Genomic DNA, 123767 nt, shown 5'->3' on the forward strand with positions numbered 1-123767 from the left:
ATATTCTGATAGGAGTAAAATTCTAAATTGTATTTTCATATATAAATTGCTAGACGTGCAGTACTCACACTGAAGAAAAGCACAGCACTTGAAATCTTGTAGATTCAAATTTTACCTATTTCTGCCAGTTCTCTGAGCCTTCAACTGAATCACATATAAGGCTCAGCTATCACATACTGCAGTAGATTAAATAATCACAGAAAAATAGCACCACTCCAATACTCAATGAATGAAAAATGTTACCTATGGAATCATTAAACTTTTGTCCGTCTCACTCATTTAAGTATTTAGGCAGTACATAGTAAATGCTGTATTTTCTAGTGATCAGATTTCAATACTTCAATGATGGAGCTGAATGCCTGGGGTAGGGAGGGAAGTAGGGTTCCCCAGGATGCTGATCCTGCATCTTATTCACTCGTGAGATGATCTGGAGCTAAGTTGCCATGTGGAGTCCTTTTAAACCAATGCAGAAACAAAAGGGGGTCTGTTAAATGTAAAATGATCCCCATAGTTTCTGTAAGTAAGCCTCTGGTGTGAGAGAAAATGGACTATTCAGGTATCTACAGTGACAATCCTGAAGAAATACAAGATACATATCTTTTCTGAAATATCAAGTTTACATGTTCAGTCTACCTGTAACTTTGTGTACATACTACATTTTTTAATCACTTAAATACTTAAAAATATATGATGTATAAGACTAGAAAAATAGAATGCTTAATTAATGAGCAGCATTTCTTGATCATCTCAGATAACAGAGATATATATGACTCTAGCCTTTTGATTACATGTATCAAGTATGTATACAGTGACACCACTATTCACTTGAACACTGTTAAATACATATTAAGCATCAATTAAATATTTAAATATTAAGTATTAATTAAGCATCAATTAGAAATCACACTTGCCTTCAGCTTCAGTGAAGTACTTAGAAAAGTTTATTTTGTGCTTAGATTTTTCTAAAGCATCACAAAATTATTACACATCCAAACTCTTCAGTGGTAGAATATTTAATATTCTAAAGAAGAGGCCTTTAAAGGGGACATTATAGAAATTGTCTATTACCATAACAGAGAAGTGATCCATTCAGAGTATCTATGTTTTTTCCTTTTACTGCAGCTAATACATTTCTTTACTGCTGCCCCACAACTCCACCCACTTCCTCTTGCTGTAAGGTGAAAACTATTCTCTTATTTAAGGAGTAAAAAATATATTAAACGTCCCATCTTGCTGATACCCATCTGTGAAATACCACAATAGAAAGTAGAGAATACAGTTTGTCTTTTCAAAAACATAAAACTTTATGAGTTTAAATCATCTAACATACGTTGACTTTGTACAATCAACTAAGAACTTTTTGGATGAGGACAAATATACACTGAAAACACACACTGTAAGATGCTTTTTCCTGAGTAGAATACTAACTTTATATCATATTAAGCTTCTGTGAATTTTCAAAATAGAAAATACCAAGGCTTTTCCACAAAATCAAATAAAAATCAGGAATGTTTGCCTTCACATCCAAAAAAAAGAAGTTCAAGTATAGGTTCAACAAAAATGATGTAAAATCTGAAACAAGTAGCCAAAATTTTAAGTTATCAGATGGCTCTTCACTTTAAGTATTCTTCAGTAAACTTCAGTTTGAAACAATTTATTAAAACATGAAAGACATTTCTAGGAAATTATCCAATTTGGAAAATAAAAAATGTAACCCATGGTAAGAAAAATACAAATCATACACTGAACACAGGAGAACAAAAAAGGCAACCAACCTTTATAAACTTTCTAAACATATCCTGTATTATCATGGGTAGAAAACTGTAATTAAAGTAAGGTAGTTTTTATTAGTCGCATAATCTAAAAGTATGAATAAATTTTGGACTTTAAAGGAGATAAAGGGTTTCAGAGTTGTTACTGAAATACACATTTCTTGAGACAATGGGCAAAGTTCCCATTAATGGGAAATATGTTCTCTTCACACAGTGAAACTGACAAAAATTATATCAAATGAGAAATCTTCTTCTCTAAAGTAATCTCCTTAAATACCTCAATAATGCAATACTTGGGAAATGTAATTTTTCAACTCAGACTTGAAAGTTATTATGAAACAAACATACAGAAATCTTATTGCTTGGCACCAGATTTTCCAAAAATAAAGAACTGTTTGAACCACCATACTGTTTTCAAATCCTATTTTTTCACAGTGCTACGTTTATTTTCCAAAGGTAGAATGTTCAACCTAATGACAATCCAGGCTGAACCTTGCAATGTACAAGCAAGTCACAGTTCACTTCAAACCAAAACAAATGCTCGATCTTCTGTTTCTGCCAATATCATATGAAAATACTTGTAAAAATTAACTAGGATTTATCTGTGGCCAGTGAAGGACCCACAGAACGTTGTCTTACAGCATTCTGTGCAAAGTCTTTGTTTGCTCCTTCTTTGCTTTCAGATTCCTCTTCTGAAACATCTTCTACATCAGCCTCTTGTTCTTCCTCCACTTTTTTCAAAGGTTGGGAAGATTCTGGTAGTAATTTTCCTTAAAGATAACAACCAGAAGTGTTTTGTTGTTGATGTATTCTAATACAATCAAGATACAATTCATATGCCCATAAACTGCTTTGGCAATGATTTATCAATCATGTTTGGATTTCCAAAAGGAAAAAGCTGTATTCAAGAACACAGGACACTATAAAAATAACTGGTTTGGAAGGTCCATTTTACTTACCGAATTCATTCTTATTACCCACCTATTCATGAACTGAACTGAAATTAATGAATCAGAATTAATGCTGTGAATATGGATGCCTATAAGAAAATAGACTGCATTAAATAAAACTACATTTACTATTAAATCTTCTAGCTAATAAAGATACTAAGACAAACTTCAATAGTACCCTTGTTTCAGCTCCCAGGCAAACAGGAATCAGACGAAAGCTATTTTCCTAGACATGATTCTTTTTTAAGTGGAGTCATAAATGTGCCTCCTCCTCTCCATATATATAATTTTACTGAGGCATAATTACAAACAACATAATATACCTATCTTAAGTATATAGCTCAATCACTTTTTTAGTATGTACATACGCACACTATCCCCCCCCACCCCAGTTTTAATAGGAACTATTGCAAGTTAACTTAAACTTAGAACACTTAGAACATACCATGTTACAGAGATACAGAACACAGACTCTGGCTAATGAGCTTTTCTCTGTTCAGTGGTCCAAGACCGTCCCTAATTCTAGGCAATACAGAACGGAGCAGGAAGAAAAGGGGGATAAGGTAGAAGAGACCACAGGAATTCCCATACAGTGGACAATCTGTTGTTTGATCTGTCTGGCATATCTCTTTCTACTGGGTTAACTCCTTCCCTACGCCCCATCCCACGCAGCTGTAGTTGAGTACAAACAACAGCTGAGAGCAGTGCTTCTCCACCAGGGGTGATTCTGCTGGAACACTTGGCAACGTCTGGAGATATTTCTGATTGCTACAAGTGATAGGGGCAGTGCTGGGGCAACCAGGGGGATGATGCTAAAGATTCAATAATGTACAAAAGAGAGCTTGTCACAAGAATTAACCAGCTCAAAAGACCAACAGAGCCAATGCTGAGAAATTCTGATTTACAGTTTAAAAAAAAAAAAAGTGAGCCCTCTACACAAGTACTCTACACAGAGTACACCAGAATTTTTTCAAAAGATAGGTGAGTATAGGGAGAAGTATATTTCCTTCTTACTCTGGAATTATGAGCTACAGCTTTCTGTAGTTATTCTATGCTCAGGACTAAAAAGAGCCCCAAATGGAACAAGCACAAAGTCATAGAGAACTGAGCAATTCAGAAACATTTGAGCCCCAGGATTTAGTCAACTTTGTCCTCTGGCTTCCTCACTACATGAACCAATAAATTCCTATTTTGCTTCAAATTAGACTTAGTTGGGTCTTTTCCCAGCAACTTAAAATCTAAGCCAAAAACACAAAATGGAAAACAACTCAAATCCAGAAGCCTGGTATAGAAGGGGCAATATCACATTAAAGTATGGATTAACATCAGCAGTGTAACAGATTACCTAAGACAAATCTGTTGTTAGGTTTAAGGTTTTCTAAGCAAAAAATATAAAAAAACATACATTTGCTGACTTAACTGTCCAATAAGTAATCTGCGCTTATTACACTTTTCCGACAGATCAGTGTCCCTTGGTGGATAAAATTATTCCCTCCCCTCCATGCATGCAACTTTTGATATCGATGCAACTATCTAAGAAATTTTTTAAAACCCTATCAGTTCTTCAACAATGAATACTTAACTGCCATCTTCACTGAAATGTTTCTAAATTGCTCAGTTCTCTCTGACTTTGCACTTGCTCTATTTCATTTCAGAAGTTTTGACCTCAGTAAGTCCTAAGTCACGAAGGCAGCACAATAGAAATATCAGGCTAAGAGTTCAATTTAGGTCCTACTCTCAGCTCTCATTTTTGCGTAAACCTGGAAACACAGTTCATCTCTCGGAGCTTTAGTTTACTCAATCACAAAATGGGAAGAGTATCACTTATGCAGTCTACTTTAAAGAGCTGCTGAAAAGCAAACGGGATGACACAAAGTGGAAGTTCTTTATAGACAGTAAGAAGGCCTTCATAACAGCATAATTTTCAAAATTAAAAATAAATGATAGGTAGGTAAAATTATATTAAGACAAATAGCAGTGAATATTCTAATTCCCATCTTGTAGTAAAATACACAGCTAATGAGACTCCTAAAGCAGTGACAGGAATTGCTTTTCCCAATATCCTAACAGAAAAACTTGACTCATATACAAAGAAAAAGCCTCAAATGTGGTCACTATACCAATGAGATGACTTCAAGACTGGAATATACTCAACTTTTTTGGACCCAAATATACTCAAATGGATCCCTGAACATTATGGAATTTTCAAACAAATTGACATCAGGTCAATGGTTATCAAATATCTGTTAAGGTACATGCAGTGTTAAAATTCTCCACACTATAAAAGCCAAAATAATGACTATTATGTTCCTAAATGCACTGGGCTGCCATGTCATTCTTACATGAAATATGTGTCTCTCTTCTGACACTACTCTGAATTTAGAAACCCTAGTTAGAAAAGCAACCTGTTATGTGTGTGAGTGTGTTTATTATCCCAGAAATGAATGGGATTACAGTAAACAAAAAAATTAAAAAATATACTTACTGGAAGGGTATGGCTGGGGTCTGCGCCTTTTTGAAGGACACAGACAATCCGCCACAAATATCATGAACTGCAAAAATAAACATAAGAATCTGAATGTATAATAAAAAGCTAGAGCAATTATATTAAATCACAAAATTCTAAAATATTTTTCTTCCTAGTACTCCAAAAATGAAGAACTTACAAGTCCTAATAACAGTCCTGAAAGCAGAGTTGCTAAAGCAAACACTGTATATGATCCCCAAATCGGTAATCCAAGGTCTTCAATAAAATAGTTATGGCAAGTCTAAAATCAAAAGAACAAAAAATAAACTAAAAGTCATAGCCATTTCTTAAAAAAGTTGACAGTGTCAAAATGTTTAAAATAGAAATAAATTTGAGCCCTTACCCTGATCCACATAGAGAGCTGAAAGAGTGCTGACATACTACTCATCCTAAAATAAAAAGAAAAACCAAGTCATATACACAGCTCTGAAGTAGAAGACGTGTATATTATCTACATTTTCTAGTTTTGACTCTATAATTTCTAACACAACAGATTTTATTGGTGATATTACTCAAGATTAGTGAAACAACAGTGATTTCAGGCCCCTAAGGCTTACTAGCGAAAATCAACAGTTTCAGAATTTTTGCCAGTATGTAATATCCTCAAACAAAACGCTTGATCTTTTTTCCTTTTCTCCTGTTGTTTTGCCTTTAACCCAATGTACTGTGAATACGGGTTGAGCTCTATGGAACCAGCTAGTTTGATGTTAGGCACACTATAAGCAAATGGAAACTCTTATTCACCCTTAAAATCCTCCAAAGAACACGTAAGGAAGGGAGCCTGAAGGAAGACTGGGAGCACTTGCTGAGTCGATCCTTCTCACCTAAGAATTACCCTCCTTTCATATTAAAATTAAATAGAACTTACAATAGTATTAGTTTGATACAGTTTAATAACAACAAAATAATTACCTAAGAAATAAGTCACCACAGAAGTAAAAATAACTATTTTCACATAATTAAACCCAAGTAGTTTTGACAGGCAGTCAGAAAAAAGGTATGCTCCCAAAATTAGGTTTGTGGGTTCTCTCTAGCATAAGTGGCACCCACCAACACATACTAATTCACACATAAGCCAGAGCACCTGTACTCAGAATGACCTAATCCAATCACCAGTCTCAGAGGGTGGGGGGGCGCGTGCCCCTGCCAAGCCAACCCTAGGAGTACCCTTTATTCAGTCTAACAAGAAAGGTATGAACTGCTGCCCTGAGGAGTCACCAGAGACTTCCAAGCAACCCCCACTTCTTCCATCAGAAAGAGCAAGAATCATTTATAACACGAGATTTCAAATAAAATCAGTTACATTTTCACTCCAACAGAGAAAAGTACTTTAATCATGTTGCTTCTGTTGTTTAAAACACAAAATGGGAACAGGAACAAGGAACCAAAACATAAATCACCGTGCAGGCTCACTGCAGCCTGTGCTAATTAGATTCTATCAGGAACATTAGGTCCCTTACTTGGTTTGGTGGGCATGGTGGTTCAGTGGGTGAATTCTAACAGTTCAATTCAGAAATATAAGGAAAAGGTCCTACAGATAAACTTCTATTTTAAAACACTGTTTAGGGATAAACTTTCCTGCACTCCCAGAATCCAGAGCATTCTCTTATATACTGGTATTTCCAATTCTCCATCCTCCAAAGACACAACTGGTAAGAGGACAGGAAGAGATAACTTAGCTGGACTAGGATGAGTCCACGATGGCCTCAGAAAAACTCAATATTCCCAGAGGTCTCTCAAATGACCTGTGAGGCCCTGCTCCCCAAGAAAGTAACAAAAAACCTTCTTGCTATGCCCAATCCTTACTGCCCCATAGACAATGCTCATCCATACTATTCACACAAAAAAGTTACAACAGGTGGAATAATTCAGTCACATTAAAACAAGGAGAGAAATCTAAAAGTTGCACAAGTCAGTATATGGTTGAGGCTTCTCATTCAATATTAAGCTCGAATGATAGCTTTACCCATTATGTCACTTCTAGAGGAATTATTTTGATGATACAAATGACCATATTTACAGAGCTAAAATATTCCTAACAAGACTTTCAGCTCAATTCTATAGAATGCCTCTCTCTACCTTAAAAAAGGACCACACTATCTGTTGGACTTAGAAGATAAGTCTAAACTAAAAATATCACAGAGTAAATCTGAACATACTGTAACAGTCCTAGAAATAAAACGAAATATAAATGATTTACATGAAATACATGATCCACTTAATTCTGAAATAAAGAGAAAAACCCTTTATACTTACAAAATAGAACCTGGACCAAACCATGATGACACGGGTTCAATACTTTTCCACTCTTTGTCACTTATAAAGTTTATGAAGTCCTTCTTAGTTCTTGGACCCTGATATCGCCTAAATTCACCATCTTTACAACTAATGAAGATCAGAAGCAAATATTAGCACTGAATACATAAACCTTGTTTTGCTATTTCTATAATCTCATTTTACGATCAATCCTGTACTCAAAATCAGCAATGAGCAATACACAAGTAGCAAATTACACTAATTACCTACCCTTAACATCTTAGCCCCGTATTTCATTAACCACTGAGGTTATATTTTTGAACAGTCATAAGCTTTCAGACTTTATTATATTCTTCTAAACAATAAAACTGTAGAATAAGTTTTAGTTATATTAATTTAGTTATATTAATAGTTACACGTCAATTTGTTGTCGTTTAGTCACCAGGTTGTATTCAACTTTTGCAACCCCATGGACTGCAGCCTGCCAGGCTCCTTCATCCATGGGATTTCCCAGGCAAGAACACTGGAGTGGGTTGCCATTTCCTCCTCCAGGGGATCTTCCCAAACCAGGGAACAAACCCTCATCTCCTGTACTGGCAGGCAGATTCTTGTAATCTCTGGTGGCTCAGCAGTACATCTCAGTGTAATTACATCAATTACATCTCAGTAAAAAACTGAGGAGAAAAAGAAATTCGGTATGTAGATACATATCAGAAAATTACTTTTAAGCCACAATACACACATTAAAAAGACGACCTCACAAAAAAGTGGTTAGAATAGTGTCTAACATTTATTATTTATTAGCTACTATTAAACTAGAAGTGAACAATTTGAGGCATTTTTCTGGTCTTTTCGATCACAATCACATCATCTCAGCCATCAAGCTTTAAGTCACTGGAGGCATCTGGTGCAGTGCAGTGATTCTATTTTACAGTCTGCTTCCTGACACCCACCTCCTCCTCCTCTCCAACGTATGGAGCTCTGCCGTAGGATCATAAGTGCTCTCCCTGTTCCCGTATCTTCATCATTTCCAATCTACCTTAAGTAATATTGCCAGTCTAGGCCTACTTACTTAACACTTCTATTTTGATCACTTACAGGCAAAAACTCCCCACTACTTACAGTAAGATTACAGGACCCTTTATCCATCCAAAAAATTACAGGTTAGCTCCCACTCAAAAAACCAAAGATTTTTGGAGAAAATGGCATTTGAGCTAGTTTTGAAGGATAAGTACGATTTCAACAGGCAAAACTTAGGGGAATGGGCATGATAAACAATAAGATTAAAAGAAAAGGGCAGGAAATTCTAGAAAATTTCAGGGAGTGTTGAAAAAGCTGGGAGACTAATAAGGGGCATGTGGAGAACAGGACTGCATGAAAAGGGTGAGAAGCACTTATAGGGAACATGAATTTAAACAGATACAAAGGGGAAATAAAAAGGGGAAACATATGAACATGAAAGAAAAGACAAGGAATGTCAAGATACACACAGAATCGCTGAATTCTTGTTTCAGGAGACAAGTGCCTCCTGGCAGTCAACACATCAGCTTAAGGTTCAGGGCAGATACAGAGATTTCTTATGGCTAATTTAGAAGATAAAGACAAACTAAAGAGCCTACACTGAAGACTACATAATGGTGTTTATTCTAACTTAACTGTTTCACCCACCACTGTTCCCAAGGCTGAGCTAGAGCACTTTCTGAGCTAATGTGTAGACATTCCATGCTCCTACTTATGACTGTTTATGAGACAATCCTCCGATGGAACACTTAACTCTGCACTCCTAATAATTCTACTTCCGAGGTTGAGTTTAATCTCCATATTCTCAGGAACCAGTCCAGTGCAGTGATTTTCCCCCTTACCAAATTTCCTGCAGTACTTACCACAACTCTGGGCTCATGATCACTTATGCCACTATTTCTCGTGCACGTCATTTTCTAAGGCAATTAGAAATCCCGGAGATCAGGGATTATTTCATACCTCATTCATCCAGCTAAAGGCACCTAAGATAGCACTAAGCAAAACAAACCTTCTAATAAACTTACTGAATATAATGCTCTTTACACATGATCAAGGCTAGAGGCTACTGTTCTGATTATGTTATGATGCATCCCTCATAACCACAGAATCTTCAAATACTTACTGATAAATAGTAGGAAGAGCAGTTATGATAAATCGTCCACTTAGTCCTACAAATGAGAAAGATTAGAACTAAATACAAGAAAGAACATACAGGTTTTACATGAGCCGATCTTTTACTACTTAAAGGTTGACGCTATTATTTAAATACTAAAAGGCAAAGAATATGAAATTAGACCTAAAAAGAGTTTATCTGTATAACACAAACAATGAAAGAAATTTCATTTACATACTTAAAGCAACTTAAAAAAAAGACTATATATTAATTTAAAAGTACATAAAATCTGAATATTGAAGACATTTGTGAACATATATACATATAAACATTTGGTCAATCATACCACCCTAAGATTACTAGCATGAGTCATGGGACAGCACGATATAACTGTAGTCTTATGTCTAAAACCAAAGGAAATTGCATTTGATAATCAAAAAACAAGCACAGAGTTTCTAAAGTATTGTTAAAAACGGAACTGACTCTTTCAAAAGGTGGGCAGTAACAATATCAGCTAACATTAACCATGTGTTAAACATGAAAATGATGAACACCAATCTATGGCTCAGCTTTCACATCTGTAAAACTGGGATACTATCTATCCCACAAGGTTGTGTAAGGACTACAAAATAAATGCAAAACACTTGGAGCAGTACCTGTAAGAGTAATGAGTGCTCACCAAATACTAGAGATTATTCCCATTTGGGATAGGGGCAGAGCCAAGAATCCAAGTTTACCGTGGCCAAGAACAGGTAATAAGCATCACGTAAGCGCAGGGCTTGACACCTGTCCAGGGAGCCAAGTCAGGAGGCCACAACCATAAGGGCTCTGTAATTAAGAGCCCATATCTTCAAATCATTATTAACGGATTAAATTTGGAACCCAACTGCAGAGACTTAGATAATTTGTCAGGGAACGTGACCTGGACTCTACAAAGAACTTCAACCACATGCTCCTTATTCTAAGCTTGGTACATATGTAAATACTGGGGTGACCAATGTCCACTTGAGCCATAAGGTTCTATGGCTTCTCACAGATGTCTTACATACTTGTCTGGGGCCTGGGATGCTAAGGAAAAAAGATGAGAGGAAGTTACATGGGGAACAGTGAGGGGAGGGAGATGCCTCCAAGTTCCCTTACAGAAATACAGAAAAGAATTAAGCTGCCATACACAACTAGGGAACACACTTCACACTGAACCCTCATTAAGGAGGTGGGTAAATCAGCTTAACCAGCTGTTCATAAAACCCAGTGAAAGGCAGAATTAAGACCATGTAATGCGGAAAACAGGATCAACACACATCCCAGCCTGCAAAATGAACCAGAGACTTAAACTACCTGGCTGCTCTGTGACATCAACTTTTGCAACATTAACCTCAAGATCTTCTCCCCATTCGGCAAAACTTTCCCATTCTGGTTGAAGATTCTGACAAGCAGGACACCATGGAGCATAACTAAGAAATACAGTTTAAAAAGAAAAGTTAGAACACTCTAATATAAGCATTTAGGGATAAAAATTCTAAAATGTATAATTTGTAAAGAACATCTTTTAAAAACAAGATAGCAAAGTGGTTTAACTTTGTGAAGACAAAAAGGTTTTAAGTATGAATCTAACACTCTGGAAATCAAGAACTATGAATTGATAATGCTAATCACAGAAAAGTAATTCTGGGAATAAGTTCTTAAGACACAAGGGGACTTTTTTATGTGCAAAACAGCTCTTTAAAAACCTTTGGATTTCTCTATATAATGGGGCCAGAAAGCTCAAAGCCGAATTTGGGGTGCATCAGTTTTAATAATTTTATGTGCAAGAGTCACAAATGCAAAGGGCCAATATGAAAAAAAGGAAGCACCCAGTGCTGTGGTGAATAGGACACGCATGCCTCATTTTAGAGAGGGAAACACTACCCAGTTTGACTGTCAGGGGAACAGCTGGCCCCAGGGAAGCTGGCCCAGGACTGCAGGCTATTCTAATTTAAAAGGAGCTGAAAATCCTCGTTTTTATGCAAAAATGCTACCCCAAAACTTAACCCAGACACAAACACTAGGCAGGCCAAATGAAATTCTTTGGCCAGACCTTGGTCAACCTCGGGTTTTCAAATCTGTGGCCAAGCATACTAAGCATTTTAATTACTCTTCTGGTATTCCCTTGAAAGGCCCTGAATCTTTCAACTTTTCCCATACTGTATATTATCTCATAATTTACCGCGGTTTTTTTTTAATGGAACCAGGTAGAATAAAATGTATACCTGTTAAACGTAATACAGTTTCTGTACTTCATTTTCTGTTTTCTTGACTTATTTTATGAAAATAAAACTTCTAAAAGTAATCGGCATTGTGGAAAAAGACTAGTACCACACACAAAAGCCAAAGTCCACAACAATAAATTGAATTACAATCAAAGTATCTCTGTAACACAATTCCTGATTAAAATAGATTTAACGTAGATAACTAACTTGTAATAGAAGCAGCCTATTATTAGAAATACTAGACCCTTTTCAAGTTTCTTTTGTTTCTTAGGTGCTTTTTATAAGGTTTAACTTCATATTCAGTAAGCTAAGGGAAAAAATACTATGGTATATGTATTCTTAATTTCATACATGCTCTAATTCAAATTCCCTAATATTTCACTTTTGACTGCTATATTGATTAGTTGGATCAATTTTTTTTATATTGATAAAAAAAATCTCGAGTAATACTGGATTGTAATTTGCATATGAATTCATAATCACGATTGCTCAACACATTATTTATGAAATCGTTGAGTATTTTATAGGCACAATCTAAAACAAGTTACTGAGGACAATGAAAACCAAATGCTGTCCCTGGTTCTATTTCCTCACCCCTGCATCTTCAACACTTTCTGAAAATTGTTTCGCTGAGTTACAAACTATATGCATACTATATAAACATTTCCCCTAATGTTCTATGCCTTGTTTGATTTTATGACTGGAGTTATTGATCTGGCCTTCTGGGTTCTCCCTTGGAGCTGTCCACCTCCACCTTCCTCCTTAACTGGCAACCCAACCATACAGGGAAAACACCCACCTGAATCTTGTTAAGGAAAAGGGTTGTTCTAATAACCTTTGCATGTGTACACTGTGTTAGTTTCTGGAGACAGCCACTATGGCAATACCTGAACATATTAATTAAAGCTATGTCTCGCATATGTAAAATCCAGGAAATAAGACCTATCTCATAGAATCTGTAAAGAATTTAATATGATAATGTATGTAAGTGCTTAGAAGTGTTTCAGTTTGGTTCAGTCACTCGGTCATGTCCCACTCTTCCCGGCCCCATGGACTGCAACAGGCCACGCTTCCCTGTCCATCACCAGTTAACACTCAAAATGGGTGTTTTCTACTAACATCACTAATACCACTAATATCAGTAATACTGCCACCACCAATTTAGCGACAAGAACAAACGCAAATAGTTTATTATCTACCGATACAAAAGGGACATTATTATAATGGAATTAGCACAGACATGACTTTATTCAAACAGCGTGTTTTGCAATACCACTTAGGAAACGTAAGAGTAACAACCCGTAACATTCAGTACGTCGCAAAAACACACACCGAAAGGAAAAAATGAGATGTGGGCAGAGAAAAGCAACAACAACCAAAAAAAGAGGATTTTTAAAAAATAACCCAAGTTGAATTTATTTGGCATTTAAAATATGCCTAATTCATAAAATAAAATTTTAAATAAAAGTTTCCAACTGTAACATTCTAAGTGGACTACTTTTTAAGGGTAATTAGAGAAAAGGAGAGGAGACTTCAGTTAATTTCCCTCTTTTGTAGAGTTTGGTGAAATAAGTCTGTGAGTCTCTGAAGACTCATTCTCAAATAAATAATTGTATAGGAAGTAGAAAGACCCACCTCCCTCAACCCCAAGGCCAGGAAAAGTTGAAAGAATTCAAAGCTGAACGTAACCTCACAGGCGCACCTCAGCCCTAGCAATCAAACTAGGATGCACACTTTAGGGGAAATTTAAGAGCATTCCCCGGTAAGAAACGAGGAGAGAATAAGACCAAGGCGGTGGAGGATCCCAACAGGAGTCAGGAAATCTCGAGGAGTCGGGGGGCTCCCGCCCCACAACTCAGAGTCGCAGTCCCGGGCAGCCTGGGATCCGCATGAGAGGAATGAGGATGATACCGGGGCGTCCAGACTTGGATCTAGGACCTCAGCCCACCGAGGGGCCCCAAGACCACAGCCCCCCACTCACAATTCTATCATCCACTCTCCTTCCAGCAACTCTCTCCAGTTTTCGTCCGTGATGATGCGCACGTCGCTCCGCTTCCCGTGGGCCCAGGGAGCTCCCCAAAGCAACAGTAGCAGCACTGCCACCGGGATCCGGAGACTCCCGGAGGGCGCCATGTCAGCCGTTTCGCCCACCCACAACGAGCGAGGCGGCCCCCACCTCCGCGCAGCAGCTCCTCACTTCCGCCCGCGCCCGCTGATCAGTTTGTGCGCATGAGCGCGGCAGGGCTCGCGCGCGCGCCCGCCTTGAGGACGCGCAATGCGCAGGACAAAGCTGGATACTAGTGGATTGGTTGAGGAAAGAAAAAGGGAGCGCCCCTAGTGCGCATGACGAAAACCTTCTCTTCCTTCTTTCTGCTTTGCCCCGGAGCCGTTTTGCAGGAAGAATGAACCGAGGGCGTGGTGTACAAAATGGGGCGGGACTTTGGAGAGGAAAGGCTTAAAAATTTGCATCAGGATTTTGGCGCCAAATGTTTGACATTTATACTTCCTGAATACAGTTGGTAAGTTTACACTAAAGCAGTTTACAGTTAAATGTTCGTCAGAGTTTTCTTTTGTTTCATTTGAAAATTTTCGTAAGAAAGCTAATGAATGTTTATATGAGTCAGAATATTGGTTTACTTCTGGAGGATTAGAGAGACTGGAGGAGCATAAGGGAGACTTCATCAGATCTGGGTTCCCTTTATATTGTATATCTTGGTCTGAAAAGTAGTTACACGGGTTTACACATATGTTAAAAAACCATCGACCTGTACATGTTTCATGCACTTGTATGCACTTTAGGATGTATGTTATCCCTCAGTTTTTTGTAAATCATTAGTTACAGAAATAACTAGATCAGAAATTCAAAATGGGACAAGACACATAGGTTTGTAACAAATACTTAAGATTTTTTCCCAAGCACTTGTAAATACAACTGCAAATCAAAATAAGCGCTGTCTTTAGAAAGTATTAATCAGTCAAATGAAAATAATTGAATAATTGCCATTACACCTCCTGGCCTCACATTCTCTCATAAACTCAATTCATTTGGCTAATTTCCCCACCCTTTCCGTGCAAGGCCCTTTGTAGGACACTAGTAATTTACTTGACTGCCAGCAGCATTCTGTCACATAGTTTTCTTGAAAGGTGCAATGTGGTGCCTCATTTGCTTTTTTTTCTTCCCCCCTCCTTTTCTCATAGCTGCTCCTGCTGAAACTTCTTGGCAGTCCTTCTGTACTTGACTTCCAGACACTGGCTTGCTCTGGGATGCTGTACTGGCCCCCTCCCTTTTATATCCACACACTCTTCCAGATAACCTTAATTCTGGCTTTAAAAGCCATCAATATGCCTGTCATTCCAGCTCTCACCTTTCTTGGAACTTCAGACATGTATATTGTTAAAAGACAAAATTCAACCAAATAAATTTAAAGATCCACCTGTCTTTATTAGGTGATTCTTGAATCAGCATCCCATCCAGCAGCTAGAAGAGCTCTCCTTCAGGTTGTACAAAATGGAAGGCTTTCGTAGGAAGAAGGGTGAGAGGAGAGAGTTATTAGCAAAAGTAAAGAAAGTATTATTTTTCAGGCCTTTTTGAGGGGAAAAGAACTGGCAAGGTTTTTATCGTGAGATTGCCTCTTCAAGTCTGAATTGCTGTCATGGGGGACAAATAACTCCATTTTGAGACATTTCTTTTTCAACAGTATTCAACTCTTTGCTGGACGTCTTTGGATATCTAATATGTAGCTTAAATATAACAGGAACAAAAAGTAAAATTCTAGTTCTCCTCCTAGTTTTACATTTCAGTTAAGAACCCCAAGGTCCACCTGGTTGTGCAAGACAAAAATTTGCATTTTAATTCTTTATTATTGTTCTCTCTTTTCACATGTTCTTTATGTACTCCATCAGCAAGTCTGATGAACTGTACCTTCTCTACTTTACATCTCCACAGCCTGGTTCAAGTTTCTATCATCTCTTGCCTCAATAATAGATTTTTAACTGATCAGCCTGTGAATCACATTATCCATCATATTTGTCCATGCTAATTCTCTATGTAGTATTAAACTGATTTGCATCTGTGTTTATTCTCTAGTTTCTTTTCTCACCCAATAAAATGTGAAACTTCTGTTTTGTTCATTACTGTAATTTACAAGGTTTAATGCCAAGCCACATTAGAACCTGTCACATAATAAATGTCCAATAAATATTTGTTTAATGAATGAATGAGGAAAATTATAATTATAGATATGCTGTGCTTTTACTGTAATGTATGGGCTGCATTGGTAAAAGGACATAAATATATTCTTATATGTAATATGGAGCAATACCTGCCATTTATATCTCATGGAGTTGGTAAAATGATAAAATGAATTATGTTCATGAATATTCTTTTTACACTAAGTCATTCATGAAAATTTATTATGACTATTTCAATATTTCATTTATATTACAAAAGAAATGCAGCCTTATCACTAAAAAGTGCAAAGTACAAAAGGTTGGAAAGTGAAAAGAAATATCTTCTAGATTCTGTTTAGATCTCCTGCCAGATTCTGCACCTCTTAAGCAATTGCTGTTAACATTTTCTTTTGTATAATTTCAGAACTTTCTATGCACATAAACTACTCTTTAAAAATCACACACTAATGAGCTCACATTTCATAGGAGCTGAGATGTGGAGGGAGGAAGTAGGTGGCTCCAGGTAGCAGTTACTCACCAACCATCATGGAAGTATTTCAGTATTTTAGCAACTGGTGTAACTTTATTATCACAATGTAACCGAATAACTATTTCTGCCAACTAGTTTTTCATTGTTTTATTTCATTAGGTTTAGGGGGAGGAGCCACTGATGAGCTACCTTCATTGCTCCATCTTACCATGAAAAAAGCCCTCAAGGAAATATTATCAAATTTGAGTCACTAAAATCAGATTAACTCTCCTAACTAATCAACTAAGTCATCAAGTCCTGTGCATGCTAACTCCTAAACTGATCTCAAATCTGTTATCACAGCTTGGATATATGTCATCATCTTTTTTTTTCCTGGAGTCTGTAGAGTTTCTTTATTTTTTTTTTGTAACATCATTATTGGTATATAACTCGTATACCATAAGGACACCTACTTAAAGAGTGCAATTCAACAGTTTTTAGTATGTTCATAGAGTTGTGCAACCAAATCAAATTTAGAACATATTCATCACCTAAACAGAAACCCATATTCATGAGCAGTCACTCCCCATTTCTACCCAACCACCAGTTTCCCCAGGTTTAAGCAACCACCAAGCTACTTTCTGCCTCTGGTTTGTGTACTCTAGATATTTCACATCATATGAATAGAATATTTTAATATGTGATCCTTTGTGACTAACTTCTTTTATTTAGCATAATGTATTCAAAGTTCATCCATGTTGTAGTGTGTATCAGTACTTTATTTCTGTTGATTGCTGAGTCACATTCCATTTTATGAATATATCTGTTTATCAATTCATTAATTGATGAACATTTGCTTTGTTCTACTCTTTGGCTATAATGAGTAATGCTACTGTCAACATTCATATACAAATTCTTGTTGGGACATAATGTTCTCGTGGGCTCTCACCTTGAAATGGAAATGCTTGTGGTGCAATATCTAAGAAACCATTGCCTAATCCAGGGTAACCTATGTTTTCATATGAGTTTTATAGTTTTAGCTCATACATTTGTGCTTTGACCCATTTTGAGTTACTTTTTATATATGCTGTGGGATGGGCTTCCAACTTCACTCCATAGCATGTGCATAACTGGTTGTCCCAATACTGTTTTTGAGAAGACTATTATTTCACCATTGAATGGTCTTGACACCCTTGTCAAAAATTGACCATAGATGTCCGAGGAGATTTAATTTTCCCCTGAATTTTCAGTTCTATTCCATTGATCTGTGTGTCTCTCAATGCCAATAGCACACTTTCTTCATTACTTTAAGTTTTGAAATTAGGAAGTGTGAGTCTTCCAACTATGTTCTTTTTCAGGATTTTTTTTACTATTCTGGGATCCCTGACTGTCCATATAAATTTCTTAATCAGCATGTCAATTTCTATTAAAAAGCATGCTGGGGTTTTGCAGTCTGTAGAACAAATTAGGGAATCCTGCCCTCAACACTATTAAGCCTTCCAGCCCGTGAACAGGGGAAGTATTATCATTTATTTAGGTCTTCTTAATTTTTTTCAGCAATATTTTATAGTTTTCAAGTTCTAAGTTTTGCACCTCTTTTATTAAATTTATTCTTAAGTATTCTTTTTGATGCTAATGTGAGTGGAATTGTTTTCTTTATTTTTGTTTTGTTCATTGGTGCTGTATAGAATACAATAGAATTTGGTACTCATTTGTATCCTGCAACTTTGCTGAATGTGTTTATTAGTTCTAATAAATAATTAGATAATTTTTAGTGGATTCTTTAGGATTTTTTATATATGAGATTATGTGATCTACAAGTAGAGATAGTTTTACTTTTTTTTTTTCCAATCTGGATGCCTTCTATTTAATTTTCTTATTTAATTTCCCTGTGGTTCAGACAATAAAGAAAATTGTTGTAAAAAAAAAGTAAAAAAAAAAAAAGTAAAAAATTCACCTGAAATGAAGGAGACCTTGGTTTGATTCCTGGGTCAGGAAGATCCCTTGAAGAGGGAAATGGCTGCCCACTCCTGTACTCTTGCCTGGAAAACTCCATGAACAGAGGAACATGATGGGCCACAGTTCATTGGGTCCCAAAGAGTCAGAGGCGACTGTGACTAAAACACACACACACACACACACACACATACATAATTTCCCTAGCTAGACCCTACAATACAATGTGAAATAGAAGCAGCAAGAGAAGACATCCTTGTCTTGTTCCTACAGTTAGGGGGTAAGCATTTAGCCTTTTATTGTATGATGAATGTGACATGTATGATGTGAGTGTGGGTTTTTTAAAGATCCCCTTTATAGGTTGAGGAAGTTTCCTTCTGTTCTAGGTGGTTGTGTATTTTTATCCTGAAGGAATGTTGAATTTTATCACATGCTTTTTCTGCATTTATTCTGATGATCCTGTAGTTTTGTCCTTATTCTACTGATCAGTTCAGTTCAGTTCAGTGGTCAGTCGTGTCCGACTCTTTGCGACCCCATGAATTTCAGCACGCCAGGCCTCCCCGTCCATCACCAACTCCCAGAGTTCACTCAGACTCACATCCATCGAGTCAGTGATGCCGTCCAACCATCTCATCCTCTGTCATCCCCTTCTCCTCCTGCCCCCAATCCCTCCCAGCATCAGAGTCTTTTCCAATGAGTCAACTCTTCGCATGAGGTGGCCAAAGTACTGGAGTTCAATTCTATTGATATGGTTTATTAATTGATTTTTGAATGTTAAACCAACCTTGCATTTTTTATATCAATCCCATTGAGTCCAAGCTCATACTGCTTGCCACATGATAGGCTAGTAAACTTCGAGATGCATTGTTGAAGCAAGGAATAGTGACTTATTTGGAAAGCCAGCAGACCAAGAAGATGGTGAACTAGTGCCCCTAAGAACTATCTTGCCCAGGTTTGAATGCTAATTTCTCTTATAAAACAAAGACTGGGAGGTAAGGAAGTAAACTTAAAAGAAAAAAAAAAAAAGGTAATACAAATAAGTTGTAAATATTTCCTGGGCCCACCTGGACTCCAGAGGAAATGTGTTAACTTCTTTCCTGCAGCTAAAGGCAAAGTAGAAAAGGAAAGATATACCTATATGAATGCAGAGTTCCAAAGAATACCAAGGAGAGATAAGAAAGTCTTCCTCAGCAATTAATGCAAAGAAATAGAGGAAAACAATAGAATGGGAAAGACTAGAGATCTCTTCAAGAAAATTAGAGATACCAAGGGAACGTTTCATGCAAAGATGGGCTCAAGAAAGGACAGAAATGGTATGGACCTAACAGAAGCAGAAGATATTAATTAGAGGTGGCAAAAATACACAAAAGAACTATACAAAAAAATTGTCATAACTTAGATAGCCACAATGGTGTGATCACTCACCTAGAGCCAGACATCCTGGAATGTGAAGTCAACTGGGCCTTAGGAAGCATCACTACAAATAAAGCTAGTGAAGGTGATGGAATTCCATTTGAGCTATTTCAAATCCTAAAAGATGATGCTGTGAAAGTGCTTCACTCAATACGCCAGCAAATTTGGAAAACTCAACAGTGGCCACAGGACTGGAAAAGATCAGTTTTCATTCCAATCTCAAAGAAAGGCAATGCTAAGGAATGTTCAGACTACCGCACAATTGCACTCATCTCACACGCTAGCAAAGGAATGCTCAAAGTTCTCCAAGTCAGGCGTCAACAGTACATGAACTGTGAACTTCCAGATGTTCAAGCTGGATTTAGAAAAGGCAGAAGAACCAGAGATCAAATTGCCAACATCCGTTGGATCATAGAAAAAGCGAGAGAGAGTTCCAGAAAAACGTCTACTTCTGCTTTATTGACTATGTCAAAGACTTTGACTGTGTGGATCACAACAAACTGTGGAAAAATCTTAAAGAGATGGGAAAACCAGACCACCTGACTGCCTCCTGAGAAATCTGTATGCAGGTCAAGAAGCAACATTTAGAACCAGACATAGAACAATGGACTGGTTCCAAATTGGGAAAGGAGTATGTCAAGGGTGTATATTGTCACCTGCTTATTTAACTTATTTGTAGAGTACATCATGCAAAATGGCAGGCTGGATGACGCACAAGTTGGAATCAAGATTCCTGGGAGAAATATCAATAACCTCAGATATGCAGATGACACCACCCTTATGGCAGAAAGTAAAGAACTGAAGAGCCTCTTGATGAAAGTGAAAGAGGAGAGTGAAAAAACTGGCTTAAAACTCAACTTTCAAAAAACTAAGATCATGGCATCTGGTCCCATTTCTTCATGGCAAATAGATGGGGAAACACTGGAAACAGTGACAGGCTTTATTTTGGGGGGCTCCAAAATCACTGCAGATGGTGACTGCAGCCATGAAATTAAAAGATGCTTGCTCCTTGGAAGAAAAATTGTGACCAACCTAGATAGCATATTAAGAAGCAGAGACATTACTTTGCCAGCAAAGTTCCATCTAGTCAAAGCTATGGTTTTTCCAGTATGTGAGAGCTGGACTATAAAGGAAGCTGAGCACCAAAGAATTGATGCTTTTGAACTGTGGTGTTGGAGAAGACTCTTGAGAGTCCCTTGGACAGCAAGGAGATCCAACCAATCAATCCTAAAGGAAATCAGTCCTGAATATTCATTGGAAGGACTGATGCTGAAGCTGAAGCTCCAGTACTTTGGCCACCTGATGCAAAGAGCTGACTCATTGGGAAAGACCCTGATGCTGGGAAAGATTGAGGGCAGGAGGAGAAGGGGACAACAGAGGATGAAATGGTTGGATGGCATCACCATCTCAGTGGACCTGAGTTGGAGCAAGCTCCGGGAGTTGGTGATGGACAGGGAAACCTGGTTTGCTGCAGTCCATGGGTTCACAAAGAGTTGGACATGACTGAGTGACTGAACTGAACTTCCCACAGTCATTCACAGTTGGGTCTGGTTAGCATGTTTACTGTGAGCTTAAAAAAAGGAATTTTAGCTTGACCTTCAGGCATGGGAGGTTCAGTCCCTGAAGATGGGCCATTATTTCTACTTTAAGCTATCAGCAAAATCCCTTTAGTGATTAACTTGTAGCAAAAGCAATAGAATACAAAGATTAAAGAGGCAGATCCAATATGGAGTCAGATTTCTTCATCTCTATTATAGGTTATGGTATTTAGGGGTTTGGGGATATGTGTGTGTGTATTTTGCTAGATCCAGTTTGCTAGCATTTTGTTGAAAATCATTATATCTGTATTCACAAAAGATACTGATTTGTAGTTTTCATTGTGATGTCTTGTGATGTCTTAATTTCATTTTGTTATCAGGCTAATACTAGCTTCACAGAATGAGGTGAGAAATGTTCCCTCCTTTTTTATTCTTTGAAAATGTTCATGAAGAATTTCTGTTGTCTTCCTCTTTAAATGTTTGGTAGAATTATGCAGTGAAGTCATCTAGAGCTGGGTTTTTCATTGTGGATTATCTCATTAATTTTCTCAGATATTCTATTTATTCTTGAGTCAGTTTTGATAGTTTGTATCTTTCTAGGACTATATCTAGTTCATCTGAATTTTCTAATTTGTTGGCCTATAAGTGATCATAGTATTCCTTTATAATCCTTTTAATATCTGCAAGGTCAATATTAATGTCTCTTCTTTCATTCCTAATTTTAGTAATGTGAGCTTTTTCTCTTTTTTCTTGGTCAGTTTAGCTAAAAGTTTGTCAATTTTGTTGATGTTTTCAAAGAACCAACTTTTAGTTTTGTTGGTTTTCTCTATTTTTTAAAATTCTGTTTTTCATTATTTTCTTCTTTTTGCATGCTTTCAATTTTTTTTTGCTTTTCCTCTTTCCCTAAAGTATTTTAAAGTAGAAGACTAGGTTATTGATTTGCAATGTTTCTTCTTTTTTTAATGTAGGCTTTGAACCTCTGAGTTCCTCTCAACACTTCTTTAACTGCATCCCATAACTTTTGTTAGGTTTGTTATATTATGTCCCTCATGTTATTCATGTCAAACTATTTACTGATTTTCCTTTTGATATCTCTTTGTTGTTTATGTAGAACTTTGTTGTTCTTTTCCATATATTTTTGAATTTCCCCAATTTTTTTGTTATTAATTTACAGTTTCACTCCATTATGATCAAAAAGCATAGTTGTGTAATTTCACTTCTTTCTTTCTTTCTTTTTTTTTTTTTTCACTTCTTTCTAATTTATTGACACTTGGTTTATGGCCTAGTATATGATCTATTCCAGAGAATGTTCTAGCCCTTGAAAAGAATTTGCAGTTTTCTGTGATTGGGCAGAGTGCTCCACAGATGTCTATTAGGTCAAGATGGTATATAATGTTGTTCAGGTCTTTTAATTCTTTGCTGACCTTCTGCCTAATAGTGGTCTTTCTGTTACTGAAAGTGGGGTATTAAAGTCTCCAACTATTGTCTCCTCAATTCTGAGAGTTGTATTTCATGTGTTTGTGGGCCTGTTTTCTATATCTTAATAATTGTTATGTATTTCTGATGGATTGACTCTTTTATAAAACTTTCCTCTTTATATCTACCAACATTCTTATATAGTCTGTTTTGTCTAATATTAGTAGAGCCACTTGCTGTGATTTTGTTATTAGAGTTCTGGGGTGTTGGATGGATAGCTGCTGTGCAACCAAAGACCATTAGGGAAATGGAAATAGAGAAGTTTATTACTCACAAGTCCTGAAGGAAGTATGCAACATGCCTTGAGGGCCTGCACAGGAAGGGTGAGGCAGGGTGCAGGCAGAGAGAAGGAGGACTTGGGGCACATGATTTTAGTAGGGTCAGTGGGTAGAGTGCTTTGGAATTCCTGGGCAATTTGAACTAGGAAGAGCAGGGTTTTGGTAAGCTTCACAGGGGTCTTATCTAAGAGGTACACAGTGAAGCCCTTGAGAGGATGAGGCGGACTATTTATCACAAGGGCCACTGGGAGGGGGGTCATATCAGTAACTTACATTCGCTTGTGACCCTCAGGGTTATTATCTATGGCATACATTCACAGGAGGGGCTAGTGTTAGTTCAAGGCCCCTGCAGGCTGCTGGGTCACACAAAATGGATGCCAAGGCAGCATATAATAGAGTAGCTTAGCCAAACTCTCCAACAACTACTGATACATTAACAGTGAGCTAACATCCTCAGATGGTCTGACAGCTCTTTAAGTGAAGATTAAGAAGATTAATTATTCTCCTCTCCCATCAGGATACAGAAAGGCAAAAGTACAGATTATTCTAAATTTATGAGGTTGGCTTTAAAATTTAACTTTAAAGAAGCTTATTAAATATTTTATAATGTTCATGCATAAAATGTTTCAATCTAGCTAGAGAAAATTCTAGCTTTTCAAAGGGGTACTATCATGTGAAACCCTAAATTAGAGTTAACAAGTGAAGATCTGGCCACCTAAGGAGTTACTAATCACTGACATAATTACTTGGCAAGTCACAGAGTATTTGTAGCTCAAGGTTAGCTTAATATATGCTATTGCAATTGTCCAAAAGCACAAGGAACGCTAAAGCTATAGATAACCAGAATTAAATTCTGAAGTCTGGCTAATTTGAGGAGGAAAAAGAGAAGTGTGTTCACTTGGCATGAAAATCTCTGACACAAGTAGCAACTTTTCCCAAATAGATGGCTCAAGGCATAGAAAGGATCATAAATAATGCAGTTCTGGACAACAAGAAATGCTTGAACTAAACCAGGAAAGAAATGGTTATTTGAGCATACCATGGATCTCACAGTTGCCCTGCCCATGAGAGTTGGCAGTTAATATAGAGCAACATTGCTTCTTAACTTATTTTTACCTATTATATTATTTATAGTAGGTTAAGTATCAAATTTCATATGTGTACACAGAAATATCATACTTACATGTAAATCTCACTCTGAAATTCAGTAACTATGGGAAACGACCACTGGTTGTTATTATGGACTGAGTGTGTCTCCCCAAAGTTCATATGTTGAAGCACTAACCCACCCTACTCTGCCCCACCCACCAGTGGAGCCTTTGTGAAATAAGTGGTTTAAGTCAGATCATGGAGATGGAACTCCCCCTTGATGGAATTAGTGCCCTTATAAGAAGAAGAAGAGAGACTGAAACTTGTTTTCTCTGTCATGTGAGGATAACAGCAAGAAGGCAACCATCTGCAAACCAGGAAGAGAGTCCTTACGAAGAATCCAAACTGCTGGCATCTTAATCTTAGACTTCCCTATCTCTAGAACAGTGAGAAAGAAATATCTAATATTTAAATCAAGTCTGTGGTGTTCTGTTACAGCAGCCTGAATAGACTAGGACTGTCATTTAAAAAAAAAAAATTAAGACAAGTCAGTATGCCAATATGCTTTTCTTTTTCCATTCTAGATAATATTTGGACCCAATAGCATAGAAGTATCTGTTTTGTTTTGCTTTGTTTTAGTTTTGTTTTTGGCTGTGCCCTGACTTTTTCTAATATATTAGTTATCTGTTGCTGCCTCAAATTACCTAAGGTTTAACAAGACCAGGAGCTGACTATGGCTCAGATCATGAACTCCTTATTGCCAAATTCAGACTTAAATTGAAGAAAGTGGGGAAAACCACTAGACCATTCAGGTATGACCTAAATCAAGTCCCTTATTATTATACAGTGGAAGTAAGAAATAGATTTTAGGGACTAGATCTGATAGACTGCCTGATGAACTGTGGACAGAAGTTTGTGACATTGTATGCGAGACAGGGATCAAGACCATCCCCCAAAAAAAGAAATGCAAAAAAAGCAAAATGGCTGTCTGAGGAGGCCTTACAAATAGCTGTGAAAAGAAGAGAAGTGAAAAGCAAAGGAGAAAAGGAAAGATATAAGCATCTGAATGCAGAGTTCCAAAGAATAGCAAGAAGAGATAAGAAAGCCTTCCTCAGCGATCAATGCAAAGAAATAGAGGAAAACAAAAGAATGGGAAAGACTAGAGATCTCTTCAAGAAAATTGGAGATATCAAGGGAATATTTCATATAAAGATGGGCTCAATAAAGGACAGAAATGGTATAAACCTAACAGAAGCAGAAGATATTAAGAAGAGGTGGCAAGAATACACAGAAGAACTGTACAAAAATGATTTTCATGACCCGGATAACCACGATGGTGTGATCACTAACCTAGAGCCAAACATTCTGGAATGTGAAGTCAAGTGGGCCTTAGGAAGCATCACTACGAACAAAGCTAGCAGAGGTGATGGAATTCCAGTTGAGCTATTTCAAATGCTAAAAGATGATGCTGTGAAAGTGCTGCACTCAGTATGTCAGCACATTTGGAAAACTCAGCAGTGGCCACAGGACTGGAAAAGGTCAGTGTTCATTCCAATCCCAAAGAAAGGTAATGTCAAAGAATACTTAAACTGCTGCACAATTGCACTCATCTCACACGCTAGTAAAGTAATGCTCAAAATTCTCCAAGTCAGGCTTCAGCAATACGTGAACCATGAACTTCCAGATGTTCAAGCTGGTTTTAGAAAAGACAGAGGAACCAGAGATCAAATTGCCAACATCCACTGGATCGTCAAAAAGCACAAGAGTTCCAGAAAAACATCTATTTCTGCTTTATTGACTATGCCAAAGCCTTTGACTGTGTGGATCACAATAAACTGTGGAAAATTCTGAAAGAGATGGGAATACCAGACCACCTGACCTGCCTCCTGAGAAATCTGTATGCAGGTCAGGAAGCAACAGTTTGAACTGGACATGGAACAACAGACTGGTTCCAAATAGGAAAAGGAGTATGTCAAGGCTGTATATTGTCACCCTGCTTATTTAACTTATATGCAGAGTACATGATGAGAAACGCCGAGCTGGAAGAAGCACAAGCTGGAATTGAGATTGCCGGGAGAAATATCAACAACCTCAGATATGCAGATGACACCACCCTTATGGCAGAAAGTAAAGAACTAAAGAGCTTCTTGATGAAAGTGAGAGAGGAGAATGAAAAAGTTGACTTAAAGCTCAACATTCAGAAAACTAAGATTATGGCATCCGGCCCCATCACTTCATGGCAAATAGAGGGGGAAACAGTGGAAACAGCAGCTGACCTTATTTTGGGGGACTCCAGAATCACTGCAGATGGTGACTGTGGCCATGAAATTAAAAGACACTAATCTTTGACAGAAAAGTTATGACCAACCTAGATAGCATATTAAAAAACAGAGCCATTACTTTGCCAACAAAGGTCCATCTAGTCAAGGCTTTGGTTTTTCCAGTAGTCATGTATGGATGTGAGAGTTGGACTGTGAAGAAGGCTGAGCGCCGAAGAATTGATGCTTTTGAACTGTGTTATTGAATAAGACTCTTGAGAGTCCCTTGGACTGCAAGGAGATCCAACCAGTCCATCCTAAAGGAGATAAGTCCTGGGTGTTCATTGGAGGGACTGATGTTGAAGCTGAAACTCAATACTTTGGCCACCTGATGCGAAGAGCTGACTCATTTGAAAAGACCCTGATGCTGGGAAAGATTGAGGGCAGGAGGAGAAGGGGGGCGATACAGAATGAGATGGTTGGATGGCATCACCAACTCAATGGACATGAGTTTGGGTAAACTCTGGGAGTTGGTGATGAACAGGGAGACCTGGCATGCTACGGTTCATGGGGTCACAAAGAGTTGGACACGACTGAGCTACTGAACTGAACTAGTAACTTAAATAAACATGATCTCTCACAGTTTCTGTATATGTCTCACAGTTTCAGAATTCATAAGTGGCTTAATTCCTGGTGGTTCTGGCTCAGACTTTCATAAGGTTGTTGACAACCTGTTGACCGTGGTAGTCATCTGAAAGTTTTAAGTGGTGCTGAAAGAGCCACTTCGCAAGTGGGTCTCATATACTAGCAAGTTGGTGCTGCCTGGTGGGGGGCTTTAGCATTTTTCCACCTAAGTCTCTCTATAAACTCATGACTCCAGAGCAAGCCATCCAAGAAGGCAAGCCAGAACCAGTGATGCCTTATATGACCTAGCCTCAGAGACCACTAACCATCGGTTGCTTCTGCAATATACCACTGGTCTTAAAGGACAGACCTATTCATAGTGAGAGAGAATCATACAAGACAGTGATACACATAGACAAGGATCACTGGGGGCCATTGTGGAGGCTGACTACCATACCTAATAGCTCCACTTTCATGGTCATAATGGCTTAAATCTCATGGTTAAGAACCTGGTTCTGGGGTTGGATACACAAGCACTCTCTTTTTAATTGCACTGTCTACCTACATACTCTTTCTAATCCTCTGTTTCCTCATCTGTTATATGGAAATGGTAGATCCATCTCATAGGTTTGTTATGAGCATTAAATGAGTTAATGACCATATAATAGTCCTTTCTGTCAGATCATGTCATTTTATAACTTAAAGTCTTCCAGGGGCTTCCCATAGACTTGGAATTTAACTAGTCTATCAGATCTAGACCTAGCTACTAACTGACTTAGCCACTATTGCTGCCACCACCACCACCACTACCTAATCTAGCTCTGATCTGGTTTCTTTGTCTCCCTTCCTCACTCCACTCTATCCACTGGCCTCCTTTCTGCTCACCCATGTTAAGTTCTCTCCTATCTCAGAGCCTTTGCACTTGCTGTTACCTCTACGTGGAACATCTTTTCCCTGTATGTTTTCATGGATCATTCATTCACTTCATTGAGGTTCCCTACCTGAATGTTACCTCCCCAGAGACCTTCCTGGCCATTCCTTTCATTCCTTTGTCCTTCTTTATTTTTCTGTTCATAGCACTTATCCCTACTTGACATTTTATTATATATTTGTTTGCCTATTTTGATTTATGTGGCTCTCGTTCATTAGTATATGAGTCCATAAATACTATATTTCATTTACTACCTTATCCTTAGTGCTTAGAAGTCTGCCTGGCTTAGAGTACGTGTTTCATAAATATTTGTTTAAAAAGTAAAGAATACATGCAAGTTACTCAGCACATTGCTTGATCCACCACATCATGAGTTCAATAAATCTTAGCTGATGTCAATCTCATCATCATCTACATCCTTCCCATCATCCTTGACCACCTTAATATCTCACGTGTATATGGGACTTTGTGTGTGTGTGCTCAGCCCCTCAGTCATGTCTGATTCTTTGTGACCTCCTAGACTGTAGCCTGCTAGGCTTCTCTGTCCGTGGAATTTTCCAGGCAAGAATACTGGAGCAGGTTGCCATTTCCTGTTCCAGGTGATCTTCCTGACCCAGGTCTCTTGCATCATCGCATTGGCAGGCAGATTCTTCACCACAGCGCCACCTGAAATATGGTACTTGACTCTTCTCAAATTCTTTTGTCATTTATAGGAAATAGGCAGTAATACTTTAAAGCAAAGCTATAATTGTGAAGCTATAATTGAAATGCTCTGACAAGTAATGCAACTGGGAAGTACAAGGGGAGGATTTTTCACCTATAAATGACTTTTTTTTTTTTTTTCCAAAGGGCCCTACCTGAAAATTGGTCTTTCCCCACCAAATGAGTAGGCTTTCCCCAGCACAGATGAATGTATTATAAACTAGTCATTTTAAGCTCATTCAAGATTTGACTCTTAAAGAGCCTTTAATGGTTGAGCAGTGCCCTGGATCTTTCTAGTCCAAATTTGAAGCAGAGGATCAGGTTTTATGACTTTTCAACTTTTGGAATTCTCCTGGAAGTTTAGTCATTTCTTCCACACACTCTACCTCTATCCACACCCCCTGTTCCCTGGCAAGTCAGATCCTCATGCTGGCCTGCTGGCCTATATGGTGCTTTCTTGTAAATTAGGAGAAGGAAACCTTTCCTCCTGGGAGAGGAAGCCCTGCAGGGGTCTCGACTTGGCAGAGACAGTGGGGTCTTATGTTCTGCAGGACGCAAGGTGAATCTGAGCCTCACTCAGCCTTTGGCTGGAAACCCTGGAGCACAGTGGTGAGCAGTGGGAGTCTTTGCCTCCTTTGTGCTGCCCACAGGCCACCCATGTTTCTGCTGTCCTTCTGGGAGACAACTGTCCTGCTGAATCCTATTGAGTAGAACAAGTCTTGACTGAGAGGCAGTCTAGCACAGTGGGGACTGCATAGCAAGGTGCTTAAGAGTTAGGGTTTGAAAGACAGGATTTCTGACCTTGAATCCTATCTCTACCAGTCAGTGACCTGAGACCTTAGGCAAGTTATACAATCTCTCAGTGCTTCAGTCTTGGGCTATTGTGAGGTTTATATGAGTTAATGTATGCATACATTCTCAAAACACATGATTTATTATATGAGGGGGGGGCAGAAAACCTAGGAAGTTTGTTCAAACAATGCCTCCTTGTACATTTATGAGCAACTGGGTGAAAATATAGTAATGTCTGAGAATGCTTCTCTGATGCCTTCCACTTGCCCTTTCTAGAGTTAGAGACTAGTGTTGAGTCATCCAGCAAGCATTTGAACAGTTACTGTGTTCAGTGGTGGACAAACACATTTAAAGACACTACCCTCACCTTAAAAGTATATTCCCCAATTTTCAAAAAGTCAATCAAACTAAGAGAACACTAATTACTGTCCTAAAACAAATGTGACCACATTCAGGATGCATGGCATATTCTAGTTCACTAGAATGGACTCATTCTTTAGAGATAGGTTATCTTTCAATTCAAACTTCCTCTTATTGACTGTGTGATCTAAAGTAAGTTACTTAACTTCCATGGGCCTCAGTTTTCCACAAAGCAAAATGAGCGGAGGGGGAGAGTTTCAAGGGTTATTTTAAGGATTGAGACAACATTTAGAATAAAAAGGGTCTGGTATACAGGAGGCAGTTATTCACTGGTAGTTTTTGTCTTTATCAATATTTTCTATTGTGGGGCTAATTTCTGTTGTGGGGCTTCCCAGCTGGCTCAGTGGTAAAGAATCTACCTGCCAAGCAGGAAACGTGGATTCAATTCCTGATTCTGGAAGAGCCCCTGCAGAAGGAAATGGCAATCCACTCTGCCCAGAAAATTCCATGGACAGAGGCACCTGGAGTGCTGCAGTCCATGGAGTCACAAAAAGTCAGACACAACTTAGCAACTAAACAACAAGAACAATTTCTATTGTAAAGATCTGTGGTGGCATCTTAATATCCCACAGATGTAAATCCAGATACATCACATGCCAGGCCTTTGGGAATCTGGCCTCACCTACCTTTCAACCCACTGCTTTCACCATGAACCTTACAGCCCAAACATGTAGAACTACTTGCAGTTTCCAGAACTTGCTGTGACACATATACTGCCTTTGCTTCCAGCGTCCCCTCTCCCTAGATGACTCTTCTTGTTTCCTTTGCCAGTGAACTATCATTCTTATGTAAAACAGATACATTTAGTTAAAGAATAATAATTAAAAAAACATGTTCTTACAGGTTTAGAAATAGAAGGCCCCTGAAATCTCCACATTTTAAGAAAAAAATCAGCATTTGTGATATTTGTATTTTAAAAGCATTGAAGATGAAATCCTTATGTTTATGTACCACCTCTACCATGAAGAAACCAGGGAATTTACTTGTGCCCCTATAAGCCATAAAGGCTCCCAGTCATTCTGCAGGGATGCTGTTAGTAATTAAATAATGAAACACAGTTTGATCAATAGAAAATTATTAAGAAAAAATAATATATTCAATAAATTCAACTTAATATATTTTTTCTACTATGTTTTTCTTCTTTTGAAAATCTTAAAAGAACAGCGCAATTTAACAGCACGATTCCTTTGTTAAAATAAATATGGTGGCTCTTGTGGGGATTGGAGGGTGTCTTTTTATGTTTTTTTCTTGACTGGTCATAAAGAGCCACTAGGTGGCAGAGGATGCTTCTTTTTATCACAATGAGAAAGCCTGAAAAATATTTTCAGTTGGAAACAGGTTTTAGAAGACATAAAAACTTCACTTCATAGGTTAATATGTTACGCTAGTATCCAATGGCCCTGCAGGTAGCAATTTTGGCCTATTGCCTATATTATAGTAACAATAACAACAATAATAATAATATCAAAACCACAGCTATTTATTGTATGATAACTGTGCACAAGGCATCAGATGAAGAGGTGTCCCGATATTTTGCTGTTTAATTTTCACAGCAGCCAGAGGAAGCAAACACTGTCAATCTTTTTGCAGAAGAAAAATCTGATTCTTGGAAAGAGAAGAAACAAAATGCCCAAGACACAGATAAGCAGCAGAAACCAGATTCAAACCAGGTCTGATGGATTTTAGCACCTGGGGATTAACAACTTCATTCTACAGACTGTCAGAACTGGGAAGATGTTTAATTTTTTTAGAAGAATTAACCACTCTATGATATCATGGTTTAGATGTTATTATAATATCTATGAGCTTAGTCCTTATAGGCCTTATGAAATAGTTTATTAAGGACTTAACAGATGTATTGGCCCAATCTCTTATCCCTTTCCCCATTTAGTCACCATTTGAACCTAATTCCAAATTATCACGTTTAATCCATTCTCTCAAAACCTTCTTTCCATTATGCCTGTTTTTCAAGAAAAGATAATTTATGAATGAAAGCCAAATTTTCACCAGTGTTTTATACACTTTTCTCTAGTCAAAAGAAAATTAAGTCCCCTGCTGCTGTGTAATTGACAAGAATAATATTATAATGGTGTCAAAGTACATGTGTAGAAAATAAAGTGAAATCAAATGTCATTAAAAAATCAGTTTTTGCAATCCAAAGTGCTCATCTTCAGAAAATGATGCCATTATTTAAAGCCTCAAAGTAGCAGAAGACATCCATCCTAACAAAGAAGCATTTTTCCTTATTTCAAAAAAACAAAAAAAAACTTAAAAACAGTCTGAAAGATATAATGGGAAAAGTGAGAGATTATGGAGGCAATACTGGTTAATGTTAAGCTTTGTGGCAGTGTATGACTTTTATATATATATCTGAAATGGGGCAGTGATCATGTGGAAATATCACAGGACTCCATGATTCTTAGAAAATCTCATAGGGCTGGACCTCCTAACTGATAAAGTTTTCCTAAGTATCTTGTTACTTGTGTTTCCTTTCTATATTCTGTTGTTCAGTTGCTAAGTCTTGTCTGACTCTTTGCAACCTCATGGACTGCAGTATGCCAGGCTTCCCTGTCCTTCACTATCAGAAAATGATGCCATTTTGCTCAAACTCAAACTCATGTCCATTGAGTCGATGATGCCATCCAACCATCTCATCCTCTGTCGTCCCCTTCTTCTCCTGCCTTCAGTCTTTCCCAGCATCAGGGTCTTTTTAAATCAGTCAGTTCTTCACATCAGATGGCCAAAGTATTGGAGCTTCAGCTTCATCCTCAGTCCAACCAATGAATATTCAGTCTTGATTTCCTTTTAGGATTGATTGGTTTGATCTCCTTGCAGTCCAAGGGACTCTCAAGAATCTTGTGAGTTAGATGGTATATTCGGCCCTGGAAAGGAGTGTGAATGAACTCATTGCAGCAACTTCTGTGTGGAAATTTCACCAGTTAAATGTTGGATTCTATTTATCTGCTCATTATTTAAAAAGAGATTGCTGCCTGTATTTTTATGTTTTTCATGATTTTTATATGTATTATTATGCAATGCAATCATTAAAGTCAGATGTTTTGTATTTTTATCTTTACTTTTTTCCAATTCACTGGGCCTTTGTAATATTTTTTGTTTTCCTACTAAAAATAGCTATTGGTTAGCTAAGTGTCATGGGTCATCACTCCACTGAAAACAGTAATGTGGCTTTAACAAAAAGGGGGCAGCCTTGCCAAAGGCATCAAGAATAAAAAATTTCATACTGTATAAAACTACTTCCCCTTCCCCATTGCAGTAGAGTAAATAAGGCTAACTACTATGACAGTCAAATTTCAAAATGTCAATGGCTTAACACAATAAAAGTTTATTTTTGCTCTCTTGTAAAACCTAATGAGGGCATTCTGGATTGGAAGATGGCCTTCAGTGTGGTCATCCAGGGTCTGCTTCCCCCATGTGGCTATGACTCACTAGGATCTGATTTCTCTGTTGATATGGAAATGTGTATAGATGATCACATAGAAAGTTTGCAGGTCAGGCCTAGAAATGGTCAGCATGGTTTTGCCCTCTTTCGGCCATAGCTCAGTCATGTGCAAGGGAAATGGGGAACTGTGGCTTAGCCATGTGACCAGGAGGTAAAGGAAAACGTTTTATTGATCATGAAACAGTCCTTGCCTGGCTAGTGAATTCTGTTACTGAGACATCTAAAATGTTATGCGGCTCTGTAAGGCTTTAGAGCAGACACTGGCTGTGGGTGGGCATGAAAGAGGAAAAATGGATATATAGTAGCTGAAGCAGGGGCTAAGGTTTACCTGAGTCCACTGCCTAGATCCCGCAATGAGAGCTCTTCTGCCATCTTTACAACTCTCCTTTGAGTTCACTTTCCATTGCCTTTAGCACGACCTGGCCTCCACCTCTGGCAGCCAGAGGACTCATGATCAATCAATGTGGCCAATATTCATTAGTAGAATGAAAACTGACAACCTGAATAAGAAAATTAATGAGGCTATAGGCTCATTAAGCAACTGTATTAGTGAATAGTTTAGTGATATTTGAAATAGATTACAACATTGTTTTTTATCCTTATACTATGAAGGACACATGCCTAGTGCTGATTTTGATAATTGTGTTGTTTGGTTATTGAAAATCAAGTGTATTGATCACCTTTTTAATCTTTGAAGCTGACTGAATGTAAATTTGATTTGATGGCTTCAAACTTGAATATGTTGTAAAAGGTCCTTAACCCCTTTTGTGGAGATTAAGAGAAACCTCTTTCAGTTAACTTGTTTTATTATTGTTACCATGGAAACCACAGGAGGCACAATCTTCATAAATTCATAATGCAAATGAATTATCCTTCAAGCAATGAATGTTGTTATATAGGTATTCACTTCAAATAATTTTTGAAGTGATTATATTTTTGTCAAAAAATGAATATGGATTTTTTTACTTGCTTAAGTTTCATAAATATGCAGCCTAGGATCATAGGTTATACATATAAAATTAATTCACTGAGATATTCACTTTATGAGTCTAAAGTTATTAATTAGTTCATCACAAAATGTCATAGCAAAAAAACAGTTTAATAATGTAAATTGCTTTTATGAGCTACAGATCATTAAAATTTGCAGTTATAATGAAAAGAAAATCTTATACATAATATCAAGCTTAATATTAGAGCTCTATTCTAAAGTATTTGATTTATTCTATAAGATATATATTATTCTGTTCTAAATTTTGAAATAATAATTATAATTTCAAAATATATACACAAAATGAGAATCATCAAAAGTCATGAATGAAAGTAATTTACTGTTGTCAGTTTACTGTTGGTAATAGTGATGATCATCTATGTTTACTTAATTCTCATAACAAACTCTTTGTTTGAATGGTAACATTTCCTCACTCACCCCTAAATTTTGTGTCTTTCTCATTGAGAATTATGACCTCAGAAATCTCTGTGGATTCTGGAGAAAATGTGGCTTTAGCCCAAAACACTGTTATAATTCAATAAATTCGTTCATCTTAGCCAGAAATGACATCGCATGTTTATGTTAATTTAAAAAGAAAAGTAAGTTTACTTTGCTACTCTCCTCAAAGAATAGTCAACAATATTCTGCATCATAGCTTGGGTTCAGATGCAGCCTGTTCCTGGGGGCAGAGGAAAGAAGTAGTCCTTTTTAGCTACTTGGGGATTCCCTCTCACAAACCTTCTAATCATCCAAGCTGGAGAGTCATCCAACCCTTCTTAAAACTGCCCTCCCCACTAGAGAGCTACAAAATAATTTTTCCCACAACCAGTAATTAGCATGCACATAGAGATGATTTGGGGCCACTGGGGGCTGTTTTGTCATATTTTCCCCATCAGAGAAGCAGAAAAGCATTGGAGCCAGTTTGTTACCTCTCAGCTCAGTCATTCACAAATTATGGAAACTTGGACAAATCGCTAAACTTCTCTCCGCCTCATTTTCCTATTAACGTAAAGCAGGGATAATAAAAATACTTCTTTCATAAGCAAGGGTGTGAAAAAGCCAACTGTTACATTTCCAGAAATTTTGCAAGTCATTGTTAAAGACAGCCTATATTAAAATTTTTTATATAATTTAATAAATAACATTAAATCAATGGTAGCAAATACTCAAAACTTATTTTTAATTATTTTACTAAGTTTTACATTTATTTGTAATTCTGAGATTATTTACAGTTATTTAATCTATATGGAGCAAATAGCACATAAGGGTGGGCTACTGTGAACTTCCAGATGTTCAAGCTGGTTTTAGAAAAGGCAGAGGAACCAGAGATCAAATTGCCAACATTCGCTGGATCATGGAAAAAGCAAGAGAGTTCCAGAAAAACATCTATTTCTGCTTTATTGACTCTGCCAAAGCCTTTAACTGTGTGGATCACAATAAACTGTGGAAAATTCTGAAAGAGATGGAAATACCAGACCACCTGACCTGCCTCTTGAGAAACCTGTATGCAGGTCAGGAAGCAACAGTTAGAACTGGACATGGAACAACAGACTGGTTCCAAATAGGAAAAGGAGTACGTCAAGGCTGTATATTGTCACACTGCTTATTTAACTTATATGCAGAGTACATCATGAGAAACACTGGGCTGGAAGAAGCACAAGCTGGAATCAAGATTGTTGGGAGAAGTATCAATAACCTCAGATATGCAGATGACACCACCCTTATGGCAGAAAGTGAAGAAGAACTAAAAAGCCTCTTGATGAAAGTGAAAGAAGAGAGTGAAAAAGTTGGCTTAAAGCTCAGCATTCAGAAAACTAAGATCATGGCATCTGGTCCCATCACTTCATGGGAAATAGATGGGGAAACAGTGGAAACAATGTCAGACTTTATTTTTTGGGGCTCCAAAATCACTTCAGATGGTGATTGCAGCCATGAAATTAAAAGAAGCTTACTCCTTGGAAGGAAAGTTATGACCAACCTAGATAGCATATTCAAAAGCAGAGACATTACTTTGCCAACAAAGGTCCGTCTAGTCAAGGCTATGGTTTTTCCTGTGGTCATGTGTGGATGTGAGAGTTGAACTGTGAAGAAAGCTGAGCACCAAAGAATTGATGCTTTTGAACTGTGGTGTTGGAGAAGACTCTTGAGAGTCCCTTGGACTGCAAGGATGTCCAACCAGTCCATTCTGAAGGAGATCAGCCCTGGGACTTCTTTTTGGAAGGAATGATGCTAAAGCTGAAACTCCAGTAGTTTGGCCACCTCATTCGAAGAGTTGACTCATTTGGAAAAGACTCTGATGCTGGGAGGGATTGGGGGCAGGAGGAGAAGGGGACGACAGAGGATGAGATGACTGGATGGCATCACCCACTCGATGGACTTGAGTTTGAGTGAACTCCAGGAGTTGGTGATGGACAGGGAGGCCTGGCGTGCTGCGGTTCATGGGGTCACAAAGAGTCAGACACAACTGAGCGACTGAACTGAACTGAATGACAATAACTGGAAACCATTCTAGCTTCTTTTTCTTTTCCTTTCATCTCTATTGACTTGACTTTAGGCCTTACCCCCACGACGTCACTGACTAGATACATCTGACTTAATACTGGTTCCCCAGAACCCCATATATTTGCAGTCTTCCTTATGTTCACTTTGACTCTCTCATGACCCATTTGGTTCTAGAAAGTCAAAGCTACAGCTACAGACTGCTGCTCTTCAACACTGTTGCCCTTCTCAGACCACTCCTACGATCCACTACAAGGATTTAGAACATTTTTTAGAGAATATATTTGATTAAGTGAGCTCAAGCAGCTGTAAACAGCAGTAGACTATTCTGTGAAGAAGTATGCAGATAATAATGTTACTAAGATTTTAATTTGTCCCCAGTTCTGGAAGCTTCGTTTTTGCCCTTTGTCCTCTATTTTATATGCCTAGTCAAGAGCTTTCCTATGTAGTGGTTGTTGTCAAATGGGCTCTGGTTTAGAGAACCAGATATTCATCCTGTTTGTCAATTTAATGACCTGCTTTGGTTCATTTTACAATTAGATATCCCTCTGCCTCATGGCCTAATTCTGTTTTCATTAATTTGCCTTTTAGTGACGAACTTTGAGATTTAGTTTTACCATGTCTTGGCTGCATTCTATTTTAAAGTATAGGTTACCATTTTGCCCTAATGCAAACTACCAGTAACACCTGAATTTTGAGTTGCAGTTGAACATGTAAAAATACTAATTTGCTACACCAATGAAATAATTACTGCCTATGATTATACTTTTGGAAAACAGAGTCAGTTATAGAGTCTGAATTTTAGAGAACCATCCAAGGGATTACTTTTTCCTCCAAGGGATTTTTATGCCTGACTTTTGCCACAACCCACAGTGATCTTTCTAGTGCTCCTCATGATCAAAATAATTTAAGGTTCTATGACTGGCTCTTTTTTCTATGCCACTGGGAATACTTTATCTAAATATGTACAGTTGTATCTTCAAATAATTGCAGATTAAAAATGAAACTCTAAAGTAAGACCTTTAATGACTAGTCCCTTAAAAGTTATTTTTTTTCCCCAAAAAATCAATTAAACACTTTATCTCAGGATTTTGCTGCCCATATCATCTTAAATAGGCCATGGACTGGCATTAATCCACCATCTGGGGCAATTTAGTAGTTGCTTTTTAGGTTAAAGGTGGCCTTCGGCAGCGTAAGTTAATTGTCTAACCCTCCCCTGATATTGTCCCAGCTGCAGAGCAGATGGTGCAGTGAGCAGAGGGTAGCTGTTGGGGACCCACTCCATGGTTTCATCTGCTTACAGGCCACAACACAACTCTCTGAAGCTTTCAGAATCAGAAACAAATGAAAACCTACTGGGGGCTCAAGCACATGCTCTTCCAGCTCTGCCTCCCCAAACCAACAGAGATCTGAAATATAAACTATCTTTTTGTGTAATAAAAGATAATGGAATGACTTCTACAAGTGTTGAAAAAAGTTTTCTTCAAGTTTAGGGAGAAAGCCTGGGTGAGAAGTCCCCTAAAGAACAGGTGTTCCGATGTGTTTGAATAGTGGGCCATCTGTTAGGCTATAGGAACCTGCTGGGTGTAACTGGAAGCCTGACACATCAGGGTGTCATTGATGAATACCTCACATAAAATACATTAACACCATGCTTGTAGGGAATGGTACCCAGTGTGGTATGAAGCTGAAATTAAAATCGAAGATCTGTAACTTGTTTGTTCTGCTTGGTGTAGTCTAATGTGAGATTTAAGTATATTATATTTGGGAGTACAATAAGCTTTTCATTCACTTACTTAGTAAAACTATAAAACCTGCTACTTCTTCTTTTATACCAATAAGATCCAATGGAATGAACCTTTCAAAATGTAAAATATCTTCTCTACAAAATATAATGCAGTCAGACAATATTCTACTCAAAATCACATCTCCCAAAGATCAGATTATCTCATTAGTAAAAGATTCTTCCATCCTAATCCAGAATTTTTTAAGAGTATTATTACCAGAGCTTAATATTCTTTCATGAATGTAGTATATATATAAAGTGTATTACTTTGTCTTGACTTCCTTTGAATGACATTTCTGTTTCATAGAAGTTCTTGTTCATATTTTTGAAAGGAGTAGGTGTAGAACCACTTGCAGCCTTTATATAGCTTTTGAAGTATGTTGTGTGTTATCTGAGTGATCTGTCTGCTACTCTTATGTCTTTCAAACAGGCTGGAAAAGTACTAGTAGCTCTCTCCATCTTGAAATACAGGTGACAGAAACTGAAGGAAACACCTTACAAATATCAGAGAAAATCTTATAATTGGATTATAATTTTTCTTTCTGAAGGGAAAGTACCATTTAGACATAGGAAATAGGCTGGGAAATATAAATTGAGCTTAGGAGCAACTGGATCTGTAATACATTGACAGCTTTTGGTAATCCTCAGTGTGATTAGAAAATTTCTTCATGATAGAAGTCTTCCATGAAAACAGAGCACAGTTTTCTGTGTTTTCCATTGTCAGATCTCTCCAGTTGTCATAGGAATTACACAGATAAATTGTAGTAATGTGCTCATAGTCCTGGACCCCAGAAGCACCATTAGTTACATTGTTGGTTTGCGAACATCTATTGCAAGTTCCATCTCAAAATTCAAGTCATAGTCTGGAGCTCTTCTCCCCCTAGCAAAGGGCTTAGAAACTGGGATTAGACCCCTGGGGTTCTGGCAAACTGAGAAGAGTATTTTGTCCATCTATTTAAATGCTTTGTGGGCTCCAATCTGATTAGTATGGGCCTCAAGACACAGTTGGGCTTCCCTCATAGATCAGTCAGTAAAGAATCTGCCTGCAATGCAGGAGACCTGGGTTCAATTCCTGGGTCAGGAAGATCCTCTCCAGTGATCTTGCCTGGAAAATCCCATGGACAGAGGAGCCTGGCGGGCTACAGTCCATAGGGTTGCAAGAGTTGGACACAACTTAGTGAGTAAACCACCACCGCTACAAGACACAGTTGGTCTGGGCCTTCAGGGAACAGCAGCTGAGATGTAGAGAGAGAAGGAAAAGGAGAAGGCAGGTAGCATGGGCCAAGCAGCCACCATCCATGGCAAGAGTCCATCCTGATCCCACACAGGAGGGAAGGGCAGTTCTTACTGGCCAGGTATATAGAATGGATGTTGGCACATTAGCCACTCCCTGCATAAATTAAAACCCGAACTCCCAAACTCAAGACCTGCTCATCTTTATAAAGTGCAACAGTCTGCCAGTGCATCAGTGGGCTTCCTCTTGTGGCATCAGCCTATGATGACAATCAGCATTGAGGATAATTATCATTCCATAAGAAGTAAAATAACATTTTAAGGGTTTGTTAGCTACTCCTTTGTTAAGTAATGTGATTCTGCAGACTTCTGGTTCACCCTGATGAAATGCAAGGATTATGAAAATTAGATAAACTAAAATTACTTCCAACAACAACAAAAAAATTAAGCTTAAGATGTTGCATGAATCTAACTAAGAACAGAAATCTGAGCTGTGTTCAAAGGAGGTATCTTTTACAAAAAGCAGGGGCAGATACAAAAATAGAAATGTTAGCAGTGGCTTACAGCCTATTTTATATCATTTGGATTCAGAACAAATGGTACCACAATATCTATGGGTAGAAAAGATCATGCCCTACTTGAAAGGAGAAAGGGAAAAAGTGATTTATGAGGTGCTTTTGAAGAAAACATGGCTTCTGGAAAACAAATGAGAGACAATCAATGAAACAGCTGAAAATGGTGACTATTAAAATTCAGGAACCAGACCAATTCAAATGAAACATTAGCAAAAGATGAATAGTTAAGATACCTTAAAGTCCTCGATACTCATCTCAGGCTCTTTGTATTCAGATGACCATAACTAATTAAATCTCTACCCTTTTATTTTCCCAACATACATAAATTCCACCAATGACCTAAACTTAAAGTTATATTGTCTTTGTATGTTTTCAATATATTTAAGAAAAACAATTTAAAAAATTCACTCACTCAAAGGAGGTCTCTGAGCCACCTGGAACTTTCAAGTTTGCAAACATGTAAATTGAGTCATGTAAATTGATTCAAGGACATGGTAATTTTTTTTAATCTGGAATTTGGATTCTGAGATCAAAGAGATACCATCCCTTGGCACTCAGTTCTGGGCAGCACAGAGTTCTGTCTCTGATCTTGCATCAGCAGTTTAGCAGGAAATGCAGAGCCTATCCCTGTTTTTTGAGTTAGGGCGCTGGAGACACCGTTCCTGGACAGAGTGGACATGTAATCCTTCATCATCACTTCACTCATCTTCCCTTGTCTCAGCCTTCTCCTCTGCTACCACCAGCCCATGTAGCCACTGGTGTAGCATATGTTAACTTGATTAAAAAACAGCAAAGAATAAGAAGGAACTAGCTCCAGCAGAGAATGGAACAAAGCTGCTTTTGCCATAGGATCTGGCCCTACTTTTGAGCTGCCTTTGGCAAAGCTCCTTCTGAGGGAGACTGGCTGGACCAAGGCAGCAGGTGACTCTGGGCCTCCCAGCCCTCTGTCATGTGTGCTGGATGCCTGGAGGTTTTCATCCCAGGAGAGATGCACATTTTTCCCTCCATGGCTTTAAGAAGTTTTCACTTTTCCATATTTCCACTTAAAGGGGACCGCTGAGGTCAAATGGCATTGAAACTAGGGAACACATACAATTAGCTATAAGCTGCCCACCCAGAGGCTTGGCAGGCCCATGAAGCCAGCCTTTCTGGTATTTTTTTTTAAAGGAGTACTGTATTCAAAATTGTTTAGCCAAGAAAAATAAGTACTATTTTTTCTCATTATGGAAAAAAGCACCAGACTTCAAGTGTGATAAATGCATGGACTTATTTTTCTTAAATGACATTATTTTTTTTTAATGACACAGGAAATCTATCCAGATTAAACTTAGTTTTCACTGATACTTCTTTCTGTTTGGAATTTTCATAGAGAAGTGACATTTATTTTGTATTTTATAAATGCATTTCATTAAAATTTTCAAAAGTTTCTAATACAAATGGCACCATTTTCTATAAATACAACAAATAAAATAATATCTCTATACTTAAGTATTACAAAATACCAATAGTGACAGACAGCAGTTAAATTTATCAAAAGAAATATAAGTATGGTAATCATCCTTTAGTAAGATACCATTTAAAATATTATATCTTTAGTAAAATATAATATTTACATATTGTTTTAATCCAAGTACACAGGGGACTCAAAGGTTGAATTTTCAAGAACAAAAATAGAGGTAACAAAGTAGTAATAACACAAAATAAAGATTAAATAAGATTTTACATGTCAAAATTGAGAGCAGTTATTTAGGAATTCTGCTTCCCGGGTGGCTTAGTGGTAAAGAATCCACCTGCCAATGCAGGAGTCTGATCCATGGGTCGGGAAGATCCCCTGGAGAAGGAAATGGTAACCCGCTCCAGTATTCTTGCCTGGGAAATCCCAGGGACAGAGGAGCCTGGTGGACCATATATAGTCCATGGGGTTGCAAAGAGTTGGACACAACTGAGCAAACACACACACATATTTATGAATTCCAGTCTCCCTGGTCACAAAAGCCAAAAATCAAACTTTCTACTACACTAATGTTTGAACCTATAATTTTTTTTCTTGAAATGTAAGGAGAGAAATCTCACATAAATTGTTTTGTAGAGCCTCAAACCAACAGTTCACTGGTGACAACTATCAATAATATTGGTAAACCTTAACATTCAATGTCTTTTGGGAAGAGAAGGAAAATTGTATAATAGCTTATTGTTCCACTTCATGTCACAAAATTAGAATACTTTATTAAGGTTATGTGCATAAAAGAGCTCTAACTTAGTTCATGGGAAGAAAGGAGCCTGTTTTATGGTCAGTGGATTGCGTTGCGTGCTTTTCAAAGTTGAGCTCCATGAGTTATGATCAGCGAAAATACTCTGTGCATTTGTGTTCACAGAGCCTGTGGAAGTCTATCAGCCATTTGAAATGTTGTGTTGAAAGACTTCATTAAGCTCACCCACAGTTCACCTCACCAGGAGTAATTAATAAGTTCTACATTCACCCACCATTTTTGCTGGGTCTTTCTTTTAGTAAATTTTGGAATTTATTTAGAGCAATGTTCCCTCTGGAAATAATACATGATAAATAGGCAGAAGTGATTAGCTCCAGGCAAGTATGGGGATTACGGATAGGAAACCTTGGAGATATAAAACCTTCCATGCGGTCTAAACTCCAGGAGGCACAGCCGCCTCCACCATCTTTATTTCCTTCTGTCTCTTCCCTCAGGTTCTGCTTTGCTCCCATCAAGAAAGTCCTACTTTGCCTCCTGTATCATACAAATGGGTAAGAAAAGTCCAAATTTCAAGTTCAATCAAAAAACTATCAAATGGTTGTGAATGTGGGTCCCACATGCTGTCCTACAGCCATGTTTTACCAAAGTAATTCTTGAAAGAAGCTAAAGAGGGATTTGATAATTACTGGAAAAATTCAAGCTAGACATGGAAAGAATTTCATGGAGGCAGGATTGATTATACACTGGATCTGGATGTTGAGCAAGGTCATGAGATAGCTACCTAATAAGATTTTTTCTTAATATGACTTCTATTTAAAATATTGCAGTCTGCTTTATGACACAGTAGCAATTTGACTAAGGCAGAATGTTGGATAATGGATTATCAGTTCAAAATGTTTTCTATAGTGCCTATGATTATGTAAGAAATATCTCTGATTTGTCTTTTTCAAAAAACCAGTAAAACATGACTGTGTTCATAAGAAACATTGTAAACATAAAGCATTTGGACCCCAAAATACCTACATTTTTTAGCCCATTGACTACTGGAATACCCAGAACAATGGATTTCTCAGGTGAAACAATGGATGTTTCCAAGCATAATAGATTCAAGGAGGGGGGAAAAAAATCCCCCTTTCCCACAGGCAAGAACATCTTGCATTCCTCAGAATTAAATATATACCAATCTACTTTCTATCCATCTAGTCCATTCATTTGCCAAAGGATTATTTCCTAATACACCATAAAGTATGAAGTGAATGGATGAATAATGAAGATAACTAATAATTATAACTCATGATATCTACATTTGAAATGATAAAAGTCACAGGTTTAAAATCCCCTGAGATAAATATTTTTTCTTTCTACTCTGTGTTCTAACATAGAGAAAGTTAGCATTTTGGAGTTAAGCTGCTACTTGAATCATGACTGGTGGCATTTTTGAAAAGGAAATGCCAAACCATTTTAAGATTTCAACAACAGAAGAATTGAGGGAGAATCAGAACTAAAACTGGGGCAGAAAGAAATCCCTGCTACTTAGAGATTGACGCTTTCATTCATCTTCTAATTCAGTCAAAAATGCACTCAATTATACACTGCCTAAGATTTGGACTGTGAAGAAAGCTGAGCACCGAAGAATTGATGCTTTTGAACTGTGGTGTTGGAAAAGACTCTTGAGAGTCCCTTGGATTGCAAGGAGATCCAACCAGTCCATCCTAAAGGAGATCAGTCCTGGGTGTTCTTTGGTTGGAATGGTGCTAAAGCTGAAACTCCAGTACTTTGGCCACCTCATGGGAAGAGCTGACTCATTGGAAAAAACGCTGATGCTGGGAAAGATTGAGGGCAGGAGGAGAAGGAGACAACAGAGGATGAGATGGTTGGATGGCATCACCGACTCTATGGACATGAGTCTGAGTGAACTCCAGGAGTTGGTGATGGACAGGGAGGCCTGGCATGCTGGGATTCATGGGGTCGCAAAGAGTCGGACATGACTGAGCGACTGAACTGAACTGAACTGAAGTCACCCCAGTTACCAATGCTCTGGGATTGATTCCTGAGTCCCTCCTACTCTTTTCTGCATACAGCCATCCATATAATACTAATTTTATTCCTGATAGCTTTCCAATTAGTTATATTCTGCGCCATAAAAGGAATATAAGGTTAGCACTGTTCCCAAGGGGTGATCTGGTTCTAGTCTGTTACCTTCAGTTCAGTTCAGTCACTCAGTTGTGTCCGACTCTTTGCGACCCCATGAACCGCAGCACTCCAGGCCTCCCTGCCCATCACCAACACACGGAGTCCACCCAAACCCATGTCCATTGAGTCGATGATGCCATCCAACCATCTCATCCTCTGTTGTTCCCTTCTCCTCCTGCCCTAAATCTTTCCCAGCATCAGCGTCTTTTCCATTGAGTCAGCTCTTTCCATGAGGTGGCCAAAGTACTGGAGTTTCAGCTTCAACATTAGTCCTTCCAATGAACACCCAGGACTGATCTCCTTTAGGATGGACTGGTTGGACATCCTTGCAGTCCAAGGGACTCTCAAGAGTCTTCTCCAACACCACAGTTCAAAAGCATCAATTCTTTGGTGCTCAGCTTTCTTCACAGTCCAACTCTCACATCCATACATGACCACAGGAAAAACCACAGCCTTGACTAGACGAACCTTTGTTGGCAAAGTAATCTCTCTGCTTTTTAATATGCTGTCTAGGTTGGTCATAACTTTCCTTCCAAGGAGTAAGTGTCTTTTAATTTCATGGCTGCAGTCACCATCTACAGTGATTTTGGAGCCCAGAAAAATAAAGTCTGACACTGTTTCCACTGTTTCCTCATCTATTTCCCATAAAGTGATGGGACTGGATGCCATGATCTTCGTTTTCTGAATGTTGAGCTTTAAGCCAACTTTTTCACTCTCATCTTTCACTTTCATCAAGAGGCTCTTTAGTTCTTCTTCACTTTCTGCCATAAGTGTGGTGTCATCTGCATATCTGAGGTTATTGATATTTCTCCCAGCAATCTTGATTCCAGCTTGTGCTTCTTCCAGCCCAGCATTTCTCATGATGTACTCTGCGTATAAGTTACCTTCAGGTAAGGAAATAATGAGATGAGAGGGTTGGATGCCATCACCGACTCAATGGACATGAGTTTGAGCAAACTCTGGGAGATAGTGGATGACAGGGAATCCTGGCATGCTGCAGTCCATGGGCTCAGGCTCAACTTAACGACCTAACAACAAAGAGTCAGGCACAACTTAGCAACTGAACAACAAGTAAATAATAAAAGCACCCATCTAAATATATCCTGATCTTCTCCATGTTAACAAGCTTTACACTTGGAGAACCATATCAAGTTTGTTCCAGGATAGAATCTGATGTTTAAAAGTGCCCTACCACAGCGTGTTATATTCTAGTATAATCAGCTTTGGCAGCTTCTAGTTCATTCCTTCCTCAAGCTGAGGCATTTGGTATGTTTTCAGATTCATCAATTCATTCACCATCTTATTTAATCAAGACTTTCAAGTGTATCCTGTAATTCAACAGGAAGCTTATAAACTAGTGTTTCTCAAAGTATCTGTGGTGAATGATGATTTTTTAAAAATTTCCCCACTGTCACAGGCCAACTTTTTGGTGAAGTACAATGAAAATTAATTACTAGAAAATGATACTGCTGCTGCTAAGTCTCTTCAGTCATGTCTGACTCTGTGCGACCCCTTAGACGGCAGCCCACCAGGCTCCCCGTCCCTGGGATTCTCCAGGCAAGAACACTGGAGTGGGTTGCTGCTGGGGACCAGCCCCAGCTGATCCAGGGTATTTGAAGGAGAGACGGCCTAGGCGACTATTTATATGCTAATTAGAGATATAGAGAACAATAGAATGAGGATAGCTCAGTAGGAAAATTCAGTGGAGAAAAGAAGCTGAGTAGCTTGGTTTACGCGGGAGAGCAATAAAACTTCAAGACAAGAAGTTTGCACCACTTACGTAGGCCGCAGGCGCCCTCTCGAATAGCGGAAGGTGCCTCACCCTAGACACCTTCTCAAGTGGGTCATAGAAGCCCAGGCATAATTAGTAAGCGTGGTGGGTTCCACGCTCCAGATGGAGACTCAGCTGGAAGTTAAAAGAAAGAATGACATGGGGAGACCAAGCGTTGGTGAGCAAGGCCCGTAGCTTTATTTTCAACAGGGGCTTTTATACCCTAAGTTACACATAGAGGATAATAGGGGATGCAAAGTCAGCAGTCTTTGATCTTTATCAAAAACCAAGGTTTCTTTCTTGCAAATTTATAGTATACAAATGGTTTAAGTGATTTACATCATCTTCTGGCCAGAAGGCCTACTAACATTTTATGACTCTTGACAAGGACTTATCAACAAAGACTTATTTTCTCTAAGAGTAATTATTTTAAGGTTTGGCACCATCTTCCAAAGATAAAATTGCATTCCTATAGGGCGGATGTGTAATGGGCTTACAACAAAGAAAAGAATTTATTACCTTAAGGGTCTAAAGTTACTAACACCAAGGCCACTACTTATTTTTTCTATATACCAACTATTAATTAATACACATTCAAGGATACAATTCAGGGGATGTGAAAACTTAGCAACAAGCATTGACTCATCAATGAAATCCTTTACTAGTTTATTCTGACAGTTTCTAACTCTCTGAGAGGCTCTAAGCTATTTGAATATCTTAAGCTTCCCGTGCCTCTTGAGGCTAGGAGACTGTAAACAATCGTATGCATAGCTGCAGGAGTCCGGGTAAACTTGTCAGGCGAGTTAGAGAGCCATCTGAGGGGTTTGGATTTAAACACTTCTAATTGCCCAGGAACTTTATTAATTGGAGCTGTAAGTTAACTCTTTGACAGAGAGAGAGAGAGATGGTGGTAGGGGACAGTCCCCAGTAAAGTCAGAGGTGAGAGCACAAAGCAATAAAGTAGGCAGACTCTGGTTTTTTGGGGGAAAATGCTCGAGAATATCCGGGCGGACTCCTGAGGCTCGATCCCGCCTTTGTGTATGCCGAGCCTCCTTCCTCATGACCTTTGTCATGAGCAGAATGCCTCACCGGCTCCCGGCAGGTTGCCATTTCCTTCTCCAATGCATGAAAGTGAAAAGTCAAACTGAAGTCACTCAGTCGTGTCCAACTCTTAGCGACCCCATGGACTACAGCCTACCAGGCTCCTCCATCCATGGGATTTTCCAGGCAAGAGTACTGGAGGGGGATGCCATTGCCTTCTCCTGGATATCAGCAAAATTAAGTTGCTATTAAAAAAGAATCTAAGGCTTGGGTCAATTTCTGTACTTGTCACAAATCAGTCTCAGTACATAGCCCATGCCTACCTTGCACAGCACTGTTCTCAAATAATTCTTGTTACCCTACCTCAGAGTTTTTCCCTGTGTGTGCATCACTGTCCTTCTAAGAACAGAGAGATGGGAACGTACCACCTGGATGCACTCAATAGGAAGTTGTGCTTTCTGTAGACATTTTTTAAACAATCATAAAACTGAATAAAAATCAGTCTACTTTTTGTTATCATCATTCACCACTCATTGACAACTCTAAACAATGTCAAAAAATCTTCTCCCTGAAAAAAATACTCCTCTCCCCTCAAGAAATCTTTTCCACACACACAGATCGCACTGTTTGCACTGTAGTCGATTTTGTTGCTGTGTTCTACATGGTTTCTAGCGTCTCCACACTGTGTACGATCAAATAGGACACACTATTAAGAGTCTGACCAATTCAGAAAGTAATCATGATGAGATGCGTATCAGATAGAGAACCTAGTCAATTTAATGTCCCAGAGGTTGACAATGGGGACATTGGTTCGGGTAACGAGATAGTATTACCTTGTTGTTTTACCTTGTTGTTCATTATTTTTTTTCTTTGTGTAAATCCCTCTCTAGACTCACCCATGAGAGGAACAAGGCCAGAGGACAGGATGGTTAGCAGGGGAGAACTGGAGAATTCCAGTACCCTCAACTATTAAGTTTCTAAATTAGGCCCAAAAAGTGATAAAGATATCAAGATAAAAATGGAAAAATATAGATGTATTGTTGTATGCCAGTGTATGAGACATATGAATTCTCTTTATTGCAACAGACACTATACAGAACTCCCTGAATGCATGTCAAAATATTCACATTAACAAATTACCAGGTAATCACAAAGGCCATGTGCAGTAGATGAGAATTGCCTTGAGTAACAGGTTTTTAATTTCTGTCTACCACTTAACAACATCATAATTGTACTCTTAATTTTATTATTCCATGTAATCCTGGAAATGCTTCAGTTTCAAAAGACAAAGACAGAGGGAAAGTTTCTCAAATGAAGTACTTCTTGTAATAATTGTTGTCACCATAAATGATGAAATCATGCCTATATCTCCTTGGCCTTAAGAGCTGGAAATGAACATTGAACTGCAATTATTGCTGCTAGGTCAGTCATGGAATAAAAGCAAGAGCAAATTTTGAAGTGAGTTAAGACTAGGTCACCAAATAAAATACAGGCTGTCCAGTTACATTTGCGTTTCAGATAAGCAGTGGATACTTTCAGCACAAGTATGTCCCAGATATTAAATGGGATATGTACTTATACTAAAAACTTATTTGCTGTTTATCTGATATTTAAATTTAACAGCATGTTCTGTATGTTTATCTGCTATATCTAGCAACCCAAGATGAGAAGAGAAGCCCCAAAATTTGAATCTCTTTGTTTTTCTAAAGCTGTGGAATAATCTCAACAGTTTTACTCAATAAAGAGAATATAACCCAGATAAAACAACTGGCACTTAGCTGGGAGTTCTCCCAGGTGTTTACCAGGATTGAAATTAACTGGAAAAAATTAAAGAAACAGATTTGGGGACTATCCCAACCCTCAAAGAGATAGAAAGATTGAAAGAGGGAGGAACTAAGGCAGAGGGAAATTCAAAAAAGAGAAAAGAGAACAAGAAAGGAAGAGAACAGAAGAGGAGGGAAAGAAACTACTAGGAGAATGAAGATGGGGCCACAGAGGAGAGGACAGCACCATTTACATGGAGAGCTGGCTAGACAGCACCTCTTATTGGCTACTTTTCCTTCTTTGTTGCATTTCTTTACTCTTTTATCAGTGCTCTGCCTTTTCACCTCCCAAATCAACTATCTTCATTTCATTCATCATTTGCTATTAGGGAACCCAAACTAACGCAGTCAGATTTCTAGAAGTCTGTTGTATCTCCAAATTTCTGATCAATGCAATAGATTATTAGAGTGCATTTGGTTAATAAATAGCATTTTATTGTACTTTGATTATATACTGTTGTATATAATAACAGTAATTGCTATTTGCATGACAATGTTTTCAAATAATGTATATATTAATATATGTATATATTGCCAATTCAATATTCTTTCATTCATTCATATTTTCTCTTTTAGATGAATCTGTGAATTAGCAAAATAATCTATAAAAGTGGTACAGATGAACCTGTCTCCGGGGCAGAAATAAAGACACAGATGTAGAGAATAGACTGTGGACACAGGGGGAAAAGGGGAGGGTGGGACAAATTGTGAGATTAGGATTGACATATATACACTTGGAGAATCCTTTGGACAGAGGAGCCTAGCAGGCTATAGTCCATAGGGTCACAAAGAGGCAGGCACAACTGAAGTGACTTAGTATGCATGCACATATACACTACCATATGTAAAATAGATAGCTGGTGGGAAACATGGGAAGTTCAGCTTGATGCTCTCTGATGACCTAAACAGGTGGGATTGGAGGGGGAGGGGAGGAGAGGGGATATATGTATACATATAGCTGATTCACTTCATTGTATGGCAGGAAAACACAAAGCATTGTAAAGTGATTATCTTCCAATTTGAAAAAAAAAGTGAAACTTTACTATCAGTAGATAGTGATCAGTTCAGTTCAGTTCAGTCGCTCAGTCGTGTCTGACTCTTTGCGACCCCATGAATCGCAGCACGCCAGGCCTCCCTGTCCATCACCAACTCCCGGAGTTCACTCAGACTCACGTCCATCACTAGGCCTTTAAAATAAAACAAGAAGAAAAACATAAGTGCTTTAAAAAAAATGGTGAGATGAGGCAGACATGGAAGAGAATGAAGTCCATCTAAACACACTGGCATCATTTAAGTTGCTCATTACTTCCTATAGCAGCTAAATGGACTAGGAGGCCTACTAAATCAATGTCTGAAAACTCTAGATTTTAAAAGTTCAGAGCTTTCTTTGAACTCTAAACATTTCTTCTTAAGAAGCCTCAGGAAAGTCATTTCAGTGTTTCAGGCACTCTACTTCTCAGGCAAGAAAGGATTTAAGAAATTTAGAAGGCAAGAGACACTTTATTCAAGCCCCCATGGGGTAGACAGTTGATATATTTTGGGATACCCTATTCCTGGATCACCCTTCCTACGCTGGGAAATTCTTCATCTTTTGAGTCCTGTCCTTCTCATGACAGAAGCCAGAAACTCTTTCCCACCTCCCATGTAACTAGGCACCAGCATGTGATAGAGGCCACCCCAACCAGACACATTCATGCAACACCTCAGTTCAGAAACTGGTGACCACCTGAGCTAGTGCTACACAGATTCATTCCAGGGAAAGTAAATTACAAAGACATGGACTTCCAGTGGCAGCCAGAACTGAGGTTCAGCTGCAAGCTACAGCTTGTTTTCCAGGGTCTGTGGTCTTGCCTCCACCTGGTGATGCCACAGGACCATCCTGTGTTAGGATTACATGTTGCTCCTGAGACCACAACTTGGCCACCTGATGCCAAGGTGGCAATACTTTTGCCACCTGATGCAAAGAGCTGACTTACTGGAAAAGACCCCAATGCTGGAAAAGATTGAAGGTAAGAGGAGAAGGGGGTGACAGAGGATTAGATGGTTGGATGGCATCACTGACTCAATGCACATGAGTTTGAGCAAACTCAGGGAGATAGTGAAGGACAGGGAAGCCTGGCATGCTGCAGTCATGGGGTTGCAAAGTTAGACATGACTGAATGACTGAACAACCTGAGACCACAGGGGCTTTCCAGGTGGCACAGTGGTAAAAACTTGCCTGCCGATGCAGGAGATGGGGGAGACACAGGTGCAATCCCTGGGTTGGGAAGAACCCTGCAGTGGGGAATGGCAAACCCCTCCAGTATTCTTGCCTGGGAAATCCCATGGACAGAGGAGCCTGGTGGGCTACAGTCCATGGGTCGCAAAGAGTAGGACACAACTGGCAACTGAGCACACACACACACACACCTGAGACTAGACACCTCAGATGGGGTTTGAACCCGGCCAAAACTCGGTTTGGGACTTGAACCCGTGGGCTGAGACTCACTGCCTTCTAATTGAGATCACACATCTGGTCTTAGGACTTAATGAAGATCAGGTTTTTTATGTCTCTGCATCAAGGGAATTCAGTGAGAGGCAAAGTGATAGGTTAGAAGTAGATTTATTGAGAGAGATACAAATATAGGCCATGCGGTCCATATCAGAAAGCAAGAGCGGCCCTCAGGGGTGGTTAGTTTTTATGGGCTGGGTAATTTCATAGGCTATTGAGTGGGAGGATTATTCCATCTATTTCAGGGAAAGGGGAAGAGATTTCCAGGAATCTGAGAAAAATGTCCACTTTTTAACCTTTTATGGTCAGCCTCAGAACTGTCATGGTGCCTGTGAATATGTTATTTAGCATATGCTAATGTATCACACAGAGAAGGCAATGGCACCCCACTCCAGTTCTCTTGCCTCGAAAATCCCATGGATGGAGGAGCCTGGTAGGCTGCAGTCCATGGGGTCCCTAAGAGTTGGACACGACTGAGCGACTTCCCTTTCACTTTTCACTTTCATGCATTGGAGAAGGAAATGGCAACCCACTCCAGTGTTCTTGCCTGGAGAATCCCAGGGACAGGGGAGCCTGGTGGGCTGCCGTCTATGGGGTCGCACAGAGTCGGACACGACTGAAGCGACTTAGCAGCAGTAGCAGTGTATCACAATGAGCATATAAAGAGGCTCAAGGTCTACAGGAAGTTTATGTGGTATCCTCAACAGCTATGTCATTCTTTTAAAGGTTGTATCCTGCCCGCTTTCCCTCCTGTTTCATTCTTAGCTATGTAACTCAGAGCTGATTATCTGGTCCCTTGGAAGGGGCTTTGTGCTACCAAAAGCACTTGCTACATTTCTTTTCTGCTTAAACAAGCTAGGGTTTGCAACTGTGGCTTGCAACTAAAAACTAGCTGACATACCCTTTAAAATATGTAAAGCTACAGTGCAGGAAATTTAAAGATGAATGGAATCTTTTCCTCAAGGAGTTTATGCAGTACAGTGGAAAGAAAAAAAAAAAAGTAAACGACCACAATGTACAGCAGACTCTGAGAAGGCAGATGAGTATTTCAGGTAAGAGCATACCCTTTGGAGCCACACTGCCTGGGGATTCAAATCACGGCCCCACCGTTGTTAACTTTGTTTCACTAGACAGATTACTTAACTTCTCTGTGCCTCAGATTTTTTATCTGTAAAATGGAGGTAATAATATGACTATCATATAGGGTTTTATTGTGGAGAGTCCTGATTATTTTCCTACATCCATTCTCTCCTTTTTGGGCACATGGTCAATCCACTAAAGATTATATGTTCAACCTCCCTTAGAAATAACTCAATGCAGTTATGTCACTAAGTGTTAACCTTTGGAATGAGAGCAGAAGCAATGTGCACTACCCTGGCTTTACTGGGTTAAAAAGAAATTCCTTATTCTGGACTTATACTCTTTATTCCCTTTACTCTTGTTTGAAAATGGTGATTACAGGTGATGAAAGGTGATGGTGAAATTTAAGGTTGAGGATGGGCCATCCTGCTCACCTGGGTTCATGGGTGACTCTGCAGAGCACAACAACCGTTCTACTATCATTGCAGTGTTGTAAGAGAAATCAGTGTCTGTATCAGTCAAGGTTCTCTAGAGAAACAGAGCCAGTAGGAGATACAGATATATAGACTGACAGAAAGATACATACATACATACATAGAGAGAGATATGTTAAAGGAAATTTCCTGTGGGGATTGGCTCACACAATTATGGAGACTGACAAATTCTATTGTTACTGAACCAAGCATGGGTCCACTTACCTGCCACACAGCAAAGCCACTCTTCTGACACCAGGATGTGGTGAAGGAAAGGCAGCATTTATTACAGATGCCAAGCAAGGAGAATGGGAAGCTTATGATCAAAAGATGCAAAATCCCCAGCTACTTTCAGGGCAAGACTTTTAAAGGCAACATTAGGAGTGAGGGTTGCAGCATGCATGATAAACTTGTAGACTCTTCTGGTTGTTTGGTGGTGAGGTAACTGGTGTATGTTTTAGGAATCTTAATCATCATCCTTATGCTCCCAAGCAGTCTGAAGTCTACATGCTCGTGGTCGGTATGTACTCACTACCATCCACCTGGGTAGAGGTCTTCATTTCTGCAGAACAATTCAAAGATATGTTTCAGGTTGTTATAGATATCCCTTGAGGAGAAACTAGGGGTCCTGTGATTCTGCTTTATTGCTGAAATTGTTTAAACTCTCATTGCTTTTCTTGCTTGATTGTTCTTATTTTTGCTTGCATTCCCTCACTTCCCTAATTAGTAAGTACTTGTGTCTGTTCCTTGGAACTCAGGGAAGACCTGGGCGATTAAAACCTTTTTATCTTTTTTTCCTTATTGCCTTTTTAACAATTTGTTGCCTATCAAAATTCTCCAAGCCAGGCTTCAGCAATATGTGAACCGTGAACTTCCTGATGTTCAAGCTGGTTTTAGAAAAGGCAGAGGAACCAGAGATCAAATTGCCAACATCTGCTGGATCATGGAAAAAGCAAGAGAGTTTCAGAAAAACATCTATTTCTGCTTTCTTGACTATGCCAAAGCCTTTGACTGTGTGGATCACAATAAACTGTGGAAAATTCTGAAAGAGATGGGAATACCAGACCACCTGATCTGCCTCTTGAGAAATTTGTATGCAGGTCAGGAAGCAACAGTTCGAACTGGACATGGAACAACAGACTGGTTCCAAATAGGAAAAGGAGTACGTCAAGGTTGTATATTGTCACCCTGTTTATTTAACTTATATGCAGAGTACATCATGAGAAATGCTGGACTGGAAGAAACACAAGCTGGAATCAAGATTGCCGGGAGAAATATCAATAACCTCAAATATGCAGATGACACCACCCTTATGGCAGAAAGTGAAGAGGAACTCAAAAGCCTCTTGATGAAAGTGAAAGTGGAGAGTGAAAAAGTTGGCTTAAAGCTCAACATTCAGAAAACGAAGATCATGGCATCCAGTCCCATCACTTTATGGGAACTAGATGAGGAAACAGTGGAAACAGTGTCAGACTTTATTTTTCTGGGCTCCAAAATCACTGCAGATGGTGACTGCAGCCATGAAATTAAAAGACGCTTACTCCTTGGAAGGAAAGCTATGACCAACCTAGACAGCATATTCAAAAGCAGAGACATTACTTTGCCAACAAAGGTTCGTCTAGTCAAGGCTGTGGTTTTTCCTGTAGTCATGTATGGATGTGAGAGTTGGACTGTGAAGAAAGCTGAGCGCCGAATTGATGCTTTTGAACCGTGGTGTTAGAGAAGACTCTTGAGAGTCCCTTGGACTGCAAGGAGATCCAACCAGTCCATTCTGAAGGAGATCAGCCCTGGGATTTCTTTGGAAGGAATGATGCTAAAGCTGAAACTCCAGTACTTTGGCCACCTCATTAGAAGAGTTGACTCATTGGAAAAGACTCTGATGCTGGGAGGGATTGGGGGCAAGAGGAGAAGGGGATGACAGAGGATGAGATGGCTGGATGGCATCACTGACTCCATGGACGTGAGTCTGGGTGAACTCCGGGAGTTGGTGATGGACAAGGAGGCCTGGCGTGCTGCGATTCATGGGGTTGCAAAGAGTCGGACGCGACTGAGTGACTGATCTGATCTGATCTGATTAGATATTAGCAAGACTCTGAGGAGGAAGGCTGTAGTATCATGTGAATGGCTTTCAGACTTTTCTCCATAAATATGAATAGTTCAAGATGATCCTACATGACAATGATGCCCCAAAGAATTAAGACTGTAGATATGCATAGTGTAAAAGACTTGGCACTGAAGGGCCAGAGAAGGCATACAGGAAATGCACTAGCGTGTAATAGTTTTCTGTACTAATATCATTATTTGTAGGTGAATTAGCTTTTCATTTCTTTACAAAATTTCATCATTAATTTTCAGTAAGTTCCAAAAGTAAAGCCTTTTTCTATTAGCAAGAAATGGGGGACATAGAAGGGCTTTCATACCCAGGAGGGTTCTGCAGAATGCTCAGTTTCACTGTTTGCAAAGCAGAGAACCAGTTTGCAGTAATTCTGTCCAAATCTGAAGACCTTAGAATAGGGGCTGGGAGATGAGAGGTGATGAGGGGACACACTGGTATAAGTACAAGAGCTGAGAATTACAGGCTGCTGTGTGGGAGGGCAGAAGACAAACATTCCAGTTCAAGGAGGGAAGGAAAGAATTTTCCATGTACAGAATTTGCCCTCAAAGGATTAGATGATGCACACCCATATTGGGGAGGTCAGATTTTCTTTATTCAGTCTATTGATTCAAATGTTAATCTTTTCTAGAAACACTCTGATAGACACACCTAGAAATAATGTTTGTGAACATCCCTTAACTCAATCAACACATAAAATTAACCATCATAGTGTCTTTATTTTTTAAGCTTCTGCATCATTGTGGCTCTTTATCACAGCAACTCTGGCTTTAGTAATCACAAGGATTAGATATACATGTTTTCAACCTGAGCTTAGAACAGTTCCTGGCTTAAAGGTACTATTTAAGCACTGTATACATTTTGCTAGTATTAGACTCATTATTTTTTTTATGTGAAGACATTGAAGCCTAGATAGATGAAGCAGTTGACCCAAGGTTACACTCAAGGTGTTAGAATTAGGATTTAACCCAGTCTGTCTACAATAGAATGATGTGTAAATTTCAAATTTTAAATGTCTTTTTATTTAGACAAGTTTCACACTTACATAAAAATAGCAAGGTCCTAACTGATATTGTCATCCCTGAGAATTTACATTTATTAGGTTCCCTTGAAGGTCAGGAGGGGGACTTTCTATCCCAGGCTTCCCTTATCCTCTTATTAACAGGGAAATGAGTCCATCAGGGGAGTAGGAGGTTTGTGACACTGTCTCTAGAGTTGGGGTCCAAGGAAGTGATCATGAGAGGAGTCTAAGTCTCACTGAACAGGCTTTTCATGGGGTCCAGCCGGGAAGGAATAAAGTGAGGACAGAAGGACCAAGGAGCTTTGAGCCCAGGCACCAGCTCTCTGTCCCTCTAGGGATATAAACAACAGACACGGCACAGGGAAGACTGAGAAAGACAGAAAGATGAGAAATAGCAGTCACAACAGGGTATTTTGGACCAAGCATAAAAACCATTTAAGCCTTTGCCTTGATAGTATGTACATATTTATTTTTCCCTCCATTTTAATAGTCAGTGAGATCTCTCTATCATCTATTTGAGGGAGGTAGTTCTTATATGTTAACAGCTCATATCATTTCACGATGTTCTGCTTACAAAGGATTTAGTCATCTAATGGTTCATTTGCTCAGTCTGACGATTGAATACCTATACAGGCTCCTTCTCCAGGCTTGATTGTATATGGTGACTTTTGATTGACAGCCCTTCTGTACCACAGTAGTAGAGACCTCCAGGATTGCAGGGGAAAGAAAGGAAAACTAGGGTTTATTGAGCCCCCACTGTGTGCTTAACATTTTAAGCATATAATTTTCTTTCCATTTACTAAGTCATGACATTTTATTATCCTAGTTTTCAGAGATGAGCAACCCAGTTTAAAGAGGTTACATAACTTCTCCAGGATATTACAAATATAGCAAGTGGAGGAACTGTGTTCAAGCTCAACCCCCTCTGACTCTGAAGTCTGTGCCCTCCACTCTACTCTGCACACACCCATGAGGCTGCTGCCATTCAGACTAAACTGGATTTTCTCTATGAAGCAGGGATGATAAAGCTACTTACCTCGTATAACTGGATGAAATGAGATGATATGTGCACTTAGCCTGGTGCCTGGCCCGTCGTAGCTGTTGAATGTGCTTAGAAACACATACACATTTTCTGTATGTGACCATGAGTTGCTAGTTTTAATGACATCTCATTTTGCACCAAGATCTATGAAGTGGACTGATTTGTCAGCTTAGTCAGCCTACCTTAGCTGTGAGTGGACCATTGGGCTGATTGCTCCATTTAGTAGTAAATGAAGAATTATCATATGAAGACAAAAAAAAAAAAAAAAGTGGCAGCTGACTTCTTGGTTGCTGCAGAAGGTAAACAAAAGCAAATGGGTGGAAGTTACAGAAAGGCAGAGTGCAACAACATTTAGAGAGAGAAGTCCAGTTGTCAGATGTCTCCAAAGGAAGTAAAGACCACTGAACGTGTCCAAGCTGACTGGGGGACCACCTGACAAAGGTCGCATGTGACAGCATCTTCTTCTGGGCAAGACACCAGACTACAATGTCTCACCCTGTTTCTTGGCTTTTATGTGCAGCTCTATAGCTTTTATGTAGCTTACAGAGAACAGTTCTATTTATTTCCTGGGTAATCTCAGGACATCTCAACCTTGAAATTTATATGAATTATGCCTGATTGAGGACTGTTTTCTTCTTCAAAAGCCAGTTTTCCCATTTGTCTTTCCCTGCACCTTTTGAGGGAAGAACCATGTTGGGCATCTGTTCCCAGTTTTCTGTCCTGGCCTCCAGCTATGAAGAACACCCCCGTTCCCGTGGGGGCGGGAGGTTTGGCTCTCCTTTTAGAAATTCCCTTCTGTGCTGCGCTAATCACACCCTCGGTACATTTTACATCTTATTTTTAGGAGCAAAGTAAAGAATCCTAGCACCAACAGCAGTTTCTGTGGCAACCTGCATCACGCCCCACCCCTTGCTTGTCCAGCTGTGCAAGAATTAAATCCTAAAAGAGGCCATTTTACATCATGTAAAGGAGATCCAAAGTGAAGGTGCTTTTTAAGTGCAGATTTTCTTCTAAGTTAAGTGGGAACCAGCCAGGAATTAGGTTGGGAGGTGGGTGGGTGAATAAAGAAACAGAACCTTTAGTTAGACCTAGAACGCTTATAAAGTCCCAGGTGTTCACAGGCATGCCCTAGTTGCCCTGATTTTTTTTCCCTCAGGGCATCATTTTAGATACAGAAATAACATTTAGACCAATGAAAACTAGGTTTGAATATTTATATCCAGGGTATTTGTTGATAAGTCCTCCTTTCCCCTCTTCTTACAGGGTCTAGCCTGCATAACCTTCCAGGCTAGACAAGATTATAAAATGACATACTTTTCATGTTTATCTTGAATAACTATCCAAGCTTCTAGGAGATTTTCACCAAACTCTGTCTTCCTAACACAGTCAAAACAGATAGAGACCCCTGGCCAGGCCAACGGGTAGGCCTGTAAAAGCTGTGCCCTGAGAATGATCTTCAGTGGACTCCGAAAGACCACCCAACCAAAATAATCTACTCCAAGGCTCTTTCCTGTCCCAGAGTATCATAATAACCCCTGCTTTGTGTTGTCATTTGCTTCCATCTGATTCTAGGAAATTACTTATACTTCTGGGAGGAATAAGATGTTCTAATCAAAGTCATATTTTATATTCTGTTTGCTTCTAGGAAAACATTATGTGGTCCATAATTTTAAAAAAGACATTTATCCTAAGACCATTAATATAGAGGCCACAGAAAAGAAAAAATAAACATGCCCCAATCATAGACTATGCTTAAACATTGATTGAACTACAAGTTTCTCGAAGTCAAATGAGTTTTTAAATTATGATTCATTATATAGTTATCAGGGGCTTCCCTGGTGGCTCAGACAGTAAAAGCGTCTGCCCGCAATGCAGGAGACCCCTGTAAAAAGATACCAGTTTGTCAGAAGATATTTTTCTGATACTAAATTCTTAAAAGAGATACTTCTATGTAAGAAACAGAGGAATGAACTTTTTTCAACAGTAATTTATGAAAAGATACAAAATCATTCACCCCAGAACCATTTTATAATATTGACCTTTGATAAAATCTAAGGTTATAACCTCAAAGTAAGACTCAGTGAAGCTACCAAGGTAGTGCAATAAAACATATTACAGTCAAAATACATTTTACCCTTGAAGTTTTTTTTTTTCTCTCCGTTAGATGTAGATTCATCAAAGACAGGGGACACTTTTTATCCATGTTTCCATCCCCAGTACCAAACACAATAGCTTACATACAGGTGACACTTAGGACATATTGAATGAACTGATAATAAGACCATTTCCTCAAAGTATAACCTCTAACACCCCAGAAAAAATTTCACCCTGGCACTGGATTTGAAGAGTTTTGCTCTGTCTAACAGGGACATAAGAGAGGAGGTGAAGTCTCATCTCTGCATCCCCATCCCCCTCACTATGCCTTCCTCAGCAGCTGCTCAGCTCATGTCAGCATCCTCTTATTTAGTTCTGTGGATAATTGGGGAGTTTGTGTAATCTTTTCTGGTAGAAGTGGTTCAGGCCGGGGAGATGACATCATAACAGGTGCTGGCATTAGAAGGAAGTCCGGCCAAGCGGCCCCAGAAAGAAGGCATGGCAGACGGGAGTGAGTGACAAGAATGCTGGCATGTTCCTTCCGGCAGCACAAAAGTGGAACAAGCTCAGAGAAGCTCAAAGACCGAGGGCTTCCTCACAGAACCAGAGAATGGACGTTTCTCCTTTACTCATCACTGGAATCATGGGTCCTTCTCTATAATTCTCTAGTATCCTTCTCAGTATCCATAAGATACTGAAGCATACAGTTTTGTATTAAATGTAAGGGAATGGTAGAGTCTACAGTATATACTAATCAGATGACTTACAAGCACTTGGACCCATTCAGTTGAATTTGGCATGTGTTCTTTGGTGGACTCTACTTTTAGGTCACCTGTGTTTGCTAAGTCGCTATAGTCATGTCCTACTCTTTGTGACCCCATGGACTTGTATAGCCTGCCACGGTCCTCTGTCCACTGGATTCCCAATGTCCAGGGGAGTGGTTTGCCATTCCTTTCTCCAGGGGATCTTCCGGACCCAGGGATCAAACCCAGGTCTCTTATGTCTCCTGCACTCCCAGGTTCTTTACCACCAGCGCCACCTGGGAAGCCTGTAGGTCACCCCTACCTCTCCTATAACCATGTGGCTCTGAGGATGTTTCATCATGTGCCCTTTGACCCAAGGCTGCTTTCTCTTGGTCTCTTCCTTCTTAGCTGAATTGATTTCTGATTCTCATAGTCAGATTCCTAACAGCTACCTGCAATTTTGTACAATTTCTTGAAAGTCAAGTCCTCCCTTTCCGGGGAAGATTTTACCCACACCAGATCTCTTCTGTTGTTGCTCTTTTGATATTCTCCCACTCTTTATTTAAATGCCCCAAATTCTGTAACAATTCTAGGCTTAACTCATTGTCTTACCTGACAAATGTTAACATATTTAGTGGAGGACTTTAGCCCACTCACATTTATTTTAACCACCAGTATATTTAGTCATATTTTTGACTTTATAAATTCTCTTTTTCACGTTTTTCTATTTGATTTGTTTGTCCCTCTTTCTTGACTTATTCTGAATGAAGTCTTCTTTTTCTTTCCCTCTACATCAAGGATAATTTTTCTGTTATGCACCAGATCATAGATACTTTAGTCCCTGTCGGCCATATGGTCTCTGTCACAGCTCCTCAATTCTGATGTTAGAGTGTGAAGCAGCCAGAGACAATACCCAAATGAATAAACCTGGCTGTGTTTCAATAAAACTTTGTTTACAAAACAAGCAGCAGGCCAGACTTGGCCTGTGCCTGAAATTTACTAACCCTGTTTGTAGAGGATTGGAAGTTCTACATTCTTCATTATTAACAAACATAGTTTGCGTTTATTAGAATATACATTTAACTTCTGTGAAAGATCATATAAATGTGTTGTGTTGTGTGTTAGTCACTCAGTCAGAGTTGTCTGACTCTTTGTGACCCCATGGATTGCAGCCCACCAGGCTCCTCTGTCCATGGGATTTTTCCAGGCAAGACTATTGAAATGAATACCATTCCCTTCTCCACGGGATGTTCCTGACCCAGGGATCGAACCCAGGTCTCCACACTGGAGGAAGATTCTTTACTGTCTGAGCCACCAGGAAAGCGCAAAACAAGATAGTTTTATTTCTCTAACTGTATGTGAGCAGTCAGGGGCTGCTTGGGCAACACCACAGTTTGAGGACCCAGGATTCTATCTTGTTAGTCCTGGTGACTAAGGTGTTGCCCTCACCTGAACCTACATGCTCATCCACACTTCAGCCAGTGGAGAGGAGGCACAGGAAGTGGAGAGCATACCCCTTTTCTTTAAGGGCACAGCTCTGAAGATGCACAAATCACTTCTCCCTGCTTTTTGATTAGAAATTTGCCATAGGTCACACCTGGCTTATAAGGGAGCCTGGGATATGTAGACAAACTGGGAGACCCTGTGAAAGTGAAAGTCACTCAGTTGTGTTTAACTCTGCGACCCCGAGGACTATACAGTCCATGGAATTCTCCAGGCCAGAATACTGGAGTGGATAGCCTTTCCCTTCTCCAGGGGATCTTCCCAACCCAGAGATGGAACCCCAGGTCTCCCGCACTGCAGGGGGATATTTATCACCTGAGCCACAAGGGGAAAACGATGTGCCCAGCTTCAAATTCTATGACTGTAGAAAATGGGGAGGGTGGACGATGGGAGGCATTTAGAAGTCTCTTCAGCAACTAAAATTTTATTTCCTGACTTGCTTCAAAAGTTAATTAGAATCTATAACCCCTCATCCAATGAAAACACAACCGTTAGCATATATTTATTTAGCACAAAATCTAGTTATGTTTTTACTGCTGTCATCTTGCTAGATTCCGGGTCGTCAAACTCCCGTGGGAGTTTTTGTTGCTCCATGTGAAATAGATGTGATTGGTTTATCAGTGATTACTTTCTAAGATCTGACCTCCAAACTTTCAGAACAATTATTCCACACATCTTTCTCTCTCTCTTTTTTTCTGTCATAGAGAAAGAAGAATCAGTACTTGGGAAAGTCTTTATATTTTTACTTAGACTTGAATTTTAGTAAGTGTAATTTACACATGAGTTTTGTGTTTAATGGTGGACAATGTGAAGTGAAATATCTGCTCATGAGATATGACACTAAGTGAAGGAACAGCCCCCCACAGACAACATGTCAGTGCGTTAGTTAGTTCCCTGTCGTATCTCATCTGAGAACTTCAGTCAACATCCCCTTTCATGAATAATTTTCCATTCATATGTATGGGTGTTTGGCAGTTTGTTTACATGAACATTGGGAAGAAAAGCCAAAATTATTTGGCTTGGCATCAAAAACTCCCTCTATTTTTGTTGTCTACAGAGCTCTGATTCAATGCATTTTAATAAGTTTTTAACAATGCATGAATTTGAGTCAGAGGAACTAGAGGAAAGGCTAGGATGACACACACTTATTACAGGATATAATGGGATGAGACGTCATCTATTGTTTGCCCTGCCAGCAACCCTTATATTAACGCCCTTTCTCCCTCAGAACCAAATTGGTCTCATTATGAGCAGGCGTGAGCAACTTGGCATGATCTGGCATGTTCCTTTCAGAGGTTTTAAATCTCAAATCACGCTTGAGTTAATCTCCAAGTTCTGTGTTGCCCAGATTTTATCCGCTTTCTTCAAGATCCAGGCTTTGGAAGATTTCTTCCACACATCACCACTAGACATTTGTAGTTAGCACATCCTGTGGGGATATTTCTTGATTGATGCAAAAGCAGGCAAGAAATGCAATATTGTTTTTTTTAGAGGCTGGAGTAGTCCCTTTTTCTGCATGCTTGTTCTCCTGTTCTTTGGCTTACAATGATGACCCAACAATGTAACAAAGTAAAATTTTAAAGCTTTGGGGTATTTTAGTTTTTTTAGTAGATGAAAAAGTAATTTGGACTCTCTCCTTTAGTCCTACTGAGTAGCCACAATTTCAGGGAAAAACCAGTATATTTAAGTTGCCTACAGTTTCTTCCTGTTGCTAGAGGTAAATTTTGAATTTTAGGTTGCCCAAACTGAAAACTATCTAGGGGTTCATAACTAATTTGTGCATATTAAAATGGAAACAGAAGGTATTCTGCAGGCAAGCATTTTGCATTGTGGATAGATGTAAAGCAAATAATCCCAGATTAATTTTGGAAAAGCAAGCCCTGAACCACTGAAATAATACAAATATAGATGCCTCAGACTGAAATATTTTCATTCTGTCTAGAAATAGGAATTGAATATGTCCTTAGCAAGTCTGTGTCCTTTCAGTAAAAAAATGTCTTTTTTCTAAATATATATTTGAACTGCACTGAATGTGTCCCCAAAGAATAGTTATTTAGGACTGAACAACCTACACTTTAGACTTCCCCAATGGCTTAGCTGGTAAAGAATCCACCTGCAATGCAGGAGATGCAGGCCAATGCAGTTTCGATCCCTGGGTTGGGAAGATCCCCTGAAAGAGGAAATAGCAACCCACTCCAGTATCCTTGCCTGAAAAATCCCATGGACAGAGGAGCCTGCGGGCTACAGTTCACAGGGTTGCAAGAGTTAGACACGACTAAGCACAGGTGCCACAATCTACACTTTGGTTAATATATTGACTATTATTGTGAGTGCCTTGCAGTGCAGGGAGTGGGGCATCAGTCCACACTGAGATTCCTTCCTGTCTGTCATACTGGGGTGGAAAAAAGAAAGTTGGGCTTTGAAGCAAGGGAAAGGGATCTCTCTCTCTCTCTCTCTCTCTCTGTGTGTGTGTGTGTGTGTGTGTGGCTAAGAGAGATGGGGAACTGGGCTCCTGGAGAAAGAACAAGGGATGCGCTATTTGTGGGGCATAAATAGGCACATGTACACAGAGGCAGGTCTGGAGGAGTGACCTGTAGGGGACTTCTGTGAGGGGGCACGGCCCATGGGCTCTACTTAACCTTTTTAGCCCCAGATTTCCCAACCTTATTCAAATAAGGAATCTTCTGTTGCATAACACTTGTTAATATGTCTTTGATACTTATCTGAATACTACACCATGGGAAATGGTGTTAGTCAGACATCCTCCAAGCATGCATTGTAATCACCCAGATGGCTTGTTGGAACACAAATTACTGGCCCCACTCTCAAAGTTTCAGATTCAGTAAGTCTGGGGTGGGCCTGAGGATTTGCATTTTGATGAGTTCCTGGGCACATGCTAATGCTGCTGGGTCCAGGAACCACACTTTGAAAGTGAATCACAGACAGAAATGGTCTGGTTCCTTCCTTCTTTTCATAGAGTTTTTGTTGTTCAGTTGCTTAGTCATGTCCGACTCTGCGACCCCATGAAATGCATGCCAGATTTCCCTATCCTTCACAAACTCCTGGAGCTTGCTCAAACTCTTGTTCATTGAGTCGGTGATGTCATCCAATCATCTCATCCTCTGTTATCCCCTTCTCCTCCTGCCTTCAATTGTTCCCAGCATCAGAGTCTTTTCCTATGTGTTGGCTCTTTGCATCAGGTGGCCAAAGTACTGGAGCTTGAGCTTCAGGATCAGTCCATCCAATGAATATTCAGGGTTGATTTCCTTTAGAATCCCAGAGTAACACAAATCAGATCAAGAAGTAGTCACTGAGATAAAGACCAAATATGAAAAGCCACATTTAAACATCATACTTAATGGTGAAAAACTGAAAGGTTTTCCTCTAAAATAAGGAATAAGGCAAGGATGTACACTCTTGACACTTCTGTTCAATATAGTACTAAAAGTTTTAGCCAGAGCAATTAGACAAGAGAAAGAAATAAAACACATGCAAATCAGGAAGGCAGAAGTTTAACTGTCCCAATTTGCAGATGACATGACCTTATGCCGGGGACCAGCCCCGGCTGATCCAGGGTATTCGAAGGAGAGACGGCGTAGGGGAAGATCAGGAAACAATTGCTTAATTAAACGTTAATTAAGGATATAAAGAGTAATAGAATGAGGATAGCTCAGTGAGGAAATTCAGTGGAGAAAAGAGGCTGAAATAAGGATAGCTCAGTGAGGAAATTCAGTGGAGAAAAGAGGGTGAATAATTCAGCCAGAAGGTAAGAGAAAGAACGACATGGTGAGACCAAGTTTCGGTGAACAAGGCCCGCACTTTATTTTCCAAAGTAGTTTTTATACCTTAAGTTATGCATAGAGGATAATGGGGGAAGGGGTAGAGTCATGCAGCAAGCCAGGCTTTCTTCCTGCAAACTTATCATATCAAAAGCTTAGGTGATTTGCATCATCTTCTGGCCCGGAGGCCTGTTAACATTTTAAGACCTTTTCTTCAGAAAACTTATTTTTCTCTAAAGGTGATTGGTCAGGAGCCACCCTCCAAAAGCATTAGATAAAGTTGCATTCCTACAGAGCAAAGGTGTGGTGGGCTATAACAAGAAAAAGAATTAACTCAAGGGTCCCAGGTTACAAACATTAAAGCTACTACTTACACCAATTATATTAATCAATACACTGCCAGGGACACAGCAGGTAAGGGATATGGAAACTTAGCAGCAAACATTGGCCCAACAATTGAAAATCCCTTCACCAATACAATTTCTAATCAATCTTTTAACTGCTCAAAAGAATCTGTGTTTAGACAGTTTAGAACATCTCCTGCCTCTCACAGTTGGGAGGCTCTGAACAATCACATGTGGCCGGAAAAACCTATTCAGGCAGGCTAGAGGATTTCCAAAGGAGTTTGTAGGTTAAACACTGTCACACCCAGGAATTATTAACTGGAACTGTAAGCTAACTCTTTTTTCAGAGAGAGGTAGTGGGGGACAGCCCCCCGTAAAGTCAGAGGTGTAGGTGAAAGCACAAAGCAGAAAGTAGGCAGACTCTGGTTTGGGGGGTATATGCTCGAGAATTTCCAGGGGGACTCCTGAAGCTCGATCCCGCCTTTGCGTATGCCGAGCCTCCTTCCTCATGACCTTTGTCATGGGCGGAGTTCCTCACACTGGCTACCGGCAGTGATAGAATTCCAGTTGAGCTATTCTAGATCCTGAAAGATGATGCTGTGGAAAGTGCTGCACTCAATATGCAATATGCACTCAATATGCAATATGCCGGCTCCCGGCAACCTTATATGTAGAAAACCCTAAAGATTCCACAAGAAGACTCTTAGAATTAATAAACTAATTCAGTAAAGTTGCAGGATGTAAAATTAACATACAAAATTCAGTTATGTTTCCATACACTAATAATAATCAATCTGAAAAGGAAATTAAGAAAAAAATTCCATTTACAACAGCACCAAAAACAAATATTTAGAAATAAATTTAATGAAGGAAATTATTTGTATAGTGAAACTACAAAACATTGATGAAATAAATGAAAGAAGACACAAATTGAAAGTCATTCTATGTTCATGGACTAAAAGATGTAATTATGTTAAAATCCTCATGTTATCCAGAGCAATCTACAAATTCAAAGGAATCACTATCAAAATTCCATTGACATGTTTTACAGAGATAGAAAAGCAATTCTAAAACTCACGTGGGTGCATAAAAGACCATAAAGAGTCAGATTAATCTTGAAATGGAACAAAATTCATGCCATCACACTTGCTGGTTTTAAAATATATTACAAAACTATCATAATCAAAACAATGTAGTACCAGTATAAAGACAGACCTATGGACTAACGAAACAGAATAGAGATCCCAGAAATAAATCCACACATGTATGGCCAACTGATCTTCAACAAGAACACCAAAAATACAGAATAGGGAAAGGTTAGTCTCTTCAACAATTGGTTCTGGGAAAACTGGATATCTACAGACAAAAGAATAAAATTGGACTCTTATACCACACAAAAATCAGCTCAACATGGAATACAGACTCCAATGAAAGACCTGAAACTATAAAATTCCTAGGAAAAGACATATAGGAAAAGTTTCATGACATTGGTCTATGCAATGCTCCATAAATATGACATCAAAAGCACAGGCAACAAAAATGAAAATAGACAAGTGGGACTACATCAAACTGAAAATCTTCTGTACACCCCAAACCACCAACAGAAAGACAATGTATGGAATAGGAGAAAATATTTACAAACTACATATCTGATAAGTGGTTACTCTCCAAAAAATGTAAGGAACTCCTACAATTCAATAGAAAAAATTCCTAATATACCAATTTTAAAAATAAGCTAAGGAGTTGAATAGACCTTTCTCATAGAGAAGACATGTAAATGGCCAACAGGAGTATGAAAAAATGCTCGATGACATTACACATCAGGGAAATGAAAATCAAAACCACAGGGAGATTTCACTTCATATATTTAGGATGGCTATTATGAAGACAACATGTTTTGACAAGGATGTAGACAAACTTTAACCCTTGCACACCGTTGGTAGGAATGTAAAATGGTGCAGCCCCCATTTCATGGAGATAACTCAAAAAATTAAAAATAGAGCTACTGTATAAACCAGAAGCCCCATTTCTGTGTGTTTATCCAAAAGAACTGAAATCAGAATCTCAAAGAGCTGTTAGAACTTATGGGTGAGCAGCACTATTCACAATAGCCAAGATATGGAAACAACCTAAATATCCATTGACAAATGAAAGGATAAAGAAAATATGGTATATACATGTAATTGAATTCAGCCTTAAAAAAGAAGGAAATTCTGCAATATGTGACAACATGGAGGACATTATGCTAAGTAAAATAAGCCAGTCATAGAAGATAAATATTGCATGAATCTGCTTGTATGAGGTATCAAAAGTAATCAAATTAATAGAATCCAAGAATAGAATGGTGGTTTCTAGGGAATGGGAAGAAGGAGAAATAGAGACTTACTAATCTATGGGCATAAAGTCGTAGTTAAACAAGATGAATAAGCTCTAGAGATCGACACTTTAACTATAGTCAATGAGAATGTTTTATTAAGAGGGTATATCTCATATGAAATATTCTTACCACGATAAAAGAAAACAAACAAAAAAGTAGTCATTGAACTTGTCATTGAACTCATAGCATGAGCAGGGCATATAGGAATTGTTCTGTCCCAGAAATGCAAAGGCACGCTGGTAAAGAAGATCCCAGAGACAAAGATTTAATATACAATTACCTATCAGTTATTATAGCAAGGGGATTTTTAAAATTAATAAACACTTATTACATCATTCACACTTCCTGGCTACTTTGACCATTTTACAATGCAATAGTGTTTTGTTTCAAGTGTAAAATAATTGGAAGGAGTTTTGCTCATTAATATCAGCTATAGTGCATTTTCTGCCATCTTGCCACCTTAAGACCATTTGGGCATGCTGATTTATGTTGTCACAGCAGTTCAACATCTAGTCAATTAAATCTGAAGAAACCCAGTTTGTCATTAGGTGATTTGGAATTCCAACAATAAACAACTGGTTTTGTTGATTGCTTTGGCTGAATTGATTAAATGCCTCTGAGATATAGTAGAAACACTTCAGTTTGTATGACAGCATTGCATTTCTGCTTTCCAGTAATTATAGTCTCCGTTGAGCCAATATTTCCAAAGGAAATGCTGTGAAATGTTCTGAATTGGTGTTTCATTTACAATGTATTATTATCTTTATTATATTTACCTGAAATAGGGAATTAGCAAAAACAAAGCCACAGGTAAAGCAGAATAGATGAGCTGCTTGTACCCAACCAAAGTTCATCTAGAGAAGTTGAATATAAACACAGTATTTCTATATCTGTGAGGCACTTAGAAAGTGATAGTCATTAAAAGCCCACAAATGCCTCTTGGCACATCTGTTTATAGTGATGAACTTAAAGAAAAATCAAGGTCACTCATTCTGTGTTTAAAGACTTAGGGAACTATTCCTTCTTAATGACTGTGCATCTTCTAAGTGCATCTTAATGACTGTGGTGGCCCCGAACTTGTGCTGCTCAGATGTCTGCTGTGGTGAGCATAGTTGACTATTGCCCTACTAGCTGCCCCTCTGAATGTACCACTGCATTTGTGCCAAGGTCACAATTCCCACTGGAGAAGGAAATGGCAACCTACTCCAGTATTCTTTGCCTGGGAAATCCCATGGACAGAGGAGCGTATTGGGCTACAGTCCATGGAGTTGCAAGAGTTGGACACGACTTAGTGGCTAAACCACCACCACCACAATTCCCACAGGCTGCTTCTAGTGACTGAATGAACATGATGCAGATCAAATGTGTTCTGTTCCTAAGAAACACGTTGTTGTCCAGTCGCTCAGTCATATCCAACTCTTTGTGACCCCACGGACTTCAGCACACCAGGCTTCTCTGTCCATCACCATCTCCCAAAGCTTGTCCAAATTCATGTCCATTGAGTAAGTAATGCCATTCAACCATCTTGTCCTCTGTTGCCCACTTCTTATTCTGCTTTCTATCTTTCCCAGCATCAGGGACTTTTCCAATGAGTCGGCTCTTTGCATCAGTTGGCCAAAGTATCGGAGCTTTAGCTTCAGCATCAGTCCTTCCAATGAATATTCAGGGTTGATTTCCTTTAGGATTGACTGGTTTGATCTCCTTGCAGTCCAAGGGACTGTCAAGAGTCTTCTTTAATGCCATAGTTCAAAAGCATCAATTATTCAACAGTCAGCCTTATTTTTGGTCCAACTCTCACATCCATACATGACTACTGGCAAAACCAAAGCTTTGACTTTATGGACCTTTGTCAGCAAAGTAATGTCTCTGCTTTTTAATATGCTGTCTATGTTTGTCATAGCTTTTCTTCCAAGGAGCAAGAATCTTTTAATTTTATGGCTGTAATCACTGTCCACAGTGATTTTGGAGCCCAAGAAAATAATGTCTTTCACTGTTTCCATTTTTTCCTCATCTATTTGCCATGAAGTAATGGGACCAGATGCCATGATCTTAGTTTTTTGAATGTTGAGTTTTAAACCAGTTTTTTCACTCTCTTCTTTCACCTTCATCAAGAGGCTCTTTGGTTCCTTTTCACTTTCTGCCATAAGGGTGGTGTCTTTTGCATATCTGAGTTTATTAATATTTCTTCCGGCAATCTTGAGTCCAGCTTGTGCTTCATCCAAAGACAACTTCAATGGCTAACTTAGTTTGAGAACTTCCCATTGGCTTGGCTGAACCTCTTTGGGAGCCACACCCAGTCTGAGACTTTTACCACCCAACCTTCCTACCCATTCTCCTTCCACGAGAGTCAGACTTTGCTTCCATCTGAAAGCTCTCTCTCCCTTCTCCTGGTCTCTCTCCATTTGTGCTTACAGCTGTTACCCTCTCTTGCACCTCTCTTGTACCTCCTCTTACCCCATCTTGACATCTACTTCTTGGAGGACTTGAACTCACAATGACCTTGATTTTACACTATCACCCAAAACAAAATCAAGAAAACCTGAAGCTGTGCCTAGAGTAACAAAACAAAACACCCAAATCTAGAACTTTAATAGTTTTCTTATCGGAGTCACAAATTCACTGTAAAATTTTGTGATGTTACTTCTCTTTGTATTTTGCATGTCAGAACTACCCACAGCAGCATGATACTATGAGAAAAAGTCTTGCTTCTCCCTACATGTACCCTCTCTTATTCGAAGATTGATACAGAATATATAACTAATGAAGACCTACTGTATAGCAAAGGGAATTCTACTCAGTGCTCTGTGGTGACCTAAATGGGAAGGAAATCTAAAAAAGAGGGGTTATGTATATACATACAGCTGATCCACTTTGCTACAGCAGAAACTACCACAATATTGTAAAGCAACTATACTCCAATAAGAAATTTTTTAAAAGATTGATGCAGAGATATTGAAAGCTATCTTTCATGTAAAAATTTATAGTTTATATTAACTAATATATTTTAAATAATTTTACGTGTTCCTGCTTAAAAAATTTTCCCGTTAGAAAATCATTATGAAAAGTACAGAACATTATTTTAAAAAATTAAAATCACCAGCATCCCAGCATCCAAAGATACACGCTATCCAGAGTTACCATTTTGGATGCTTTTGTCTGTATTTTTTTCTATCCAGGCATTGATATCTACACAGGTGAGATAATACTCTCTATATAAATTTAGTATCCTGCTCTTTCCCATGGTATTAATTTTTTTATGAAACACTTTTAATATCTACACAATATTCCATTGTACATTATCTTATGATTTACTTCACTCTTACCTTACTATTCGAATTCAGGTAATTTCTAATTTCCCAGCTATTTTAAACAGCCTATGATGAATGTATGTGTTCATAAAGCTTTAGTTTACAGTTTGGTGTTTTTTTTTTTTTCCTTTCTATATAGATCCCTAAAAGCCTTTCCTGGCTTCCTGATAAACCTGCAGATGAGGAGAATCAACAAGCTTTCTTCCCGCATTCATGTTAGAAGGATACCAAAGGCTCATTGCTGGGCCTGTATCCTTCTGACAATACCAACGTATAAAATCAGGGAGTTGAATGAGATAATCCCATCTTTCCATCCATACTTAATATTTCTTAAATATTCGATTAGTGGACTTAGCTCCTCTCTGGTTCTATAATTTTCCTTATACCCTTTAGGGCTGTAAGACACAAACGTACACAATGATAATGATGCATCCAGGCTGTTACTATATTGTCTTTATACCATAGAGAACACTCAGAATTATATAGGAATGTGTTGGCTCTGTGACGCCGTTCTCTCCAGCACATACAACTTATTTCTGTCTGTTTTTAAATTACTTTAGGCTTCTAAGTATTAAGAACTATATTATAGCTCTGTGAACCAACTCACTGAGCCTTCTAATATTAACCCGATCAAAATGTTGTTCACTTGCTAGATATTAATTTTTTCTTTTGTGTTCCCTGAATTTACCCTTGACTCTACCTTCATTAAAAAAAGACTGTATTGTGTTTCACGGTGCATGAACTTGTACTAGGAACTGAGTTACAAAAATGTTATTCTTGATGTCAAGGAATTTCTAGTTTAAAAACCATGACACTGAAGACAAAGGAGCATCTAACAACCCATCTGGGTCTCAGTGCCTGCCAGGTGCTGAGGGCCGCTCGGGGAGTTCAGGAAATAGAGGTTCTGGGTAATTCCAGGTTTCCAGAGGCTGGAGCCAGTGCAATATTGTGTTCCTCAGAGGGAGATCTGTGAAGGAAATGGGATTCTGGAAGCTTTTCAAATTGCAGTGGTGAGGCTTGGGGTCTGCCAGAGAGAGAACATTTCAAGATCTGGGATCTAAATCAGGAAAGATTCTTTTTCCTGATAAAGGTGGAAGCAGAGCCATCTAATGTTTTACAGATTGAAAATACAGATTCAGAATAAACAGCGATGATAACTTAGGAAAGGCAGGTCTTAGCAAATGGCAGAGCAAACAATCAGTGAGAGTTAGCGTGGAGAATTAAGGCTAAGCACTTGGACACACTAAAATGCTTACAGGAGGCAATGCAATTACTTTCAGATGTGCTGGACCTAATTAGGCCCACTTATTGCTTTTAATAATAACTGCTCTTTATAAAATACAGTAGTTCTGCCTCTTTGCTCACACATAATGTATTGTGAGCTTTACCTGGCTTTGCCATCAAGGACAGCGTGAGGGGTATGGGAAAAACACTGCTTCTCCCCTAAATGAACTTGGAGTGGAGAAAGTGAAATGTAGCTCTTAGATTGGCAGTATCACCAATAATCAGTTAATGCTAAGCTGGGATATGTTTTCCAAATGAGGATGTTTTAACATAATAATAATATGCTAACTGATTCCCAAGTTTAAGCACAGAAGAAGAACCTTAGATAGGGCTCCCCGGAAAACAAAGCATGAGACACAGGCTGGGGTGTCGAGTTGAATTGGGAGGTGGCCCCAAGGAGCTGGAGTGTGGCTGCTGAGAGAAGGAGACAGAATACGAGAAAGAATAATACACGGTGACTTTTTGACGTTAGAGCAGCCTGTATTTGAGGTCAATACAGGGAGAGTTTTTACCGCTGTGGACATCAAGGACTTGTCTCATCACAGGTCCTCAGAGGAACTGTGGCCAGTGTGTCCCAGGATTGTCCCGCTGAAGGACAGTGTGGCGGGGGGTGGGGGTCATTCACTCACTGCGTGTTCCTCATTCCCCAAAGTTCCTCCCCTAAGGCGTTAACACTCCCACACTTCTACATCACGTCCATGTGGACCAAGCAGACTTTGGAGAAAGTCCCAAGGCAGAAAGCAGAGAGATGGCCAGGCACGTGCCTGAGGTGAGACATGTCACTCAGAGGGACTGTCCACTGACCAGCTCCAGGGTCCCCTGCCGAGGTCTGCGCTGGAGCCAGATGAGCCAGGGGTTCAGTTAGGCCTACGGAGGACAGTGCCTTGACTTTTCGTTGCTGCCTCTGCCACTGCCACCCTCACTAGTGTGTTCCTTGTTGCCTCAGTCGTGGGGCTGTCTTCTGGACCCTCTTCCTAGGGAACACAGTCACTGGTTAGGGTCTCAGTGTCCTGTCATAAACCAGCGCTAACAAGCCCTCTGACTCTTCTCTCCACACTTCACCCAGGCAGTTGTGGCACCTCTGCCTCATTTGTTGTAAGCTATTTTTATGTCCAACCGACAAAGAACCCAGCCAGCAACCTATTAAGTGTCCTTGCCAGGAAGTGAGATCTTGAGCCCTGGGACGGTGGTCCTGGGTTGATAAATGCTCCCTATACCATGCTCCCCTTCATACTCTACCTCCCTCCATCCAACACACTCAAGATCCACTCCCACACATGTTCCTGTCAGTACATTTTAGTGAGATCCTGAAGTTCTTCCAGTAAGAAAGCTGTCTGTTGCTGCCACAGTACTGCTTGGGCTATGCAGAGACCTGACCCAAATTATTAAAATCTGGTGATATCCATGTCTTGACTATTGTAAATAATGCTGCTCTGAATATTAGGGTCTTGTATCTTTTGTAAAAAGAGATTTATCTTTTCCAGTTATGTGTCAAGAAGTGAGCTTGCTGGGTCAGATGGTAACTCTAAACAACCTAGATTTTCATTAACAGACAAACTGATAAAGAAGATGTGGTGTGTGTATGTGTGTGTGTGTGTGTGTGTGTGCATGTGTGTGTGTGTATATATATATATATATATATATATATAAAATGGAATATTACTCAGCCGTAAAAAAGAAGCAGCACGGACATACCTAGAAATGATCATACTAAGTGAAGTAAGTCAGACAGAAAAGGACAAATTATCATATGATATCACTTATTTGTGGAACCCAAAAAAATGATACAAATGAATTTATTTACAAAGTGGAAATAGATTCACAGATATAGAAAACAAATGTATGGTTACCGAAGGGGAAACGGAGTTGGGGGAGGGATAAAGTCAGAGATTGAGATTAACAGATATACACCAGTATAAATAAAATAGACAAACCATAAGGACATACTATATAGCGCAGGGAACTATCAATATATTCAATATCTTATGATAATATATCATGAAAAAGAATCTGTAAAAGAATATGTGTATATGTGTAACTCAATCACTTTGCCATACACCTGAAACTAACACAACATTGTAAATCAACTATGCTTCAATTAAAAAGTCTGATGGCAATGATGCAAGGTGGGGTTAATCTTGAAAAGGACAAGAATCATCTTCCATCTACCTCAGGTGAAGCCTTGTGTCCTCTGTTGGCAAAGAGGAGCCTCTCTTCTCTAGGAAGATGGAGGGGAGTATTTCTTCCCACTTAGAGGAATCCAGGGCTTTGAAATTCTCAGGTGCATCCACAAAACACGCCTGATGAAGGTGAAGAGATACAAGTCCATTAAAAAAACAAAAATGCTTCCAACCAGACTCCTTTCTCAGAGGTGCAGCCGCATTCTCTATTCTGGTGTCTCTCGTGCTCCTGGTTCCTTTCTTGGAAATAACCATCATGCTGATCCTTATTAAGAAGCAGGTCCCGATGCCTCCTGCTGTCCTGCTGCTCTCTTGGGACTAGCTAGACGATTTCTCCCAGAACAGATGTCTTTTTCTGGAAGAGCTCCTGCTGGCACCCACACTGTAGGACTTGGCTTCAGTGCCATGTGGTTACTTAAGGGAGATGAGGACACAGCAACACTCATCACTGGTGACCTGAGGCTGTTTGATAACAGCAATAGCTGTGTGCAGCATCTCAGTCGAGTCACTGGAGTCCCCTGTGCTGGCTCCAGAAATCACTTTGGAATTGGCATTGCTCTGGTTTGCTTCATGATCTCTCCAAATTCAGCTTCATTCACCATTGAGGGTCGAAAGCCCAAACCTTGTCTGCCAAGGTGGATAGAGGGGTCAAAGGCCTTCATGTAAATATCTGATGGAGGCCCTACTGTAGCATTTGGTGAAGGAAATAAGGCTGGATTGAGGTAAAGGGCAGGTGGAATGGCCCAGGGAGAAGTATAGCTACAAAAGGAGGTAATGGAGGGGCAGGAGATGCTCGTGGGAGATGCCAGAAGGAAGAGGAAGACTCCAAATGTTGAGGAAAGAGGTGGTAGGGATAGAATTGGGCCTGAGATCAGACTCATCAGGTGAAGGACTGGAGGAAAGCGATTGAAGTCAGGCAGCACATGGCAGGGCTTATCCTTTTAGGCAGGTGTGAGTACAAGGTTCTCAATGTATGGCCATCAGCAGAATTACTAGAATACTGTGTTAGTCCTTTATATCTATTTCCACTCTTGAGACTCAAACGCATTCACATTCTGAGCCTCTGCCTCAAATTATGACAGGTCTGCCAGGTGGCTAACCCCACGTCCACTTTTTCTCCATTAAGTACTTTTCTGGAAAAAGTTTCCAATAATTTTGTGGACCGGGTTTTCAGAGGCTACCACCACCTCAGCATACCCCCACTGGCTATTTGCCCCATTCTCTGCAAATTTCAACCCCAGCACATCACAGACTCCTACAAAGGGAATAACCTGGCTCAGGACCTGGTCTGCAGTCCACCAGGAGAAGCCACTCACATGGACAGCGGGTTGTCTATTACTCCAGCCACTGCAGGTATGCAGAATTGCCTGCAGGACGTTGTTGCTGGGCTTGGAGTTGCCTCCTGGTGAACAGGAGGCGGTGCCTCAGAACTGCTGCTTCTGTCATCTGAGGGCTGTGAGGTGGACATCAATGAATGGGGTTGCTTTTCCCATAACATCCAAGCTGTGATGTGGTTCCAGCTGCAGGAGGCATGGTGAGAGTCCTGCAATGCCCACTGAGGGTGGTTCTTCAGGCATCTGCAGGCAAGCTGCATCTAACATGAGAAGAAACAGGGCATGTAAGGTGAGACTTGGCTTGTGGGAGGGAGAGGCACTGGAGACCCTTCTGGCTCAGTGGGGAGAGACTAAACTGGACTGAATTCTTCCTCTGTTCTCTGAACATTTCTAACAGCCCTTAATCAGTCACTGAGGGAGTCTCCCCAGGGTTGAAAAGCCATGTTGCCTTGGGTCAGAGGCTACAGCTTATAGCTTTTTCTCCTTGTTCCCAACCCCATCCTCGCCTCCCCTTAAGACAGGGCACCTGTCAACTGGCCCAGTGGTGTAAACAATGTGCTTAACCTCAAGGGCAGCTCTGGGGATCTTTTTAAAATGTAGAGATAATCAAATAAGGCGATAATTCATGAAAAAAAAAATCAAAAATGGCTGGAAAAGCCATTTACCTAGAGGACTTTTTTCACCCCATCTTTATTTTGTTTTCACTTGATATAATTTTTAGTTTTAATTACTACTGATAGCAACTGGGGAGAGATGTCTTGTCCTGCTGTTGTTCACTATTTATCTTTCTGGTAGGTTGAAAAGTGTGTAAGAAACTTGATGATGCTGTCAAGTCTTTTAATCTGCATTGTGTTTCTTCAGTTTTGTAACAACACATTTTAAAATGAGAAATGGGTTGTGAGTTGCTAGAAAAAAACCAAAAGACAAATACTATGTGATTCCACTGGTATGAGTTATCAAAGTAGGCAAATTCATAAAAGCAGAAAGTATACTTGGTAGTGACCAAGTACTCCTTCTTTGAAGGAGCCAGCTCTAAAGTGTTGCCATTGGCCGTACTAAATAATATCATTTTAAAAGTCCATGATTCCCCAAGTGATATGCAAGAGAAAGAGGAAAAGATCTTCTTTATAGAGAGTAACTTACAGAGAAGGACATAAGGTATAGAAACAAAATCATTTCATTAGAAATCATCATTTTGTAACCCTTAGATAATAACCGATTCAGCCAAGGATTAGTAAAGGATGCTTAAACCATTGGGTGAAAGTTCATGGGAGAACAAGATAGTTATCACTCCACAGGTCCTTTACCCCACAGATTCTTTTTTAATTAAGAAGGAAAAGATACATGTTTATGGTGAAGATATCTAGCAGACATGCCTTAACCAAGTGATCAAATTGTTTCTCAGTAATAACAGAATAAATTTATATTCTGTACCTCTTTCTCACAAGCTACAGGGGGAAATACACAATATCATTTATGCAGTAGTTTTGCCAAAATGTTTAACATGAATCTAATCATTAGGACTAATCCAGAACTATGCTATTTTCAATAAAACAATTCAGATTCTTCAAAATGTCAGTGTCAGGAAAGAAAAAAGAAAAGATGGAGAGATACTGTTCTATATTAAAGAGAATGAAAGAGGCATAATGTCAAGTATAATGCATACATCTGGATTTTAAAAATATGTATATGCTATTTTGGGGAGAAGGCAACGGCACCCCACTCCAGTACTCTTGCCTGGAAAATCCCATGGATGGAGGAGCCTGGTAGGCTGCAGTCCATGGGATCGCTAAGAGTCGGACATGACTAAGCGACTTCACTTTCACTTTTCACTTTCACGCATTGCAGAAGGAACTGGCAACCCACTCCAGTGTTCTTGCCTGGAGAATCCCAGGGACAGGGGAGCCTGGTGGGCTGCCGTCTATGGGGTCACACAGAGTCAGACACGACTGAAGCGACTTAGCAGCAGCATGTGCTATTTTGAAGATAAATGGACTCTATGTTAGATGACATTAAGGCAATGTTAAATTTCTTATGAATGACAATAATAGGAGTGGAAAGTCATTGAGAGTGTCATTTGGGGTGAAATATCATGATGTTTGAGCTTCCCAAGTGGCACTAGTGGTTAAGAACCTGCCTGCCAATGCAGGAGACATAAGAGACGTGGGTTCAATCCCTGGGTTGGGAAGGTCCCCTGGAGGAGGGCACGGCAACCCACCCCACTATTCTTAGCTGGAGAATCCCATGTACAGAGGAGCCTAGCGGTCTGCAGTCCAGTGGGGCACAAAGAGTCCGACATAACTGAAGCAACTTAGCACACATCATGTTGTTTTCAACTTATTAAATGATTTGGAAAGTATATTTTTAAACATTTACATTTTATGTATCATATAAAAGTTATAAACATGTATAAATATAAATATATGGAAATAGACAAAGAGACTGAGTAGAAACAATGACTGTCCTATTAGCAGTGAGCATTCCCAGGACCCAAACTGTGGTCCTGAAATGCTATTTCTCACTAAAAGAAATCAGAGATTCTGGGGAATAAATGGCTGATTCCAAGTCTGTAGCAGAAAATAACAAGAAGGGCCTAGAATATATTGTCTCTCAAATACCAAGGAAGTTATCAAAGACTGTTAGGATCATCTCAAAAAGGCTCCTAGTCCACCTGAAGATTTCACTGGGCAAAGATGGGACAGTTGGAGCTTCAATCATGATAATAATAATTTGGATGGGTTAAAACAAATCAAATATGTTTAAATCTGTAAGCTCAAAAAAAATTGATCACCTTCAGAATGTGTTGGTTTCCCTGGTGGCTCAGCTGGTAAAGAATCCACCTGCAATGAGGGAGACCTGGGTTCAATCCCTGGATTGGGAAAATCCCCTAGAGACGGGAACCGCTACCCACTCCAGTATTCTGGCCTGGAGAATTCCGTGAACCATATGGTCCATGGGGTCGCAAAGAGTCAGACACGACTGAGTGATTTTCACACACAGAATGTGATAGGATATCAATGTATTGTCTTTAAATCTGGTTTAAACAACAACAATCTATCCTGCCTTCCTATTTGAACTATACCACTATCTACTTCTGCTTTATTGACTATGCCAAAGGCTTTGACTGTGTGGATCACAATAAACTCTGGAAAATTCTGAAAGAGATGGGAATACCAGACCACCTGACCTGCCTCTTGAGAAACCTATATGCAGGTCAGGAAGCAACAATTAGAATTGGACATGGAACAACAGACTGGTTCCAAATAGGGAAAGGAGTACATCAAGGCTGTATATTGTCACCCTGCTTATTTAACTTCTATGCAGAGTACATCATGAGAAACGCTGGGCTGGAAGAAGCACAAGCTGGAATCAAGATTGCCAGGAGAAATATCAACAACCTCAGATATGCAGATGACACAACCTTTAGGGCAGAAAGCGAAGAAGAACTAAAGAGCCTCTTGATGAAAGTGAGAGAGGAGAGTGAAAAAGTTGACTTAAAACTCAACATTCAGAAAAGATCATGGCATCCAGTCCCATCACTTTATGACAAATAGATGGGGAAACAGTGTCAGACTTTATTTTCTTGGGCCCCGAAATCACTGCAGATGGTGACTGCAGCCATGAAATTAAAAGATGCTTGCTCCTTGGAAGGAAAGTTATGACCAACCTAGACAGCATATTAAAAAGCAGAGATGTTACTTTGCCAACAAAGATCCATCTAGTCAAGGTTTTGGTTTTTTCTGTGGTCGTGTATAGATGTGAGAGTTGGACTATGAAAAAGTTGAGCACCAAAGAATTGATGCTTTTGAACTGTGGTGTTGGAGAAGACTCTTGAGAGTCCCTTGGACAGCAAGGAGATCCAAACAGTCCATCCTAAAGGAAATCAACCCTGAATATTCATTGGAAGGACTGATGTTGAAGCTGAAACTCCAAAACTTTGGCCACCTGATGCAAAGAGCTGACCCATTTGAAAGGACCCTGATGCTGGGAAAGATTGAAGGTGGGAGGAAAAGGGGACGACAGAGAACGAGATGGTTGATGGCATCACCGATTCAATGGACATGAGTTTGGGTAAACTCCGGGAGTTGGTGATGGACAGGGAGGCCTGGTGTGCTGCAGTCCATGGGGTCACAAAGAGTCAGACATGACTGAGCAGCTGAACTGAACTGAGTAACCAAATAATAGATTAGGAGGAGAATCTCTTTATAATAATATTTCAACTAACAGATGAAATAGAAATTATTAAAATTAGAACATCTGCATTCTTCAAACCAAATGAATGACTAGCTACAGGGAGTAAGCATTATCAGTGGCTGCTGACATCACCCCAGGGGAGACAACCAGATGTGCTTCCTACAGAAGTACCCAACACCTCGTTGCCTTGACAACAGGATTAGTGTGATCCAGCTGCCAATTTGCAGGAAATACAGAGGACAGAGAATATGTTGAAATACACCACGAGTGTGCAATCAGCAGAATCCAGACTGGGAAACCCTGCTGGTCAAAGGATGCAGATGAGATATAAGGAAATGAAAGGGACTGTTAGTTTAAAACTTAAAATACACTTTTAACTTTTTATTTTATATTGGAGTATAGCCAATTAACAATGTTATGATTTAATAGTTTCAGGTGGACAGCAAAGGGACCCATATACATGTACCCATTCTCCCCCAAACTACCCTCCCATCCAGCCTGCCATGTAACAGTGAACAGAGTTCCCTATACTATACGGTAGGAACTTGTTTGTATCTGTTTTAAATATAGCAGTGTGTACATGTCAATCCCAGGGCTTCCCACGTGGCACTAGTGGTAAAGAACCAGCATGCCATTGTGGGAGACATATAGACTCAAGTTTGATCCCTAGGTCGGTAAGATCCCCTGGGGGAGGCAACCCACTCCAGTATTCTTGCCTGAAGAATCCCATGGACAGAGGCACCTGGTGGGCTACAGTCTATAGGGTCACAAAGAGTTGGACACGACTGAAGTGACTTAGCACGCACACATGCACATGTCAATCCCAAACTCCCTGTTTCTTCCCCCATTCTAACCACCTGGCAGCTATAAGTCCATTCTCTACGTCTGTGAGTTTGTTTCTGTTTTGTAAATGAGTTCATTTAAGTCATTTTTAATAGATAGGACTAAATTATAATATCCAGGGACATTTTATCACAATTGGGTGATAAAGTTATTTGCAAAGTAACAATTACTATAAAAGTAATTGAGAAGAAAGTGTTCATCATTGAAATGAGTCTCATGGACAGGGCTTCTAAAGTAGAAGGTAAAGTTTTATTTTCTGTCCGGGGTTGTAGTTTCAAAGTTGTTCACTTTTATAAAAAATAAATTGTCATATATTTTTGTGTAGTTTTCTATCTTTATTTTTATATTCTAATAAAATTGTTTTTAAAAAGAGAAAGATACTTTAGCAGACACACCAACCAACTGCAATCTGTGGACCTTGTTTGAATCCTAATTTGAACAAACCAATTATCAGCTATTTATGAGATAATCAGGAAAATTAGAACATTGACTAGATCTTTGATGATATTTAGGTATTATCTTTTAATTTTAGATGCAAATTAAAGATGTTAATTTTAGATCTTATTATTTAAAAATGTACACTGAAATATTTTACGTAATGCCTGAGATTTACTTCAAAATAATACGTTGGGAATAGAAATGGCAGGTAGGTGTATAAATGAAACAAAGTGGCCAAAGTTGATAATTTGTAAGACTGGCTGCAGAATACATAGGGGAGTCATTATATTATCCCATCTACTTCTGTGCATGTGTGAAATTTTCCATAAAAAGTAATTTCTATTACTGACATGATTTAGATGACTAGTTCATAAGCAAAAGAAAGCTGGACCCCTAAGTTCCTGTTTGCAAATGATTCAGACAGCTGTCTCTTCAATGAACCACTCTGAAGAGTCTCCCTCCATGGAACAATTGTTTAAGTCGACCAAAACTTAACTGTTTAAGTCAACCAAGACTTCAGGACCAGGTGTCATTTTTCAGATAAAATGTCCCTGCATACCAAATGTCCCAATGCTTCTTTCAGATCACACTGACCAAATAAAATACACTTTCACTTCTCTGTGGAGAGCTAGGGACTGTGAACCACAGACTCCACTGAGTACCTGGCCTGCCCACGAGTTGATGCCCAGATTGGTAATGTATAGGACAGAACCTTCCGTTCCATTCTGCAGAATTTCGAGTCCAGACCAAAAATCTGTCTCTGAAATGCCTCCCACAATTTTTGAACAGCTGCTCAATCTCAAGTTAGCACCAAAAGTAAAACATAATAATATGGGTTGTTTTTTAAGGCCTTGATGTCTTGATTTTGTCATGCTGACATCAGCAGCATATGCCTACTGGTGTGGCAAATTGAGAATAAAATGTTTCTATGAACATGCTGCTGATTTTTAAAAATAACATTGCTAATGAGCCAGCTGTGATTAGACAGGAAAACATTAATAATCATTTATGCAGTTTCTTTTGTCCTAAACAATTCTCAGATGTTACTCTATCTTTTCAAAACTGCAATACAGATATCATACAGATGGCCCATTTGATGGGTTCTGTTTTTAAATAAGCAACCTGGGAGACCATTGTTTTTATTAAAAGGTAGGGAAAATAATTTATCCCAGCACTAAGAGTAAATTATTTTTCTGACAAAATGATGTACTTTTTATAAGACAGTGTTGTCAGTTCATGAATGTACAGTGATTTTTCTCCCTGGAACTTGAAAATGAGGGCAATAAAGAATGACCCTTAAGGGTTAAACTCTACAATCAATATAGTGTGATAAGGGCTGAGAATACAAAACTGCTTAGAAACCAGATAGCTGTCAGGTCAGCAAGCCTGGGCTGTGAAAGAATGAATATATTATGATACCTAAAGGGTATGTTCACCAAAGTGTGTGGGAGCAGGTGATGTTGATCCATCATAGAAATATAGGAAAGAGTGTCACTCAAACAAGTGTTGGCTCTGTGTGTCTACACATTGTTCTGGGCACGACAATCGTAACCAATGGCTCTGAGTTATTTGAGTCTCATGGGAAGATCACCCCTAACATGAGCCAGATGCGTCAGGCTTTGAAAACTCAAGGCAGAGGTCACAGACTTGAGTGTGGACACCTAAACTTGCTCCCAGCTGGATTTATCTGGTTCTGTTAGGTTCTTTTTTAATGTGTGTTTATATGTGTGTGTACTCAGTCACCCAGTCTTATCTGACTCTTTGCAACCCCCTGGACTCTACCCTGCCAGGCTCCTTTGTCCATGGAATTTTCCAGCCAAGAATACTGGAGTGGGTTACCATTTCCTACTCCAGGGTATCTTTCCCACCCAGGGATCGAACCCATGTCTCCTGCATTTGGCAGGCGGATTCTTTACCACTGCACTACCTGGGGAGCCCAATATTCAAATTAATTGGAAACTTTTAAAATGTAAATATTTTATATAAAATTCATTTATTACTTTTTTTGAGAAAAATCCCACATTGCCATGTGGCAACAATCAGCTAGAACTGTGTAAGAGTTGTCCCCTGCAGACAGCTCCCGCCATCCACAGCCTCCACCAGCATCTTCACTCAGCTCACTTACCTCTCAGACCCCTGGACACATCTGCACTGGCTGCCCCTAGCTTAATACCTTCAGCTACTCAGCTGGTCTTACTTCCTGTGTACTGAATCCATGCTCAGCCTACAATCTCCTAGTCCCAGTCTGACTTTCCTTGTTGGTTTACTTTAGGAAGAAAACGAGCTGGACATGTCAATGTAAGGACTCCTGCCTTTGTGACAGTTTTGTTTCATGGCTCAGTAAGAAGCTGGCATTTTGATTTTACACATCAATCTCTGGTAACTCAGCCCTAGGGAGATGAATCCACTCTTGGTGTAACAACAAAGTCAGGTCTCAGCCTCCAAGGCTGAGAATCAAGCTTCTACAACTGCTAAACTCTCAGTGGCAAGCTCCCTAACTCAGTGACTTGGGACTGAACCATTCAATACCACTATATAGAATCCTCCACGAAGAAGACAGTTTTCCAATTTTTACTGTACTGAAAAGGTCCTATATGCTCTAATTTTGTTTTGTAAATCACATTTGTGGAAGAATGAGTGCCTTTTCAGACTCTTCTAAGAGAAGATAAGAAACCTGATCTTCTCTACTTTGTGAATGTCATTGCCTCTGCAGTCACCCACTAGCCTCCTATATTTTATAATTTAGAAAATGTCCACCTACATATTGCACCTCAATTGTGTCATCTGCCAAAAAGCAAGATGATTGGGAAAGAAAATCTTACAAACACTTCCTACACATTCACACATTGCCAAGGCTTTACATCATAGGCATTTGGGAGTCCCACTGTGCCTGAAAGAACTTTAGAACGATTCATGCAAGAAATAACTTGGGAAAAGATAATTCTGAAAGATTCTCTTTAGCATGGGGGTTGTAATGCTAACTGGTGTAGCAACTCTGATGTTTAAGATCCTCCAACTCTTTTCCCATTTCAATCATAAGTGTACACGTCGCATTCATTCATTCATTAAAAAAAAAGGTTACCAAGCCATCTGTTGGGCTTCCCAGGTGGTGCTAGTGGAAAAGAACCTGCCTGCCAGCACAGGAAATGTAAGAGATGCAGGTTTGATCCATGGGTCAGGAAGATCCCCTGGAGGAGAGCATGGCAACCCACTCCAATATTCTTGCCTGGAGAATCCTATGAACAGAGGATCCTAGTGTGCTATGGTCCATGGCACACAGAGTCAGACACGGCTGAAGCGACTTAGCACAAATGAGCATGAGCAGAGCCATCTATTATGTGCAGGTGACCAATAGCCTGCACCTAAAGCCAATAGAAAGCAGTTTTCCTAGACTTAGTATCAATGATCATAATAACAATGACATTTTTGCCTTTATAACCGTATGATTGATTTCAGTTGTTTTGATGTCTACACTACAGGATAGAACTGTTTGGCAGCTTACAAGGATTTTTAGAAAGTGCCAAGTGGTTCTACACTTATGATTTTTGTTTTCCTCCTGTAAAGAGATATCTTTGGTCACCTAACTGGCTGCTAAGTGGCTTCAGTCGTGTCCGACTCTGTGCGACCCCGTAGATGGCAGCCACCAGGCTCCCCCGTCCCTGGGATTCTCCAGGCAAGAACACTGGAGTGGGTTGCCATTTCCTTCTCCAATGCATGAAAGTGAAAAGTGAAAGGAGTTCACTACAAAATAGTTGATGCTGAAGCTGTCAACTATTTAGTGAATATTTCTGAGTATTGCTTCTAAGTAATTTTTAAAACACAACAGAATGTCAGAAACTCTATTCTATCTCTGTCCTTTGTATATCATTCCTATGTATCACATGGTTGCCTGGAGAATCGTATGGACTGAGGATCCTGGTGGGCTACGGTCCACAGGGTCACACAGAGTTGGACATGACTGAAGCGACTTAGCATGAATGAGCACGAACAAAGCCATTTTTTATGTGAAGATGACCAAGAGCCTGCACCTAAAAATGAAGTGAATATGTGGCATATTGAGAAACCATAATTAGATGTATTTCTTAAAATTATGTTTTTGGAATCACAGATGCATTTGGTTAATAAATAGTGTGTGTGTGCTCAGTCATTCAGTCATATCTACAGTCCACCCTCTGGACTGTAGCCCAACAGGCTCTTCTCTCCATGGAATTTTCCAGGCAAGAATACTGGAGTGGGTTGCCATTTGCTACTCCAGGGGATCTTCCCCATTTGGTTCTCTTGCATCTCCTGCATTTGGCAGGCAGTTTCTTTACCACTACACCACCTGGGAAACCCACTTATTAAATTAGTCACATATAAAAAGATCTTAACTGAGTGGTTTTTCAGAGATTTCATTTCTGCAAAATGGAGGACTTCCAAGGCTGATTGTTTCCTCACTAATGTATCAATACATTTTCAATGACAGGGAGAAGTATTGGGGTCAATTCCTTATCAGGGTTACAAGCTAAGTTTATTTTAGATCTTGCTTTCTAAGAATCAAAGAGAAAGACAGAGGAACAGAAAAATGACCACATTTTGAAGGACTGCATATTGCTGCATTAATTACAGAATTGACAGTCCAGCTCCAGTAACTTAAATGAGGCAACTGACATTGGCCTAGAAGTGGGTTTTATCCCATAAAGATGTTATGTTTCTTGAATTTAATGATTTCGTAGAATTCAGATAGAGATAGGAACATCAGAGGTACAATTGTAATGTAAATAACAGTACATTACAATTCAGGTAAGCAGGATCTATTTTTTTCCTAAAGTAGATCTACTTGACTGAAAACTTGTTCTCTCTCCTGTAAACTCAGTCAGCAACAAATCAAGGAATTTAGTCACCTGACAAATAGTGGTCTGGAAGCTATGTGAGATTATGTGTTTTTCAGTTCAGTTCAGTTGCTCAGTCGTGTCCAACTCTTTGTGACCCCATGAATCACAGGATGCCAGGGCTCCCTGTGCATCACCAACTCCCAGAGTTCACTCAAACTCATGTCCATCGAGTCGGTGATGCCTTCCAGCCATCTCATCCTCTGTCGTCCCCTTTTCCTCCTGCCCCCAATCCCTCCCAGCATCAGTCTTTTCCAATGAGTCAACTCTTCTCATGAGGTGGCCAAAGTATTGGAGTTTCAGCTTTAGCATCAGTCCTTCCAATAAATACTCAGGACTGATCTCCTTTAGGATGGACTGGTTGGATCTCCTTGCAGTCCAAGGGACTCTCAAGAGTCTTCTCCAACACCACAGTTCAAAAGCATCAATTCTTTGGCCCTCAGCTTTCTTCACAGTCCAACCCTCACATCCATACACGACCACTGGAAAAACCATAGCCTTGACTAGACGGACCTTTGTTGGCAAAGTAATGTCTCTGCTTTTCAATAGGCTATCTAGGTTGGTCGTAACTTTCCTTCCAAGAAGTAAGCATCTTTTAATTTCATGGCTGCAATCACCATCTGCAGTGATTTTGAAGCCCCAAAAAATAAAGTCTGACACTGTTTCCACTGTTTCCCCATCTATTTCTCATGAAGTGATGGGATCAGATGCCATGATCTTAGTTTTCTGAATGTTAAGGTTTAAGCCAACTTTTTCAATCTCCACTTTCACTTTCATCGAGAGGCTTTTTAGTTCTTCTTCACTTTCTGCCATAAGTGTGGTGTCATCTGCATATCTGAGGGTATTGATATTTCTCCCAGCAATCTTGATTCCAGCTTGTGCCTCTTCCAGCCCAGCATTTCTCATGATGTACCCTGCATATATAAGTTAAATAAGCAGGGTGACAATATACAGCCTTGACGTACTCCTTTCCCTATTTGGAACCAGGCTGTTGTTCCATGTCCAGTTCTAACTGTTGCTTCCTGACCTGCATACAGGTTTCTCAAGAGGCAGGTCAGGTGGTCTGGTATTCCCATCTCTTTCAGAATTTCCCACAGTTTATTGTGATCCACACAGTCAAAGGCTTTGGCGTAGTCAATAAAGCAGAAATAGATGTTTTTCTGGAACTCTCTTGCTTTTTCCATGATCCAGTGGATGTTGGCAACTTGATCTCTGGTTCTTAAAAACTTTTAAATGACAACTATATTATTTTATCATCATAACAAAACAATGACCATGAGTTTTATGTGGGAACCTTGCAATTCATTTTAAAACCACCTTAGCAACCTGCAGGTAAGCATAGAGATTTGACAGCCAATGAGGACATTTGATGGCCTCACAGGGGTGGATTCAGTATGATATTTTATAGCAAAAGGGAAAAAATACCAAGCTGAATGCCAAGTATCACACATTCTGTAAGCAACCACAGAAGGATAGATTCCGTGTGTTACACACACAGTTACCTGTGCTACTCAAAGTCATGGCCCAGCTACTCTAAACATGAAGGACAGAAGGCTCGTGACTCTTCTGCCTGGTATTTACCTTGCAAAGCAAAGGCTGTAGTGAGCCGAAACCACTACAGAACCTTTGGCTTCAGAATTAGACCTTAGAATCTTTGTGACCTTGACCAGTTTTCATAACCTGAGTCTAAGATTTGATCTATAAAATTAATACATTTAATCTATAAATTCCAGCTAGAATGTCATCTTTGGCGGGGACAGGAATCTCTCTGTTTTTTGCCTGGAACATGTGATAATTTGTTAAATAAACAAATAAATCAATAGATTTATTCATATTTACTTGGATATATGCAAAGAAACTCTGGAAACTTTCTTAAGAAAATAACAGTTGTTATTAGGGCAGGGGAAGTGGAAGAGGTGGTCTAGATAAATTGAGGATGAGGTGGGAAGGAGATCCCAATTTTTGAGTTTTGAACCATATGAATTATATATATATAGTTGTATAGATATATAAATCAGACCTCATTGTTGTTAAAGTCACCTACCATCTCTGACAGGCCTGATTTCTTTCTCTCCACTCTCTAAAGAGACTACCCTTTCCTGTCTCTTTCCTGCACCTCCTTAATTTTTCCATGAAACCTCAAAATAACAAATTTTCTTCCTGCTTATCTGTTTTGTAGGAATAAATGTTGTATGAAAAGTATGAAATAGAACTTCAATTTCAAAACAGAGATACTCTACTCAAATACAGAATGTGATCAAGTAAAGATTTAATAAAACTAACCACAAAAAGTTGAACCCAAAAAGAAAGGTCAATAAGGAAGAGTGATGGTGACTTCAGAGGGTTTGAGAAGTTCATGGTACATGATGGCAACTGCTTTGTGGGCATTGGCCCTCACTCCCGGGGGTCATGTGATGGATGTCCATGGTGTAGCAGGTGAAGTGACCTCTGGACTGGGAACAGGTTTTCTGGGATTCTCCCTGCTGAGCATCTCCCTGAGCCCAGATATCTGCTTCTGGGCTGCATTCTCCACTATTCTGATCAAAGGACTCCTTGGTGTTAGGGCATCTGAGGCAAATGTCCCAGGGAGACCAAGAGAATACAAACAAGCAAATCTGCAGTGTGGTGAGAAGAAAACAGAAGAGGCCCGTGAGTTGGCATGTGTTATGTGCTATGAATTCATTTACATAGTCATCAGCAGAAGCAACATGATCCAAAGTCAAGATAAAGCCCAGAGCCTTGCCTTCCTTCAAATCTCCAGGGAGTCTGAATATAAGTCAAATTTTAAAACATAGAGGCTTTCTTCTTCCCTTTCCACCTCCCTCCCGTGTTTCCAGCCAGTTTTAGGCAAGTGAATCATTATTCTAGCCAAATTCCTCTAGAAAGGAAAGAACAAGCTTAATCCATCTTCATTTCTCTCCTCTGACAAAGTAGGTAAGACAGTGATGATATCAGTCTTTTAACTCAAGGGATCTTGCTCACAGGGATTTAATGAATATTTGTTAATACACAGTGATAAGCAATGCAAAAATATAAGGCACAGCAAAGTGATAAGGCCATAAATTACAAATTCCTAAGCCCTTATTATGCAGAAAACTAATTTCTTCTTACTACATTAAGATCTGACCATCCCTAGATCCAAAAAAGTGTTTTTATGCACTTCTTTGAATTTTAATTATGTATAAATGAAAACTGGAAGGAGTAATTTTAAATACAAAGGTTTATTTCTAAATTCTTACAAAATCATTTCTCTTTATGTAAAACTGCTAGTGAACAATGGTCCTCCAGTCTCAACAATTGTCAGAGTCACATGCCACAATGACCTGTAAATACTGTATATCAAGACAAAGTCTAAAAGGATGCTTTAAATCCACTCATTAGATTGTCCATTCTATTTAATCCACTAACCTAGAAAATCATGTTAATGAAATTAGAGGTTGAAATCAACATTTTCGGAACTGCTGCTTGATATTTTTCAATATTGGCTGTTGCTTCTACCCTGAAGCACTATAATGACATCACCCCTTGAGAATCTCCCCCTCAAAACTGTCTGTCACGCAACTCCAAAGAAGCACATCATTCAGTTCTTTGTGTTTTCCCCTAGTTACTCACCACCGTGACTGTGGTTATGTTTCTACTGTGGGAGTCACACAATGGGAGAGAAGCAGGCCCCATAACATCTCCAGGTTACATAAGCACCTACCCGAAAGGAGCAACCCAGATTCTCTGAGTGGCATCCACAGAGAGAGGCTCAGACTCCAAATAGCAAGTCTGCTCTGAGCAGCAAGAAGACATAGTTCCACTTATGATATTCAGAGACTGCAGCCATCTACAAAATTGGACTTTCCTAGAGCACTAACCAGAAGTCACGCTTCACGGTCAAGTACTGGAGGAAGGGCTAAAACAGAAAGATCCAGCAGTTGCCATGGCAGCAGCAACAGGACTGGAAAGGTTTCCAGAAGCAGGTCTGTCTCAAGAGTTTGTAATGCACTACATGCTGTCTGTGTTTAACACAGGCTAAATGAAGACAAATACAGTGTGTTTTCCTACCCCCTCTGTCAGTTTGCATTATGATTATCTGGTGAAATTCTGGAGAGGCAAGTGTGATTATTCTCTGACCCAGGTCTTCAAGTTAACCTGCAACAAAGAAGACTTAAGCCTTTCTCTTCCTCTTGTGCAGGAAAAGCAGCACAAGCCAATCACTGACCTAGGCTTAACCAGGTTGGCTGAAATTTCTGGTTATACTGTCACATTTACCTGTTTCTAACTACAGAGTGATTGATTAAGTAGCAAAGCTGTTTCAACCTCTATAGTATTACTTGGAAATATTAAGAGTTAATCCAGATGGTACAGGGAAATAGTCTTTGAATCTAAATTCATTTCAGAAAAAGCAATAAAGGGTTATTCCTTTCCCTCTTTATTCTCAAGTAATTTGCAGAACAAAATTAAGCTCTGATTGCTGATGTCAACTCTTCCCTGGGACAGGATGCCAGACCCTCAGATGTGGGTCCTTTCTCTAGATGAATTTTACCCTTCCCCCATCCTAGGGAGACCAACTTACTTTTTTATTATTATGGTAACATATACACAACTTAAAATTTACTGTTTTAACCACTTTTAAGTGTACAATTGAGTGACATTAAGTATACAAAAAATGCTATGTAACCACCACCACCACCACCATCCAGTTCCAGAACTTTTTCATGATCCCAAACAGAACCTCTGTACCCGTTAAACAGTAACTCCCCACTACTCCCTCCCTTCACTTTCTGGCAACCACGATTCTACTTTCTGTCTTGATGAATTTGCCTATTCTATATATAATTTGCCTATATATAGCTGAAATCATATAATATTTGTCCTTTTATGTCTGACTTCCTTCACTTAATATAGTGTTTTCAAGGTACATCCATGTTGTTGCATGTGTCAGAAGTTCCTTCCTTTTTAAGGCCTAATAATATTCCACTGTATTTATATTCAACATACACACATTGTATACATATTTTGTTTTTCTGATCCACTGTTGATGGACATTTGGGTTGTTCCTATCTTTGGCTACTGTGAATAATGCTATTATGAATATTGGTGTTAAGTCCCTATTTGAGTCTCTGGTATCAGTTCTTTGGGGTATATACTAGAAGTAGAATTGCTAAATCATATGCTAATTCCAACTTTAACTTTTTGAGAAACCATCAAACTGGTTCCCCTGGTGGCTGTAGCATTTTACATCCTCAGCAAGTTCCCCCTTTTAATGCCTTTAAAGTACATAAAGCCATTATGTACTTTATGTCCTTTGCATCACTTTCCCAAATTTTTAAGTGATGGGGGAAGATTGCCATCCCTATTTTCAATACATTTCCTGATGTCACACTGATATCTTAGTAAGTTAAAGTCAGTAAACATTTGTTGAATGCCTGCTATGAGCCAGGAACATGCTAGGCATTAAAGATACAATGACCTCAAAGCTTAGTGAAGAAGATAGACATGCAAATGCAAAAGTGTAGTGTAATGAATCCAATAATTAGAAGGATATGCAAGTTAATAAGGGGCAGGAAAAGCTCTGCAGAAGGGATGACTGAGCTGGGTTTTGAATGATGAACAGGAGTTTGCCATGTAGGAGGAAGGAGAATAGCCCAAGTAGGGAATAGTAAGTTCAAAGAACACCCAAGAGAACAAGGCACTCTCAGGGAACAAGGGAGAGTTCGTTATGCTACAACTCACTGCCTACCTTCTGGTTCATTGGTGTCCCCACTTCCTTGGTGGCTCAGAGGGTAAAGAACCTGCCTGCAATGCAGGAGACTCAGGTTCAATCCCTGGGTCAGGAAGATCCCCTGGAGAAGGGAATGGCAACCCACTCCAATATTGGCTCCTCAGTGTTCTTTCCTGGAGAATTCCATGGACAGAGGAACCTGGCAGGCTCCAGTCCATGGAGTCGCAAAGAGTCAGACACAACTGAGTGACTAACACTTTCAGAAACTCTGTTGACAGGGGTAAAGACATGCATATGTGTATGTGTTCATACATGGACTTGCATTTGAAGGCTTGCAGAGGTGGGACTTTACCAAGTGGTGTCTAGATTCTTGTGATTTGTGGACAGTAGAGATGCTGAGGGAAGGAGATTTCAGGGTGATGCTGACACTTTGAGGTATTGAAGTGATTGTTACCAACCAAAACTTTAAGGTCTCCAGAGATAGGAAGTATGACTTACAACTTTAGAAAAATTTACTTTTGAGTCACCCAGTTTCAACAATATGGCAGATTAAGAAACCTGAAAACCCTCCCACTGCAACTCCTAGAAACGGTTTGTAAAATACAATTAAAATTCTTATAAATGAAAATCCAAATTAACACATACACAGAATAGGGACACCCCCTGATGCCAGAAAGGAGGTCAGTGGAAGCCAGAGCAGTGACCTGAAACTGTAGCCACAGGAGTTCAGGGACAAGGATGCAGGAAGGATGGTGAAGGATTGGCAGAGTTTCCTTGCTTCTATAACGGCAGCAGAAAAGCAGAAGTGAGAGTCAACAACAAGGAGTGTGATCTGGAATAATGGACACAGTCATGGGACTGCCAGTCCGTGCCTTTGCCATAGCATGTCAGTTAGAAGCAGGTCCTGGGTCTCACTCACAAGAAAAGGGGTTTACACAGGCCATGAATACCAGAAGACAGGGATCAAGGGGGCCCAATTTAGGGTCTGTCCACTGCGTGTGTACAGATGTTCAGTAGTGCCACATTCCAGAAGTATCTATCAAGACATTTCTACTAACATCAGAGCAGGGTTCAAAATTCTCATGCCATAAGTAGGACTCTAGTGACATGCTTTGTCCCATGGCCATTGCCTATAAATGTTGAAGAATACAGGATTTCCTAGTTTTTGTTTATTTTGTGAAAATACTACATGGTTATGGAAACACCTCAAACAGTGCAGATAAGGATAAGTACAGAGGACAGGTTCTCGTCTCCTTTCCCATTCACAGACCCCCTGCTACTATTCAGAAGTTATCTTTGGAGATGGTTTGTGGATAGTGTGAGTAATCGAAACTATCACTGTTGCAGGGAAACAAGAGCACCATCTGTCCAAGAGAAAACTAGAGTTGTCCTGGGCAAGTGCAGCTATTTTTTAAGGTTTCCAGGTAGAAGTGGAAGCGTAAGAGGTTCATGAAGGGGATGAGAGTGGTAACAGGGCAGCTGCAGAAGCAACTTCCAGTCTACCTTGTCTTCCTGAGTTAAATAGGAAAGTTCCGTGGTTAAGGAGAGAACACAACCAAAAGGTTGATTACAAAATAAGAGAATTAAAAAGTAAAAGGAATAAAATAAATAAATATACATAGAAAAGAACACAAGAGATTATTTTGGAGTAAAGATGAAAAATACTAACATGAAAATAGTACCAAGTATTTTACAATACTTTTATAAGTATTTACTTATAAAAGTAAATAAAGGTCAAAAGTTGAAAGAAGCCACATTGAAAGTTAAAAGCCAAAGAATTACAAAAGCTAGGCTTAATATTTTTAAAAAAATATGGGTGAAGAGATGAAATGAGAATTTATAAAGAAACACAGATGGCCTGTATGTGTGAAAAGATTATAACTTAATCTTCTTTATAACTAAAAAAATTATAAAAGTCTAAGATACTATTTTTCACATATTAGATTAGCAAAGATTTAAAACTTTTATAATACCCAGTATAAACATGAGGAAAACAATCTCATATACTGTTAGTTCAGTTCAGTTCAGTCGCTCAGTCATGTCTGACTCTTTGCGACCCCATGAATCGCAGCACACCAGGCCTCCCTGGCCATCACCAACTCCTGGAGTCCACCCAAACCTATGTCCATCGAGTTGGTGATGCCATCCAACCATCTCATCTTCTGTCGTCCCCTTCTCCTCCTGCCCTCAATCTTTCCCAGCATCAGGGTCTTTTCAAATGAGTCAGCTCTTCTCATCAGGTGGCCAAAGTATTGGAGTTTCAGCTTCAACATCAGTCCTTCCAATGAACACCCAGGACCAATCTCCTTTATGATGGACTGATTGGATCTCCTTGCAGTCCAAGGGACTCTCAAGAGTCTTCTCCAACACCACAGTTCAAAAGCATCAATTCTTTGGTGCTCAGCTTTCTTTATAGTCCAACTTTCACATCCATACATGACTACTGGAAAAACCATAGCCTTGACTAGACGGACCTTTGTTGACAAAGTAATGTCTCTGCTTTTTAATATGCTGTCTAGGTTGGTCGTGGGCTTCGCTGGTGACTCAGAGGTTAAAGCGTCTGCCTCCAATGCAGGAGACCCGGCTTCGATCCTTGGGTCAAGAAGATCCCCTGGAGAAGGAAATGGTAACCCACTCCAGTATTCTTGCCTGGAGAATCCCATGGACAGAGAAGCCTGGTAAGCTACAGTCCATGGGGTCGCAAAGTTGGTCATAACTTTCCTTCCAAGGAGAAAGCGTCTTTTAATTTCATGGCTGCAATCACCATCTGCAGTGATTTTGGAGCCTAGAAAGATAAAGTCAGCCACTGTTTCCACCGTTTCCCCATCTATTTCCCATGAAGTGATGAAACCAGATGCCATGATCTTAGTTTTCTGAATGTTGAGCTTTAAGCCAACTTTGTCACTCTCCTCTTTCACTTTCATCAAGAGGCTCTTTAGTTCTTCTTCACTTTCTGCCATAAGGGTGGTGTCAATCTGCATATCTGAGGTTATTGATATTTCTCCTGGCAATCTTGATTCCAGCTTGTGCTTCATCCAGCCCAGCATTTCTCATGATGTTATGATGTTATACTGTTCGTAGGAATATACATTTCTATGAACTGTTTAGATGACAATTTGACAATATCTACAAAAATTTATAAAGCTACTTGACTTAGCAATTCCATCTCTACCATTGCATCTTATATTTGCATGGTGTATGTGTATAAATACACAAGATAGACCAATTCGTAGATTCATAGATAGATCATCATTGATTGAAACAGAGAAATCGGAGAACAACCTACATAAGTTACTTTATCTATATTAAATATGATTTATCCCCACAATATAACATTCTCCTCCTTCAGGAAGACTTCTCAGATTATTCTATATCCAGTCACTAATTTGGGGGGTTTTGTTTTCTCTCAATCTACCCTAGTTTCAACAGCGGTACAGGATCTTAGTCGACATAGAACCAGTTTCAAATTCAGGAGAAAGAGGTGTAGCCACAATCATTACCCACGGTAAGAGAATTAAAAAAAAAAAAAAGCAGGAAGCTTTCAGATTGGGATGAACATGCCTCTATTTTGATCTTGAAAAAATGTCAAACATTTTTTCCAATGCTGTGTGACACAAACTGATTTAACCCACTGTCCTCACTTTTATACTTTTAAAAGCCTACAGACAATAGATACTACTAAAGAAGATGCCAGTGTTAACATTTTAAATCCCTAACTTTTAAATCCGTCAGCTTTTCTTTCTGCTCAATACCTTTTCTAGAACCTAGTCTTTTCTTTGCATTTTGTTCTTTTTTTTTTAAACAGCCTTCAATTTTCTGAAACAAAGGAGAATTGATTGGGACCTTCATTCAGGTTTCAGGTGCCCCATTCTTGAAAGATGAAGTGCTTCTTCAAAAATCCTTTCTAAACAAGCATTTAAGTCAATTACTCTCCTCTTCTGGTGATATAAAACAAAGTGTACCATTAGTCATTTAGCAAGAGCAAAACATCTCCTTTTGTGAAAACCACCAACCATGTGGTTTAAAAAAGCTAAAGGATAAATCACATTTATCTAATGGATGGAACATGATATTTATCCATATGTTATTACTAAAATTGACATGGCAGAAGTTGCCAAGAGGAAGAAATAAACAGTCACTCTAAAGAAAAAAAAAAAACTTCTTGAATCATCATTAAACATATCTTTGTTTTAAGGTTTCTTTTTTCACCATGAAATTAATTGACATTTTCACTTATTATTTTTACTTACAATGAAACAGCTTGAAGAGAATGGTTTTCAAAATAACTCTTCCCTAAGTCAGTCTTTGGAAAAAGTAACATTCCCCAGTAACTTTTTTATGACACTTGGGTTACCAAAGAGACTTGTCCACATGCCCTTTTTTATACCTAACAAAGGAACAAAAAGATGCCCATATCTGCATCATTTGTTTTCCATGATACTGGACCTGGGCATGAGTATCATCAATTACAAGAAACTAGAATCTCCCAAAGCAAAAGGACCTGAGTTTCCATCTCTTTCTCTAAGTCCAGCCTGAATTTCCTGAGGTCATTGACCACCAATGAAACTTCCTCTAAGAAGCTGAAAATTCTATTCATTTAATTCAATCTCTTTTTTGCTATGTAGCAATAGTTTCCCAAAAAAACTAACTGAAAGGCTATAATGGTAGCCAAAACCAACTGTTACTCAATGGCAGGATGTTATGATTTTATATATATATAGGCCTCATTAGTCTCCTTAGTTTTAGTTTTTAGGTAGTTTTTTTTTTTAACCTATCTGGACAGGTCATGGCAAAAGATTATTGTTTCTTTCATCATAAAATTACATTCATGCTGTGGTTCTTTAAGTTGTTGAAAAAGTCCCCTTTTATATCCACTAAAGAGAAGTATGATTCAAACAGAGGGAAGTATAAACTAATTTAGGAGTACCCATGGGTCAGATGCTTTACACACATTAGCTTATTTAGATGACTTGCCAAGACAACACATGGAGTTCAAATATGATCCCACCTGGGTCTGATCCCATAGCCAGAGGTCTGCTGCTGCTGCTGCTGCTAAGTTGCTTCAGGCATGTCCGACTCTGTGCAGCCCCATAGATGGCAGCCCACCAGGCTCCTCCGTCCATGGGATTTTCCAGGCAAGAGTACTGGAGTGGGGTGCCATTGCCTTCTCTGGCCAGAGGTCTACCTCTTTCTTATTATCCAGTCGGATTTTAATAAAATCTATTTAAGTGAAATGGCAACCCACTCCAGTATTCTTGCCTAGGAAACCCCATGGACAGAGGAGCCTAGTGGGCTAAATACAGTCCATGGGGTCTCAAAGAGTCCAACATAACTAAGAGACTAATACTTTTACTTTCACTTAAATGACACTTACAAGAAGCCATCAAGATGCATCTAATTTAATTTCTGCATCTAGGATTATTTTCTCCTGTTTTTTATTTAAACTATTACTTGCTTATATTTGACCCTTCTCAGTTGTCCAAACTATAGGTATAGTATTAAACTACAGTCCCTAATAACAAAACCCAAAACTTTCCTGACTCAATAGGCAAGAGAGGCAAGCTCTTTGCATAGATTCAGAGGAAGCATTGTGGTTTAAATTCCTGGCTCTGACATCAAGTAGGCCAATCAAATCCTCAGGGATTTTTTGAGGACTAAACAAGGTCATGTATTAAGCACCTGATAGATGTACAATAAATAGAAACTTAATTTGAAACTTACAGAGTGGCAAACAAAGCTGACCCAGTTCCCACCCCCAGTAGGCAGGCCATGGAAGGGAAGAAAGAGAAGGAGAGGTGCAGAGACAAGAGGAGAGAAACAGGCAAGAGCCTTAGGACCTAAGAGTTCAACCAGTTGAGAACACAGAGGTCAAACCTTCCACTTTCCAAAGTCAAGGGCTGTGACTTTTAATTATCTCTAGGGCTTGGTAAAGCTTTTTCCTCCTATTAGAGAGCCTTCAAGTTGCCCCTTGAGAGAGAAACAATCAGGCTTGGCAGATAACAAGCCACTCTGTGATGACAACAAGGCTGAGACATCAAGCCTGTTGACAGAACAATCTGACAAGTTCATACCCTCTATGTGGGATTGCAAATTCTCAAATGTGTTTTTGCCACCTTCAAGTATGGACAGATGTATTTGGGGGGAAAAATGACTTTATAACAAATTAGATTTTTCATGTGTTGTTGAGCAGCCCCTACAGTTTTGACAGGTGCAGGAGAGGCGGCAGAGGTAGGTTTGCAAATCAAGCCTCAGTGCTGCCCCCAACAGTGCGAGGTGTGTGATGAGCAGGATCTACGTGTAGGTTCCTGCCGGTATTTGTTCCATCAGGATGGAAGTGACAAGTGCTGCTTGGAAAAAGCCTGCTAGCTAAACTCACCCCACCTCCATCTTTCAGCCTGTATGAGTACATTGCTTTAGGGAGATGACTGTGTGCACGCACTGTTCTAAGCACTGGATGTGTAGTAAGCTGCTGCGTCTTCACATCAGCCTGTGAGTAATGACTATATTATCCCTCCTTTACAAATGAGGCAACAGAAACACAGAGCAGTTGAATAACTCATTCACAGTCACACACGAAGGACCTTGTACTGAGGGGCTGGAAATGCCTGAATTCAGTCCCAGCTCGCTGCCTCCTCATAGCAAAGGCTATGTTCACCCAGTGTATGCTGTGGTCCCAGCCCTGGGCTAAGCATCTTCAGTACATTTCTAATTTAACACAAAACCTGTGGGAGGAAGGCACTGTTGTTATCCTTACAGATGGGGAAACTGAGGCTTAGAAGGGGTAAGGAACTTGCCCAAGTTTACAAAACTAGTAAGAGTTGAAACCAAAAATAAAAACCCAATCGGTCTGACTCGAGTCCAAGGTCTTAACTACGACCTACTCTGCTTCTGCCCCTTACTAGTTGTCTTGAGTATTGGATCTCTCCCAGCCTCAGTTTCCTCATCTGTGAAATGGGGATACCACCAATAACTATCTCAAAAGACCAGTGCAAGGGTAAAACAAAGGAAGGTATGTGAAAATGAACTAGGAACTACAGGCAAGGCATACAGTAATTCATATTCTTCTCCCAGCAAATGAATTTAATCCCTCCCAAAGCTGAAGGTTTTGGCATGTGTGACCTCTCACTGAGTTATCAACACAACACATTTAGAGAGTGAAAGGGAGAAAACAGAAGGCAAATCACTTGCCTCTGTCTCCCCTATCAAGCGGTTTTGTGCAGGGGAACTCCAGACAATTCTTGTAGCATGGCCATATCTTTAGTCTTGAATGAGGTAATAGCAAATAGCTGAGCCTTTTTCTTTCAAACATGGCAAGTTCCTTACATGTCAGGGCCTTGCAATTTCTGTTTCTTCTGTTTAGGGGTGCTTGTCCCTACATTTCCGTTAGCTGTCTTCTTCCCCTTTCTCAAGAGGCCTTCATCCCTGGCTAAAGTAATCCCCTACTCAGTCCCACCCTGTAACCCTGTTTAAGCATCTCCATCACAGTTATCAGGGTCTGAAGTTATTTAAGTTTATTGGCTGTCTCTCTCCACTTGGGCATAAGTTCCTTGAAGGAAGGAAACTGCTGTATCCCCAAATTCTTGCCACCAAGTAGGTGCTCAAATCAAATATGTGTGGACTTAACTAAAGGAAGACAAGTCTTTCTCTCCCAAACCCCACCTTTACCTCCATATCCATCTACAAACCAGGAAGGCTGTATAGAGGACATATGTAAGGAAATGGCACTCCCTGGCCCTTGCTGCTGATTGTCTGGTGATGATTGGAGCACCTCTGTTTGTGGCAACCTCAGCTCAAATCCAAATCCACACATTTGGTGTATTGTTTTAGGGAGTCTATGTTATGACTGCCAGGGTGCTAATTCCTGCTTTGGTTCTACCTAGCCTGGTGATCCTGGACTCATTACTTGATTTCACCATGCCTACCTTTCTTTACCCTTAAAAAGAGGATATATATCACCTATCCTGCAGAGTTGTGAAGATTCACTGAGATGATGAATGTACTGGGCTGAGCCCGGTGCCTGGCACAGGGTAAGCTCTCGGTAAATTGCAGCTCTGAATTGATTAATGATGGAAATGAATTTATATTTGTGCCACGAGTCTCTCTCCCAATAGTAAACCTCACTAATTGATTAAGCCTTTCTTTCTTTTTAAAAATGGCCTCACAACCTTCATATAACACCATCCTCTCCTAGACAGTCAGTAACAATCAATCATCTGGAATTGGTATGCAAACTGAAACCTATTAGTCCTTCCTGACTCAGGAAGCTCTTAACAGGCTGTCAGGCAGGGTTATTAACACTGAACTTGGTGTCCAAAAGTAAACTGGTAGTTAATTTTGCCTCTGGAAAAGTGGCAGTTTCAGCAGGATGCATCCATAGGCAAACTCACTAGTGTGGGAGAAGAGGGAGCCATGGGAGAACCTGCTCTTGATAGATGAGGGTAGGGGGAAGGCCCTGCCCACTACCATTAGGCTTGGCTCCCAGGAGGTTACACTGATAGAAATCAGGGCTTCTGGAAGGCAGGATGTGAGCAGTGCTAAGATTTACTCTCTGATATATTCTTTTCTATGAAACAGCTCTGATGGAAACTGGGAACTCACCAGGAAAAACTCATCCCTCCTGATTGGCTCCCTTTAAATTTATATTAACTATTCCAAATACGTCCTAACAACTTTTGAATTGCAATTAAATCAATGGAGGACTATAATTTTTTAATAATTTACTTTTAAATGTTAGAGAATCTGGCAGATTGTAACTGGTGTGTGTGTGTACACTATTTTAGAAGTGACAGTGAGGTTATTGAGAAGCCTTTCCAAGAACTGAAGAGCCTGCTGGCTTGGATGGATAGCAGTGACACTTTCAGAAAAAATAAATGTTAGGAAGCTAGAAAGATGAAATATAGAAATAAAAACAGAAAGTAACACTTGTGTTTAATTTATTTCCATAAATCTGGCCCTACCAAAAATAACAAATTAGGAGATGCCAGCTTTCTAATATCCCTTTCTTGCTCATTTTTCTTCTTTCTTAAAAGGATCCAGTGCCCCAACTTTCTCCATTATTTTCATCATCAAAATCTTTCTGTAGGAAATTAGTTGTAGAAAAACAAGTTCATATGTATCAATGATTAGTGGCTTAATATTTCCTCTTATAGGCAATGCATAGTCTTTATGACTTAAAAAGAGATGAGCTGAATTGTATTCCCCCCAAATTCATATGTTGAAGTCCTGACCCCCAATAACTCAGAATATGACTGTATTTTGAGATAGGGCCTCCAAAGAAGTAATTAAAGTTATATAATATCATTGGGATGGATCTTAATCAATGTGACAGATGTCCTCATAAGAAGAGGCGGTTAGGACACAGACAGGTTCTGAGGGAAGACTGTGAAGATACAAGGAGAAAACAGCTTTCTACAAGCCAAGGAGAGAAGCCTCAGAAGAAACCAATTCTGTTGACACTTTGATCTTTGACGTCCAGCCTCCAGAACTGTGAGGAAATAAATTTCTGTTGTGTAAGCCGTCCAGTGTATGGTATATTGTTATGGCAGCCAGAGCAGACCAATGCAAGTAGTATTGGAGTATAGTTGATTTACAGTGTCATTTACAATGTTTCAGGTGTACAGGAAAGTCAATCGGTTATACACATACATATATCCACTCTCTTTTAGATTCTTTTCCCATCATAGGCCATTACAGAGCACTGAATAGAGTTCCCTGTGCTATACATACATCTTATTGGTTATCTATTTTATAGATGCTTGCTCTTTTGCTCAGTAGTGTCCAGCTCTTTGCAACCCCATGGACTGTAGCCCACCAGGCTCCTCAGTCTATGGAATTCTCCAGGCAAGAATTCTGGAGTGGGTTGCCCTTTCCTACTCCAGGGGATCTTCCTGACCCAGGGATCGAACCTGGGTCTCCTGCATTGCAGGCAGATTCTTTACCACTTCACCACCTGGGAAACTCTCCATTTTATACATAGTAGTAGATGTACATGTCAATCCCAATTTTCCAATTTACCCCTTCTCTCCTTTTTCCCCCTGGTAGCTGAACATTTGTTTTTCTACATCTGTGACTCTATTTCTGTTGTGTAAATAAGTTCATTTGTACCATTTTTTTAGATTCCACATATAAGCAATAACATGATATTTGTCTTTCTCTAAATTACTTCATTCAATATGACAGTCTCTAGGCCCATCCATGTTGCTGCAAATGGCATTATTTTGTTCTTTTTTTATAGCCAATATTCCAGTGTATGTATGTAAACACAGATGCTTTATCTGTTCCTCTATCAAAGGACATTTGGGTATAAGGATTAAATGAGACAATATACATTATTGGCTAGCACAATGTCTACATGGTACCTGGCACTTAGCACTTCATCAGTACAATTATTACTATTATTGAAGTAGAATTTTAACTAAATATAGATGAACAAAATGGGTACTTCTGTACATCACTTGTCTTTATACACAGATACTCAAAAAGTATCTGTTACTGGATCACACTGCAATGGCAGCTTCTCACTCCTAAGGGGCCCTTAATTCCCATACAGTTGGCATCAGAAGCTACAGGCGTGGTCTTAATCTCCAAAATATAGATAAGAATTATGGGAAAATATAAGGAAAATCCATCCTGCAATGAAAGAGACAGATAAGAGTCTGCACCAACAAGTTAAATACAATTTAAACTTCAATAACTGAGTGATTATGCTAAAACCACTAGTTTATTAAGCAATTTATACTAATATGGAAGTAGCTTGTTCCTAATTTTCTGAGAAAGCCTCTTAAGTGAAGGGTCTTGGGTAAATGTCTTGACTTGGAGGAAAGTTATTTAATAACTTTGGTTTCAGGTCAGGCACATTAAATTTCAAGTAAACATTCTGTCTTTTAACATGTAAGTTATTTTTAGTATATATGATTCATCTAGCAATCAAAACTCCCTACATAGGGAAGGAAGACAACATTAAAATTGATACCATTCTCTGACCCCACAGTTTTCAAAAAAAGGTAATGAAACAGTTCACTTAAAACTATTTTTCCACAAAGCAATCGACACGGTCACCATGATGTGTCCTGATGCCTGGCATCCCTGAGGGAAGCAGGAATAGAGCTGTGTTGGGCCTCCACGTTCTCAGATTTTAGATCTAAGTACATTAGCACCTACTGCATATTTCGAGGCTTTTCCTATGCTTTTCTCTATAAATGGAAATAAAGCTGATGTTGAAACACCAGGTACATAATGCCAAAATATAAAACCAGAGGTAGCCTTCTTCTGAGTCTTGTTCCCAGTGTTCACAGTCTATGCTGGCCGTTCCTTCTCAACAGCAGAGATCTGTCCTTTTTTGTCTCTCTACCCCAACTCGGGCACAAGATATCTCTTTTCATTAATCTTGAGTCCATAATGCTACCAGTCCTGCAGTTCTGGGTTCTGTTTTGCCCCCCTCGTTCCTCTTGCAAGGCTCACTCATCTGTTCTCTGGTACCCAGGGACCGGGCCCACTACACCTCCCCTCCTCAATGAGTTATCTGTCTCTCATCTATTTCCCTGTGTAATACAGCTGATCACATTGTGCAACAGACACAAGAAATACTGAGTAGAGAGGCTGAAAGGAGGGGAGAACCAGGTCCCATTCTTAATATCAGGCCTCTGGAGCCTGGCTATTGAGTGTATCATTAGCCTGATAATTTAGCATCTCCCCAAATCTAAAATTCACCCAAAATGGGGCTTGCCTAGCAGTCCATTGGTTCAGAATACACCTGCCAATGCAGGGGACACAGGTTCAACCCCTGGTCCAGGAAGATCCCACATACTGCAAGCCAATGAAGCCTGAACACTGCAACCCAAAGCCCGCAACAAGAGAAGCCACCTCAGTGAGAAGCCATAACTAGAGAGTAGCCCCCACTCACGGCAACAAGAGAAAGTCAGAGTTCAGCAATCAAGACTCAGAGCAGCCAAAATAATAATAATAACAAAACGCACCCAAAATGAATATACCTTAAAATCCTGAAAGAAATAACCTAACAAAAAAAAATAGAGAAAGATTTTATATTCTAGACTTCTATTTTCTCCTCAAGAAGAGGCTAAGCCAGTAACCTCCTTTGAATTCAAGTGACATTCTCTGTTGTAAATAATTCTTTACATGAGCCTCACAGAAAACCATTTCTCAACATTTCAATTGGAACAGAAATTACCACAATGACATGTTCCCTAAGCTCCTGTTAGCCTGACATCTCCCCCCTTGTCTAGCAGAAGAGTGAAGAAAAATTGACTTGTAGTTTTTATAAATGCTATAACTGAAATCTTATTGCATATATATTTTCGCTCAATTGCTGAAGTCAGTAAAGGTGTATTTGTTTTCTGCTTTTCTTAAGTAACGATGAATCAATAGGTCCATTTAGCTCAACATCTCTACGTTTAAATCTTATAGTGAAACATGAGGGTGGAAGACAGGACCATGCTTGATTTTCTTTGTGTTACATCCTTCAGTCTCTAAGAAGCTTCCCTGATCATTTGAGTGACCTCACTCCCTAGATTACCTCAGCTACTGCTACTACTAAGTCACTTCAGTCGTGTCCGACTCTGTGTGACCCCATAGACGGCAGCCCACCAGGCCCCGCCATCCCTGGGATTCTCCAGGAAAGAACACTGGAGTGGGTTGCCATTTCCTTCTCCAATGCGTGAAAGTGAAAAGTGAAAGTGAAGTCGCTCAGTCGTATCGGACTCTTAGCAACCGCATGGACTGCAGCCTACCAGGCTCCTTTGTCCATGGGATTTTCCAGGCAAGAGTACTGGAGTGGGGTGCCATATGCATGGGTAAATTTGGTTTGCAAGTGCACACCCATAGTCTTTGATTCAGTGATTCCCTACATCACTGATTTTGTGTGTTATTCTGCACTGACTGGCTCTCCTTTCATCACATTGTAATTTATCAGTCAATTTTATCAATCATTGAGTGTGTTTTTATTTTTTAAATCCTTTTAGGTTATACTAATGAAAGAAGACGAAAGCTGATAGTGATGTAATCCTCTGAATTTTTTAGTGATTCACAGAGGAATTTGGATTGATATAACTAGATATGGCAGCTGCCATGAATGCCCTGCGCTGTCTCTTGCAGGACCTGATAAAATCTTCATATGCTCTCACAATCAGATCTATTATATTATACAGGCAAAAGAACCCACCAGAGAATATAATTATGACTAGCTCAATCACAGAATTCCCTTAGAATAATAACTAAAGGAATAACATGAAATTAAAAACAATGAATATAATGTAATGCTCCCCATAAGCAATTAGTAGATACTCATTAACAGACTATGAGACAAGGGAGATACCAAAATGTAACTCTGGTTTGCACCTTCACAGATGCGCAATCACTGACAAACCACAGACACTTATGATGCCCGGCTTAATCAGTTTCCGCAGCAGGTGATGAAGACTTAAACTAGGGAAGTATCATTGAAGAGGGATAGTTCTTTTTTCTTTAGCCATGGAACAGATTTTTTTTTTCATGAAATTCTCTAAACTAAGCAAATACTCATCTTTGTTTGGTAGAAAACCGCCTTGTCAGCATTAACTAGAATGCACATGATTCCAAATGAGATGTTCAGTATTTGGTTTAATAACGTATTGGGTCTATCTTTGTCCTTAATAGCAGGAGAAGAATTTTTTTTTCCTATTTATGCCTAAAGGGAATGGCTGCTTCCCTGTCAGTCTCTAGAGACAGGAAAGAACCGTGCACTGCCAAGCATCTTTGAATACGAATGGAGGTGGTTCTTGCAATAAGCATGGAGAAGGACTTCTCCTTTCTCTAGAGCCAGAGGTTGACCTGATCATCTAAGGTATGGTGATAGAGATTTTAATTTTTAAGTTTGAGCCAAATTATCACTACTCAGAGGCCTATCCAGTCATGGGCCTAACTGTAGCCACTTTTGTGGGCATATCTTAACTATTCTCAAAGGTCGTTTGACCCACAGGCAAAGCCTCGCTATTTCTTCTTTGTCACTTGCCAATCTTATCCTGAATCTAAAAACAGAATGAAGTTTCTTATTTGTCTTTGCATCCCAGCATCTAGCATAGTTCTTGGCCCACATTTTATAGGATTGAATTTTTGTAAAATTCAATGGAATTATTAGTATAAGAGTCTTATCTATATTGAATAAAAGGAGCTAGTCCTTTAAGTGACTTATTTCTAACTTGAGCTGCATTAATGGACAAAGTCTAGATCTTTGGCCTGCTTTCATTTTTGTAAAACTAAATTTGTCAGTCATGTCATTGAAAACCACATATTTTTAAAAACCAGATATACAGTCATAAAAATCAAAAAGCAATTAATTAATGAAAGATACAGTTAGTGCTTCTTGATCTGAAGATGAAGAGAAAGTCATGTTTAGACACCCGGTACATGAAATATATACTGTATTAGAGAATTTCTCCTACGTTTTCTTGTTTAATTTCTTAATACAATTCCTTGAGTTAGGTATTGTGTTTCCCAATATATTAATAAGGAAACTGAGGTTCAAAAAGATCATTAATTTATCTAACAAATATTTATGAAGCACACATTATATCCCAAGCATTGTTCTCATGCTGGGGAGATATAGCAATGAGAAAAACAGTGTCCTCATGGAATTTATGCCCATTTTCTTTTAGCTAGTAAGTGGGTCTGAATCTGTATCCACCTGATCCCAATATTCATGGGTTTTTTTCACCGCACATGGCAGGTGGAGTGGAGATACTCAAATAGAAAAGACTACAATATTTGAATAACTTGAATAAATGCTATGTGACCCTGCCTTGGCCCTACAATAAAAGGGAAAGGGAACCCCAAAAGTAAGAGTACTTCAGTTCTTGGTTCTAAGTTATTTATTCCTTTAAGCAATTAACCTATATTATTTTTTACTTAAAATAAATTCCGCTTTCCCTGTCTAGACTCTGGAGATAATCAGATTTTTGTTAGCTAGCAAGGAATTATTCTGAGTCTTTCAGAGGTTGCTGAGACTCATGGCCATGCTTCTGCCCTTTCAGAAAAGTCCCTGTCCTTCTTTCATTTGTATGTTTCTGTGACCTATATACCGAGATAATGACTCTGGGTTGATCCCCTTCACTACAGATTTTATCTTCAAAAGCCCCAAACTCCAACTTCTCTGCTTACTATGTTCCCTGCTTGATGTTCTTCCCCATCCTAGCTGTTTCTTCTGAAATCCAACCCATGAAGGCTTCATAACCTCAGCCACACATGCTCCCTCCTTTGACCCCCATGACACTATGGAACCCTTTCACAGCACTCATAGTCTCATACCGTGATCTTGAGTGATTTTTGTCTTATTCTCTAGTAAACATTCACTCTGAGAGGGCAGGGATGTCTTTCTTTTGTCTCCCATAATCAGCAAATGAGCAATAAATATTTTAATTGATTGTGTTATTTTAAAAAATTAAGCCCATAATTATCTCCACTCAGATTTTTTTTAACTGTCATTTCAGAGAATCAGCTATTTTCAAAACCACAAAGAAACATGCCACTCAAATAAAAGCCTGTATTACAGTTAGTGAATCTGTAAGAATGTAAAAGAGGGCTTTCATTCAACCCATAGATAATTATTTGTCATCTACACTGCACAAATAATTATTCCAGGATAATTGGAGGTCACAGTGAAGAACCAAACGTACATACAAATTTGTGAAGTGTTATAAAATAATTTAACAGCCAATAAATTAAGAGGTGATTTCAAGCAATTCAAAGAGATTGGAATCATGGATTTGGAGCAAGAAAAATGATCTTGCTCATTCAGGCTCTCCTCAGAAGTAGATCAGTAAAATTGGAAAATCCAGGGCTCAAAACCCAGCAGTAAGTAGAACTATCCCAGAATCTACATAAAAGTCTTCTAACATAGTATTCATTGGCAGCATCAAAGAACCACTTCATAAAAACTGGCATCTCAATGTGACTACCCTATAAATGTTACTGAAGCTAAGAAAACGTTGCATAGTAGAATGCTATTAGAAATTAGAAAAACAAAATATTATCTTACCAGTTTGCTTGGCTACTCCTTTATATGAACTGAACTATACCCCAAAACCATCTTCATGATCTTGGGCACACCACTTAAACTTTAAGCATCTCTGTGTCTATAAAGTCACTTACCAGGGTTGTGCTCAATCATGTCTGACTCTTTGCAACCCCATGGGCTAGCCCGCCAGGCTCTTCTGTCCATGAGATTTCCCAGGCAAGAATACTGGAGTGGGATGCCATTTCCTTCTCCAGGGGATCTTCCTAACCTAGAGATCAAACCCAGGTCTCTCGCATCTCCTGCATTGGCAGGTGGACAATACAGTGTTGGTAAACAACATAGGTACCATACCATATGTATTATTCTGTTTTATTCTCTGCTTAAATACTAAATCAATATGGTTATTATATTAAACTTGTATTTTATTTTAAGGCATAAATATTTTCTTCTCGACATTTGAGTAAAACTTCATATCAAAGAACAGAAATTAATAATGAAATGTCTAGTAGTACTACAGCCATAGTTTAGCAACTTTCTTCTACCAAATAAGTTTGAACTCTATTTTATCTTATTTAGATGTTATCATGTAACAAGTGGTTCTTCAGTTCAGTTCAGTTCAGTCGCTCAGTCGTGTCCGACTCTTTGCGACCCCATGAATCGCAGCACGCCAGGCCTCCCTGTCCATCACCAACTCCCGGAGTTCACTCAGACTCACGTCCATCGAGTCCGTGATGCCATCCAGCCATCTCATCCTCTGTCGTCCGCTTCTTACTTTTCACTTATTGCACAAACTTGTAGAGGATGCTTGGAGTATTAAGTGTCCCCCAAATCCTATTCTCGTTCTCATTCAGCCTGAGGAGAAAATGATCTGAAACATTTTTTCCTTGAAGACTACAGGGCATGTGCTCCTCCTCCCCTTCTTCCTCCTCCCCTTCCTCCCCTCCTCCTCCCCCTTCTCCCCCTCTCCCTCCCACTCCTCCTCTCTTTCTCCCCCTCCTCCTCCTCCTTGCTCTCCTCCTCCTCCTCTCCCCCTTCACCACTCCTCAATATACTACTTCCTCATCCCCCTCTCTTTTCCTTCCTTCTTCTTCCCAGAAATTTAATGTGGATACTAAAGCCAGAGTTCCATAGAGCTTCAAGGAGCCATCTAGGCATTCTTAAGACTTGAGAATTTAGGTCCCCCACAGTGTAGGACATGACAAGGTCATATAGTTCATACAATCCTGAGAAATCTAATTTTGGAAGTGTAATCTGTTTTATTCTTCAAGGAGCAACCAAGTTGAAAGAATCAGTATGTCTAGGTCTTCATATTCAAGTCCAAGATCTTTACAAATTGTCTTACCTTGTTCTTTCCCTTACCAACATGAAAAAAATATATAAACCACAAACAACAATTCTGGCTTTTCTGCTAGCTCAAAGTAGGGGAAAGAGAACTGAACCAGATGCAAAAAGTTCTGACTTAACGTCCTGGCTCTGCTCCACAACTTTGGACAAGTCACTAGGACTTTTTTAAGTCCCAGTTTTTGTAAAATTAAGATGCCTATCTGAATTACTTTGGAGAATTTTAATAATTTAGATAACGAATGTGAATATCTTCTGTTAAATCATATAGTTCTGAGTGAACCGGCACTTTTATTATTCTGTGAGCTCCTGAAAGGTTTTTAAGGATTAAAAGCAAAAATTATATGGGGTAGAAATATAAACTAGTTAAATTCTATTTTTAAAATGTAAGATAAGAATGACATCAGAAAGATAACAGAATAGGAAGCTCCAGTTCTCATTTCCACACAGAGACTCTGACTCAATAACAATATATGGACTCAAATGCCTTCATGAAAACCCCAGAAACCAGTTAAGAAGTTGCAGTACTCTGGGTGACTGTGAAGCCAAAAACAGCCATGTTGAAATGGGTAAGGAAAGCCATTGAATTCTTTCTGCAGTCTCACCTCACTTCATCTGATACAGCTTTAGCTCAGTAGGGAGGAAACTCCAAACTCGTGGCTTCTCCTTGGGAGGGAAAGAAAGGCATGGAATGTACGTTTAACATTCGGAGTTCTTAAGGCTGCCCAAGGGACTGACTCTGTCTTCCTGATATTTTTGATGCCTGGGACTCATGGAAAACAAAAGAGAACTCTGGGACTTGTTGCAGCACCACACCTGCAGTACCACAAACATAGCAAGAGATTCTTGCTGTTCTTTAGTCACTAAGTCGTGTCCGACTCTTTTGCAACCCTATGGACTGTAGCCCACCAGATTTCTCTCTCCATGGATTTCCCCATCAAGAATACTGGCATAGGTTGCAATATCCTTCTCCAGGGGATCATCCTGACGCAGGGATCCAACCTGCGTCTCATGCGCTGCAGGCGGATTCTTTAGCACTGAGCCACCTGGGAAGCCTGAGCAAGAGATTACAAGCTCCTAAATAGTAAGCCAGCAAACCTTTCTTATTGGGAAATTGCCTGCATGAGCCCACAGAACATGAATTCCCGGGAAATGTTTGAGAGGTTCCCAGATTCTCTGGTCAGTCTGATTGGAAAGTTCTTGCCTTGTATAAAACTGTTCCATAGAGATTAGGAGAGGTGGCTGTTTTTTCAAATATCCAACTCTCAGAGGGAAAAAAAATTACATGGCATACAAAAAAAAAAAAAAAACAGAGAAATATGGTCCAATCAAAAGAACAAAATAAATCACCAGAAATTAACCCTAAAAAATAAAAACCAGACATCTATGAATTACCTGACAAAGAATTCAAAATTAGTTCACTGTGCATCAGTTCAATTCAGTTCAGTCACTCAATCGTGTCCGACTCTTTGTGACCCCATGAATCGCAGCACACCAGGCCTCCCTGTCCATCACCAACTCCCGGAGTTCACTCAGACTCATGTCCATCGACTCGGTGATGCCATCCAGCCATCTCATCCTCTGTCGTCCCCTTCTCCTCCTGCCCCCAATCCCTCCCAGCATCAGAGTCTTTTCCAATGAGTCAACTCTTTGCTTGAGGTGGCCAAAGTACTGGAGTTTTAGCTTTAGCATCATTCCTTCCAAAGAAATCCCAGGGCTGATCTCCTTCAGAATGGACTGGTTGGATCTCCTTGCAGTCCAAGGGACTCTCAAGAGTCTTCTCCAACACCACAGTTCAAAAGCATCAATTCTTCGGCACTCAGTCTTCTTCACAGTCCAACTCTCACATCCATACATGACCACAGGAAAAACCATAGCCTTCACTAGACGGACCTTTGTTGGCAAAGTAATGTCTCTGCTTTTGAATATGCTATCTAGGTTGGTCATAACTTTCCTTCCAAGGAGTAAGCATCTTTTAATTTCATGGCTACAGTCACCATCTGCAGTGATTTTGGAGCCCAAAAAAATAAAGTCTGAACTGTTTCCACTGTTTCCCCATCTATTTCCCATGAAGTGATGGGACCGGATGCCATGATCTTTGTTTTCTGAAAATTGAGCTTTAAGCCAACTTTTTCACTCTCCACTTTCACTTTCATCAAGAGGCTTTTGAGTTCCTCTTCACTTTCTGCCATAAGGGTGGTGTCATCTGCATATCTGAGGTTATTGATATTTCTCCCGGCAATCTTGATTCCAGCTTGTGTTTCTACCAGTCTAGCGTTTCTCATGATGTACTCTGCATATAAGTTAAATAAGCAGGGTGACAATGTACAGCCTTGACATACTCCTTTTCCTATTTGGAACCAGTCTGTTGTTCCTTGTCCAGTTCTAACTGTTGTTTCCTGACCTGCATACAGATTTCTCAAGAGGCAGGTCAGCTGGTCTGCTACTTCCATCTCTTTCAGAATTTTCCACAGTTTATTATGATCCACACAGTCAAAGGCTTTGGCATAGTCAATAAAGCAGAAATAGATGTTTTTCTGGAACTCTCTTGCTTTTTCGCTGATCCAGCGGATGTGGGTAATTTGATCTCTGGTTCCTCTGCCTTTTCTAAAACCAGCTTGAACATCAGGAAGTTCACGGTTCACGTATTGCTGAAGCCTGGCTTAGAGAATTTTGAGCATTACTTTACTAGCGTGTGAGATGAGTGCAATTGTGTGGTAGTTCAAGTATTCTTTGGCATTGCCTTTCTTTGGGATTGGAATGAAAACTGACCTTTTCTAGTCCTGTGGCCACTGCAGAGTTCCAAATTTGCTGGCATATTGAGTGCAGCACTTTCACAGCATCATCTTTCAGAATTTGAAATAGCTCAACTGGAATTCCATCACCTCTGCTAGCTTTGTTCGTAGTGATGCTTTCTAAGGCCCACTTGACTTCACATTCCAGGATGTCTGGCTCTAGGTCAGTGGTCACACCATCGTGATTATCTGGGTCATGAAGATCTTTTTTGTACAGTTCTTCTGTGTATTCTTGCCACCTCTACTTAATATCTTCTGCTTCTGTTAGGTCCATTCCATTTCTGTCCTTTATCAAGCCCATCTTTGCATGAAATGTTCCCTTGGTATCTCTAATTTTCTTGAAGAGATCTCTAGTCTTTCCCATTCTGTTGTTTTCCTCTATTTCTTTGCATTGATCGCTGAGGAAGGCTTTCTTATCTCTTCTTGCTATTCTTTGGAACTCTGCATTCAGATGCTATATCTTTCCTTTTCTCCTTTGCTTTTCGCTTCTCTTCTTTTCACAGCTATTTGTAAGGCCTCCTCAGACAGCCATTTTGCTTTTTTGCATTTCGTTTCCATGGGAATTGTCTTGATCCCTGTCTCCTGTACAATGTCATGAACCTCATTCCATAGTTCATCATGCACTCTGTCAGATCTAGGCCCTTAAATCTATTTCTCACTTCCACTGTATAATCATAAGGGATTTGATTTAGGTCATACCTGAATGGTCTAGTGGTTTTCCCTACTTTCTTCAATTTAAGTCTGAATTTGGTAATAAGGAGTTCATGATCTGAGCCACAGTCAGCTCCTGGTCTTGTTTTTGTTGACTGTATAGAGCTTCTCCATCTTTGGCTGCAAAGAATATAATCAATCTGATTTCGGTGTTGACCATCTGGTGATGTCCATGTGCAGAGTCTTCTCTTGTGTTGTTGAAAGAGGGTGTTTGCTATGACCAGTGCATTTTCTTGACAAAACTCTATTAGTCTTTGCCCTGCTTCATTCCGTATTCCAAGGCCAAATTTGCCTGTTACTCCAGGTGTTTCTTGACTTCCTACTTTTGCATTCCAGTCCCCTATAATGAAAAGGACATCTTTTTTGGGTGTTAGTTCTAAAAGGTCTTGTAGGCCTTCATAGAACCGTTCAACTTCAGCTTCTTCAGCGGTTACTGGTTGGGGCATAGACTTGGATTACTGATATTGAATGGTTTGCCTTGGAAATGAACAGAGATCATTCTGTCATTTTTGAGATTGCATCCAAGTACTGCATTTCGGACTCTTTTGTTGACCATGATGGCTACTCCATTTCTTCTGAGGGATTCCTGCCCACAGTAGTAGATATAATGGTCATCTGAGTTAAATTCACCCATTCCAGTCCATTTGAGTTCACTGATTCCTAGAATGTCGACGTTCACTCTTGCCATCTCCTGTTTGACCACTTCCAATTTGCCTTGATTCATGGACCTGACATTCCTATGCAATATTGCTCTTTACAGCATCAGACCTTGCTTCTATCACCAGTCACATCCACAGCTGGGTATTCTTTTTGCTTTGGCTCCATCCCTTCATTCTTTCTGGACTTATTTCTCCACTGATCTCCAGTAGCATATTGGGCACCTACGGACCTGGGGAGTTCCTCTTTCAGTATCCTATCATTTTGCCTTTTCATACTGTTCGTGGGGTTCTCAAGGCAAGAATACTGAAGTGGTTTGCCATTCCCTTCTCCAGTGGACCACATTCTGTCAGATCTCTCCACCATGACCCGCCCGTCTTGGGTTGCCTCACGGGCATGGCTAGTTTCATTGAGTTAGACAAGGCTGTGGTCTGTGTGATTAGATTGACTAGTTTCCTGCGAGTATGGTTTCAGTGTGTCTGCCCTCTGATGCCCTCTTGCAACACCTACTGTCTTATTTGGGTTTCTCTTACCTTGGGTGTGGGGTATCTCTTCATGGCTGCTCCAGCAAAGTGCAGCCACTGCTCCTACTCAGATAAACAATTAAAGGAAATCAGAAAAATGATGTATGTACAAAACGATGCATAAACAAAGATAGAAACTAAAGAAGAACCAACTGAAGTTTGAAATTAGGTAATAAAAAAGGAATAATGGGCCTAACTTCACAAAAAAATGAAGGGGTAAGTGACAATTTCATGAGATGAGGCTTCCCTTCATTCCCTACTTATGCACACAAAATGGTTATTTTGGTTTGGAAGCACATCTGGAGACATGAATTTAAGTGCAAATATTTTATTTAGGGATGAAACTAAGAAACACTGTTAAGGAAATGAAGTAAGGAGACAAGAAGCTACCCACTAAAGGATGAATTTTTAAGCCACTTTGGGCAGGTAGGGCTTCCTTGATAGTTCAGTTGGTAAAGAATCCTCCTGCAATGCAGGAGACACTGTTTCGATTCCTAGGTTGGGAAGATCCCCTGGAGAAGGGAAAGGCTACCCACTTCAGTGTTGTGGCCTGGAGAATTCCATGGACTGTATCATCTATGGGGTCGCAAAGAGTCAGACACGACTGAGTGACTTTCACTTTCACTTGGGCAGGTAAACTGATCCCACTGGCGACCTCTTGGAGACAGTGTGAAGCAAGTCTCAAAATGATCTCAACCAAGAGATGTAAGGAACCTAGATATTTATCCACCAACCCCTCACCCACCCAGCATCACTTGTTGGGGCTGCTTCCAGGGGCATTAATTCCCCAACCTTCCCCTGTGTCTCAGCTGAGCATGTTCCCTTGGCTAGAAAAAATCTCTCAAAAACTCACAGTTTTCTGCACTGTCTCTTTCTAAGGCTATATTTCATGACTCGTCTCTGCCTATCTCCTCCATTCATCTCTCTTCACTGCTGTATTAGTCAGGTTAGGCTGTGCTGTGTGACAGTAACACACAACTCTCACATCTCTGGCTTAACACAGCAAAAGCTAATTTTCCTTGGTTGTTCTTTAGGCAGTGAATCACCAATTCTGACAGCTGTTTTCTGTATGCAGATTCAGTGATCCAGGCAGCTCTGATCCATGGTTCAATAATATCTCAGCACATTTTCCATAACTTTGTGTGGGAACTTTTCATGAACTCAGTCTGGAAGTCACACATTTCACTTCTGCACATATGTCTTTGGCCAACAAAGTCTTGCCTAAAAACAAAAAGTTTCATATTCTCCCCTATATCCAGGAAGGTATTGCTAAGCACTGGTAACATCTGCTCCCCCAGACAAGTTCCCTGAAACTAGCTTCCATATAACTGTATTGGCTAATCTGGCCTCTAGTGCACTTCATGACCTTTCTGTTTAGCACCGTCAATTAACATACTCAGTCTTTCAGTTTCCCAAATTCAAAATCCTAACAGAAGAATTCCTATACCCTATATTCTCCTATATTGGTCCTCCAGCATTACCAAAAGTGGTAACAGCTAAATGTAAAAGAAATTGTGAATGACTTCTGACTTTGAGGCTTAAAAACAGAAGAGCTTGGGGCAGTTTAGGTGTTTACAGTTTAGGTGTTTACAAACACCTAAAGAAAAATTCTATGGACAAGTTAATTTTCCTAGCAAACTATCTGCTTCTTAAAGACAGGGGTAAAATATTTGAAAACTTATAGAAGGTAGAGAAATTATCCAGGAAGACACCTCCAGAGAACATCACAGGGAACAATGGCATTAGAACTGTATTAAGCACTTAGGAGAAAGTATTAATAGCTCTGATTTCTAATTAGGATACAGTAAATGATATAAAGTCAGACCAACACTGTAACAGCATATGTAAAGTAGAACTCCAAAACTTAAGATCAGAAACATGAGATTTTTTTTTAACTCTGGCATGTAATAATGAAGACTAGATAGGAGAAAGGGAATTCCAAGTAATAGTGCTCACATTCCTTCAGAAATTATTTTGAACTTCTTCTAAGAATTATTTTTTAGATATTTTTCAAGTTATAACACATGCTTGTTATAAAAAGTGAAATAACCTAGAACAGTATATAAAGACTAAGCTAGCATCTCTCCTTTCCTCACTTTTCGAACTTTTTAACTTTATTGATGTTTTTAACTTCAATAGATGTTTCCATAAGCTTATTTATAATCTTTATTTAAAATTAATTGACCATACCTATGAATCTATTTCTAAACTCTATTGTTTCATTGATATATATTTATATCCTTAAGCCATTAACACAACAGTTAATTACTGTAGCTTCATAGTAAGTCTTAAAATCAGTTAATATAAATCTTCAAGTTGTATCTTTTTCAAAATATTTTTGGCTGTTCTAACTTCTTTATACCTTCAAGTAGATTTTACAATCAGCTTGTCAGTCTCTTACCCCAAAAAATTTCTACTGAAAATTTTCATTGGAATTGCATTGACACTATAGATCAATTTGGGGTAAACTGGCATCTTAACAATATTGAATCTGCCAACCTATGAACATGGTGTATCTCACCATTTATTAAAGTTGCTTTTAATTTCTCTCTGAAATGTTTTGTAGTTGTCAGTGTATAGATTTATACATTTCAAAAGTCAAATTCATGATTTTTGATGCTGTTATAAATAGTATAGTTTTAATATCAATTACTAATTGTGCACTGCTAATATATAGAGAAAAGGAGTCCGTCAAGGCTGTATATTGTCACCCTGCTTATTTAACTTATATGCAGACTACATCATGAGAAACGCTGGACTGGAAGAAACACAAGCTGGAATCAAGATTGCCGGGAGAAATATCAATAACCTCAGATATGCAGATGACACCACCCTTATGGCAGAAAGTGAAGAGGAACTCAAAAGCCTCTTGATGAAAGTGAAAGTGGAGAGTGAAAAAGTTGGCTTAAAGCTCAACATTCAGAAAACAAAGATCATGGCATCCGGTCCCATCACTTCATGGGAAATAGATGGGGAAACAGTGGAAACAGTTCAGACTTTATTTTTCTGGGCTCCAAAATCACTGCAGATGGTGACTGCAGCCATGAAATTAAAAGACGCTTACTCCTTGGAAGGAAAGTTATGACCAACCTAGATAGCATTTTCAAAAGCAGAGACATTACTTGCCAACAAAGGTCCCTCTAGTGAAGGCTATGGTTTTTCCTGTGGTCACGTATGGATGTGAGAGTTGGACTGTGAAGAAGGCTGAGCGCCAAAGAATTGATGCTTTTGAAGTGTGGTGTTGGAGAAGACTCTTGAGAGTCCCTTGGACTGCAAGGATGTCCAACCAGTCCATTCTGAAGGAGATCAGCCCTGGGATTTCTTTGGAAGGAATGATGCTAAAGCTGAAACTCCAGTACTTTGGCCACCTCATGTGAAGAGTTGACTCATTAGAAAAGACTCTGATGCTGGGAGGGATTGGGGGCAGGAGGAGAAGGGGACAACAGAGGATGAGATGGCTGGATGGCATCACTGACTCAATGGACGTGAGTCTGAGTGAACTCCGGGAGTTGGTATGGACAGGGAGGCCTGGCGTGCTGCAATTCATGCGGTAGCAAAGAGTCGGACACGACTGAGCAACTGAACTGAACTGAACTGAATATATAGAGATACAACTGATTTTTTGTATGTTCAATGAGTTCTCTTCATTCTGGCTGAAGAGAATATGAATGATACCTGGTTCTGTGTGTGCTCTGAGAATTGTTTACATTACAACTCCAATAATTGCTCTTCCTCAGAAGTTGTCATTGCCCACCTGGTAGAGATTCACCCTGTACATACACATAGGGTATCCAAACACCAAGCAAATCCCCATTCAGATTCCTTGAAACTTTGTCTAGCTCTTTCCTCTCTCCAAATTCTAGCTTCCTTCACCTTCTTAAAAATTGAATCTCTTGTCTTCTCAACTCAGGGAGATTGATGGGCTTTGTTAGAATTCCTCCTCCTTATGTCAATCTGGAACTTACAATCTGGTAGAAAGCCTGACTGAAGGTAGGGCTTACCTCTTTGTTTTCCTTCTCTCAGGAATTATAGTCCTACACTGTCTGTTATCTGAGGTCAGACCATAGTTGATTCCTATAGTTAATCCTGCTTTTTAGGCATTTATGGAAGGAGGATTATTCTCATATGGCCAAAAGAGGGAATTTTGCCCCTGTAACTAAGGATTGATGACTCTAGAACAGAATGTGGGGAGAAGAGAGAATTCTTTCTCCTCTGAGTATTCATTCTTTAGAATCAGAGACTTTTGTGTTAATAATCAAGCACTGTAGTCAAATGTCAGAGAAGGCAATGGCACGCCACTCCAGTACTCTTGCCTGGAAAATCCCATGGACGGAGGAGCCTGGTGGGCTGCAGTCCATGTGGGGTTGCTAAGAGTCGAACACAACTGAGAGACATCACTTTCACTTTTCACTTGCATCCTTTGAAGAAGGAAATGGCAACCCACTCCAGTGTTCTTGCCTGGAGAATCCCAGGGACAGGGGAGCCTGGTGGCCTTCCATCTCTGGGTTCGCACAGAGTCAGACACGACTGAAGAGACTTAGCAGCAGCAGCAGCAGTAGTCAAAAGTAAACTGGAAAGCACCTAAATTTTTCATTGAAAAACCTTTGTCTTAAAAAAAATGGAAAAGCCACTAGTTCAGCTTAATTTTCTTGACTTATCGCTAAGGAACATCATTTGGGTGAAGAATTTACACAGAGGCATTTTACACAAATGAGAACATCTACAGTCAACCCTATCAATCCTTGTGCTTCAGGGCATGGGCTGATCACCAGCTGGAAGAGAGAAGATATTCCCTATACTACTTCTATAGCATCAACTACATTCAGGTCTTTATTTCCTTTAAACACAATTCAACGGAGGGCTGTAAGTACATTATGGCCAAATACTGCAACATGAGGGGAAATATATATAATATTTTAGAGAAAAAAATTCAAGAAAATGATAAATTATCAGGGAAGGTAAGCAGAATAAGCATGTGTGTTCATTGCTCAGTTGTGTCTGACTCTTTCAAATCCGTGAACTGTAGTCCGCCAGTTTCCTCTGTCCATGGAATTTTCCAGGCAAGAATACTAAAGTGGGTTGCCATTTGCTTCTCCAGGGAGAATAAGCATAGAAATTTTTTTTTTTAAAGGTCATTTTTGGTATCTATTACACACAGGGCCTGACAGAGAGTGAAGCTCAGCATTTGTTGAATGAATGAATGAACAAAGAAAGAAAGAAATCCTAGCCTCACCAATATTTGACCTTTAGTACTTTGCTTATCATCAGTTTACTCATCTTTAAAATGGGGATATTTATACCCATCTCTTCTTGTTATCACAGAGATCGAAGTAGATAATATATGTAAATAAATTAACTCACTGATGTGAGTTAATCAATCACTGAGTCAGTAATATATTTGTAGTATATATTTGTAATGTATTCGTAAATTCTTTTGTGTTTGTGCTGTTGAATAAGAATTTTCTTTTCCTTTCTACTCAAATTACTGACTGTTCATTCTGAATCTTGTCTCAAATGTTGTTTCTCTCTTACCTTTTCTTAAACAAAGATTTCCAATTTAAAAATAAGCCATCAGTTATTAACTCACTGCCGGGAACAGCATGAAAATTTAAAAAATGATAGTCATTTAAATCTCCTGGGTTTGACTAAGCTAGTCCTGACCAAATAGACCTAACAAATCATTGATACATAATCAATATTTCTAGCAATGAAATCTTGATATATTTCATGTATATCTCTCACAGGTCTGAAGACTGGGAAGTACAAGATCAAGGTATTGGCAAATTTGGTAACTGGTGAAGATCTGCTTCCTCACCAGATGGGAGAGGGCAAGGGAGCTCTCTTGGGCTACTTTTTTAAGAGCACTATTGGAGAAGGAAGTGGCAACCTACTCCAGTATTCTTGCCTGGAGAATCCCAGGGACAGAGGAGCCTAGTGGGCTGCCGTCTGTGGGGTCGCACAGAGTCAGACACAACTGAAGCGACTTAGCAGCAGCAGCAGCAGCAGCAATCCCATTCATGAAGGCTCTACCAAGGGCCACACCCCTGGATACCATCATCTGAGATACATTCAATCCATAGCAAATGGTGATCTGTGATAAGAAAGTTCAAACTCATAAAAAGAATAACAGCTGCTTACCTTGAAATGTCAGAAGTACTGGGCTAAGGCTGCTACAATTTACCAAATCCATATAAAAGTCATTTGAAGGGCTGTTAATTATGCGTGGCACTAACACTCCTTTTTGCCTTTCTTTGGGATTGGAATGAAAACTGACCTTTTGCAGTCCTGTGGCCACTGCTGAGTTTTCCAAATTTGCTGGCACATTGAGTGCAGCACTTTCACAGCATCATCTTTCAGGATTTGAAATAGCTCAACTGGAATTCCATCACCTCTGCTAGCTTTGTTCATAGTGATGCTTCCTAAAGCCCACTTGACTTCACATTCCAGGAAGTCTGGCTCTAGATGAGTGATCACACCATCGTGATTATCTGGGTCATGAAGATCTTTTTTGTACAGTTCTTCTGTGTATTCTGCCATCTCTTCTTAATATCTTCTGCTTCTGTTCGGTCCATACCATTTCTGTCCTTTATCAAGCCCATCTTTGCATGAAATGTTCCCTTGGTATCTCTAATTTTCTTGAAGAGATCTCTAGTCTTTCCCATTCTGTTGTTTTCCTCTATTTCTTTGCATTGATCGCTAAGGAAGGCTTTCTTATCTCTTCTTGCTATTCTTTGGAACTCTGCTTTCAGATGCTTATATCTTTCCTTTTCTCCTTTGCTTTTTGCTTCTCTTCTTTTCACAGCTATTTGTAAGGCCTCCCCAGACAGCCATTTTGCTTTTTTGCATTTCTTTTTCATGGGGATGGTCTTGATCCCTGTCTCCTGTATAATGTCATGAACCTCATTCCATAGTTCATCATGCACTCTATCTATCAGATCTAGGCCCTTAAATCTATTTCTCACTTCCACTGTATAATCATAAGGGATTTGATTTAGGTCATACCTGAATGGTCTAGTGATTTTCCCTACTTTCTTCAATTTAAGTCTGAATTTGGTAATAAGGAGTTCATGATCTGAGCCACAGTCAGCTCCTGGTCTTGTTTTTGTTGACTGTATAGAGCTTCTCCATCTTTGGCTGCAAAGAATATAATCAATCTGACTTCGGTGTTGACCATCTGGTGATGTCCATGTGCAGAGTCTTCTCTTGTGTTGTTGGAAGAGGGTGTTTGCTATGACCAGTACATTTTCTTGGCAAAACTCTATTAGTCTTTGCCCTGCTTCATTCCGTATTCCAAGGCCAAATTTGCCTGTTACTCCAGGTGTTTCTTGATTTCCTACTTTTGCATTCCAGTCCCCTATAATGAAAAGGACATCTTTTTTGGGTGTTAGTTCTAAAAGGTCTTGTAGGTCTTCATAGAACCGTTCAACTTCAGCTTCTTTAGCATTACTGATTGGAGCATAGATGTGGATTACTGTGATATTTCATTCCAATCCCAAAGAAAGGCAATGCCAAAGAATGCTCAAGATACTGCACAATTGCACTCATCTCACATGCTAGTAAAGTAATGCTCAAAATTCTCCAAGCCAGGCTTCAGCAATACATGAACCATGAACTTCCTGATGTTCAAGCTGGTTTTAGAAAAGGCAGAGGAACCAGAGATAAAATCGCCAACATCCTCTGGATCAGCGAAAAAGCAAAAGGAGAGTTCCAAAAAAACATCTATTTCTGCTTTATTGACTATGCCAAAGCCTTTGACTGTGTGGATCACAATAAACTGTGGAAAATTCTGAAAGAGATGGGAATACCAGACCACCTGACCTGCCTCTTGAGAAATCTGTATGCAGGTCAGGAAGCAACAGTTAGAACTGGACATGGAACAACAACCTGGTTCGAAATAGGAAAAGGTACGTCAAGCCTGTGTATTGTCACCCTGCTTATTTAACTTATATGCAGAGTACATCATGAGAAACGCTGGACTGGAAGAAACACAAGCTGGAATCAAGATTGCCGGAAGAAATATCAATAACCTCAGATATGCAGATGACACCACCCTTATGGCAGAAAGTGAAGAGGAACTCAAAAGCCTCTTGATGAAAGTGAAAGTGGAGAGTGAAAAAGTTGGCTTAAAGCTCAACATTCAGAAAACGAACATCATGGCATCCAGTCCCATCACTTCATGGGAAATAGATGGGAAAACAGTGGAAACAGTGTCAGACTATTTTTTGGGGCTCCAAAATCACTGCAGATGGTGACTGCAGCCATGAAATTAAAAGACGCTTACTCCTTGGAAGGAAAGTTATGACCAACCTAGATAGCATATTGAAAAGCAGAGACATTACTTTGCCAACAAAAGTCCGTCTAGTGAAGGCTATGGTTTTTCCTGTGGTCATGTATGGATGTGAGAGTTGGACTGTGAAGAAGGCTGAGCGCTGAAGAATTGATGCTTTTGAAGTGTGGTGTTGGAGAAGACTCTTGAGAGTCCCTTGGACTGCAAGGATGTCCAACCAGTCCATTCTGAAGGAGATCAGCCCTGGGATTTCTTTGGAAGGAATGATGCTAAAGCTGAAACTCCAGTACTTTGGCCACCTCACGCGAAGAGTTGACTCCTTAGAAAAGACTCTGATGCTGGGAGGGATTTGGGGCAAGAGGAGAAGGGGACGACAGAGGATGAGATGGCTGGATGGCATCACTGACTCAATGGACGTGAGTCTGAGCGAACTCCAGGAGTTGGTGATGGACAGGGAGGCCTGGCGTGCTGCAATTCATGAGGTCACAAAGAGTCGGACACAACTGAGCGACTGAACTGAACTGAACTGAACTATTTGTTATTAGCAAATTCTCTTGGAACTTATGAATTAGATGTATCCTGCAAATAGATGATGTTCCAAACTCACATGAAAACTTTCAATTTCTGTAAACAGAGTAAGT

At 39.5% G+C, this 123767-nt stretch overlaps 1 protein-coding gene, 1 long non-coding RNA gene and 1 pseudogene across 2 annotated transcripts; 1 reads left to right on the forward strand and 2 right to left on the reverse strand.

Annotated features, from left to right (window-relative positions):
• Positions 1-918: 918 nt before the first annotated feature.
• On the reverse strand, positions 919-14095 carry TMX1 (thioredoxin related transmembrane protein 1). Its single transcript, XM_086321538.1, has 8 exons — positions 13870-14095; positions 10978-11093; positions 9649-9694; positions 7506-7634; positions 5593-5638; positions 5389-5490; positions 5208-5274; positions 919-2542 (listed from the first exon to the last, which is right to left on the reverse strand). The coding sequence occupies exons 1-8, from the start codon at positions 14019-14021 to the stop codon at positions 2364-2366; spliced, it is 837 nt and encodes a 278-aa protein (XP_086177664.1). The 5' UTR covers positions 14022-14095; the 3' UTR covers positions 919-2363.
• LOC147364619 (uncharacterized) lies at positions 14090-72677 on the forward strand. Its single transcript, XR_015134767.1, has 3 exons — positions 14090-14407; positions 43250-43306; positions 72091-72677. It is a non-coding gene; the product is annotated as an uncharacterized LOC147364619 (long non-coding RNA).
• Positions 72678-75459: 2782 nt separating this feature from the next.
• On the reverse strand, positions 75460-76296 carry LOC147364620 (cleavage and polyadenylation specificity factor subunit 7 pseudogene; annotated as a pseudogene).
• Positions 76297-123767: the final 47471 nt, after the last annotated feature.

The sequence above is a fragment of the Bos grunniens genome, chromosome 10 (genome assembly GCF_055505025.1).
Source record: "Bos grunniens cultivar Pamir isolate PY7600 chromosome 10, Bosgru_T2T1.0, whole genome shotgun sequence".
NCBI lineage: Eukaryota > Metazoa > Chordata > Mammalia > Artiodactyla > Bovidae > Bos > Bos grunniens.

Bases quoted from the DNA above. Each gene is read 5' to 3' on its own strand.
- TMX1 (XM_086321538.1), bottom strand. From the start codon at position 14,021: ATGGCGCCCTCCGGGAGTCTCCGGATCCCGGTGGCAGTGCTGCTACTG. The intron at 11,094-13,869 runs GTGAGTGGGGGG...TGTATTTCTTAG, and splicing joins GGAGAGTGGATGATAGAATT to TTATGCTCCATGGTGTCCTG. The intron at 9,695-10,977 runs GTAGTTTAAGTC...TCTCATTTGTAG, and splicing joins TGATGTCACAGAGCAGCCAG to GACTAAGTGGACGATTTATC.